Genomic DNA, 101,865 nt, shown 5'->3' with positions numbered 1-101,865 from the left:
TTTTGCCCAATACAAAAAAGAAAAATTTTATGTAAAGACTGGACCTGGGGTTTTTCAGCCTTTATCTACCTTTGCATCTGGAACAACTGATACGTATTAGACCTTCCTGCTTTGCATGAAAGTACACTAGTAGATCTGGTACTAAAGTTTTTTGGCCTACATGAGTTGATGAAGCAAACAGTCTATTTTGTTAATCAATCGTTTATTAAATCTTTTATATTATATATTTCTTTGCTTATTTTAGGATGTCTGTGTAATAAAAACAACCATTTCCATGAAAATGACACTTACCTGACCTTGGTTTTTTCACTGACTAAAGATAGAAAATAAGTGACTAATGTTTGTTCTGAAGTGGCAGAGTCAAATGTAACTTCCCCAAAATAAAAATTTAATCAAAATCAGTCCACTTTTTTCAAATCATAGAAGGGGCATTTCTATAATTTAAAAAAAAGTGGACTGGTTTTGATTAAATTGTTATTTTGGGAGCTGTTATGGTCTTGTTCAATGGTCTTTGTTGCATTTGGCCAAATTGTAGAACTGGGCAGGGTCATAGCTGGTCCAAACCCCCAAGTATCTGTGTCTGAAATGGCTTAAAATGCACCATTATATCTTGTAGAATTTCAAAACTTCTCGGGGAGGACTACCCGAACTCTCACCTCTACTTGCACTGAGTAGTGTGTACATTTCAACCTGATTTGCTGTGTCTGGTAGAATTTCAAAGTATCTCGCGGAGAACCTCCAGACACCCACCTCTACTTGTTATCCATTTATTTAGGTGAGTAGTATACAATTTCAACCTGATTTGCTCTGATTGTTTTTTTTTTTTTTTTTTTTTGTTTTTTTTTTTTTTTTTTTTTTGTCTAAATGGTTAAAAATGTATCATTTTGCCTTGTATATATTCAAAGTAGATCTTGAGGAGGACCACTAAACCACCAGCCTAAACTGTATTCCAATCATTCAGGCTAGTTGGATGTACCTGTCAACCTGATTTGCTAAAATATTGTTACCAAAAATGGCTTATATCATTCGTGTCGTAGAATTTCAAATTTTATCGGAAAGACCCCTGAATCTCCGATATAATCGTTGCCTGACAAAATGTTCAAAATTAATACCGACTCTGTACCTTACCCCATTCTTCCCCGAAAAAAATCTGCCTCGGTGTTTTTTCACGTCTGGTTACGGCACTGGATACATTTTTATACAATACTGGTTAACAAAAATTACGTCATTTTTTTGCGACATCGTATCTTTTACTTAAAATGATACTTAAACTTTTAGAAAATTACAAACATGGGCTAGTTTTCTCTGAATATGGCGTGGATGGGCGAGCACAAGTCTTATTTATTCATAACGATGCAAGTTGTACCACCTTTCTATAATAGATATACTATAGTAAATGCACGAAATTATCATGCTGATAACCGGTAATATAACTAAGACAATGGAACGTCTGAATTATTAAAATATGACTGCAGCGCGTGAAAAAAAATAACCCAAGACAATCATTACGAAAAAAAATAACGAACACAACTTTGGTAGTTCTACATGTATAATTTAGTTAATTAGACCCTGATTGTATAAAAACTACGACGGAGTGTCTGGTGAGGGTTTGAGATATCTATATAGGCAGTTAAACCCAAAGCTGGCGTAGGATACGCGCACAAATTATCAAGTATTGCACTTTTAAAACTTCTTTGTCAGTAGGGGAAACTTTCCGTTCGGAATTAAGGATAACATGGTGTAATAGGCCTCATTTCACCAAAAGCGTACATACAACTTGATAATGTAAGCTTTAAAAAATGTCAAACGATAGAAATAAGGTGCATATTGACAAGTTATATAGAGACGAAAGTTCCCAAAAATTTCCTTTAGATTACTTCCCCTGATAATTTTGATATTTTTTCATGAGTTAGCTCCCCTGAAAAAATGATTTTCTCCTTTTCCCTACGGGGAATTTTAGATTTCTTTTTGATATTCGTATCAGAATCATATAATGCAGCTTTCTACCTCAAAATTTTCTCGAAACTCAAGTTCAGATTCTCATAATCAAAGAAATTATATATTTCCCATAGGCATCAATGTTAACTTCAATACCGACTATCTCCCCAAAAAATGATAAAATTTGAAAAATCTCTCGGTGAAAATTCTACATATATAGCATTATATTCTAGGAACATTACTACTAAAAAAATAAGCTATGTTTGCTAATCATGACACATTAATTTATTACTGCATCTAAAACCTGACCAAAAGAATTGATAAATAAACAAGAGCTGTCCGTAAGACAAGCAAGCCAGCACGCTCGCCTTTTCTCAGTTAGAGCTTTGCCAGTAAAAGGGGCATAACGCTGTCCACATTCTAATCAGAGTTATGGGGAATGTTTCTGATGGTGTAGCCTTTGATAGTAAATAACTATTTTAAGTTTCAAGTCAACAACTTTGATAGTAACAGAGATATTGGACGTTATATAAAACTTTAACCAAAAAATTCTAAGTTAAAAGGGGCAAATTCAAATCTAAGTTATGGGGATTGTTTCTCCTGTTGTAGACTTTGATAGTCAATATATGGTGCATCAGTACATGGTATCGTTAGCCTAAATAAAATACACCATTGTGATTCCCAAAGATTTTTCTAAATTCAGCTGTTGATTTTTTCATAGCTTAATACATTTTTATATTCAACTTTTCGAAGCCTCCTATTTAGAAAGTCTAACTTCCCAATCGGAAAAATGAGATATACATTTACACTGAATTTCGTGTAAAATTGTTGTTTACTAAAGTATTAACTATATTAAACAAAACTGAGCAAAAAAAAAAAACCCTCGAAAGATGCAAGGAAGTTATTTTCATTTTTCACTTGTATTTCGTCTAGATTCAAGAAATGGGTCGTATTTACTGTTGACAATTAGATAGCTCCTTCAGAAGTCGTGAAACCAGACGTGCAACACAAAAGAACGATCAATTTGTACGTGGACAATAATGCTAGGCGATAGATTGTATCAATCTTACCTTTGGCGCGAAAAATTACTAAGGTGAAGTAGTTTTCATCAAAGCACATTAGATTTATAAATAAAATTTTGACTTCAATTGAATATAATTTTAAAGAAGTAAATTTTTTGGCGACTTTGACAGTTTGACCTCTGTTTATGACATATTTTGAGATGTTGGGAAGGACAAACTGTCTTTTAGGAGTTAATTGAACCGGATAAACATTGTTTGCACACCTTGGAGAAAAGGACACGAGACCATCAGGACGACACTAAGTATGTTGAGTCCGTGTCAGGATTTAAAACAAAATTAAGATGATTATAAATGTGTCAATTAAGAATAGAAAGAAGACAGGTTGAATAAAACTGTAATCTTATCAACAACTCTCAACAGAACAGATACGTGGAAAACAGTTTGTAATTTAATTAGAACTATTTTAGCATTAAATGATATACTAGTGCAAAGTCTGTGGTGAATAAAAAAATGGTGAAAAAAGGATACCGTGTGGTGGCAGCACCAACAGAAGTAAGTATTTTTACAAATATTCTCTTTAAAACATTTTGACACTGTAAATTGCATTTAATGTTTTCTGTCACGACTTAAGTCTTAAATTTTTTGGTAAATTACTATGTCGTTCTTTCGCGCTGCAGACTGATAAAGACGACAGTATGTTGTGAAGACACGAAGATACGATACGATGGCGCGAAAACACGATTTAAAAGACGGGACACTTTCGCAACATGTTTTCGTGTTTCCGCATTGTAATGCAACAAATTATACACATGTACAGCCATTATATTTCAACTTTAACACAATTTACAGAGCATTTATATACAATTGAACGATGAAAAAAATATAACATATCACTTGTTACTTAATATATAGGACAACTCAATTGATCGAAATACCATACTTTTTGATCATTTTTAGAATAGTATTAACATCGTTAAATATAACCTGTCACATCAAGTAGTTGAAAAGTCCATTTTAATAAACCTTACCGAAACGAAATGAAACAACACTTTATATTTTCACATTTCGCACAGTAATATCGCCATTTCGTCCTCAGGTCGTATTGCAATAAGATGATGACACTGACACTGTATCCCTTGCCTATGTACAAGGCGAAGGTGGCGAGCCTTGCCCCGTGCCCTGCTTTGGTAATGTCAGTTCTTAATGTTCGTCAGTTTTTTTTTATTATTATACTTTGCCTTTAAATCAAGTCTTATTTGTTTTAAGTTGTTCTTTCACTTCTTCTTTTCATTACAATAAAATAATTCTTTCTTCACCTTTATTACAGATATATAATATATTACAAACTGATATTTAATATCTGTCTATTTTTTCAGGGACTTGCTAATATGCCTATGCATGCTGTCGGCACCCTTGCAACCACGGATTCTGAAATTCTAGGCATTGGTTACCTTGGTGTAGAGGTAACATATACACTAACTGAGAAACAGACAGACACACAGACAGAGACAAAGTCATTAAAAGGAAATGTCCAGTATGTCCCAACACAAGCGTATCAACAAATATGTACAGAATATTCACAACTCAGCGATTCCTCCTCACTCTGTTCTTCTACAGGTTGGGAGACATCACCGAAGTTGTCCCCAATGTGCAATGGTCCAGATAGAGATAATTCAAAGGGAACTGCTCAAGGAAGAAACATGCCATTTCTTTCACCAATAATGGCAAAAAATCCAATGACAAGATGCAAACTAGGGAGCGCTAGTTCAGATTCTATGAGTTTTGATTGTGAGAGCTTTGATACAGCTTGGTCTGAAATATCGGAACAGGACAGCTGTCTCAGTGTATTTAACAGCGAATATAGTGCAGAAGTGGAAGATGTAGGAAATGCAATTGATACTGACACTACCGAGGAATTCGACGAATCTTTAGAAACACCTTTTACTGATATGGACACTGAAAATCTTGGTTTCACACCAGGAGAAGTACAGGTTGCAGATTTCAGTACTGGATCAGATGTGGTGAATAAAGAAAACAAAAATAGAATAATAAAGGTGCGAACAATGAATGATTTAAACAACGAAAAGTATTATGTGAGGGGACAGAATGCCGAATCGTTGAGTAGTGTTCTTGGAAACGTCTTCGAAAATGACCTAGAAGGAAAAGAAAACTATTATGAGTATAAGGAAAGCAATACCGATAGGCTGTGTCAAAACGACTATGAAAATGAAATTGAAAAGGAAAATATTGTTAATTCAAACAAAAGAGGATATAGAAATGGGACAAGTTCCATCAATCGAATATTAGATATACAGAAATACGTTATACAGAAAGAAAATATTTATAATGAAAATTACAATAATATGAAATGGCATGTTAAATGTTTCGAATGCAAAACAACAAATAGAAATTCTCAGCTTGATTTGTCCGCAGCATCTCCAGAAAATGTACCTCGTTACCCATTGGATGATTTTTACAAAAAGAGACAAAATGTTACATCAAAGAAAAACAGAAAAATAGCGAGTCTTATATTATGTGGTTGTGCCCAAGGAAATGCAAAAAGCCCAAAGAAACACAATAGAAGAACTAAGTGCGCAAAGAAAACTGATGGTCGCTTTTTGACTCTAGGGTTCAGCTGGAAAAAATAAATGCCACTGTTTAATTGTTTCATATCATATATACAAAATGTATGTAGAGTAACGCAATAAATTAATGTAATTTCAATATGTTTGTTATATATACGGTCACGCACTGGCATACATATAAAAAAAAACGTTTAAAAAATGTCGAGGGAATGAAATATTCTTTAGGAATATTGTAAAATTACATTCAATCTTTTGAAATGCCAACCACACATAAAGGAATTTCAAGTGCTACAGAAAATAGTTTAATTGCGTGTGTAACGTACGTAGTGTAGTGGCCTGGCCGGTGTACCTGAAGCTTTCTTTAAAACGCAACACTATTATAACAGTTCTAACACTTTTATTTCCTCCAAAGAGCAATGCACAGTTTCTTACAAATGTTCTGTGGAATTTCAAAGATATAATCAATGTTCTGTTAGCCTTTTAAAACAGTTCTATTTACAACTCTATTTACAACATTTCTTAGTTACAAATGTATTTCAACCTATAGCTTTTAACAATGCTTATTGAGTTTCAGCTCATGAGAGCGGGACCTTGTGCCTAGCCCGTCACTTGGGCTGCTCCTTACCTTGATCACAGTGTATATTGAGTTTATATAGGATTATACAGGAAACACACAGCAGACCCTGTTCATCCAAGCTACTGAAGATTTGACAATCTCGTAATGTACAGTTTTTCTTCTATAATTTTTAAAATCTTAAACTTCTGAAAGAAATACCCGAAATAAAATACAAAACCTAGCCATTACATTACACGTGAACATTGTGGATGAATTACCAATAATAGTGTAGTCTATTCATTGTCATAAGACAAAAAAATCTATAAAAATCCACCCTACTAGTCCTTTCACGGCTTTGATTAAACTTATGATCATTATGTACTCGACCATTCCAGACTATCCATCCCGAAACAATTATTGACATTTGACCTACTGACCACGATATTTAAAAAATACACACAAGGCAAGATGCTGTTTCTGTAGATCTAAGAACAGTCCTAATTAAACGAAATGGCACAATACATATAAACATTATCTTCTGCTAATCTGAGGCGTGTGACACCTATTGGTTAACTGGGCATAGAACCCAGAACTCAGATTCTGAGCACGGATGAAATAGGCTTTGATCGATCTATTAACCTAGAAGCTATTTATGAAAGTCTTGATTGCGGACTATGCTTCCAAATATGAATTCCTTAAGTCTTGGTTGTGTTCGATGCTTCCAGATTATAATTAAAGATTTTCTTATCATGTTGTGGCCGTAAAAGTTGGTCCGTACGTTGACTGGTTGTTACTTTTTCTTGTACTCTGGGGTCATCAAGTCCAGTCAATATTTTTGCTTAAAAGTTAATTCCGCAACAGTCGGTCTTAGGGTGCAAGGCGTAGCGTGTGGTTACTTTTCATTACCTTTCACTAACAAACTCAGTCAAACCGAGTCTGCTGTTATTTTGCTTGGTTGTGTTCTGTATTTTCAACAGATTTTCTTAAAGATTTACTTATAAAGATGACTATATGCTAATCGGTATAAATCATTTGACGCATTCAAAATGGTGTCTATTATTCTAGACACTGGCATACGAAAATCAACCTAAAACTCTACACTTTGAAATTGTGCGTCTTTCAACTAAAATATCAACTGAAAACATGAGAACATGAACATAAGAACATGAAAAAAAATGAGAACATAAAAAGCAAGAGAAAATATTGACATGACAACAAGAGATAATCGGACAAACGCTTGACAAATATAGGCCGCGATATCTTATAAAGTCATCAACAAACATTTCTTTCTGCCATGTGATCTGTTCTTATCTACAGGTCTAATATATATATGGAAATATATAATACCACGTTCAGATGACCAAACGTTTCCAAAATAAATATACAAGACGACGTCAACCTTATTAGTAATTACTGTCCAAAGGCTGGAACTCGTTTACTAGTATCGATGAAACATGTGCGTCAAATTGTTTAGAGTTCTAGTTTTTGTTTTACTTCAGAGTTTAAATCTTTCGCAATGTGTTGACGTGATGAATGAAGAACAGATTACGGAACTTGTCGAAAGGATACTCGCAGAGAAATCGTTTGAACTGTCCAACAAAGTTCGTAATCTAGAAGAAATCGTTAAAAACCAACAATCGCGGATTAATTATCTAGAAAAGCAGGAAAGACGAAGTGAAAGAATTATAATAGGCATGAAGCAAATATTGACAGACATAAGAACGGAACTCGAATCAAACAGGCTGGACACTGCTGAAGAAAATGTAAACGACGCTGTCAAATATGACTCGGACACATATGCTGACAATTATGGAAAGGCGGAATATGACAATGGCAGAAACACTTCAATAACTTCAGATAAAATAACTTCTAAATCTAGATTAAGTAAACGCGAAAACGACAGAGTTATTGTTAAATCAAGACAAAGGCGTGCTCCCGAAATTGTCGCATTCACTGCGTACTTAAGTCATAGAATTGATCATATATGAATCGGTCATCATGTTGTTTTTGACAAAATACTCACGAACGATGGAGCAGGGTACAACATCAACACAGGAATATTTACTGTCCCTGTGACTGGACTGTACCTGTTTACCTACAGTGTAAATGACCACTATGACCGAAGTATGTTACAACTTGTGGTAGATGGAAGTAATACGGTTGATATCATAGTCGACCCAGATTCCAGCACAGAGGTGTGTAAACAATTAATCGCGACAAGAGTCATGCTTTGTTTTGTTGCAGGCTGCGTGACTGATATGCCATTTTGTGATAAAGGCTTTTTAACAAGATTGTCTGTATATCCATTTTGTGAAAACTGGCCCTCTCATCCACTGGTGCAAGCAGTTGAATTTCTGACAAGCTATACACTGTGTATTTTAGTAAAATTCTTCATGTGAGGAAGCCATCCAAATGGCTTACAAAAGGTCGATGGTTCTACCCCGATGCCCGCCCGTGATGAAATAATGCCCGGAGGGGCATCTGGGGTCTCCACCACCATGTAAAGCTGGGAAGTCGCCATATGGCATACGACTGTCGGTGTGACACTAATACCAATAACAAAAAACAAGGGTTCACGTATTTGTTATTTATGTAAAATTGTATAAAATTCTTGCCATTGGGGTTTTATGAAAATATCTTTTAGTCTTCTGAACAACCATGTGAATCATGCACTACGCTTTCTCACATTTTTGCATTTGTTATATGTAGGAGGCAATGAGTGGAAATACGGTGATCATTAATGTCAGTCAAGGACAGTCGGTGTGGATCCAGGAGTTTTATATACATGATGGGTCAATGTATTCAGGAGAAAACTACCGATATTGTACATTTTCTGGAGTTTTATTGTACTAAATTAGTCTAATTTCAAATCCGGTACAGTGTCGCAAAATAAATGAAACAACCGCTTTGCATTGTTTTCGTTGTTACTTTGTATAAATTGATCAGTGAAAAAAGCACACAATGTCCTAAAAGGGTCTTCTCGTTTCCACTGCGCGTGTTTAATATTGTCTTGTTCAACAACACCATTTCTTATACCCACGGTGTCGAAGATCCAGGAGGCGCATATGTGTTTGAACAGTACGGTCTTACATCTGTCTTGTCATTCCGTCTGTCACTTTTTCTTGTGTACTCGATTCCTCCTACATTCCAGCACAGAGATGTGTTTATAAAACAAGGGAGGTTTGATTCTGCAGTTTTTTGTTCCAGGCTACATGGTTTTAAATTGCATTTTTTTTTTTGTGAACACTGAGAAGCTTTCTTGTGCTGCATTTTAGAAGACGGTCGCGAAACATCTGGCAGTCCTATTTTCTGATGATCAAGAAAATTCTTTATACTTTGGTAGTGGGTCAATAAGTAGGCATTTATGTGAAATTGTATCAAAATCTTGTCACACAGCCATATATCGCACACTCATTGCACTTAAATTCAATACAATATATATTGTTTCTCACATTTGTACATGTATTATGTTTGTAGGAGGCAATGAGTGGAAATACAGCTATCATTCATGTGAATCAGGGATAGTCAGTGTGGATCCAGGAGTATTATATACATGATGGGTCCATTTTCTCTGGAGAGCCCGGAAGATATTGCTCATTTTCTGGAGTTTTACTGTACTGATTCATTTCCAGAACAGCGTCGAAAACGAAATAAAACAGCTGATTTGCACTATTGTTGTTGTTAGTTTTACGAATGATCGGATACATTTTATTTGAAAAAGTACGAAAATTCCAACACTGCATCCGCTGGTATCTACTAGTATGTTTGTTTTTACATTTCGTTTATTAAATAAATAAACAGAACAAAAATAAAAACATAAATAGACAAGACCTATCACTAATGGTGACGAATACCCTCAGACAGCAGCTTATTAGTCTCCTACTCGTTGAAAACCAGTTTCGATGATTATAGAAATGCGCTTTTCCTTCCGTCATTCCGTCTTTACGTCCGTCTGTCCGTCCGCAATTTCGTGTCCGGTCCATAACTTTGCCATTCAGAAAGGGATTTTAATATCACTTGGCACAAACTATTCCCCATGATGAGACGACGTGTCATGCGCAAAACCCGGACCTCTGACTCAAAGGTCAAGGTCACAATCGGAGGTCAAAGATCAATAGGGCTTTTTTCCTGTCCGGTCCATAACTCTGCCATCGATAAAGGGCTTTTAATATCACTTGACACAAATGTACATCATAATACGACGATGTGTCATGCACAATTTTCAGGCACCTAGCTCAAAGGTCAAGGTCACATTTGGTAATCAAATGTTAACATGGCATGAACGTTATTGAAAGCTTTATACGGAGATAAATAGTTCAAGTCCTGTTCAAGTCCACTTTTCCAACGATTTTTGTAAAAGGTTCCCAGTTCCCCGTAAGATACTGAAATCGGCTTAAACAAAAAAAATTCGGCAAAGAAGGATCGTGCACTTGTGCTATGCAGACATAAGTAATAATTAATAATTCTAAAGTCTTGACTATCATAAGTTTGGTCGAACTTTTACCGGTTTTTTTTTTTATAAAAATCGTTGGAAAAGTGGACTTGAGCAGGACTTGAACTATTTTTCTCCGTATAAAGCGTTCAACAACTTTTTTTTACGGCGCCAGGTACAGACTCAGGATAAATAACGTGGTCACAAAATGCACGCATGCAATGTTTCCAAAGTAAAAGAAAAACTCGCTTACTTGGCAAAATATTCGCCCTAGGGTGATGATTTGTCAACAAAATTTGCCATATTTACCCGATAGACACAATTTTCTCACTTAAACCATCGAAAGACACCATTTACGTCCATATATGGCCCAAAAAGTGCACCTCTGCGCAATTGTTTTGGGTTTAACACCGTTTTTTTCAACAGTATTTTAGTTATGTACGTAACGGCAGGCAGGTAATTAGCCTAACCTAACGGGTGTTCATGGATTCTGTACCAATGCAAACCTGTTCTCTGCAAGTAACTGCCAACTTCCCCACATAAATCAGAAGTGGAGGACGAATAATGTCAGACACAGCGTCTTTCATTCTTTCTTTCTTTCGGGGAACATATACGCCCCGCCCGGGGATCGAATTCCCGCCCCAGATCCTTAGATCTGCGCTCTCTCTATTGAACTAAGCGGACGGGCTCTGGTAAATTAAAAATCCCAATATAGTTTAGTGTTATAGAAGATATACACTGGTGATTTAAAGGAGAGAATTTCGAATAGTTACTCAGTCTTATATCAGAACAAAATGTAGAATTTCATCCCTTGGTGTAAGAAGAGAAACGTTTAACATGACAATCTGAATACTAATTCTTCATATTTGTAAGAAATGGAGTGTTTTCTGACGCTCTGTTTTGTACTGGAATAACCCGGCGCAAATACAATACAATACAATACAATACAAATTTTATTTACTGTCGGTATGGCATAACAAATCAACATTAGCTATGAATAGCTATTGACCGGCTTATTTAACAAATACATAACAATTGATACACAATTTTAGTATGAGTAAAAGCATTTGCACACATATTATTAAAACAACATAATGTAATAGCACATTTACATATAAAAAAGAAAAACCGAGGTACTGGTGCTAATCTTGACTGTAGCCTAAAAATGCATTAAGATAAACATGGGATAAAAAACTGAAGATGAAAAACAGCACAAGTGTGTCTAATTTAAGAAAGTACTTAAACACCTATCAACTTGAATTAGATTCAAGGTGACCTGAAAAGCACCAGCATCTCGATAGTTGCAGCAAACATAACGTTATATAGCATGCATACAGCCATAAAGCATAACACAAGTAATGCAGGTACAACAAGCAAAGAAGCAAGGAAAATCCTGTAATAAAATACAATTAGAAATACTATGCATAGATAAAAGCAAGCACAACAAAATAAAAATCAGCAAAAGCAAGATGAAAATAAGCATATAAAAGAGGTTAACTCAAAACAGCACATGAAGAGCATCTGCAACTCTGTCCGCTCTATGTATTGACCAGACTCCGGAACTGGTTCAGGTTTGTTTCCTCACGGAAGTGCTGAGGGAGTGAGTTCTGGGCGCTGCCGAGCGGAAAGAGTTCAGGCCATACCTTGTGGCTCTAACTTGCGGAACCTCTGCAGTGTTGGTGTACCTAAAAGAATATGAATTATTTTTTACTGTAATCAGGTCATGAAGATAAACTGGAGCATGTTTGTTAATAATTTCAAATGTTTCTAAGGCAATAGTTCTTAATCTTCTAATTTTTAAAGTTGGTAGGTGGGATTTGGTTAAGAGAGATGGATAGCTTGATGTTTAATCATTGTAAATAAACCGTAAAGCTCTTTCTTGAATTTTCTCCATTTTATTTGTATTTACTTCACCACAAAAATGCCAGGTTAAGGGGCAGAAGTTGAAATTTGACATTATGAAAGAGTAATAAATATTAAGTTTTCCTAACTTACAAAGACTTTTCCCCATACGATTTAGCACATTTAACTGTCTAGAAGACTTTTTCCAAATATCTTAAACATGAGTTTTAAAATTTAATCTAAAATCTATTGTAACTCCTAAAAGTTTGACTTCCTCTTCACAAGTAATTGAAGTATCTTTTAAATCTATGGAAAGGTTACTTTTGTTTGATTTTGGTCCTAAAGCTATTACATAAGCTTATGTGTGTTTTTGCTAATTTTTCATTAAATATTAAGTTATTAAATAAAACCTACTAGAGTATAAAACGGATCCTGTCCGGTATAATACCGTCTACAAATGGCGTTTAGACAAAATTCCGCAACGTTTCGGACAACTTCCACATACGGGTTCTTTTCATCAAACTTCCAACATGGGTCGCATGCACAATCCCGGGTAGAAATTTTCTTCAATTTCCATGAACAAATTAATGGAAAATTAGCAAAAACACGCATCAGTATTATACAACATCAAATTACATTCTTTCTGAGTTAAATCAAATGTTTTTATGAACAGATTATTGAGAAACGTTCACTAAACTGGCACGTGGGAGCGGGTGGGGTGTTGATTCTGTCTAGAAATTATTGTTTCCGAAAGTATAACTCGTTTTCACAAACTAAAATCTATCTCTTTTGACATCACTTTGTATAAACTTATACTGGTTATTTGGTTATTTTGCCTGTCATTTTGGATGTCGACAGTAAATTTGTTTTTGCAGTGAAACATTTGAAAGGCAGTGGCTTGGGCCTCTCTAGGCCAGGTCTAGGAAAGTTGAATATTTACAGATTATCTGTAAATTTACAGACAATCTATAAATTTACAAGTTTTTCAATCTGTAAATTTACAGATCAAGTGTTTGAAAAATACCAAAATAGTGGAAGCAATTTCCGATGAAATTTTCATCGCTGCCGGGGCTTAGCATGCTATATATTTAAATGCCAATTATGTCGTATTGGCCATGAATTAAAAAAAAACTTACAGGTATCAAAAGAGGATTCAATTCCTCATTGATTTATGTAAAAATGGTCGAATATATTTTCTGTGATATTTGTAACCAGAATTCACTTCTATGTTTTCAGAAAGGGTATATCCCAGTCAGCACTCCCATACAGACGTTCAGTTCCAACAGTAAGTATAACATGTAAAATTGAAGCTATAGTTTATGGATGTTTAGCAGGTCCAGTTTCCAAGCCTGAGTGAATGAATGATGCTTGTCAAAACTGTTTGAGGGGCTGATTTTGTTCTGTTATAACTTATATAGTGGTAAAGGAAATTGTAAGCATCATGTTTAAAAATGAATGGATGTTTAACCTACTTTCTACACACCCTATTAACGACTGTATTCCCCCTCTTCCTCATGTGAGTGATCAAAACAATAAACAAACAAGCAAAAGGTATGAATCGTCTTCACATTCATTATTTGGCTTTACACTGTATGTGATTCAGGTTAAACGATAAGTCTAACATAAATATGTGTATATGGTGATATAACAGATGAAACTGATAGGTAATGTTTAAAAAATGTTGACTGATCACACTGATTGCATGAAAATTCACTTGGCCAAGTCACGAAACTGATGAATATCACGCCAAATTGATTTGTAATCCAGTTATCCATGATGTTTTCTGTAATAAGTATGCATACTCCATAAATATATGTAAATAAAATGTTTCGTTTCTGTTGCGTTTTTGAATGAAATTATTTTTTACCTAGTCGGTGAAAAACATTTACTGTATGCCTTGCCAATTTTGATATTTGATCTGAATGCGTAATTGCGAGTGATACTGTATTCCATCTTGCGAGTACAATAGGCGATTTATGTCCTTAAAAGGCGTAAATGAAATAAAAAATATGCATACAAAATTGTTTCTTTTGATCATTCATCATGTTTATAATGTCATTTAATGTCAAACCCCCATGCGATGCTTGTACTTATTATTTGAGGGTGGGGTGGAGTGTCTGCGACTTGCTATCCTACTTAATTAAATAATTAATTGAATGCTTCAGCGTCGTTTACATGCAAGTATTCAGTGTTTGTTTTACACACATATACTATCATAAAATACGAATTAGAAACTGAATGTATACACAGGGTCCCTACTATGTCTTGCAAGAAATTAACCGTTGATTGCCTATGGAAATCACACGAAGAAATGTTACCTTACGATTTCAAAATATCGATGAGATAAGACAGGAGAGGACTATAGGTTGACCCCGTCTGTCTGTCCAGTGATTTTTTTCAGTTTTGGGGGAAGGGGGTCGGTGCCCTTTGGAGGGGGAAAAATACGACGTAAAACTAAGAAAAGGGGAATTTTTATTTGTGTGTAAATAAACTATAGTTTCAAGTTTATTGATAAATTCAGGGCCCATAAGAACATTGTGACATGACATATCATGCATATAACACAATGTAGCATATCAATACCAAATATCTGAATAAATTTTTCAAATGTAGAGGATAAGACATCCATTAGACTACCAAAATTTATAGCAGACATCTGGTCCTTTCCTAAACAAGTCGGTTAGTGGCCGTTTTTTTTTATTTCTGTCAAATTCTGACATTTGCAGTCACTGTTACATTTGACCTGTCACAATAAAAAACAAACTGTAAAAAAATGTATGCGTTGGACTAGTCCTTTCCCAAAGCATAAAATCAAATCCTGACTGACTAGAAGATGGAAAACTCAACACTACCCGGCCAAACAAATAGAATGCAAATCATTTACAGACTATCATTCAACAGCGTTGTTGTGCAGAATAATAAAGCGCTTCGATGATACTGATTTATCAAGGGAAGTTACTCCAAACGGTGTCGATGTAAACAAAACGCGAGATACCGCGGTGAACTGTTCTCTATATGAAAATAAATAAAATAAACTAGTGAATTATGATTTAATTAATTGGCATTTTATTTTTTATTTTCGGAGGGGAATTTTAGGCATCGGAAAGGGGAAAAAAATACTATTTCGAGGGGGGAATGTGGCCGAATTTCGCCGAATATTTTGGTGAAAAAAAACGCTGCTGTCCGTCTGCAACAAAATGATCCTCTGATTTTAAAAATAAGTATTTCAACCGCAAGTATCCTGCGAATGGACGTATAAATAGAAAAGGATAACGAAAACATCGGAAAAGTCGATTAAGTCCTTATTAGTAATTCAGAGTTTACTTCATGGTAAATCAGTCAACAAGATTCAAAAGTAGTACAAAATAGTTGAATGGCCTAATGGTTTAACTACCCGATTCCCCCTTCCTCAATAATAAAATAAACATGTTATCGTTAGACGTTACAAATACTGCCGCTGTGTTTACTACCTGTCAAGATTAACTGCTATTCCTCATGTTAGAAATAATTTACATTTGATAGTGATAACGCACACACGCCGGGAATCTGTCCTTGCGGATTTGGTTGTTTTCATTGCTAGGCCTTGCTCAATTCACTTCCGTTGTTTTAAAAATGGCATGAGTTGTACCTCATCTTTGTTTCAGTATGATCGGCAAATTCCGATATTTATATTGAAAGCTGTATGTTATTTGGTAAGCATAAATGTAATTAGAAATGATTATCAGATCACAGCGGGTAGTCGTGGGTAGGCATTAGAGATATTGCCATATTTATTGCCGATAGAAAGTTAACAGGCTTTTCCTTTGATTTTATCCGGTGACCTAGTTTTTTATCCCACTTGACTCGGATTTAAAGTCACCTATAGATTATCAAGATTAATATTAAGTTTCATTACGATATGGTCATAGATGTGGCCTGTAGAGTGTTAACTTGCTTTTCCTTTGATTTGACTTGATGACCATGTTTTTGACCTATCTGACCCAACAAAATGATCCTCTGATTTTAAACTCTACCTAAATTCTAGATTTTTGAACTCTACCTAAATACCACGAAAACACATTTTGAAAAAAAGTTTCATTAATAAATGGTCATAAATGTGGCCTCTAGTGTGTTAACTAGGTTTTCCTTTGATTTGACCTGGTGACCTAGTTTTTGAACCCAGATGACCCAATGTCGAACTGGTCCAAGATTTTATTTAGGGTAATATTCAGACCAAGTTACATTAAAATTGGACCAAATTGTGATCTCTAAACTGTTAACAACCTTTTCCTTTGATTTGACCTGGTGACCTAGTTTTTTGAGCCCAGATGACCAAATATCGAACTCGTCCAAGATGCTATTAAGGGTAACATTCTGACCAAATTTCATTAAGATTGGGCCAAAAGTGTGACCGCTCAGTGTTAACAGTCAAATTGTTGACGATGGGCACAGGGTGATCACAAAAGCTCATCTTGAGCACAGCCACTTCTTGCTCAGGTGAGGTAATAAACCCTCATTTTTACCTCTAATGGCATAAGTTCTAAGTTCATGTGTTTATTGCAAATACAAAGGCAAACTAAAATAGGGCTGTCTACTGTGCGACGCTGTCAAGAAAGCGATCCACAAAGGATTAGTGGATCCAATCTGGCGCCGTTTCACTTCAAATCACCCCATTTACTGTTCATATTTTCACACCTTATTAAATGCAGTTGCGATTATATACTGGTTTCAATGGTTTGAAATTCTAGAAAATATAGTCTTGTATGCGACACATCGTCGCATTACGGTCTCATGATGGGGAACATTTGTGCCAAGTTATTTCAAAATCCCTTAATGCATAAAGAAGTTATGGCACTGACACGAAAAACAGACCATGTTTTACCTTTAGGTGTCACTTTAAAAAGAAAAAGGAAAATAATCAGATGGACATTAACTACATATGGCAGATGTTTGTATGTAAACTTTGAGAGAGGTAGGTGCAATAGCATTGAAGTAATTGCATGACCAAACATAATGAGGACACATATGCAAACAGACTGAACAGACAGACCGCATGGTGACTGCTTTATACCACCCTCCTTCAAACATTGTTTGAGGGTTCTAAATATAAAGAAATACCACAGGAGCATAGGAAACGTCGAAATTTTATATAGAAGTCACTCACAAACAGGCATACAGTCTTTTTACCAAACTCGCAAGCACTTGTACAGTAATTAAGCAAGAGTGCATACAGTTAGGAAATAACACCGAATCTTCTTTCATTTACGGTTATAAACCAATTTGAGAATTTATCAATGATTTTATTTCATTATACCAAACTAGTATTGTTTCTTTATCCATGAAACAATGGAATTTACATGTAGGTCATTCTTCAAGCAAGAAAATAAGTACTTCTGACGTCGACAATGTACAATTTCTGGACAAAATCAGTGATCAATCGAGTTTTTTTGCTATAATTCTACATGCCATCAGATTAACACATTATATACAGAAACAAATCATGTTTAGCTTCCAATAAAATGTAAAAATATATACCTTCAAAGCAAATCAGTCACTTTAAAATGCTGTTTTTCAACTTTTAGCTGTCAGTTTATTGTTTTGATCACTCGCAAGAGGAAGAGGGGCAGTACAGTCGTTTATAGGGTGTGTTCTATATTTCGATAAAAAAGCAAAGGGTAGTAATAATTATTGTATTTACAGTTTATCAGGTCATTAAGTGATCTTGTTTAAGCTGTGCTGGCAGTCATTTGTATTTCAGTATTGGCTAAATAAATTATCTTCTTGAAGAATGTACTTGCCAGGTATAATTGACAGGTAAAATAAAACAAACAAGCAAGGGTTACCCCGGTAGCTTTTTGTAAAACGTAGTAGGCGTATATTATGCACATACAGTAAGCTGTGAATTAAATAAACTAAGTCAGATTAATAAACAAAAATTATACTTGTTTGTAACAGGCATATTTTTCGATTTAAACAATTAGAAATTTTATCTCAAACCTGTTTGCCACATGTGCTCTAGTGTCTTCCACCTTGGCTCCCTTGGAGTTCTATTTACTTGTGCAGATGAACTTTGTACTGAAGACTACAGAACTAGCGAACAAAGTCGGATATGTTCACCATCTGTTTTTAACAAAATTAGAAATATTTTCCAAAAACTTTGAACAAAGTTAAAAATGTTTACCAACAGCTTTTAAAAAACTGTATAATATGATTCTGTATCAACCAAACACATACATCGGATCTGCTTCAGTATACTTACTTCTATTTCAGTGGTTGAAACTGACGTCAGAAGATGTTCAGGAACAGATATTTAAACTGGCAAAGAAGGGCTTGACACCTTCACAGATTGGTAAGTTAGAAGTGAGAAACTTGCATGGCAGGTGCACACAAGAGATATGTTGGTAAAAGTAACCCTGTAAATATGATTTGATTTGAAAAATACTTTGATAAAGGTAGAATCTTGGTGAATTTAGACAGCTTTGGTAAAGTCACAAACGCAAAATAGCATTTGCAGTGGAATTATTTTACTGCACAATAAGCAGCATTTTAGTTAGAGGTTGTACCTCATAAATACGTCTGTACCATGTTATGTAGCTTTAATTATTATTTTACATATTAATTTTTACCATAAAATCTGTACTTTTCTAAATAACTGATTGTCATTTAATGTAAATTTTCAGGTGTGATTTTGAGAGATTCACATGGTGTGGCACAGGTGAGATTTGTCACTGGAAACAAAATTTTGAGGATCCTGAAGGGCAAGGGGTTGGCTTCAGACATCCCTGAGGATCTTTACTACCTGATCAAGAAAGCTGTCAACATCAGGAAACATCTTGAAAGGAACAGGAAGGTACTGCTATAGATAAGACTAATGTAATTGGGACCTCCGCGGCCTAGTGGTTAAGGTCATTGACTTCAAATCACTTGCCCCACACTGATGTGGGTTCGAGCTTCACTTTTGGTGTTGAATTCTTCATGTGAGGAAGCCATCCAGCTGAAGGTCGTTGCTTCTACCCATGTGTCTGCCTGTGATGAAAAAATGCACGGAGAGGCACCTGGAATCTTCTGCCACCATCAGTGCTGGAAAGTCACCATATGACCATTAATTTTCCGTGCGATGTTAAGCCCAGCAAAAAAGCAAAAAAAATGTTATTTATGTTGTAATGTATTTGTCAAGTTCAGCCCCTATTCCAATGGCAAATAGTATTTTTTTGCCATTTCAAGGTAAAATTCTCAAAGTTTACTTTTTTATTGTACTTTTTTTTCAGGTGACCTTAAACATTCGAAACACAAGGCAGTATGCTAATGTAATGCATTTATTCTTTTCTTAAATGTAAAATAATAAAATAACAAATCCCAGTTTGGATATTTATTACGCAATATTTCCCAGTGGTAAAGGAACTGGCCCTGTTCCGAAATTAGTGAGTAAAATTGTTAATAAACAGAATTCAGTGTGCACCCATATAAGTATCATTAACAAAGCTCCCTCCACTTCTCTAGAAAAGGAGTACTGACCTTTCAATGACCAGCAATTTAATAAAAAAAAATCATGTTAAGAAATTATTTATTACAGGACAAGGATGCCAAGTTCAGACTTATTCTTGTAGAGAGCAGAATTCACAGATTGGCCAGATACTACAAGACAAAGAGAGTCCTGCCACCAACCTGGAAATAGTAAGAACTCCGTTTAATAAAAAAATAAAGGAAATAGTCGGTCTACTCAATGAGAGATCGCGTTGAACAGCACAGCCAATCCAGATTTGTTACAAGTCACGATGATGCATTGTTAGTCCCCAACCGGTGGAACACGGACTATAGGAATGCTGTCTGTCCACAAATCTGGATCCTACAATTACTCAAAAAAAAATTCAAGCTAGGTTCATAAAACTTCATTTGTGAATAGAGGGCAATATGTAGATTATGCACATATGTGACTTATGTTTTTTAATTCAAAGGTCAAGGTCACTATTGAAGGTCAAGTAAAAAAAAATTCTGTACCGTAACTTGCATGCATTGATGAATTATCTTAGTGCTACACACAAATGTTCCCCATGATGAAACAATGTGTCGATACATGATCTGTGCTTGTCAGTTCAAGGTCAAGGCTACTGGTAGGGTACTTCTGTATTGCTACTGCAATACTTGGGTCACATGTTTTTTGTGTTGAGTAACAAAAAGCATTATTATGATGAAGTTTGCCCCTTCTACCTTATATTTATCTGGCGTGATTTTCTGTTATCATGGTTCGCACAGGCCATGAAAAGTCCTTGAATTTGATGCCTACTCCTTGAAAACTACTTGAATTTTGTAACAGTCAGAAACTACTTGAAAACTACTTGAATTTAGGAAAAAACCTACAAAGATGGCAAATAGTCCTTAAATTCGTCGGCTGCGAAGTGAAAACGGACAAACATTATAAACAGACCAAAATAAACTAAAAAACGACGGGGAAAAAATCAATTGTTACCGCCATTAGGGCCTGCCACGGAGTCGGCGATAGTAAGGTGCGGTACGGTACTGTACTTTACGGGTTTTATGCTCTTTCAAGTAATTTTCACACTGTATAATTTATCCGCGATGCGTTTACATAAATCTTGTGTTACATTGTTTAATTTTGTCCTAAATTGGATTTAAATTGGTTATTTCATGTCTCAGTAACAGTGACATTGTACCCATTTTAGTCCTTGAAAATGGAGGAAAACTACTTGAAAACTACTTGAATTTTTTTTGGGAAGGTCTGTATGAACTATGGTTATGGCATAGCTGTTTCAAAATGCAGGGAAGCTGGCTGAAAACACTTAAAATTGAAATAAACTTGAACAAGTTTTGATTACAATCAATTGGGTCCATCAAGTTTTTGTTGGAGCATTATATTTATGTCTCCTACCACACAGTGGTGTGGGAGACGTATTGATTTACTCCTGTCCGTGTGTGTGTGTCTGTCGCAAACCTTGTCCGCACTCTTAAGTCGAACATTTCTCATCCGATCTTCACTAATCTTGAACAAAATGTGTTTGACCACAAGACTTCGGCCAACTTCGATAACTAGCCAAATCTGCCCAGGCACTTTTGAAATATGGCCCTTGAATTACTAATTGGATCCAATCGTCTAGCCTGAAAAATGATTGGTAGGTAAAGTAATTATGTTAACAAAAATAAAATCTTGTAAGTATGAGAACTAATTTTGCTTTTCCAGACTACAACTATCGGTCTTGAATCTGGTTAAATTATGTAGATTGTTATTATATGAATTATGTTTGTCTATTTTCAGCCAATCAGCAACAGCTGCAGCTTTGGTACAGTAAAGACATACCATGAAGTTGTTGTGTATTGTACAGTCTCTCTAAATAAAGAAAAAAAATCTGAAAACTTCTGTCTTTCTGTTCAAGATGTAACTTTCAAAACAGTGTTTTGGTTTCAAGCAGATTTAGTTTTTAAGGGGTTCAGTACAATGTGTACATTCAGTATTTGATTGGCATAGCTATCTTTTTAGCTCACCTGTCACATAGTGACAAGGTGAGCCTTTGTGATCGCCCGTTGTCCGTTCACAATTTCTTGTGAACATGATAGAGACCACAGTTTGCAATCAGTTTTAATCAAACTTGCACACAACTTGTATTGGCATAATATCTTGGTTCCTTTCGAAAACTGGGCAGATCCCATCATAGGTTCCAGAGTTATGGCCACTTAAAGGGCCAAAATTTACTATTTTTGGCTTGTGAACAGGATAGAGACCACATTTTGCAATCAGTTGTAATCAAACTCGCAGACAACTTGTATAGGCATAATACCTTGGTTCCTTTCGAAAACTGGCCAGATCCCGTCATGGGTTCTAGAGTTATGGCTGCTTAAAGGGCCAAAATTTGCTATTTTGGCTTGTGAACACGATAGAGACCACATTTTGCAGTCAACTTTAATCAAACTTGCACTTAACTTGTATTGGCATAATATCTCGGTTCCTTTCAAAAACTGGCCAGATCCCATCATGGGTTCCAGAGTTGTGGCCCCTTAAAAGGCCAAAATTGTGAACATGATAGAGACCACATTTTGCAATCGACTTGAATCAAACTTGCACACTACTTATATTGGCATAATATTACGGTTCGTTTCGAAAACTGGCCAGATCCTGTCCAATCTTACAGAAAATTGGTCATGATATTTGTCTCTATGTAATCACTAGGTAAAACATGTTTACACTGTTATGGTATGTTACACAGGTGAGCGACCTAGGGCCATCTTGGCCCTCGTTTGAGAAATACGTTCTTAAAACGGAAATGTGAAAAGGCAGGTTGTATATTAGTTGAAATGTTCTATAAAATGAGGAGTAAAATCCCCCATGAACGAAATACAAAAAGTTTGTTCAATGTGATTTATTAGAATATGTGGATGGTTTGCTGTGTCAATATTTTTATTTGAACATCTGAAAACTACTGGTTAGAGTTATACCAGACTTGGTCTATAGCAGCCTTGCATTACCTCTAAGTTCGATAAAATGGTTCCATTTTTAGGGACTGTTTGAGCTAAAAATGGGAAAAAATTTACTCCCCAACTTGATGGATGTTCTTGGCCTGTAGTATATGGACCTTGCTGAGGTTTGTACAAATAGCCCAACTTGGCCTTTCTTAAGGGCTGCCAAAGCTGAAAATTAAAAATTCTATAAACGGGATTAATCATTGCAAAATTTGGCAATTGTGGACTATAAAGTTTATTGAAAATATTCTGCTTGGCACGTTTTAGGGGCTGACAGTTCAAAATTTAAAAAAAAACCCATTGAAACTGCTTCTTTAAATGAATCGCTGGATGGATCTTCACTAAACTTTGTACATCCTTAGTTGATCTCTGACATTTGTTCAAATTCCGCTTCGCCAAGTTAGAGGGCTGCAGAAGCTATACATAGAAAAACCTCTAAGCAACTCCGGAACCGCCTTGTGGATCTTTACAAAACTGTAGCATCCTTGTATTGGATCTATCAAGTTTGATCAACTGGTTCTGCTAGGAGATGAAAATGGAACAAGATGACCTTGATGTGGGAGGATTTGACGATTCTATTCTGGCGTTCATTTCGCAGGAACTCGGAAAAAAGCTTCTATTTACATGATATTTCCTTTCCATTTGTAAACAAAGTTTTATTATAAATTGCACACATTTTGTTGCATTTCACATTAAAATCGGCTTCTCACCAAACATCATCAGCAACGTTCTCCCTGACTCTACGCAGATCTCGTCAAAAAGCGGCCCGTTTCCTTTTGCTGTTCATACAGAATATAGGACGAATGTAAAAAATAATAGCCTCATGAACAATATTTCTGTTTACATGTTAACTTTGTATACTTGTTAATTTTGAGCTCAATCATGAAATTTAACGAAGACAAATTCGCATTCTGAGGCTGTTCTTCACTTTAATAACATTGGAGCCTGGGCTTTGAAAATTATAATAGACGATACTTTTAGCAACACTTTGTGACATTCTTATTATAACATGCAAGACTAGAACATAAATTTTGTTTAGTGAAGCATTTGGATAATATCTATTTTATTCTTTAATATTTTATCTATTGATTTTCTCTCTTTTTTTTCAATCCGGATACGAGTACAGATGAAATTACTGCGATATCTAAACAACAGTCACGAATATCTAAACAGTTGTCATGAACTGAAGTTATATTTAATACATGTATCGATCACGAAATATTTGTCATTATTCAGTTTTCGTTACAAGCCCTTCCTTCGAAAGTAAGTTCATGTGACGCATTTTGCTACTTCATCACGATCCTTCGGTTTTTTTTTGAAATTTCATATTTCATACACTTTTGGAATTTAATAGACTTTGTCCCTTTACTTTTTAATACCAAATTGTTCAAGGGCCCTACATGGCCGAATGGTTAAGGCTGCTGACTTCGAATCACTTGCCTCTTAACGATGTAATTCGAACCTCACTCAGGGCGTTGAATTCTTTATGCGATGAAACCATCCAGCCCGTGTTGAAGTAATGCACGGAGGGGCACCTGGGTTCTTCATCCACCATCAAAGCTAGGAAGTCGTCATATAACCTAAATTGTGTCGGTACGACGTTAAACCCAACAAAAACAAAACAAAATTGGTCATAATCATGAAATAGGAGCCTAATCTGACTTTCTGAAGTATTTGCGTTTAACAATAGATATTCTCCCTGTATAACATATACTTCACTGTCTTTCACATAGAGAACACATTCAAAAAGATTTGTAATAACTGATGTTATAATATTTGTCCAGACAGTACCAGTGATTAAACTGTTATTCCTGGGTATATTAACATTTTAAATAAATGTTTTGCTTTCTTTTTCAAACTGAAAGTAAACTGTCAAAATTTCAAAACGATGAAGTTTCCAGGTTACCGAATTTCATCGCCCGCAATACTTTTAATGTTGTCCAAATATAACATACGGCCTGAATATATATAATTCTAAAAAAGCAGTTCAATGTCGGCTTTGAAACAGACAGTCAAATTATTTGTTGATAAAATTAATATTTGTTTTTCCGAACACTATGTACAGTCTCACTAAAAGAATCTCCGCGGCTTCTCTTCTGAGCGCTCTAAATTGCCGGTCTGCATTGTTTTAACAAGAATTGTTGAGAATTTTGATCAACATAGGCAGGAATTATTGAAATTCGAGTACTTTTCAAGGATATTCAACGACTCTCAAATACTTTTCAAGATGAAACCCATTTTCAAGCACTTTTCAAGACACCCCTTCATTTTCAAGCCTGTTTGACCCTATTATATATTGTAAAGCAGTCAATTATACTTAATCTAAATAAAATCTTTTTTTTTTTTCAACTGAAAGAAACTATCATGGCTATAAACAAGAATGGGGCACAGGCACTTGATGAAACGCTTTATGAAATATTCTTATTTGGCACGACTTTTTGTCAGTTAAACAAAGAAGGAAGTCAAACGTTGTATATTCTGCCATAAACAACGGTTGACGAACAAACCAGTGGAAGTCAAAACGTCATATAGCCGCATGATGCCTGGTACATTAATACTTGGAATAATGAAGTTAAGCATATTTTTCATCAGCATGTTTGAATGAAAATAAACAATGCCTTCTTGTGATTTATCGTCTGACTAACCAGGACTCATTACTCAGATGTTTGGAAAATGGCATACCAACTTCCAACTTTTGGCAACAAAAAACACCTTTTAATTAAGAACATGAAAAGGGACATGTTTACGGTCTATACTCTACGGGGCATTTATAGGCTTCATTGTGTCTTAAAGGGCGGATGGACCGTAAAAGAAACTTTAACACTGACTGACTGACGGTGCAATAATGATGTATATTCTGTTGTAAATACATCAAGAAATATGACAACTAATAGCATAATGAATAATTTATGGCAATTTTGCTTACCCCACCAGAAAAAATAGGATTTTTTTGACAATTCAGTAAAATGCCAATACTTTCATCCATTTGCGTTCAAATCACTTGAATATTTCCATGTGTGACTTTTGTCCGATACCTGTCTAGAAAATAACAAACATTATATCATTTGACAACTTAAAGTAAAACAAACGAGAATATGAAAAACCCCAAGAATATGAGGAAAGGGGACAACGGCAAACGTTGTAAATCGGAAAATTACTATATGTTTGCCTCAGTGAGACGGATTCTTGTGGACATGACCTTTGCCCTACCCCCACTCAGCCAAGTATAACATTGACCTTTCAGATAGGGGACTTATGTTTGCTCGCGACAATCAGTCTGAGATAAGCATACAGTATTTTCCAAATGTACGGCAAAGTTGTAATCTGGACAAAAATAAGATGGACGGACGGACCACCTTTTATCTCCAAATCAACAGAAATCAGGCAAATATTTAATGGATAACGTGTTCGAATCGAAATAATATATCTCAAACAGTGATTTGCTCGTGAATAAAATCATTGTTTGTCGTTTAGATGCGTATTATTATAAATTATCACTCGGGCTGCGCCCTCATGATATAATTCCTTCGCATCTAAACTCCAAACAATGTTTTTATTCAAAGACAAATCACTGTTTGGGATATATTGTTCCTTAATTTAATTAATACAATCACGTCATTCCAGAAGGCGGAAAGACGACGTTTGGCGTGGCGACGTTCGGCGTGGTGACATTAGGTGGAGCGTTAGAACGACGTTCGGCCAAATAGTCCAGTGGAACGGTATCAAAATACACTTGACTGATAAAAAGGGGACATATCTATGCAGTTCTGTTAGGGTTTAAAACGCCGATATAGCTTTAAGACAATTCGACTTGACCCTGATTGGGAATTAGCTTTAAGTTATTTTATTTAGTACGACCCTGTGTCAGACATATTCTGTTAATCTTAATCGAATAAGTACGAGTCTGAATTACGATAAATCAATTTAGCTTTAACAGACAACTCAAATTAGTACGACCACGACCCTAGGATTATACTATTTGAAATAGTCTGATTTCTCGATTCATGAAACGTAATTTTAGTTGAAGTACATAACGTTACGCTGCAAGCGATAAAACAAAACAGGAACTAATCATTGTTATTTGTCTTTGATACATCATGACGTCTTTTCTGTTTACGGACGTAGATTTTCTGCGCTTTGTTTAAATCCGCTGCTGCAGGAAAAGGTACTTCCTGCGTGGCCTGTCGAAGTCCGACCACACCTCACTCACCTGCCGAAAATCATTGTTGTAAACCTTCCTGTCCAACATATAGATTATCTCGCCTACCTCGGGGAAGTTATCAGTTTGATCCCGGGCTCGGCCTTGTGAGATTATTTCTAAAGAAGCTATCCAGCAAGTCTGCGATAGTTTCTGGTTCTTTCCAGTGTGTTTCTCTTCTACAAACAGACGATCTCCGACGTTTAACTTAAATTTAACTAACCGTTATAAAGTGACCCCATGACTGATCAAAATTTAACGACTGATCAGTTTTCAACGACATTTTAATCAAAATTTAATGTTGAAATGTTGGCAGGGTCAATTCTCAACGTTGAAAAAGGACCAATGGGGTCAATTTTCAACGGGACAATATTTAATGTTACACCGGTAAAAAACCCAGAAAAAGCCATTAAAAACTTTAAATGAACTGGTGAATGGATCTTCACCAAACTGTCAAAAAAAGGTAAAACGGCCAAGCTCCAAGAAGTAGTGACCTAGGCCTGTTTTGGGCATCTTGTTATAGATTTTATTATATTTGTGGAATCCTGTAAAACATTTCAACAGACTAATCCGACTGAAAGAATATTGCTCATTCATGTAAAACAGCTTTTTGTCGAATGAAAGAATGATGAGAGATTTACACCTTATTAAATATACCATATTCCTTGCACGTGTATTTTGCAAAACTGGAGCATATATTATCCTCATCAGTTGCGAAACACTTGACAAATCTTGGCATTATTTACCATCTCAAACATGGTTTCCAAGAGAACAGAACTTGTGTGACCCGATTAAGCTTGTAAATGGCCTTGTCAAATCAATGTACAACAAACAACAGGTTGACCTGATCCCATCAGTATTGACAGAGTGAGCCATGAGAAGGTCCTGTTTGAATTGCACAACTACTGTATACTTGGCAAAACAGAGCTTCATTGACAACGCTTCAATTCGTTATTCTAAACGGTACAAGCCCAGAGCCCTTAACAGTTACTGTTTCTTCTCGAGTTCCACAGGGGTCCATGATCGGGCTTTCCTCTTCATAGCATACATAAATGACCTCCCACAGAATATCCAGTCTGAAGTTCGTCTATTTGTAGATGACACTGCAATATACATTTCACCCTCCTTTGTCAGACAATCAAATACCCTTTACCTTCCAAAATGACCTTAAAACACTAGAAAAGTGGGAGTTTGACTGAGACATGGAACTGAATCCCTCCAAGTATCAAGTTATCCACGTCACAAGAAGGATTTAAGATATTTTAAACAATATTGAGATGGAACGTTCACATTAATAGGTCAACTAAAAAGACAAATCAAATACGATCCTTCGCAAGAATATGAAGGTCAACTCAAAATCCCGTAAGTCCAGGCAAACCAGACCCTCATCTGACCACAGCTGGAATATAGCTCAGAAGTCTGGTCTCCATACACAAAACAGAAACGGTTCAAAGACTGGTTACGCATTGGGTTACGTCCGACTTGACCGCACTTCCGATGCCACTGAAATATTATACAGTATAATGGCAAATCCGATGCCACCCACTATAAACGACTGTACTCCCCCTCTTCCTGTTGCGACCGATCAAAACAATAAGCGGACCGCTAAAAGTTGGAATAAAACTATTTTAAACTGATTAATGTGCTTTGTTGGTGTGTATATTTATATTTTATTGGAAGCTGAACATGATTTTTTCTTAATATAATGTGTTAGTTAGTTTTACAGGTAAAATTATATATTATAAAATTATAGCAAAAACTCGATTGATCACTGATTTTGTCCAGAAATTGCACATTGTCCTTATCAAAAGTACATATTTTCTTGCTTGAAGAATGATCTACATATAAATCCCACTGTTTCGTGGATAAAAAAACAATACTGGTTTGGTAAAAATAAATAAAATCATTGCTAAAACCTCCAATTTGTTTGTAACCGTCAATGAAAGAGGATTCGGTGTGATGTCAAGACTGTATGCATGTTTGCTTGCAGTACTGTACAAATGTTTGCGACTTTCGTAAAAAAGACTGTATGCCTGTTAGCAACTGACTTACTTATTATATATCGGCTTTTCCCAAACTCCTGTAATATTTCTTCATAATTATAACCCGCAAACGAAGTTTGATGGAGGGCGGAATATATACTAGGAGTCACCATGCGGTCTGTCTGTCCGGTCTGTTTGTATGTGTTTCCTCACAAATTTGGTCCCGCAAAAAATTGCTCTCTCAAACTTCACACACGCATAGGCAATATGTAGTTAATGCCCGTCCTCTTCTTTTTCTTTAATTTTCTCTTTCAAGTCAATTCCACACTTAAGAGGTCAAAGGTAAAAATGGTCATTTTTTCCTGTCCGTGCCATAACTTCTTCTTTATACATGAAGTGATTCTGAAATAACTTGTCACAAATGTTCACCATCATGAGACAATGTGTCGCGCACAGACACAGTTCCCTAGCTCCAAAGACAAAGGTCGCACTTAGAGGTTCATTTTTCGTGTCCGGGCCATAACGTCTTTATGCATGAAGAGTTTCTGAAAAAACGTGTTACAAATATTCACCGTCATAAGTGGATGTGTAGCGCATAAGACACAGGGGCCGTCTTATCAGCCATAGTACGACTAAAATCGATCGTAGGTCAAAACTGTGATATCTGTTTTCTTCGAATATGGACACATATTTTACAGAAAACATGCTACCTGCCCATAGGCCTACACATAAAATCTTGAACACATGAAATTGGTAACGTGTTTTGTTACTGGTATCAGCAAGAGTGTTCAGACAAAATTTTGGTCGTACGATATGGTAAGATGTTTGATAATACTGGCCCCAGCTGGTCCCTTGCTCCAGTGTCAAGATAACAAAATAAAAATAAAAGGTCGATTTTTCGTGTCCGTACTTTAACTTATGTTACTTGTTCACGCATCTTAATATACAATTATATATAATATATCAATCATTATATACATGAAAACTGATCGATAGAGACACGCCGGTATGTATCTTTACTTCATTTACGCCCTAAAAGGACATAAATCACATACTTAAGTCGCAAAACGGAATACAGTCAGTCGCAAAAAAAGAGTTCAGATCAAATATCAAAATTAGCAAGTCGGCATACAGTGAATGTTTATTTTACCGTCTACTAAAAAGTAATTTCTTTCAAAAACGCAACAGCTATGCGACATTATATTTACATATATTTATGGAGTATGCATGCTTATTTCAGAAAACAACATGGATTATTGGATTGCAAATCAATTTGACATGTTATTCACCAATTTCGTGACTTGGACGAGTGAATTTTCATGCAATGAATGTGATCAGTCAACATTTTGTGAGAATTTTGTAAACATTTCTTGTCGTCCGTTTCATCTGTTATATCACCACATACACATATTTATTGTCAACTTACTTAAATACACACACCGTGTAAAGCAAAATAATTAATTTGAAGACGATTTCTTACCTTCGGCTCTGCCAGTTGTTTGTTTTGATCGGTCGCAACAGGAAGATTGGGAATACAGTCGTTTATAGGGGGTGGATTCTCTCCTATGTATACAACTGCTAATCATCTGGTTGAAATCCCCCATCCCGCCTAACAAGGATATCACACCATTATCATCCACTGTCTAACAGGTTAATCTCTGAAACGACTGGCTATTACAAATACCCTCTTTTTCCTCCGGACTGTAGTCCTATGGAATGACCACCTGTCACCCCCTTTCTTCCAATCATTGAACAGTACAAAGTTGCTGCACCTAACATGCTTCACCATGACATTGTCTTTCACCCCATTTTTTTATACGCCCGTTTGAAAAACGGGACGTATTATGGGAACGCCCCTGGCGGGCGGGCGGGTGGGCGGCGTCCACAGACCTTGTCCGGAGCATATCTTCTACATGCATGAAGGGATTTTGATGAAACTTGGCACAGTTGTTCACCATCATGAGACGGAGTGTCATGCGCAAGAACCAGGTCCCTAGGTCTAAGGTCAAGGTCACACTTAGAGGTCAAAGGTCAAATTCAAGAATGACTTTGTCCGGAGCATATCTTCTTCATGTATAGAGGGATTTTGATGAAAGTTGGCACAATTGTTCATCATCATGAGAAGGAGTGTCATGCGCAAGAACCAGGTCCCTAGGTCTAAGGTCAAGGTCACACTTAGAGGTCAAAAGATACAAGAATGAAAACTTTGTCCGGAGCATTTCTTCTTCATGCATAGAGGGATTTTGATATAACTTGGCACAAATGTTCATCACCATGAGGCGGAGTGTCATGCGCAAGAACCAGGTCTCTAGGTCAAAGGTCAAGGTCACACTTAGAGGTCAAAGAATACAAGAATGAAAACCTTGTCCGGAGCATGTCTTCTTCATGCATAGAGGGATTTTGATGTAACTTGACACAATTATACACCATCATGAGACGAGGTGTCATGCGCAGTTCCCTTCTTTCGAATTACTTCCCTTTGTTGTTACTATAAATAGCTTATATTGTAACTTTTTCATTACTAGTCATAGGGAAAAATCGAGACCACTTTTCTGTAGTACAATATGCATGCTACATCCAATTTTGAGGTGTATTTTGACCAGTCTCCACCTGGTAAAGATTTTTGTGAGGACTTACAATTTTTTTTTTTTTTTTGATTAACTTCCCTTAGTTGTTACTATAAATAACTTATATTGTAACTTTTTTATAATTGAACGTAGGGAAAAACCAAGACCACTTTTCTGTGGTACAACATAGATGTTACTTTCCAATTTTAGGTGTATTTTAAGGTATCTCTACCTGGTAAGGAGTTTTTTTGTGGACTTAGAAAAACAAAACACTTAGTTATTACTAAACAACCACAAAGTTAAAATTCCATTTGCAAATACAAGTGCTAGAGTAAAGAAATTTGCTGTGACGGGCGTATATTGTGACATTCTTGCACTCTTGTTATCTCTTACATCACTAACACATTTTCCTCTCCCTATTTTTTGGCCCGATTTCCTTTTATTTCTACTAAACGTCTTTGTGGGGTCACGCATACGAATGTGTCTACAGCTCTGCAAAGGGCTAGACAGTAACAGAAGATCGACAAACAGCAGGTCTTCCAGCATGGCTTTGCAAAAAAGTAAAAGAAAACGCAAAAAAGAAGGAAAAAAACAGGAGGTTTGCTAACAAAAAAGTAGGAAAAGTAGGAGGTTATTAAAAAAAAAAAAAAAAAAAAAAAAAAAAAAAAAAAAACACGCTAATAAAATGTGCTATTTAGGCACTCAGATGCAGCCAAGTACACTCAGCAGAGCATCACAGGGTAAAACAACTATGCTTATGGAGTTTCCAAAGGTTAAAATATGGTTTGCATACTGAAGAATTGGGCAAAAATCGATTCTATTATCTTTCCTTGTTTATCGAGATCAACGCTATAAATTGTTGTCTCCTTTAGACCGTCTAGCTATTAGACATTTACGGATTAAGTCTACGTGGACTGTGAACTCCTAAGACGATCGATTTTTCAAGGGGACCGTCTCAACATGATAATTTTAATTTATGTTTGGTAGGAAAACATTCCTATAATGATGGTAAGGTCTGGGTTAATATGTCACTGCACAGGTTAATATTTGGATTTGTCTGTCCGTCCGTCTGTTTGCCAAAGAAATGTTTTGTTATACTTATCGCAAAATGTATTTGATCTAGCGTCATAACACTTTCCTGAAATGTTCTTCAATATTATAAGTTGCGCATCTGCGACAAAGTTGAAAAGATGAGCTAGTCTGATCGCAATGTATCCGTATTCCATCGTCGTCGCCGTCCAACATGAAAAAAAAATCTTTACTGTGCAAGTTGGGATCAAAATGTAGATCAGCAGGTAAAACATTGTGAAAACTGTAGGAAACGTAATATCTTGCGTCTCCATTCCTTTGTTGTTATTATACGCCCGAAGGGACGTATTTTGGGATACCACATGTGTTCATCTGGCTGTCTGTCTGTCTGTCTGTTTGTCTGTCTGTCTGTCTGTCCGTCTGTCCTTGAAAAATTTTGTGTCGACTCCACTCCTTGGAGAATTTTAAACAAACTTGAAACATATGTTATCCACAAGAGGACGTGCAGAGCGCCTGTATCGGGTGGCTTGCTTTAAGGTCAAGGTCACACTTAGGGGTCAAGGTCATATGACTTTGTTACGTGTCCGCTCTGTAACTCTTGATCTATATGAGGGATTTTAAAGAAACATTACACAAATGACCACCACATCGAGCCGACGTGTAGAGCGCATGTTTTGGATGGCTAGATACAAGGTCAAGGTCACACTAAGGGGTCAAAGGTCATATAAGTTTCAAGTCAATAGCTTTGATAGTAACAAAGATATTTGACTTGATCAAAAAAAAAAAACAAAAAAAAAACCCAGAAAATTCTTGATTAAAAAGGGGCATAATTCTGTAAAAATTCAAATCAGAGTTATGGGGATTGATTTTCCTTGTGTAGACTTCGATAGTAAATAAGTTTCAAGTCAATAGCTTTGATAGTAACAGAGATATTTGACTTTATCAAAAAATTTAACCAAAAATTCTAAGTTTAAAAGGGGCATAATTCTACAAAAATTCAAATCAGAGTAACGCAGAATGTTTTTCCTGGTGAAGACTCCGATAGTAAATAATTATTTTAAGTTTCAAGTCAGTAGCTTTGATAGTAACAGAGATATTTGACTTTATAATAAAAATTAACAGAAAATCCTTTATTAAAAGGGGCATAATTTTGTAAAAATTCAAATTAGAGTTATGAGGATTGTTCTTCCTTATGTAGACTTCGATAGTAAATAACTATTTTAAGTTTCAAGTCAATAGCTTTGACAGTAACAGAGATATTTGACTTTATCACAAACTTTAACCAAAAATTATAAGTTAAAAGGGGCATAATTCTATCAAAATTCAATCAGAGTTATGGGGTTATTTCTCCTGGTGAAGTCTTCGATAGTAAATAACTATTATAAGTTTCAAGTCAATAGCTTTGATAGTAACAGAGATACTTGACTTTATCAAAAACTATAACCAAAAATGCTAAATTAAAAAGGGGCATAATTCTGTAAAAATTCAATCAGAGTTATGGGGATTGTTCTTCCTTGTGTAGACTTTGATAGTAAATAAGTATTTTAAGTTTCAAGTCAATAGCTTTAACAGTAAAAGAGATATTTGACTTTATCAAATTATTTAAACCAACGGAGATGCCGACGCCGGAGCGAGTGTAATAGCTCTACTTTTTCTTCGAAAAGTCGAGCTAAAAACAGGCACACCCAAATTTATATCACCTACCGCATAGTGATGATATAATAACCCTATTGCCGTTATAAACTCTTTTTCATATCGCGCATAATATAATTAAACTATGTTGAGACGGTCCCCTTGAAAAATCTATCGCCTTAGGTGTCCACAGTTCACGTAGACTTAATCCGTAAATGTCTACTTATCGGTCACTATCGGATATTTTTAGCGAGTGTTGCAGATCGTTATGGTTCGGCTATCTCCGCTTATCGTATCACGGGAGGTGCCGATCATAAAAAAACAAACAAGGATTATAGATAAGAGATCTACTGTAAAAACGTGGGAAGGGTGATTTATTTTACACCAATTTTAGTACCGGTAAAACAACAACAACAAATATAGTCATCTTTATATTTATCAGGTTACATACAGAGTAACAACTTGGTATAATTCTGTTTTTCAATAATGTAAAATACAGAACGAAAAAAGAAGACACTACGTTATTTATTAAAATTTTGCATAGTATATAAAAATATGATCAACACTGTATTACCTTCTTTATATTTTACTTTAAAGAAACTGAGACATAAACACAAATATAAATACACAAAATCATGTATGTTAGGCAAGCACAACATACATGTACATGAAACTACTAGTATCTTAAAAAATAGAAAGCAGGAAAAAAATATAATTTTTAAAAGTGCTTACAAACTTGACATTTTCATTTTCAGTTATTATAAATAAATGTGAAATACGTTTTGTTTTATTACATTCAATGGAAATTTAACTTGTCAAAAATAATCGGGTAGGATTATAGGTACCTTGATATGAGGCAATGTATTGCAGGAGGCACCAAATGGCTCCAGAAACTGCCAGCAACACAAAGACCTAATTAACAGTCGTAATGAAAAGTTCATTTTACTCTCTCACTTGAGGTGCTCTTTGGCATAAATGAATAAATGGATATTGTACTTTCTGAATATATGGAATACCAAGCAAATTACAATCCTATTATTACTTTAACCACACATGTAAATCCATCTTAGTTTTCTTCTTTCTATAATCTTACGTTTCTTACACAGGACTTGCGTATACATACTTTGCAAGAATATTTCTGACAACCAGGAGATAGGAAGTTTTATCACTGAAATCATGCTCAAGCTTAAAGCTTAAAATACAGGAAAAAGTTGTTTAGACTTCACCATTTTTTTCCTAGTAAATCTCCCAGAACTCATTATATTTATATAAACATAAAGTTATAATTTTTCATAGAAGCAAATTTAAAAACACAACGTATACACATAAAGATACCAATTGCATGTATTAGAAAAGATAAAACAATGAACATGGCACTAGTAGAAACCAAGTTTTACATTTGTACTGGCTGCCAAATTAAATTTCAAATCTGAATGGCTTTAATTAAAGCAGATACAGGAATTGCACGCCGGCTTCCAACAGACTTGTTCCAGTAATTTTCTCGCTAACCATTCAAGAAATTCAAAGCCGAGAGTCAAGTAATTTTTAACCAAGTACACTGTCGGGATTATGCGGTGTTGGTTTCGCTGCGTTAAATTGAAGAGTTCTAACGTGTTTGCAGTAGGCACCTTCGTCTCTAAATTCACCATTGATTTTTAAGATAAGACAAATGGTGTAGATTTTATTAACTGTTAACTGATAAAAGATGTATGAACTTTGGTCTATTCCCAGATAAATGATTCTAGTATTTCCGTTAGATTTTATTTCAAGTTTTAATTCTGTGACAAAAGTCTTGTCGGTTATATTCCATGTTACCTCAATAGAAGTTTGGTCCACATTAACAATAACGAACTCAAACAATGGCAATGGGGATTTTGTTGTTGTTGTGGTGGCGGTAGTGGTAGTAGTAGTTGTTGTTGAGCTTATATCTGTTACGTATATGGCTGGACATGTCTTGGTAGACTGGGGCCCAGGGCATAAAGCGTTTCTTGTAAACTCATGGAAAAACTTGTTTAAAAGCGATGGTGGAAACGCACACATTCCTATATCTCCCGCAAGACGAGCCTGATTGCTTTGTGTATTAAACCAATCGTACAACCAGACTAGTTCACAATCACAGACAAGTGGATTCCCAAAAAGTATCATTGTTGGCTTAATTGGGAAGTCGTTTAATACACATATGTCAATATATCGTATACCATTCCCTCGAAGGTCTATTGTTCGAAGCGTGTGCCTTGGTCCATAGAAGGTCTCCTGTTTAAGTGATGTAATGTTATTATCCGAAAGTAACAGTGTATTCAATAATGTGTTGCCCCTGAAAGCATTATCAGGTATAATTCTTATAGCAGTATGTGTAATGTCCAACTCTTTCAAGTTTCCGAGTCTAGTTAAATCTTCCCAAAACTGAGTCAGGTCCAGTCTGTTGCCCATTAGATTCAAAATTTCTACTGATGATTCAACTCCAAGAAATGAATTATTCTGAAACTTCATGAGTTGATTATGTGTTTGCTGGTCATTCATACGAAGTTCTACGAGAGAAGGTGAATTCTGAAACGCCCCAGTTGAAATATGTGTTATTTGGTTATATGCCAGATCGAGTGTATGGAGACTTGAAAGTCCTATGAACATTGTTTTATCAATTTGGGTAAGGCCAATATTCTGGCAGTCAAGATATCTTAACGCAGGTATATTACCAAAGATGCCAGTAGGAAGACCCCGAAGGTTATAGTTATATCCGATATTTAGACGTCTAAGGGCCGTCCAGTGTCCGTTTAGGAGGAATTCAATGTTGTCCAAATTATTATTACTTACATCAAGATAAAGGGCCGTATCTGTAACTCCATTAAATGCTCTTTTATCTATCGATGTTAAATGTACATTGTCGCTTATTTTAATTTCATAGAGCACCGACAATGGAAAATACGTGTCTCCAAAAATAGATCTAATTCCAGTGTCCATAACTTCTAATGTTGTCAGTTTTAGAAATTTATGAATAGCTGGAACAGGTAAACTCACAAGAGATGGCATGTTAAACAACCGAAATTTCTTCAAGTTCTGCATTATATTAAATACACTAGGCGTGATAGAATCCAAATTTCTCCAGTTCTTAAGAGTGAAAGATTCTAAATTTGGAAAAGGAAACACAACTGGGCTCTGTAAGACAACTGAGCCGTAATTTTGTAAATGCAGTCCTTTTAGGTGTATATCCAATGCAGCAAGTGCCTGGTATGGTATCGCGTTTGCGCCATCTCCTTCTAGTAGAAGTGATTCCAATATTGGCACTAAAGCCGAGAACGCTGCCACATCTACGTGTGCAACTGGGTTATTTCTCAAATCTATGGTTCTCACCTTCAAATTAGCAAATGCATTTGCGTCTATACGCGTGATGTTGTTGCACCCAGCTGTTGGCTGACAGGTCCCAGTCTCTTCAAATGAAGTAAATCGTATCTCATCGTACACTTGCCTTGTGTCAACGAATGTTGGTATTTCTGTAAGGTTTTTATACCTGCAATTAATAATTATTCTAAAATTCTCCTTGAAACAGTCACAGCTGGTGGTTGGAGAAATGCAGGTATTCACTCGAGATTCAAAAGCACAGCACAGTCCTAAGAGAAATATGTTGATGGTATTCAAATTTACAGACAGCATTTTTACTGTGATAAAACAGTCAAGACAACTTTTATATCCCACAACAAAACTAATATATTTTCTAACATTTGTTAAATTTCACCAGGTAGTTAAAGACACTCTTATCAGTTGTGTAATCATGATGATATTTATGACATTGTGATATTACGCTGTGAGGGGTGTTCAGTAAGGAGCAATATATTTTACACGTTTATATTTCAGAAATATGTTTTGAACCTTCGCAATGGACTTAGAACTGTATCACGTAGCAGCAAGTTTATATGAGCAACATGTTAACTCTTAGCATTAATTAAGAACGTTGATATTCTTAAAGCGCATATTGATATTCTGGTAATTTATTGGACGAAAATAATTAAAGTATGATTGCAAATTTAAGGAAAGCTATATCATCAAAACAGGTCTGATGTTGGAGTTGAAGCAAAGAATAAACTGGGACTGCCACACTTGGACTTTGTATAGGACCCTTGTTGTGTTATCTATGACCTTGAATTCAGGATATCCTTTAGCTGTTGACAAAACATTTCAAAATGTCCTGTTTTTTCTCCGGTAATAAAATAAGAAATGGGATGGGCTGCTTTTAAACATTTCAAAATAACGTTACTTCCCTATTAATAATTTATTTTTGCCAACCACAAAGTTTTTCATTTAGATTCACCCTCGATTGCTATTGTTTTCTAGAATTTTACACGTAGGCATGTCAGCTGCACAGATGTTTTAGTTCAAATAATTGTACATGAACCAGCAGGTTAAAACATCTTTTTTTTAAGATTTACAATATATATAACAATTGACGATACTTGCAACAAAAGTGCGTTTCTGGAGCACATTTCAGTAAATGTTTGCCAAGTCTTGCAAAAATTCTTAATAGTGGTCAACTTTGAAATTTGTGTAAAACTTACCCCTATATGCTTATATACAAACTTATATTTAATACACATCTATTGCTATTTCTATGCGAGACAGATACTTCCTTCCAAACTTTTGTGTACAGTAATATTAGAAAATATTCACTCAATCATTTAGTTTGAAATGAGATAAATCGAACAATACCAGTTCAAAATTTTATATTACACTGGTTTGCATTTTTTTTTACAGTTGAACATTCTGCAGCCAAATCAACTACATGGAGTTTTGTAAGAACAACAAATGATCGCAACTGTGCGAAGACCAATGTTGGGACTTTACAACCAGCAATGATCCAGATCAGTGTACGTCCATACTGTTTGTTTATTCAAACATCCGTACTATTTGTCTGTCAGTTTCAGCACTAGATCTAGTATGCAACTGATAAGCGAACCATAAGGAGCCAGATAAGACAGCAAGGATGTGCAGACCTGTCTGGATCCATACTAGTCATAAATCCTTTAGACCAACACTCAAATGCAACGGGTATAAAATACTCTCATCGTTTCTTTAGTGAGATTTTTTTTAATGTACACGATTCTTGAAAACTGCACTGATTTGAGTTGAACTGAGACTTGTCATGCTGGTATAATAGACCATCTTGCAGACCCTAGTTTAACTGATAAATGATGTTAAAAGTTACAAAAACTCAAAGATTTTCTGACGTACTTGCTTTATTTTCTATCAAATAAACAACAAAATTAGTACACTTTAGGATATCAACATAAATAAATCTAGAAAAAAAATAATTAGAAAAAAACTCCTTTTCGTGGTGATGACTCGGAAATATAAAATATCCTACAACTAATTAACCATAGCATAGATACAGCAGACATGTATACACAGCAGATAGAACATGTCAAGCACTACAAAATATATTGCAAGATGAAATGTAATTCAAGTTTTCTCACAATTCTTCTTGTGTTAATCTGAAAATATTACTGCAAATTTCACTCACATGTGTTACATAGATTAAATAGATTTTAAAATTTGTTTTTGTTTGCTTTAGGGCCATTCTGAACTGTATTTCAGTTTACATCTGGCACACTTCTTTCACTATTAATTTATTACCTGTAAGTCATTAAAACTGCTGAATGTGAACTCAGAACCTATTTGTATTTTTTAGGCAACCATACTACAGATCAAGGATATTTGTTTGTTTCAGTGTAACTCTCAAAGAGTCTTTCCAGTGAGCATCAGATGCAATATTTTCACTAGTGGCATAGCTATCCGTGAAAATGTTACATCTGGTGTTCCAGATTTGAAGATGTTTTTTGATCTTACAGGTTAAACAAACATTTTCATTTTCATTCATGTTTATGTCTTTTTTATGGTTTTAACCAAATACTGCCCATTTTACTCATGCAACGCACAACAACTTGACATAACAATGTTTCTATAAAACTACAGATTTCTTTTACATTTCAATATGGTGGCATTTTACTTTTTTTGTTATTGGTGGCATTAATTATGTACATCTTTGTCTCTGTTGAAGAACAGTTCTGATAAGAATTTACAATTATTTATAATTATAATACTTTCCCCACCAGAGCGCAGTTCCATAACAGTGAATTATCCTTTTGATAATCTCATAGCTTGAAACTGTGATATCTACTGCTATACAGGTTTTTATATTAACCACTAAAAAAAAACATTTAATAAGGCATTTGCCTCGCCTGGGATTCAATCATCTCAGTTGGAAGTTTTGCCATCAACCTGTTGAGCTAACTGTGCAGGCAAAAATTTCCAAAACAAAAGCTGTGCTTGTCTTAAAGGTTTTGCCATGTCATTTTCTGGTAAAACATATCATATTGTGTCTAGTAAGTAATCATATCTCTTATAAATATATTCTGTTGTTTTTTTTCATGCATAAATATTTGGATAATGTAAACTGTGTTGTAATAAAGGAACAAATGAATATCTAAGTAAAAAAAAAGAAGAAAAAAAAGGAAAAATTATAAAATATAAAATATCACAGATACAATAAACACTGTCCTTAATCTAGAGTGTACTATTATCATTATATAAATATAAACTTATTTAATAGACATATAGGGAGAAATGTTTATATTATACTGAGATATAACAACCTATTATCACTGTGACAGTTTAGCTTAATCATGTGTATGTGGATTAAATAAGTACAATTCTGTCATAAACATAGGCAAAATGTAAGTTTCTGGCAAAGAAATGTTAAAAGAGAATCAAACCTGTAGTGTTTTTAACTTCAATCTTAATTTGTATGTACAATACATAACAAAATACCTACGCAACAACAGAGTGTAACTTTGAGCAAATCTGATGTCATAATGTTACATAACTCTATGGATAACTATGCTACTCTGGTTACCAGAACTGTTTTAACGCATGTGAGCCTAACATTAAACCTGTCTGGAGATATAATTAAACAAGAGCTCTGCAAAGCAGGGCAATATATACCTGAAGTTTTACAACGAAGGAGGAGGAAGTAAAATTTAAAGAATTGTGTGTGTGTGCATGATGGAGGGCTGGGGAGTGTGTGCAGCAGAGAGGACAGGCTTCTTTGTCATGGCAGTGACAGGATTCTAAGGCACAAGAAATTTAAGTGATTTTGTGTGTGGATGGTAGGGGTGGGGGGGGGGGGGGGGGGGGTTATGAAATGACAGATTTGACATTTTGAGCTCAATGTGCAACCTTGACCTTAGACTTACCAACCCTATTCCTGCATTGAACACATTGTCTCACCATCACCTACTTACATATACCACGTTTGAAGTCAATATCTTGAATGGTTATCAAATTATGCTTCGGACATGAAACAGGACAGAAAGATTTGACCTTTGAGTGCAATTTGTGACCTTGACCCTTTTGATATGATTCATGCTCTCTAAACATACTCATTGTCATCTACCTATATGTCAATATTTTGAATGGTTTATCAAGTTATGCTCTGGACACAAAATATGATGGACGCATGTCCTGATTTTCCAAAAGGGGCGTAGAAAAGAACAAATTGTTTTAAACATAACTTCAGTAAACTGATTATATGGCTTGCAAACTACTGAGGGTAACAATATCATACTTCAGTTCGTTTAGCCATGAATAATAATTACCACTAGAATAAGTTGAAACTGAATGTACGAAAATTTGACGAGATAAATATAGTTTACTGAGAAGGATGTTCAACGGTGAATATTACACACACTTTTTAAAAAAAAACCTGCCCAAAACTGGGCTGGACAAAATGTCCCACAGAATGGTGTCATTCTTAATAATGCCAAATATTTATTAGGAATAAACCTCTTTTGTTCAGTGCTCAAAATTACAACATGCAAATGTAAATTAATGTGTAACTTAAAAATTTGATTTATATTCTTTTCACTACAGAAATAAATACATGACACACTTGAGCTTGAAATTCTATATAATAAGAACACTTGTATATTGACTGAACTGACTTGAAAATACATAAAATCTAATAAACGGACACATAACCTAACTGACATTGTAAAACATGTTTAACCATAATCTTATGCATCCAATTCCATGAAAAAAAACTTAAGTGTGTCTGCTAATTAATTATTTCTAAGATTTTTACAAATGGAAGTTCCTAATGTCTAGCAGATTCACCACATTTTTCTTTTGCTAAAAATCAACTGATTAAGAAACTCTTTATAACAATACAAGGCCAATGTTAACATATGGATATTAACAAAAGTTCCTTTTTTAGATTTTTGTTCAAATGAATCACTTTTTTAAGCTAAAATTGAAGACATCACTGGCACCTGAAGAAGTCAAGACGAATGTTGCATAAAGTTACTAAGAACGTCAAATCTACACATTTTCTAATATATAGAGGTTGATTTTTTCCCTGACGTTATGTTGGTTCACTCAGTACAATACTGCTGTTGCTGTTATGTTGACTTGGCAAAACCTGGAAATTTTTGCAGCATTTTTGATGCCCATCCTAGAACCATGTTCCACAAGAGGCGTGCTACTGTCACTCTTTTCACTAGTAATCTCCAGACAATGACAAACACGAGTATGTTGAATGCTAGGTGCAGTCTTTGTAACCTGTAAATTATAAATTTGAACACTAAATATCATCTGTATTGGTGGAGCTACGTCTGACAGATTGAAATGCATTTAATAATAACAGCACCGCCTACAGGCGCCATTGCTCATCTGCAAGTGCTGGACAATATGTAAGAAAAGAGTTATAGTTCAGATTTTCTAAGTACAAAGAGGGCCATAATTTTGACAAAATGCAGGTTAGAGTTATGGTTTTTGACCTACATTGTCCCCTAATAATGACAAGTGTGCAAAGTTTCAAAACTGTAGCTCTTACAGTGTTTGAGGAAAGATGGACCTAAACAAAAAATTTTACCAACGCCGATGCCGACGATCAAGTGACGACAATACCTTGTAGATTTTTTTCAAAAATCAGACGAGCTAATAATATCTTTACACCAGGCATACAGAAAAGAACAATGGAAAGTGGACTCTGAAGATGAGTTTCTTTCTAAAGTTTTTTTCTGTGCCAAGCTTCCACACTGACAGCTAGGAAGATTCCCTACTTGTGAATAATTGAAACAATGACTGAAAACAACTTGAATACAGTCAGAAATTTTAATGCCTCTTCAAATGTAGAAATTTTTGAAGTCTGGAGATATTGTTGTCAAATCTTGAAATTCTCCTGCAAATAATGCATTTTACCTAGATGCATGAGAAAACAGGATTTCAATAGGTCTTTACCAATGCCTCAAAATCACTGGAGAAGCACCTGGTGTTTTACTCCGCCATATTTATTTCACTTATACAAATAACATTCACCAAGCCATATTGCTCTTGCAAATGAAAAAGAACAAGAGCTGTCCATAAGACAGCCAAGCTCAACTATTCGAAATATTGTCACAGAAGCAGGAAATTATTACCCAAAATGTTAAATATCAAAAGAGTTTTAAGTTCGAAAGAGGACATAATTTGACCAAAATGCATATCAGAGTTATGGGACTTGATGCTATCAACTAGTTTTATAACCCCGAAGAAACATGTTAAGTTTCAATTCAATATCTGCATTAGTTTTGGAAATAGTAACTTGCATGTAAACTTTAACCAGAATTTTCTAAGTCCAAAAGGGGGCATAATCTGCTCAAAATACATGTTAAGAGTTATGGAACTTGACCCAGTGAGGTTTGTAATTGACCTTGGAAAAGAATAAATAAGTTTCCAATCTATATGCCTTTTGGTAATAGCTGTATGTACTTGCACGCAAAACTTTAACCAGAATTTTCTAAGTCCAAAAGGGGGCTTAATTTGCCCAAAATACAAGTCAGAGTTATGGGACTTGATTCTATCAGCTAGTTTTATAACCCCAAGGACACATGTGAAGTTTCAATTTAATATCTGCATTAGTTTTGGACATAGTAACTTGCATGTAAAACTTTAACCAGGGTTTTCTAAGTCCAAAAGGGGGCATAATTTTGCCAAAATACATGTAAGAGTTATCGGACTTGACCCAGTGAGGTAGGTAATTGATCTAGAAAAAGAAAAAATAAGTTTCCAATCTATATGCCTTTTAGTAATAGCTGTATGTACTTGCACGCAAAACTTTAACCAGAATTTTCTAAGTCCAAAAGGGGGCATAATTTGGCCAAAATGAAGGTCAGAGTTATGGGACTTTGTGTTATCGGCTAGTTTTATAACCCCAAAGACACATGTGAAGTTTCAATTCAATATCTGCATTAGTTTTGGAGATAGTAACTTGCATGTAAAACTTTAACCAGGATTTTCTAAGTCCAAAAGGGGGCATAATTTGGCCAAAATACATGTCAGAGTTATGGGACTTGACCCAGTGAGGTAGGTAATTGATCTAGAAAAAGAAAAAATAAGTTTCCAATCTATATGCCTTTTAGTAATAGCTGTATGTACTTGCACGCAAAACTTTAACCAGAATTTTCTAAGTCCAAAAGGGGGCATAATTTGGTCAAAATGAATGTCAGAGTTATGGGGCTTGGTGCTATCAACTAGTTTTATAACCCCGAAGACACATTTGAAGTTTCAATTCAATACCTGCATTAGTTTTGGAGATAGTAACTTGCATGTAAAACTTTAACCAGAATTTTCTAAGTCCAAAAGGGGGCATAATTTGCTCAAAATACATGTTAGAGTTATGGAACTTGACCCAGTGAGGTTGGTAATTGACCTAGAAAAAGAATAAGTAAGTTTCAAAGCTATATGCCTTTAAATGATAGCTGTATGTACTTGCATGCAAAAACTTAACCAAAGTGTGACGCCGACGCCGGCGCTGACGCCAGGGTGAGTAGAATAGCTAGACTATTCTTCGAATAGTCGAGCTAACAAAATGTTAGATTGCTTAATCCACTTTGTGACACTTTTGTTTACAACTATGAAAATGATTATCTAGTACTGTGTTAGTATACAGCAGAAAGGCACAGAATATCAACATAATTTTTAGGCCATATGGCCACTTTCTAGCCTTAATGGTCAGAAAGATCCTTGGTGCCCAACCGGCCATTATATAAGCACTGGATGACACTTGGTTAGATAAATTGGCCCTCCACACAATAGCTGGATGACATCATCACACGAGGAGCCGAGTCGGGCTTTAACCCACAGAGGTGAGGAGCAAGGGATTCAAAATCAGCTACCTTAACCACTCAGCCACTTGAACATATGGCACATTAAGCATTAACTCACCTGAGAAGAGCTTTCCTTGCATGTGGTAGCTGTGACAATTCTTCTTTCAATACAAAACGCTTTGTTCCTAGGCAAAAGGCCTCCATGTATGTCGGCCAATGAATTGTTTTCGGATTGAATGTGAAAGTCTGAAAATAATAAAATACCCTGAAAACAGCTGCAATTTTATTGACAACAAATTCCAAAGCTTTAATTTAAACTCAAGCTAATACTAAAAGGGGAAAATCACTGAGTGTAGTTATGTATAAAATCTTTCAACATGCTATGTAGAAAGAATAAATTTATATCAATTTTGAGTTTTCGTACAAGAAGCTACATTTTTCAGATGAAACTAGAGCTATCACTAAAGTTGATGAATGTACCCCCGGCATGCACTGACACAGTACATTGCAATTTGACGCACACAAGATTGCATAATTATGTGGACTGTATGTATATAGACTGTATGTATACAGTATAGTAACAAAAAACAAAGTCCCATAACTATGCAGAATATTTATCTAAAAGAATGTAACATGCACCATGCACAACTAGGGCTGGTACTGATCACTTGTGTGAAGTTTCATTAAACTGTGTGTAAGGGTTTGGTAGATTAGGCACGCACAAGATATGCAGACTGTATGTACCATTACTCTGCAATTTTTGTCGCTGAAAGAACCTAACATGCCCCATGCACAACTACTGTTGTTACTGATCACTTGTGTGAAGTTTCATTAAATTGTGTCAAGGGGATGAGGAGAGATAGTGCGCACAAGATTGTGTCTATGTATATAGTATAGTAACAAAAAAACAAAGTCCCATAACTCTGCAAATTTTTTTTCTGAAAGAACTTAACATGCCCCATGCACAACTACTGTTGGTACTGATCACTTGTGTGAGGTTTCATTAAATTGTGTCAAGGGGATGAGGAGAGATGGTGCGCACAAGATTGTGTCTATGTATATAGTATAGTAACAAAAAAAAACAAAGTCCCATAACTCTGCAACTTTTTTTTCTAAAAGAACCTAACATGCCCCATGCACAACTACTGTTGGTACTGATCACTTGTGTGAAGTTTCATTAAATTCTGTCAAGGGGATAAGGAGAGATGGTGCGCACAAGATTGCGTCTACGGACAGACGGCCAGACAGACAACCTGAAACCAGTATACCCCCTCTTACAACTTTGTTGTCGGGTGGTACAACAATAGAAAAGAAGATAACGACTTCAAATATATCAAAGAGCTATCATTAAACATCATATCTATTCACCTTTCAATGAATTTCTATTTTTTAGAAACTGTTTTAACCTTGCACTTTTAGAACACTTGTGTTTCCGTAATAATAATTTTACATTAGACTGATCTGCAATATGTGGCCTTTCATCCTTTGCATATAGTTGCTGAACAACTGAATATTTGAAATTAATTTCTGTTTTATGGTTTATAGAAAATGGTGTCATTTTAGATTATTAGTTTGGAAAGAACTAAAATTCAACAAGATCCATGCAAAATGGGGCAATATATGCTGGAAGGTTTAGATCAATGGAAGTCTACCACCATGGTAGGGACATAGCCATATATCCAAAAGAAGAACTAGAATGTGTCTGTAGGACACAGGGTGTGCCCCCACTGGTACATTTGTCACAAATATGGTGAAATAATTCAAATGTTTGCAGTCTTAATGGGGTACAGCCTCAACAAACATTTTATGAAAAGGAATCATTATTCTAGGCCATATACTTTTTGAGCTATGAGCATCACAAACAAAATCCACTATTTTGGCTATTTCAAGGGCCATAACTCTGTAATAAGCGCTAAAATTCTCAAGAAGAATGCCAAGTGTGCAAGGTCACATTATGATAAAGACTCAAGCAAGGTTTCATGAATTTACATCAAATACTTTTTGAGCTAGGCACATAATTAGGTGTAAATGTGCATTTTTTGACTATTTCAGGGGCCATAACTTTAAAAACAGGGGAAGGAGCCAGCCAAAAATTAAGAGGTGTGCAAGTTTATATCATGATAAAGACTCAAGCAAGTTATCATCCATTTATATCATATACTTTTTGAGCTCGGTGCGTCACAAGGTGACAATGTGCATTTATGACTATTTCAGGGGCATTAACTCTGAAAATAAGGGGCAGAGGCAGACAAAAAATAGGAGGTGCACAAGTTCATATCATAATAAAGACTCATGCGAGGTTTAATCGAATTATATGTAGGTAATACTTTTTGAGTTAGGCGCGTCACAAGGTGAAAAAGTGCATTTTTGACTATTTCAGGGGCCATAACTCTGGATACAGGGGGCGGAGCCAGATGAAAAATAGGAGGTGCACAAGTTCATATCATGATAAAGGCTCATGCAAGGTTTAATCAATTTATATGTAATACTTTTTAAGCTATGCACGTCACAAGATGAAAATGTGCGTTTTTGACTATTTCAGGGGCCATAACTCTGGATATAGGGGGCGGACCAGGATGAAAAATAGGAGGTGTGCAAGTTCATATCATGATTAAGACTCATGCAAGGTTTCATGAATCTATATCAAATACTTTTTGAGCTAGGCGTGTCACAAGGTGAAAATGTGCATTTTTGACTATTTCAGGGGCCATAACTCTGGAAATAGGGGGGCGGAGCCAGACGAAAAATAGGTGGTGTGCAAGTTCATATCAAGATAAAGACTCATGCAAGGTTTCATCAATTTATATCAAATACTTTTTGAGCTAGGCACGTCATGAACTTCGGACGGACGCATGAGCATACTGACAAGACCAATTCTATATGCCCCCACCACTCATGTGGGGTGGGGGGGGGGGGGGGGGGGAGATTGGGGCACAAAAATCCTTACATGTAACTAAGAACTTATCTGACCAAACAGTTAAACACATAATGGCAACGTGTGTGGCATTTTGTGCAGCAGAGGTGATGTGATACTTGATATTAAGTAGGTACAAAAGACTGGAAGGGGGTGGGATGAGTTATTTGTGGTTGTTGTACTCTGCATATCGTCTCACCACCTAACCTATATTCCAAGTTTGAAGTCAATATACCTTGAATATAATTATGTATAATTTAAACTAGATGGTGTTTTTGTCATAAGAACTATGTCTCCCCACTTTGTATACCGTTAGCTCTGACGGCCATTTTATGCAGCGAAATGAAACGTGTTGGCGATATGCACTACTAGGCTTGGAACTGATCACTCCTGTGAAGTTTTTTCGAAATCTGTCCAGCAGTTTGACATGTGAAAGCCGGACAAGATTTTTCTATTTTTAGCTCTGGTGGCCATTTTGTGTAGCGAAGTGGAACGTGTCAGCGATATGCACAACTAGGCCTGGTACTGATTACTCCTGTAAAATTTCGTCGAAATCCAGCCAGCAGTTTGACCTGTGAAAGCTGGACAAGATTTTTCTACTTTTAGCTCTTGCAGCCAGTTTTCGCAGCCGAGCGGACATGCTGGCGATATGCACAACTAGGTTTGGTACTGATCACTCCTGTGAAGTTTCGCCGAAATCCGGCCAGCAGTTTGACCTATGAAAGCCGGACAAGCTTCATGCGGACGGACAGATGGCGAAGGCAAAATTAATATGTCTCTCCCACCTATGGGGAAGACATAATTAATACTTAGCATGGCTTTTAAGTTATACTTAGGACACAAAATATGACTGATGGACAGACAGACACAGGTGACAAGGTTAAAAACAGGGGTAAACTAGAGCTATCACTGAAGGTGATGAATGTATCCCCCGCATGCACTGACACAGTACACTGCAATGTGATGCACACAAAATTGCATAGTTATGTGGACTATTGTATAGAGTATAGTAACAAAAAACGAAGTCCCATAACTCTGCAGATTTTTTTCCTGAAAGAACCTAAAATGCATCATGCACATCTAGGGTTGGTACTGATCACTTCTGTTAAGTTTCATTAAATTGTGTGTAAGGGTTTGGGAGATTAGGCGCGCATAAGATTGCATATGCAGACTGTATGTATATAGTATATTAACAAAAAAACAAAGTCCCATAGCTGTGCAGAATTTTTTTCTAAAAGAACCCAACATGCACCATGCACAACTAGGGTTACTACTGATCATTTGTGTTAAGTTTCATTAAATTGTGTGCATGAGTTAAGGAGATTAGGCACACACAAGATTGCATATGCAGACTCTATGTATATAGTATAGTAACAAAAAACAAAGTCCCATAACTCTGCAAATTTTTTTTTCTGAAAGAACCTAACATGCACCGTGCACAACTACTGTTGTTACTGATCACTTGTGTGAAGTTTCATTAAATTGTGTCAAGGGGATGAGGAGAGTCGTTGTTGGGGGGAGAGGGGGGACGGGTATAAAGAGCTGGTGCGCACAAAATAGTGTCTATGGACAGACAGACAACCTGAAACCAGTATACCCGCCTTACAACTTCGTTGTTGGGGGGGGGGGGGGGTATAAAAAGTGTTTGCAAATATGTGTAAGAGAACATATTGGAATTAACTGACAGATGAGGAAAGCAATTCCAATAGTGCCTACCTCAATCACAAACTATTTCAATGAGCGTAGGACAACTTGCCTTTGCTCAATTTGACCATGGCATACAAAATCCTTCTACTTTGAGAGGTATCAATATAAATTTAAACAAGAGGGCCAAGATGGCCCTAGGTCGCTCACCTGAGAAAAACACCATAACAGTGTAAGCTTGTTTGACCTAGTGATTTCATGGAAACAAATATTCTGGCCAATTTTCATAAAGATTGGACCAAAAATGTGGTCTCTTGAGTTTAAATAAGTATTTTCTTAAATATATCCTGGTGACCTAGTTTTTGCAAGATGACCCAAATTCAAATTTAACCTAGATTTTATCAAAGCAATCATTCTGACCAAATTTCATAATGATCAATTGAAAAATACAGTCTCTATCTCATACACAAGGTTTTTCTTTGATTTGACCTAGTGACCTAGTTTTTGATCTCAGATGACCCATATTCAAACTCGACCTAGGTTTCATCAAGGCAATCATTCTGACCAAATTTCATGAAGGTCAATTAAAAAATACAGCCTCTATCGCATACACAAGGTTTTTCTTTGATTTGACCTAGTGACCTAGTTTTTGACCCCAGATACCCATTTTCGAAACTGCCTAGATTTCATCAAGTTATCATTCTGACAAAATTTCATGAAGATCATTGAAAAATACATCTCTATCGCATACACAAGCTTTTTCTTTGATTTGACCTAGTGACCTAGTTTTTGACCCCAGATGACCCATTTTCAAATTTGGCCTAGATTTCATCAAGATTATCATTCTGACCAAAATTCATGAAGATCAACTGAAAAATACAGCCTCTACCGCATACACAAGCTAAATGTTGATAGACAGACAGACGCCGGACATTGAGCGATCACAAAAACTCAGGTGAGCTAAAAAATCGTTATAGGGTGAGAACTATCTATTTTTAAGCATTATGAAATAGGATACTTTAAAAATAATTGGTGGGACTTGGTAAAACTGACTTGGAGGAGATGCGGAATTTTGCCTGTATTTGAAAAAGAAAAAGCAAGAAAAAAAGCCCAAACAAGTTACCTTTCTATCTTCTGCTGACAAAGCTTTTTCCAACATGAACATGTTATCATTAGAAAATGTCCAACCTTTAGAGGTGAAGAACTCTAGACTACTGACGGCCTTTTGTAACTTGCCCTGAATTCTCACAAACCTGTCATGCAAACAGCTATTATAAGAAACTAAAAACAATCACTGCAATTTTGTTATCAATTTCTTAAAGATATCCTATGGCCATCGTTCACTAAAATATTTTATCTTTAGGTATTTACTTCAAATGTAGAAAATCCTCATCAAATGTAGAAAATCCTCATCAAATGTATTTAACTTTATTAAATATTTAAATTAATTGTGTATGTACAGCTAAGTTCATAATTAAAGGACATGCAATAACAGTTGACTGTTAAAAAAACAAGAGCTGTCTCCATAGGATGACACATGCCCCCGATGGCACTTTGAATGAATAGTTATGGCCGATGTTAGAGTTTAGGACCTTTGACCTACGGAGCTGGGTCTTGCACGCGACACGTCGTCTTACTGTGTCACACATTCATGCATAGTTATTTTAAAATCCATGCATGAATGACAAAGATATGGACCGGACATGCCCATCAATGCAATATCATGAAAAATGACCTTTAACGTCTAAGTGTGACCTTGACCTTTGAGCTACGGACCTGGGTCTTGCGCATGACACGTCGTCTTACTGTGGTACACATTTATGTCAAGTTATTTGAAAATCCATCCATCGATGACAAAGATTTGAACCGGACACGCCCATCAATGCACTATCCTTTAATGTCTAAGTGTGACCTTTACCTTTGAGCTATGAACCTGGGTCTTGTGCATGACATGTCGTCTTACTGTGGTTCACATTCATGCCAAGTTATTTGAAAATCCATCCATCGATGACAAAGATATGGGCCGGACATGCCCATCAATGCACTATCCTTTAACGTCTAAGTGTGACCTTGACCTTTGAGCTACGGACCTTGGTCTTGCGCGTGACACGTCGTCTTACTGTGGTACACATTCATGCCAAGTTATTTGAAAATATATCCATCGATGACAAAGATATGGACGGGACACGCCCATCAATGCACTATCCTTTAACGTCTAAGTGTGACCTTGACCTTTGAGCTACGGACCTGGGTCTTGCGCGCGACATGTCGTCTTACTGTGGTACACATTCATGCCAAGTTATTTGAAAATCCATCCATCGATGACAAAGATATGGACCGGACACGAAAATTGCGGACAGACTGACAGACTGACGGACTGACAGACGGTTCAAAAACTATATGCCTCCCTTCGGGGGCATAAAAAACTTCTAGTTTTTTGCAGCTGTACACATTTATATTGTTTAGCTATACATGTATACAGTGAGTACCATTTGAAACCTGAAGCATAGTACTGTTAATACATAAACTTGTTAATTCTATATTTACATAAACTATATGTAGTAAGTGTTAGTGTTTCCAGATACGAAATTTGGGTCTAATATACCTTTAATGCTTAAATGTTACAAAAATAAGAAATAAATGATTAATTTAAATAATATCAAAAAGTTTGCAGTGGTATGTGAAACCACTGTGTAGGAGACTGAGTAACTACAAAACATCAAAGTTTCTCTAAAACGTTATGCCAATATGTACAATAATGGACTTAAAGCCTCAGTACACATGTACTTACATTCTTCTTCTACCAGATATCCACATGTAGAAGTCCATCATGTATGCCGGCAATATCTGGTCAAATATCACGTTCATATCATGCCATAGTCTGTACGTATAAATGTAAAATTCAGATATCACGTTCATATCATGCCATAGTCTGTATGTATAAATGTAAAATTCAGACATCACGTTCATATCATGCCATAGTCTGTATGTATAAATGTAAAATTCAGATATCACGTTCATATCATGCCATAGTCTGTATGTATAAATGTCAAAGTCAGATATCAAATCCATATTCTGCCAAAGGCTGTATGTATAAATATAAAATTCAGACTTCATTTGTATGTTTAACAGAGCAAAAGTAGTGAGAAACAAAATGCTGACCAAACCACATAACAGGTAGCAGAAAAAGTCAAACTTTTGTTTGAAATGTTGTCCGATATGAAAGTTGAAGCATCAAAAACAAAAGATTATCCATACAGCAACAATGCACCCACTTACTGTCCCTGTATGCTTGGCAATACCTCATTCTTTAGAAAATGAAGCTTTAAATGTGGGGGAAAAAAATATTTTGTCATGAGCTACAACTGTGAAGCAAAGTCAAACCCCGGGTGGATAACTTTAAGGTGCTGATTGTTTATTTCACATACTTTTTGAGCAGAGAGCACAATACTAGTTTAAAATCCTAATTCAAGGGACTTGACCCAGGTGTACAACTTCTCATGTGGATTAACATTTCTGCCAAGTTTCATGTCTACAGTTCATATACTTTTTGAGCAGTGTGACACAAATTTAACAAGAGGGTCATGATGACCTTGGATCGCTCACCTGAGTAATATGAGCTAAATGTTTCAAACGTCAAACTGATGCTAAAATATTAAGAAAGTAGGTCAGTAGGTCAAATTCATGGTCACTGAAAGTCAGTTTTAAGATTGGTGTGCAAAACTGTACATGTCATCCAAATTTCAAGGATCTTAAAAAAACAAGAAAGTAGGTCAAGGTCACAGTCAGATGACACCTAATCACTTGGGGTCATCAGGTAATTATAATTAAACAGTCTAGGAAATATGATCAGATAATTTTTGAAGTATTTTTTCCTATATAACTCATATAACAAGTGACCACCAGGCCCCAGGTGCATAATTTGATCAATTTTGTTAGAGAACCACTACATACCAAATATCAAAGGCCTAGGCCTTGAACTTTCAGACAAGAAGATTTTTAATTTTCTTTCCTATATAAGTCTATGTTAATTAAATTTTGGACCCCAGGGGCATAATTTGAACAATTTTGGTAGAGGATTACTAGGCAATGCAACATACCAACTATCAAAAGCCTATGCCTTGCAGTTTCAGGCAAAAAGATTTTTAATGTTTTTTCCTATATAAGTCTATGTAAAACTTGGGACCCCATGGGTGGGGCCTCTTTTCAACTCAGGGGCATAATTTGAACAATCTTGGTAGAGGACCACTAGGCAATGCAACATACCAAATATCAAAAGCCTAGGTCTTGCAATTTTAAACAAGAAGATTTTTAAAGTTTTTTCTTATATAAGTCTATGTAAAACTTGAGACCCCTCGTGGCAGGGTCTCTTTTCACCCCAGGATAATAATCTGAACAATCTTGGTAGAGGACCACAAGGCAATGCTTCATACCAAATATCGAAGGCCTAGGTCTTGTGGTTTCAGACAAGAAGATTTTTAAAGTTTTTTCCAATACAAGTCTATGTAAAACTTGGGACCCCCATGGGCTGGGCCTCATTTCACCCCAGGGGCTCAATTTGAACAATTTTCATAGAGGACTATTAGATGATGTCACATGCCAAATATCAAGGCTCTACGCCTTGTGGTTTTGGACAAGAAGATTTTTAAAGTTTTTCCTTTCGGTTGCCATGGCAATCAGAGTTCTGCATAGAATTCAATTCTTTGAACAATTTTGAAAGGGGGCCACCAAAGGATCATTCCTGTGAAGTTTGGTGTAATTCTGCCCAGAGATTTCAAGAAGAAGATTTTTTTAGAAAATGTTGACGGACGGACGACACACGACGTCGACGGACATTGAGCGGTCACAAAACCTCACCATGAGCCTATGGCTCAGGTGAGCTAAAAATACAAATTAATTGGCTACTATTCTGCTGTTACTGTGTCAAAGCAAAAATAAAACTCAAGGTGCACAACTTAACAAGCTTATCAACATTTCTGTATGTTTTTTTCTCCATGACATACTTTTTGAGCAGTTTGTGAAACAACAATAAGCCACAAAGTTAAACCGAAAAATGGGTGAACGACAGATGGAAATATGCTAATTAATCTATATGCCCCCCTCCCCACAAAAAGGGTGCACAAAAACAGTATAATACACATTATTTAAACATACTTACACACTCTTGGTAAATCTTGGATTTGGAATTCTTGCCACATTTTCTAGAGGATTTTTCATGAAATATTCAAATGACATTCTCTCTGCAAAAAAGAATTTTTTTTTATTATCATGTGACGTCATATCAATACATATAGTGATGAACAAGGTATATTTAAATGGTTTCAAAAACTTACTGCCTTATACCAGCTAAATTGATGCCATTTCATCATTTTTTACTCTTAATTCTTTAAAATTAATTCCAACATGAACCCTACTCCCTATCTTTTTGTTATAAAACAAAGAAGACAGAAAATGGTGTGTTGTTAAGCAACAATTCACTGTCTGTACATCAAGGATATTACTTCATAGCATCAACTGCTATAGCTGCACACTGAAAAAGAAACCCACACAATTTACAAAACAGGCAAATATTGGGTGGATGTCGTCAAGGATGTATAAGTAATCCTTGACAATATGTTAGAATCAAAATAATATATCTCAAACAGTGATTTGCTCTGGAATAAAATCATTTGTCATTTAGATACAATAGGGTTATTATAATAGTAGCTTGATCTGGGATACAGTATTCGGCTCGAGTGGATTTTGCCAGAACGGATCTCACAAGGCGCGCAAGCGCCGAGTGTGATCCGACCATGCAAAATCCACGAGAGCCGAATACAAAGTCCCAGATCTAGCTACTGTTATAATGACCCTTTTATTATATACCTTCACCATTTTGATTCTTGTTTTGTTCTTGAACGAAATCTTCAATGTTTATCGATATTAAATGGAACTTACTGAAGTTTTTATGTGCGCTATTTATAGAATGTGCCGGGTCATGCATATTAATGAAAATATTCCGGCAGCATACAATACGGAAGGTACAATACGGAATTTAAAAGGTACAATACGGAATTTTTGTCTGTCTGTTCATATTTAATTGTGAAATACAAGCCGATTTTCTACAGAATTTATATAGGTATATAATAAATACTATTATCCCTCCGGCTGAGTCCTTGTGATGTAATTCCTTCACAACTGAACTCCAAATATTGATTTTTACTCAACGACAAATCACTGTTTGTGATATACTAGTTCTTACGTACTGACAAAAATGTTTAGAAAGTGGTAATAAAATTTGAATATATCTATTCTGAATTGTAAAACACACATTCCAACAGAGTTGCTTTCTGTCTCAGATGTGATATTTTAATGTCAAAAATATGGGGCATATAGCGATATACAGAAAACCATACAATGAAATTTGATATTTTAAGGGCAAAGCTATTTTCAGCCAGTCTCAAAGGCATCGTGACCCTGACATTTGACCTATTGATTCTCAAAACAAAATAGGGAATCCATTGGCCTCAGTCATCATATTAAATCTGACTTCCTTATGCCCAGTTGTTTTCAAGTTATATATCAGAAACTAGTTTCAGTATGTAGGTCACTGTGACCTTGACCTTCATCTTATTGACCCCAAAAATAGAAGGGTTCAGGTCCTGACCATAGGCAATCATCCTATTATGTTTGCCTGTCCCAGGCCCATGAGTTTTTCAATTATTCATAAACAGTCTACAAACAAACTGACTTACTGACAGGAGCTAAAATTACATTAATGAACTGTTATATAATCAGCAAAATCCTTATATATCTAGTCAACAACCCACTGAAATAAGTAGTTAACAAGGTCCCAAATAAAACCGCACACAAAATTGATTGCAAATAGTTTTGCTTTTAAGCTTACACAAAAGTAACTTTGAAAATCTATAGGTGAAGTATGAAGAAATATTTTCTTACCCATCTGTCCCCATGTAAATCTGTTTATTTGTCCTGATGTACAGTTAAACACCTTCAATGCATCTGGTCTGAAAAAACAAATGCACAAGTCTCAAGTTTAAACCAATTTACTTTACAATGAGAGCAGACAAAAATCTCTACAGTTACCATAACTCTAAGAACATTTTGATGACTGCATCTTAGACTTAATAGCAGAACTTGTGCCTTGAATGATTTGAACACACAACCCCTGGTAAGAGACTAACAAATTTTGAACATAATGATTTATCTCTTTGTAACTTTATAATTTCTCTTTTTCGTTACAAGTAACAGTTCATCTTCTTACAGATTTTATTTTCATACGTTTTTCAGTTCTAATGAACTCTACAAATTGTTCACTTTAACTGCATTAAAAAGGAGGAAGGTAAGGCTTTATGTGCGGGTGTACATGTGAGTGTGCGTTTGAGTTTAACATATTTCTAAAACATTTTTTCAGTCATATAATGAAAGTGACTACTTGTAGCAGTCAGAACAACACCGATATTGCTGCCCCACTGCAATATCATGTCAAAGACACAGGACACAGACACAGGACATGATACCCAGTCAGGTTATACTGGCATCCTGCTGAACAGTCCTAGAATTATTCTTATCTACCAACTAGAGGTGTACTGGTCAGGAACCCAGGCAATCCTTGCGTGTATCAGTGCTATACACTAGGCATGAACCAGGCTGTCTATTTGCAACGAGCTTGGCTAAGTTAGCCAGACAAGCATGTATCTGATTTCTGATCTCTCTGTCGTGGGGGCTTTGTCTCACTCTGTCCCTCTGGTCAGATCGCTCTGTGTTTGTACTAGTAGAAGATGAATTATGCGCCCTGTGTGGCTGCATTTGAACTATGTAAAGCGCCTTTGAACGTGAAATTGATCATGAAAAGGGCGCTATATAAATCTGGTATAATAATAATAATAATAATAATATCTTATCATTATTATGATTATGCTGAGCATCCATCAAGTGAGGAAGCTATTGCTGGTAATACCAGTTGTATTGAAATTTTGGTATGATCCCAACAAGGATTAAACTCCGACATCCTGTGCACAAGTTGGACAACCTGTTACTGAGTCACTGATGTGGTAAAAGCTTTCATGAAGTTGGAGGTCAAATCCTAATAGAGTGATTATCCTCCAACTGAACTTGTAGGGCTGTCATTGATTGGGTCTTAGGCGTATCGACGATACTGTATATCAGAAGACAAATATCAACGATACATCGATATATTGATTATTAAGTTAGATTAACGACCTATTTGTTCATATGCATACTATATACCTTCCTGTAAATGCTATTTCAAGTTTTATTGCCTACTTTCCATATTTCTGTTTGATTGTGTTGTATTTGTATTTATGAAATAAAAGAAATACATAAAAATTAATAACATCTTTCATTTTTATTTTGCCTTCACTCCTTTTTTGCATTTATCCAAATTTAAAACTTTGTGAACTTTAGTTGTTTTTTAGGGTCTGAGTGTTTATTTGGGTAGTTTTTTCTCTCTGTAAAATATCGATTTTTGAAAATGGGAATCGATAATCGATCGACAAAAAAATATCGTTGATACATCGATATCGTTTCTATCGATGACAGCCCTATGAACTTGTAAATTGAATTACATGCAATTATGTCAAGTAAAGGGTAGAAGTTAGTATGTAGAGTATACCCTCTCTTTAAAGCACCTCCAAGCAACTCTGTACAAAGGTAGATATTTTCTATCTAATTAGACAAATTTCTTTGAAAAAATATTTCTCCAGACATCTGTACAAATAACACATTTTTGCCTTCCCAAAGAGGTTCACTCTTACAAGATTTGAGGGGGATGGACATACACCTCTACACTTCTGTGACTGTCCTTTTGTTCTCACTACTGTTCTATTACCTATTGTTGTTTAGCCATATAAGGGTAATTTCAACCATGTAAGAGAAAGAGTTCATTTTGTCAGACAGATCTTTAATTTTACCAACAGTAGATAAGAAACATATAGTGACCAAGCTAAAGGAATTTAACTCACTTGTGTATAGCTGTGTACCATCCTACAGCAATGAGCATATTTGTTGCTAGATCTACAGGAATGATGTCAGCGGTCGCACTGAAATCTCCTTTCATGATACGCAGCACTCCTTTGCCAATCTGTATAGATATAATAATGAGAGACATTTTATTGCGTGTGTCAAATTAATTTACCCTTGCCACCAGTTAAACAACATGGACAGACATATACAGACAAGAAATTGTAATGATTACAAATGTCTTCCACCTAGGGACATTTTTCACAAAGCATGTTGCCAGCCAATACAACCCATTCTTCAAAGAAACTGGGGGCAACATGCTAAAAATGTTTATCAATCAAAATTGTATATCATATATCATGAAGAGGTATGCATTTTGAAAATGTCTGTAAATCTATATTCTATAACTGGTAAATGCTTTCAAATATTAATCCGGAATTTCATCACCCCTATCACAATTTTAGGTTATATGGTGACATTCAACCTTTTCATAGTGGAGGAAGACCCAAGGTGCCTCTACAAGCATTATTTCTGGGACAGGCAGACAACTGGGTTGAACCACTGACCTTCCATAAGCCAGATGGAGAACTTAGTTTATACTAATTTATTTTAGGTTGATTGTGAGGCAAGTTCTACAACTTATATTAATTAATCACTCTTGACACCTCATTCCTGATGGATTCCATCACCACGAGGGTATGAGAGAAGAGGCCAGTTTCCCTTTTAATGCTGAGTGCCAGGCAAGGGAGCTACTGGTACCATTTTTCACGTCTTTGGTATGACGCGGCCGGGGATCGAACAAGCGACCTCCCGCACTTGAAGCGGACGCTCTACCACTAGGCTATCGAGGAGAACTCTACACCCCAAGGAAAGTTTTGAATCCACAACAGTGATTCAAAGTCGGTGACCCTGACCATATGGCCACAAAGGCCAAGCAATCAAGAAGTTTCCTTTTTTGTCCCTTACTGCACTACACATTCTAGTGAAAATAAGTGATCTAGGTTTAGTGAAATTTTGTGTTCAGTAACTGTAACTTACCGCAGCAAAAAGTCCTGTTGGTCCATTCAGGTTGTCTACCCAACCCTACAATACATATCAAATGTCATTCATGTTATACTGTACACTGTTATTTCAGATATAGCCAGAAATCAAATCCTCATCTATGCTGTGTCATCTTGTATGATTTTGGTTTAGACCCAAAACATGATAATTCTTTGAAATCATTAACATCTGTGGGGGAAGTAATTTTTGAGGATTTCATGGCTGAGTAAATCCATGAAGTTAAATCTAAACGAAAAAGAAAAATTCCCTTCAATTTTATGTTCAACTGCTGAATTCCACTGATTAATATCTACATTAAATAGCTGTTTCGGTCCAAACCATGAAATTGCACGGCAACAGAATGATTTTACAGAACTATTATTATTGACATGACACTGATTCCATACTGTCACCTGCCTGTAAATTTTTCCATTTTGATTAATTCAAAGGCCATAAGTTATAACTCTGGGCACATTGGTCCGAAATGGCTACTTTTGGAGCCTGATCCCAAAGTCATAGTGAAAAATGATGTATCCAAGTATGGATGAGATCAGAGAAATTAATCTCTACTTACTGAGCACACAGTAACAATTTTCAACAAAGCAATCTGAAAGACAGCTAAATCCCCCACTGCTATATAGTGAAAGGGTAAACCTTTGACCTTAAGCAGTGACCTTCACCTTGAACTGACATGGCTGACTCATGAATTATGCACAACATCTTGATGAGGTGATCATTTGACCCAAGTTTCACGAAAATCCTTCAAGGGGTTTAGGAGATACAGAGCTCAAACCTTTGACCTTGAGTTGTGACCTTGACCTTGAGTTGACATGGCTGACTCATGAGTTCTTGGGGAGGTGATCATTTGATCCAAGTTTGATGAAAATCCTTCAAGTGTTTTAGGAGATACAGAGTGGACACAAAATGGAAGGCTCAAAACTTTGACCCTAAGTTGTGTCCTTGACCTTGAGCCGGCATGGCTGACTCATAAGTTCTGCACATCGTTTTGATGAGGTGATCATTTGACCCAAGTTTTATAAAATTCCTTCAACGGGTTTAGGAGATATAGAGCAGACACAAAATGGAAGGCTAAAACCTTTTACCTTGAGTTGTGACCTTGACCTTGAGCCGACAAGGCTGACTCAAAAATTCTGCACATCGTCTTGATGAGGTGATTGTTTGACCCAAGTTTCATGAAAATCCTTCAAGGGGTTTAGGAGATATGGAGCAGACACGAAAGTGTTACAGAAGGACGGACGGAAGGACAAAAGGAAGGACGGATGGAGACCATTCCTATAACCCCCACCACTTGTGGCGGGGGATTAAAAACAGACTTTTAATCATAAACCACCAGAAAAAATACCTCTCTGCTTATGAACTATTTGGAATAATTGACAAAATGTGATGTCAAAAGAAAGTGTACACAATATAATTATCTTTTCATATTTAAACAAAGAAACAAACAAACAGCACAAAATATCATGTACGGCACTAACCGCTATTGGTTCCTGGTATGTTGCACCTACTATTGATGGTCTAAAAATAGCAACAGGTAGGGAACCGGCACTTTCCTTCAGCAGAGCCTCAGCTATAGACTTTGTGTATGTATAGGTATTGGGCCGGCTACCAACCATCTTTGGTGTCAATATATCAAGTGTTTCTGCATCCATCCACCTGCAAATATCACAAAACCCTCTTTTTCTATATGTTTAAGCTCGTGATATAATTATTATATCTCACCTATTGAATTTGGCTATGCTAAACATTATAATCATCATATTGACTATGTCAGTTCACGATCAATTAGAAACTGTTCACTTTAAATTGCAGGAATATAGGAAACTTTCACTGGTTGTAGGTGCCGATTGCAATATCCAGCTCGGGGGTAACTGTTTAAGCAGTTACAAACTCTGTTACCACCAAAACAATTATCCGAGAGCTGGATATTCTATGGCCTACAGGAATGATGTCAGCGGTTTTTGGATGAATCGGTAAAACTTGAATAGTCTTGGTAGAGGATCACACAAGGACCATTTGTGTAAAATTATTTTAAAATCGGGCCAGCAGTTTCACACAAGAGGATTTTTTTAATTTTCACTATAATACATATAGGGAAAAGTGACCACGCCCCCTGGCGGCCATGTTTTTTGATGAATCGGAATAATTTGAACAATCTTGGTAGAGGGTCACACAAGGACAATTTGTATTAAATTATTTTAAAATCAGGCTAGCAGTTTCACACAAGAAGATTTTTAAAGTTTCCACTATATACTTTAGGGAAAAGTGACCACGCCCCCTGGCGGCCATGTTTTTTGAAGAATCGGTATAATTTGAAAAATATTTGTAGAGGGAAACAAAAGGACCATTTTTGTGAAATTATTTCAAAATTGGACCTGTGGTTTAGCAGGAGATGCCGTTTGAAGATTTTTCTATTTTTAGCTCTGGTGGCCCCTATGTGCAACCCAGCGGAACCATTTGAACAACTTTGGTAGAGGACCATCCAAGGAACATCCAGGCCAAGTTTCATCAAAATCCATTCTGTGTTTTTGGAGGAGATGTCGTTTAAACACAATTGTTGACGACGGACAGACGACTTAACGAATGGACGGACATATGACGGACACAGCGTGATCATAATAGCTCACCATGAGGACTTTGTGCTCAGGTGAGCTTAAAAAAAAGCACACATACCTATACATTTTATTTCACCATATCACAGACCATATATGGTAACTATCCTTAAAATCTAGCTAGTAGAAAATGTCTGTTAATAAAAATTGTCATCAAATTTGTTATTTCCCTATAGACTCCAATTATCAAAACTTGTCTGAGGTCCTAAATATTCAAATCAATCTTGCCAAATATTAAGCACATGCCTCTCTCTCTTTTCTATTTACCAACTTTTCTAAGTTTATTCCGAAAAAAAAAGAAAAAAAAGGGGTTTAATAAAATTCTTTTTTTTTGTTCTAATCGTTCAGTACTATTTGTAAAATACCATTATCATACTTACCCTACTGCACTAAGGAGCTGTTTGGGTTGTAGTGGTGGTGGATATATTTCTTCCTTAATCTCCATTATATTACAGTTTGCATAGGCAGTCGAGATATGTACAAATGATATAAGTTTGGGTAGTTTTCTGCTTAGCTCCAGCATTCGCTGTACCCCAACTATATTCATCTCGACTGACAACCTGAATGACAAAAAAGACTTGAGTCAGTCTTGAGACACCAAAAATATCTCTTTAACAGAGTGCTGCTTCCTGATGCCAATGCTTGCCTGTAAGTGCTTGACATTAGGCAATATGTAAGAAAAGTTGTAGTTCTTGGCCTTCTTTAATACTTGCATACACTACAGTTTTTGACCCCATATGACCCAGTTTCAAACTCGATCTAGAAATCACCAAGACAAACATTCTGACCAAGTTTCATAAAGATTGGGTCACAACTGTGGCCTCTTGGTGGATTTAACATCGCACCGACACATGGTAGGCCATATGGCAACTTTCCAGCTTTAATGGTGGAGGAAGACCCCAGATGCCCCTCCGTGCATTATTTCATCACCAGCGGGCACCTGGGTAGAACCACCGACCTTCCGTAAGCCAGCTGGATGGCTTCCTCACATAAAGAATTCAACGCCCCAAGTGAGGCTCGAACCCACATCGATGAAGTGGCAAGTGATTTGAAGTCAGCGACCTTAACCACTCGGCCACAGAGGCCCCTTAACTGTGGCCTCTAGAGTGTTAACAAGGTTTTCCTTTGATTTAACCGGGTGACCTAGTTTTTGACCCCATATGACCCAGATTCGAAATTAACCTAGAGGTCATCAAGACAAACATTCTGATCAATTCTCATGAGTTTCAATCTTAAACCGTGGATTCTAGAGTGTTAACAAGATTTTCCTTTGATCTGGCCTATTGCCAACTGTGGCCTCTAGAGTGTTAACAAGCTTTTCCTTTGATTTGACCAGGTAACCTAGTTTTTGACCACACATGACCCAGATTGAAACTTGACCTAGAGGTCATTAAGACAAACATTCTGACCAATTCTCATGAGTTTCAAACTTAAACTGTGGACTCAGAGTGTTATCAAGATTTTCTTTTGATCTGGCCTATTGACCTAGTTTTTGACCCAACGTGGCTCAGTTTCGAACCTGACCTAAAGATCAACAAGACAAACATTCTGACCAAGTTTCATAAAGACTGGGTCACAAATACATATGTGGCCTCTAGAGTGTTAACAAGGCAAATGTTGACAGACGATGCACACCTGACGCCTGACAATGGCTGGTCACAATAGCTCACCGTGAGCACTTCAAGCTCTGGTGAGCTAAATACAAGGGACAGTTATGCTTCTTGGTCGATTTACTAACTTAATGACAATAAACAAGACTTAGTGTTCACAATTTCAATGTTGTAGGTTATAGTAGTGTTCAAGATACAATTGAATGCCATTGATAACAAATCAGAAACTGATTTATTATGGTCAATTTTTCTATTTAAGTTTTCATTTTAAGACAAAAGAATGTGTTTCTTTAATTGAAGGGTTGCATATAATTTTTATTTATTTTTTTAATCAAATTGAAAATATAATACAGAAGAGCTAAATCAGTACTGAAAAACTAGTTTTTCAACCCGGTGTCAGCTATACTGTAGAAGCATTTTATTTCACCAGGCTGAGCATAAAACTCTGTAGTTTATATATAGTAAATAATTTTAAATGGCTTTTTTTTAAAAACATTGTGTATTTAAATTTTAAAGATGAAACTAGAAGATGCTTTTGCAGAAAAGTGCATGTCTCCCCCAATGCATAGTCATATAGGCAAGAAGTCAATAGGGGACAAGAGCGAAAGTCAAAGAGACACTGATAGTTGGCTGCAATAGGGATCATTTACTTGGCATGTCCAGTCATCCCACTAAGTTTCAACATTCTGGGCCTAGTGGTTCTCAAGTTATGAATTGGAAACAGTTTTCCATGTTCAGGCTCCTGTGACCTTGACCTGTGATGAAGTGACCCCAAAATCAATAGGGGTCATCTATTCTGCATGTCCAATCATCCTATTAAGTTTCAACATTCTAGGTCAAGTGGTTCTCAAGTTATTGATTGGAAAGAGTTTTCTATGTTCAGCCCCCTGTGACCTTGACCTTTGGAGTGACCCCAAAAACAATAGGGGCCATCTACTCTGTAAGTCCTATCATCCTATGAAGTTTGAAGGTTCTAGGTCAAATGGTTCTCAAGTTATTGACCAGAAATGGATTTCCATTTTCTGTCTGCTGTAACCTTGACCTTTAATAGAGTGACCCCAAAATCAACAGGGGTCATCTACTCTGTATGTCCAATCATACTATGAAGCTTCAACATTCTGGGTCAAGTGATTCTCATGATTTTACAGACGAATATTACTGATTTCACAATATACAAGTTTATTCTATTCAAGCTGCACCATACTTACTTCATTTCTTCATCAAATTTGATTGTTGCCGCTGAGTGAAACACCACAGAAACTTCTCGTGCTAGCATCTCCATATTTGACTGGCTAATTCCCAGGCCATCTTTCACTATATCTCCCTCTACAGCAATACATTTTGCTTTGAACTCAGGGTACTGTTTATGGACTTTATCAAACAGCTGAAATATTTAAACAAGAGGCTCATGACGGCTGTGTATCACTCACTTGACCTAGTTCTTACCCTAGATGACCTACAGTCTAACTTTGCCTATGTTTCACTCAGACAAACATTTTTATCCTATGTTTTAAACAGCTTACATTCTGTCAAAGTCTCATGGAAACCAGGAAGAAAATGTCACCTTTTGAGTGTTAACAAGGTCTTTCAATGATTTGACATAGAGACCAAGTTTAAGACCTAATGTACCCAGTTTTGAGCATTGGTACAGATTTCATAGAATCAAACAAACATTCTGACAGAGATTTAATAGAAATTGCGGGCTCTAGAGTGTTAACATAGCTTTTCTATTATTTAACTTAGTGATCTAGTTTTTGATCTGTATTCCAGTCTTGAGCTTGATCTAGATTTCAACAAAGCGATGTTCAAACATTATGACAGTATGCAAGTAAAACACTGTGCCTTCTGTGAATAGTTAACAATGGTTTACTTTAGACTTTCACACAGTAAGATTCTAGTTTCAGATTTCATTAACCCAGTTTTGAACTTGACCTACATTTCAAATTTATGAAAATTAATTAGAAAATGTGGCCTCTAAAGTGTTAGTAAGTTTTTTCGATGTTTTAATCTTGTGAGCTAGTTTTTAACCACAGTTTGCCAAATGGTGAAAACGATAAAGATTTCATTGCGACATACATTCTGATAAAAATATTTGAAGATCAAAAGGGAAATGTAGCCTTTAGAGTTTATCAAGGTTTTCCTATGATCTGATTAGAGACCTAGTTTTTGATCTTATGTATTCAAGTTTAACCTTAAGAAGATTTAAAAGAACAAGAGGACCATGATGGTCCTGAATCGCTCACCTTTTCCCACATGACCCAGTTTTGAGTATGACGTCCTTTTTTCTATTATTTGACATAGTGACCTAGTTTTTGATCTGATGTAACCCAGTTTTGAACTTTACCTAGATATTATCAAGATAAAAATTCTGACCAATTTTCATGAAGATCCATCGAAAAATATGGTCTCTAGAGAGGTCACAAGGTTTTTCTATTATTTGACTTATTGACCTAGTTTTCGAAAGTACGTGACCCTGTTTTGAACTTTACCTACATATCATCAAGGTGAACATTCTCACTAATTTTCATGAAGATCTCATGTAAAATATGGCCTCTAGAGAGGTCACAAGGTTTTTCTATTTTTATGCCTACTGGCCTAGTTTTTGACCGCATGTGACCCAGTTTCGAAACTGACCTAGATATCATCAAGGTGAACATTCAGATCAATTTTCATGAAGATCCATTGAAAAGTATGGCCTCTAGAGAGGTCAAAAGATTTTTCTAATTTTAAACCTACTGACCTAGTTTTTGACCGCAGTTGACCCAGTTTCAAATTTGACCTAGATATCATCAAGATGAACATTCAGACCAACTTTCATACAGATCCCATGAAAAGTATGGCCTTCTAGAGGTCACAAGGTTTTTTTTATTATTTGACCTACTGACCTAGTTTTTAGGGCACGTGACCCAGTTTCAAACTTGACCTAGATATCATCAAGGTGAACATTCTGACCAATTTTCATGAAGATCCATTCAAGGGTATGGCCTCTAGAGAGGTCACAAGGTTTTTCTATTTTAAGACCTACTGACCTAGTTTTTGATCGCAGTTGACCCAGTTTCAAACTTGACCTATATATCATCAAGATAAACATTCAGACCAAATTTCATACAGATCCCATGAAAAATATGGCCTCTAGAAAGGTCACAACGTTTTTTCATTATTTGACCTACTGACCTACTTTTTGAGGGCACGTGACCCAGTTTCGAACTTGACCTAGATATCATCAAGATGAACATTCTGATCAATTTTTATGGAGATCCATTCGTAAGTATGGCCTCTAGAGAGGTCACAAGGTTTTTCTATTTTTAGACCTACTGACCTAGTTTTTGACTGCACATGACCCTGTTTCGAACTTGACCTAGATATCATCAAGATGAACATTCAAACCAACTTTCATACAGATCCCATGAAAAATATGGCCTCTAGAGAGGTCAGAAGGTTTTTCTATTATTTGACCTACTGACCTAGTTTTTGATGGCTAGTGACCCACTTTTGAACTTGACCTAGATATCATCAAGGTGTTCATTCTGACCAATTTTCATGAAGATCTCATGAAAAAATGGCATATAGAGAGGTCACAAGGTTTTTCTATTTTTAGATCTACTGACCTAGTTTTTGACCACACGTGACTCCGTTTCGAAATTGACCTAGATATCATCAAGATGAACATTCAGACCAACTTTCATACAGATCCCATGAACAATATGGCCTTTAGAGTTGTCACAAGGTTTTTCTATTATTTGACCTACTGACCTAGTTTTTGATGGCACGTGACCCAGTTTCGACCCTGACCTAGATATCATCAAGGTGAACGTTCTGACCAATTTTCATGTAGACCTTGTGAAATATATGGCCTCTAGAGAGGTCACAAGGTTTTTCTATTTTTAGACCTACTGACCTAGTTTTTGAAGGCACGTGACCCAGTTTTAAACTTGACCTAGATATCATCAAGGTGAACATTCTGACCAATTTTCATGAAGATCTTGTGAAATATATGGCCTCTAGAGAGGTCACAAGGTTTTTCTATTTTTAGACCTACTGACCTAGTTTTTGACCGCACGTTACCCAGTTTCGAACTTGACCTAGATATCATCAAGGTGAACATTCTGACCAACTTTCATAAAGATCCCGTGAAAAATGTGACCTCTAGAGTGGTCACAAGCAAAAGTTTACGCACGCACGCACAGACGGCGGACGCTGCGTGATCACAAAAGCTCACCTTGTCACTATGTGACAGGTGAGCTAAAAACCATTATGACAAAGTTTTATGAAAATCAAGGGTTTTCTATCAACTGACCTAGCAACCTTGTATTTCACCAAGAAGATGGAGTAACAAAGTAATTTGAGATTATATTAAGAGTAACATTCTGACCAAGTTTCATTAGGATTGGGCAAACTCAAATTGCTGACAATGTCTGATACACAAAGACGGACAAAGAGCAATCATAATAGCTTATCTTGAGCGCTTTGTGCTCAAGTGAGCTAAAACATATGCTTTAGTTTAATTACAAACATTAATACTGATGTGAAAATAAAATTGTCACAAATCAAAAAAAATATTCTGGAATTAATTAAAGATGCCAGAAATCTGAAATCAGGGATTCTGTTTGTAAACACATATTATATGATACTTCTTTGCTTTGTTTCAGAAGAAAAGAACTAGTTCTACATATGAATTTTTTATTCCATATATAATATACCGTTGATTCAAAGATTTCTTCAAGGCGTTCTTGACACTCTTTGCCCTTTTTAGGACGAATCATCAGATAAAGAGCCTTGATATCTGGGCAGGATCTAAGCAACTTCTCAATCAACGCTTTACCGAGAAACCCTGTACCCCCTGTGATAAATATTCCACGACCCGCATAGAACTCCGGAACTGATGGAAAGGATGACATCTGAAAATATAGCAGAATGAGAACATTACATCTTTGATATGATTGTCAAATATACAAACTATAATCATGAGTAAAACATATCAGACTTTAAAGATTCACACTTTCCAGGTTTTTCTTTGTATTTGTAAGGTCATTTCATCTTATTTCTGTCCCTTTTTGCACTGCCTACAGTGCCTGAGCTACAGGGCAACTCAAGCAAAATATTCACTTTGGAGTTCCTGATTTCACTCTAATGTAACATCAAAGCAAAATTCAAGCCAGCTGATTTTCTTATCCACACTCGCTAATTACCCATTATCGCCCTGTTGACACTTGACTCAAATACAAGATGGAATAATTTAAGGTCCATCTACTTCAGATACACGTGAAATTTTCTCGAGAAGTGATTATATTCAGTGGTTACATCTTTGACACTTTTTTAAAACTGATTGTTGATAAACTAAGCAGTTGAACTTTATATTACATTAACTTTAAATATACATTCTCATTTGACCTTTTCAAAAGTATCTTACCTTGCACAATTTCATTAAATCCACATAATTTTTTTAAAACTATAAAACATTACCAAAACCAGACCTTAAAACAAGGAGCTGCGTTCAATAAACGCTTGATGCCCCCCCCCCCCCCCCCGGTGGCATCCTTGTTGATACAAAGCAACCTAAGTCCAAAACGAGGTCAAGTTCAAGGTCAAACTGAGGTCAGGTGATATTTGAACATGAGGAATGGTCACAGGTTACATCTACATTAGTATCAAGTCATTTTAGTTAGGGGTATTGATGCTAGACGAAACGGTCGCATTTGGTTAACCTCGTACGGACGGACGGACAGGACAATCACTATATGCCTCCCGCATCAGTAGATGCCGGGGGCATAATTATATTACTGATACTTTCTGAGACAAAAATAACTCAGCAGAAATTCATGCACATTTTTGACGCCTACATCAGAAAATGGGCTAGACCTGTTGGACAACTTTTTCTTTTAATGCATGCAGACTCTAGCAGGATCAAGCCAACATGTTTATTCTATATGATGTCATTGCTGTTGACGTATTTAATTCTGGGCCAGAGTAATACACACATATTTGTACATAATCCCTGTACCATGACAAATTCTTGTTTTTCTTGGGATCTCCGGGTCAATATGGTGTCTAAAGTAAGTCCCCAACCCCACCATTTTGATTTAATTTAAATTTTAATCACAGGATGTTACAATTTCTGAACCAACATCTAATGATTTTTATGTGTCTAGTGAGTAGTGTTGAAGACCCAAGAGACATGTTAATTTTAAATGTCCGAAAGTGTAAATCTATCAAAGAAAACACGCGCAATGTGTATACACACATAGAGGTTAGAGACCACCAATTGTTTTCCCATAGACTTACATTGTAACATTATGGATTGTACGGCCTTCCATACATCGAAACATGTATATCTAATTTCAAGTTTTTCAAGAACTATCTTAGTTCTACCAAAATATCGGACGAAAAACATGAATAGTGATACTTTATTTAAGTAATTTTCGTGTGAATGAGATGACCCCCTGTTTACATCATTGACATGGCGGGAGAAATTCGTTTGATAAAACTTTTTTTCAATACACATAAAATGTAGCAAATTTTGTAAGAATGTATAATAAAATACTGTAAATGCAGTGAAAAAATATCAATTTTGAAAAAATAATCACTTCCTGGGTTTGTTTACATGACTGACCAATCAGAACGCACAGATGTTACCTTATTCCCAGGTATACATTTACCTCATTCCCAGTAAGTTCCCTGTACTTTTTTGAATTGGTGGTCTCTGACCTAGAACCATATTTGTATACTCTGATTATTTATGAAATATACTATTCATCTATCCAGGGATCGACACTAACGGTGGTCCGATGATTAAGGTGAGCTATTGTGACCGGTCATTGTCCGACGTCTGTTGTGCGTCAACATTTGCCTTTTGAACACTCTCACCTGGTCAAATCAAAGGAAAAGCTTGTGAACACTGTAGAGGACACTAAAAATAGATCACAAGAATGTGGGTTTTCCCTGGGCCTAATCATTTTCATCAGTCCGCCATATGCAGCTTTACTAACATATGAAGTCAAAACGAATAGTCACTTGCTATGTAAACAAACAGATGCTTAGCCGGGTGCTAGAGATAAAGCAGTATGCTACAGGCGAATAAACAAACTGGCCCGTCAGTTGCCTGGATATACTGCTTTGTTAGCCAAACGGTGTATCGAAATTATTATACAAGACCATCAGTCGGTATTTTAAATTAAACATTGGCATTTTCAATTGTAAATGCCATCATGTCATGTTTGTTTTTTCTTTCTTATCTACAATTAATCTGATATTCCCGGTTGTTAACAACCATTATATGCATCTTGTTTACAATAGTTCTGCTGCAGGTTCCATTTAGAGCCATAAAATTATCTGTTTTATAAACGTCAAGGTCTTTACTAGCAAAACAGTTTTCGCAACAATGTGGAGGTTTATACCTGTGGTAAATGAACTGGTAAAGAAAAACCGATGAAGAGATTTTTCAATAAAACATGAGGGCCATGAAGGCACTGTATCGCTCACCTGACCTATTGACTTAAAGATCATCAAGATAGTTTCATTAAGATATAGTCATAAATGTGGCCTCTAAAGTGTTAACTTTTTCTTTGATTTGACCCGGTGACCTAGATTTTTACCCCACATGACCCAGATTCGAGCTTGACCTAAAGATCACTGAGATTAACATTCCGGCTAAGTTTCCTGAAGATACAGTCATAAATGTGGCCTCTAGAGTGTTAATAAGCTTTTCCTTTGATTTGACCTGGTGACCTAGTTTTTGACTCCACCTGACCCAGATTTGAATCTGACCTAAAGATCATCAATATTAACATTCTGACTAAGTTTCATTAAGATATGGTCATAAATGTGGCCTCTAGAGTGTTAACTAGCTTTCCCTTTGATTTGACCTTGTGACCTAGTTTTTGACCCTACATGACCCAGATTCAAACTGGACTTTGAGATGATCATGATTAACATTCTGACCAAGTTTCATGAAGATATAGACATAAATGTGGCCTCTACAGTGTTAACAAGCTTTTCCTTTGATTTGACCTGGTGACCTAGTTTTTGACCCCAGATGACCCAATATAAAACTCATCCAAGATTTTATTAAGTGTAACATTCTGACCAAGTTTCATTAAGATTGGGCCAAAATTGTGACCTCTGGAGTGTTAACAAGCTTTTCCTTTGATTTGACCCGGTGACCTAGTTTTTGACCCCAGATGACCCAATATCGAACTCGTCCAAGATTTTATTGTGGGAAACATTCTGGCCAAGTTTCATTAAGATTGGGCCAAAATTGTGACCTCTAGAGTGTTAACAAGCTTTTCCTTTGATTTGACCTGGTGACCTAGTTTTTGACCCCAGATGACCCAATATCGAACTCGTCCAAGATTTTATAGAGGGTAACATTCTGACCAAGTTTCATTAAGATTGGGTCAAAATTGTGACCTCTAGAGTGTTAACAGTCAAATTGTTGACGACGGACGGACGACGGACACAGGGCGATCACAAAAGCTCACCTTGAGCACTTTATGCTCAGGTGTGCTAAAAAATACAATCAATAAGTTCGTGATTGGAAAAATTTGCTTTTATGTCTTTAAAATTTTGTCCACTGTAGGGACCACCTGAATTTTGTGGGGACCACTAGGTTAGAAAAGTTGGTCCTCCGGGTCACTTCAGAAAAAGTTTAAGTGTCTACCCATGCTATCAAATAGCCTTACTCATTTGGCTTATCAGGATGACTTATTTTATGATCTGGTATTTTATATTTGTCATCCCTCTAAGCCTTATCCGTACCTGCATTTTACTGTTAGGAAAACAAAGACATTAAAAATTCCAAAAAAGTCATAAAGTACTGGTCAGACTTACTTGCTCCAATAGAGTAAAATTAATATTCATGTAGAAACTTCAAATGGGTTGAATATAACTCATATTTTTAAATAATAGACTTAAAGGGAAAGGCAATGTTGTTCTTATGTTAATTTCATCTACTAGAATTTCTTGAATCATTTAAAGAAGTGAAAGAATTTTCAAAATCGGCTTAAAAATGATAAAGTTATGAGCATTTAAATATTTGATCAAAATGGCGGCCATTTTGTTATCATGGCAACAAAAAACAAAATGGCAGGTTTATTAAATTTTCAGATACATATCTGAACTGTATTTACTTATTTCTGTAAAACAATTTCAATACCTTTTCAAGCTATAATGAAAGAAATTATCATGTTTTACATCTTACATTTAAGAATCATATGAAATTAATCTATTTAAAAGATTATTAGCTAAATAAAGAATTCAGTAGTGTGTAAATGACGTCATAAACATACTAAAATGGCTGCCTCCATGATCAGCGATTTTCTTAAATTTCAAATTTTCAATAGTTATCCAATTTTAAAAGTTCTTTCAGCGTTATGAAAGGCTTGAGGATGGCTTTCATATAAAAACTTGAATGTGTCTGTAGGACACAGGATGTGCCCCCCTCCCCCACTGGTACATTTGTCACAAATAAGAGGAAATAATTCAAATGTTTGCAGTCTTAATAGGGCATAGCCTAAACAAATATTTCATGAAAAGGATTCATTATTCTAGGCCATATACTTTTTGAGCTATGAGCATCACAAACAAAAAATCCACTATTTTGGCTATTTCAAGGGCCATAACTCTGTAATAAGCGCTAAGATTCTCAAGAAGAATGCCAAGTGTGCAAGGTAACATTATGATAAAGACTCTAGCAAGGTTTCATGAATTTACATCAAATACTTTTTCAGCTAGGCACATAATTAGGTGAAAATGTGCATTTTTTGGCTATTTCAGAGGCCATAACTTTAAAAATAGGGAAAGGAGCCTGCCAAAAAATAAGAAAATAAGAGGTGTGCAAGTTTATATCATGATAAAGACTCATGCAAGTTTTCATCCAATTATGTCATACATTTTGAGCTAGGTGCATCACAAGGTGAAAATGTGCATTTTTGACTATTTCAGGGGCCATAACTCTGAAAATAGGGGGCGGAGGCAGACAAAAAATAGGAGGTGAGCAAGTTCATATCATGATAAAGACTCATGCAAGATTTAATCAATTTATATTAAATACTTTTTGAGTTAGGCGTGTCACAAGGTGAAAATGTGCATTTTTTATTATTTCAGGGACCGTAACTCTGGATATAGGGGGCTGACCCAGATGAAAAATAGGAGGTGCACAAGTTCATATCATGATAAAGACTAAAGCAAGGTTTAATCAATTTATATTAAATACTTTTTGAGTTAGGCGCGTCATAAGGTGAAAATGTGCATTTTTGACTATTTCAGGGGCCATAACTCTGGATATAGGGGGCTGACCCAGATGAAAAATAGGAGGTGCGCAAGTTCATATCATGATAAAGATTCATGCAAGGTTTAACCAGTTTATATTAAATACCTTTTGAGCTAGGAGTGTCACAAGGTGAAAATGTGCATTTTGTTATAGATATGAGTTTATGAAGTGAATTCTTCCTGAAAAAGAAACCGATAGGGAGGGAAGCTTAGCTCCGTTTCCTTCCCTATCGGTTTCTTTTTCTCGAAGAATTCTCTTTATGGTGTGAGATCTACGTTTGACCAATCAGAATTGCAGAGTCAGTCGTGTCGGATTCTCCGCCAACCATTGACTAACAAAAATGTTTCGGCTTCCTTTGAAATATGATAAAGGGACGGTCATTGGTACGCATGCGCATTCAGCTGAAGCTCTTTGCAGTGTGTAGAGCTGTGCTTCGAACATTATTGCTACAGTCACATTGGTCTTAAGGAATAAGAAGCCACATTTCTTTAAAAATAACTCGCTCTGATTAGTCAAAAAAGTAGGTTGCACACTATGTGAAAAAGAAACTGATAGGGAGGGTAACGGTCATAGCGGAGTGATCGACCGAGGTTTCTTTTTTTCGAAGAATTCTCTTCATGGACTCTATCTGACATAGTGTGAAGTCTACGTTTGGCCAATCAGAACTGCAGAGTCAGTCCTGTCGGATTCTCCGCCTACCTTTGACTAACAAATATGTCGGCTTATTTTGAAATATGATGAAGGGGAGGTCATTGGTATGCATTCGCACTCAGCCGATGCTCTTCAGCGTATAGAGCTGTTCTCCTAAAATTACTGATACAGTCACATAGGTCTTAAGGAATAAGAAGCCATATTTTTTAAAAAATAACTTGCTCTGATAGGTCAAACAAGAGGACCATGATGGTCCTGAATCGCTCACCTGTCCCCACATGACCCAGTTTTAAACCGAGTATGATGTCGTTTTTTTCTATTATTTGATATTGTGACCTAGTTTTTGAGCTCATGTGACCCAGTGTTGAATCTGATCTAGATATCATCAAGATAAAAATTCTAACCAATTTTCATGAAGATCCACTGAAAAATATGGCCTCTAGAGAGGTCACAAGATTTTTTATTATTTGACCTACTGACTTAGTTATTGAAGGCACGTGACCCAGTTTCGAACAAGACCTAGATATCATCAAGGTGAACATTCTGACCAATTTTCATGAAGATCCATTCAAAAGTATGGCCTCTAGAGAGGTCACAAGGTTTTTCTATTTTTAGACCTACTGACCTAGTTTTTGACCGCAGTTGACCCAGTTTCAAACCTGACCTAGATATCATCAAGATGAACATTCAGACCAATTTTCATATAGTTCCCATGAAAAATATGGCCTCTAGAGAGGTCACAAGGCTTTTTAGTTATTTGACCTACTGACCTAGTTATTAAAAACACGTGACCAAGTTTCGAACAAGACCTAGATATCATCAAGGTGAACATTCTGACTTATTTTCATGAAGATCCGTTGAAAAGTATGGCCTCTAGAGAGGTCACAAGGTTTTTCTATTTTTAGACCTACTGACCTAGTTTTTGACCGCAGTTGAACAAGTTTCGAACTTGACCTAGATATCATCAAGATAAAAATTCTGACCAATTTTCATACAGATCCCATGAAAAATATGGCCTCTAGAAAGGTCACAAGGTTTTTTTGTTATTTGACCTACTGACCTAGTTATTGAAGGCACGTGACCCAGTTTCGAAACTGACCTAGATATCATCAAGGTGAACATTCTGACCAATTTTCATGAAGATCCATTCACAAGTATGGCCTCTAGAGAGGTCACAAGGTTTTTCTATTTTTAGACCTACTGACCTAGTTTTTGACCGCAGTTGACCCAGTTTCGAACTTGACCTAGATATCATCAAGATGAACATTCTGACCAACTTTCATACAGATCCCATGAAAAATATGGCCTCTAGAGAGGTCACAATGTTTTTTTATTATTTGACCTACTGACCTAGTTTTTGATGGCACGTGACCCAGTTTAGAACTTGACCTAGATATCATCAAGATGAACATTCTGAATAACTTTCGTGAAGATCCCATGAAAAATATGGCCTCTAGAGAGGTCACAAGGTTTTTTTATTATTTGACCTACTGACCTACTTTTTGTCCGCAGTTGACCCAGTTTCGAACTTGACCTAGATATCATCAAGATGAACATTCTGACCAACTTTCATACAGATCCCATGAAAAATATGGCCTCTAGAGAGGTCACAAGGTTTTTTTATTATTTGACCTACTGACCTAGTTTTTGATCGCAGTTGACCCAGTTTCGAACTTGACCTAGATATCATCAAGATAAACATTCTGACCAACTTTCATACAGATCCCATGAAAAATATGGCCTCTAGAGAGGTCACAAGGTTTTTTTATTATTTGACCTACTGACCTAGTTTTTGATCGCAGTTGACCCAGTTTCGAACTTGACCTAGATATCATCAAGATAAACATTCTGACCAACTTTCATAAAGATCCCATGAAAAATGTGACCTCTAGAGTGGTCACAAGCAAAAGTTTACGCACGCACACGGACGCACGCACGACGGACGCTGCGTGATCACAAAAGCTCACATTGTCACTTTGTGACATGTGAGCTAAAAAGTAGGTTGCACACTTTTGACTATTTCAGGGGTCATAACTCTGAAAATAGGGGGCAGACCCAGATGAAAAATAGGAAGTATGCAAGTTCATAACATGATTAAGACTCATGCAAGGTTTCATGAATCTACATCAAATACTTTTTGAGCTACAATGTAGGTGTGTCACAAGGTGAAAATGTGCATTTTTGACTATTTTATGGGCCATAACTCTGGAAATACAGGGAGGAGCCCAGGGTTTATTCTAGCTTATTTGGGAACATAGCCTATACCCCCAAACTGGGAATTTCGACATGCAAATGTTCCAAATTGGGAAATATTGAGTCCCATAGGATATAGTAAGGACTTTCTCATACTTATTTCATATTGTAGAACCTCTTTAACATACTTCCAATATAAAACTGTCCATAATTTGGTCAATTTTTGTGCAGTTTTGAAGATTTTTTTTTTCAGAATGTAGATTGGGAATTTTGCACTCATTCTGGGAAAAATACATACTTTTTGGCATTGGGAATATAGCCGAATAACGGCTATAAAAACGGCCGAAAAAAGCCCTGGAGCCAGACGAAAAATAGGAGGTGTGCAAGTTCATATCATGATAAAGACTCGTGCAAGGTTTCATCAATTCATATCAAATACTTTTTGAGCTAAGTGCATCACGAACTTTGGACGGACACACGCAAAAGACCAAATCTGTATGCCCCCACCACTCATGGGGTGGGGGGTGGGGGGCATAATTAACTTATTGTCATTATTGTCAGGCTTTTCTTGTCCTTTAAATATTCGGAAACATGATATGAACAGATATATTACTAAAAATCAATTTCATTAACACCTAAATTGATTTAATCAACACCTTTACACTATCTATGTACAGAGTTGTGCATTAATTGAGCTGTATATTAAGGCTATGTACCAATAATAGATCGATTGGGCTCTTCCTGGTATATATCAATGACTTACCAGATTCCGTCAAATGTAATGCAAGAATGTTTGCAGATGACACCATAATATACCTTACCATCAACTCCATTTCAGATAGTATATCTCTGCAACAAGACCTCATTAGCTTAGAAACCTGGGAGAAGACATGGTCCATGGAGTTCAACCCGGACAAGTGTGAAGTCCTTAGAATTTTTAGAAAGAAAAATCCTGTAGTCTACCCCTACAAACTTCACAACATAGAGTTAAAAACTTGTGAGGCAGCTAAATACTTAGGCATAACCATTTCCAAAGATCTAAACTGGTCCAAACACATTGACAATATCACCTCCAAAGCAACTTCCACTCTTCGCTTCATACAACGAAATGTCAAAACTGACAATAAAAAGGTCAAAATTGCTGCCTATAACACCTATGTCCGCCCTCAACTTGAGTACTGTTCAAGCGTCTGGCATCCTTGGCAAAAAACCCTCACTAGCAAAGTCGAAAATGTCCAAAGGTCAGCTGCTAGGTACGTCATGTATGACTACAGTTACACCAGTAGTGTTACACAAATGCTGAAAACCTTAGAATGGAATACACTCCAATATAGAAGGTTACACAATTCATTAGTAATGTTTTATAAAATAAGGACCCAGACAGTTGCAGTCGACAAATCTCATCTTATTCCAACTAGAAACCTAAATTACTTAATCCCCATGTCTCACACTCAGTACTTTTCTAACTCCTACTTCCCTAGGACCATCCGACTCTGGAACTTCCTACCAACTTATGTTAAATCTAGCCCCAGTCTCAGTATCTTTAGAGAGAGGCTGGCGGTGGTCAGTATGTAATTCTGTTGCCTCTGTCCCATTTTAACTGTAGCATACTGTCTTTTTTAGCTTTTATTCTTTTAACATTGCAACATATCAGTTCTTTAACAACTGTTTCTCTGACAGCGCCGCCCAGTGATAGTCGGAAATCGACGGTTGGGTGAAAGATGTAGATGTAGATGTAAGCCCGATCGGGCAATGTGACCAGCCTGTTTATTTGGGCTGTCGAAACTAGACTAGGCCTATCCGAAATGTCACCCAGTTACTAGGATACAAAATCAATTCTTCAACAATTCACGATAGGGTTACCGAGCTATCGATTACTTTGAATTTCAACTTTACAATATCAAATAAAACGCGTAAAATATTCAACAAATGTCTAGGAATACACAAATATCTTACTTTCAACAGAGCTCTATTTCACCAGTCTCGCACCTGTCATATGAAGTTTGGGAAGGGCTAATTCTTAAATTTTATTGTTGTCATCTTATAGAGCTACACACGTACTGTACTCAGTACTGGCGCTTGGTAGACGATTAAAAGATAATCAAAGTTAAAAAGTACGTCAATTTACTAAGACGAAAATTAAAAGTTTTAAAAATTAAATCTGTAAAAGATTATTTTCAAGAAAGAGGTATTGGAGGCAACAGAGGTTTTTGGGATACAAATAAGCCTTATCAAACAAATCATGTAGTGCAGAGTGAAAATTTATTCTTATTTAAAACTACCGAGGCCAGACTGAAAAATCAGATGTTGCAGGAATTTTTAATGATTTTATTGTTAATGTAGCCGACAGCACACCAGGTAAAGATTTAAAAAAACTGACCGACCTAGATTACAGAAAATACACAAAAGAAATCGTACGTAGTAACGATTAATTTGATTGGAAGCCAACTGGCTAAACTGAAGAAAAACGACAATATATGAGTCTAATTACAGACCTGTCTGTATCTATCCGATTCCTTCTAATCATATTTGAAAAGGTATTTTCTATTCAGCTCTCTGAGAATATTTAGAACATTTTGGAAATTTTCTATATGGTAGGGTGACAAACCACATTACTCAGACTTTTAGAAGACTCAGAATATGCTCTTAATAAATATGTTGCGGAAATGATAAAAGAATTTGTCTAAAGTTTGAAATCTGCTTCCCTGCATATGTCATTCTCCTTAGTAAATTATCAGCATATGGCCTATCAGAGAGTCCTGGCAATCTTTTAGGATTTTATTAAAGTAATCGTAAGCAACAAGACAAAACTGGAAACACAGGTAGTACTTGTGCGCAAGGCTCTATCTTTGGACGTTTGCATCATTTTAAAGAAATTATAGCATATTTTCCTTCATTAATAAAGGTAAGTTTGATATCTATGCACATGACTATACACTACATTTAACCGCTTAAGATTATGATAAGTGTACTCAGGAAGGTCTAATACGTATCAGTTGTTCCAGGTGTACTTTGCAAAGTTTTAATTAATCAGTTTGACTACACAGGGGCGTCGGAAGGTGTTTGATATTGGGGCCGCGAGGGGGTAGGTACGGGAGGCAGATACCCCCTCCCGTAAGGGGGGTATGGGGGTTACGCCAGAAATTTAAAAAAAAAACAGGATCATAAATGGCGAGATCTGGTGCTTTTTAGAGGTACTGAATCGCATCTCAAGTCTCCTGTATTTTCTTACTCTTTACATGACTATAAGCAAAATAAAGTTTAATAAACTCTTATCGGACTTAATAATGTGTAACGCAATGCAAAGAATGCATGTATGTTTTTTTTTGTATTTAATGGGTACTGAACAATAATTTTTCGAGTAAAAACAATTTATGTAATTAATTCCTTACATCTTAGCGTGTGATAAACTTAACATTACCTCTTTCATTAAATAAAAACATGATAATTATTTCTGAATTTTATAAGTTAATACCTTAGATCTTTGCGGCGGGTATAGCTTAAACGTACCATTAACTAATTTAGTAAAGACATGCCAATCAAAAACATGCTGATTTGTTCATGCGTAATTAAGTCCAATCACGGACACGTGTGTATGAATCCAATTAACACCCCCCGATCGTGTCACTGTCACCACGGTAACACATTGCTCTGGACAGCGTGTATTGTTTACAAAAAATCGTTTTTTGGGCAAATTATTGGGGCCGCGACCGCGGCCCCTGCGGCCCCACTTCCGACGCCCCTGACTACATGCATTCAAATCCAGATAAGTTTCAGGCGATTGCCTTTCTGTAATAAAACTAGAAAGGCATCCTTTAGAAATACAAATAATTCCTGTGAGGATACGGTTAAATGACTTGGAACATCGAGCGATTCATATTCATTTTGGTAACTTACGCAGAAAACTGCAAAACAACTGAACCATTTGAAGCGTACTGGAAAAAAAAAAGGTTAATCAAATAGGCTTAATATTTTTGACTCGTGTTTCATCCAGTTCCAATTTCTGCCCTGTATCGTGAATTTCTGCCCTCTATAGTAGAATAATACCATGGACACTGAGAAGATACAGGTCATACAGAAAAGAGCATTTAGATTTGTTTATGTAGACTTTACATCATCCTAACCTAAACAAACCAGCCTCTTTAAATACAAAACATAAGAGAACTATAGCACTAGAAACATAGTTTTTCACTGATTATCCTTCCCATCTTTCCCTCTAGTTTTGAATGATCTTATTCAGAAATAAAATTCTAGTTATAATTTCCGTTATGTTCATTATCCAATATAATTATTACAGAAAATGATATTATAGATATAATATCTAATCTTAAGGTTAATAAAGCAGTAGGTTTAGATTTAATTAGTCATAAAGTTTTGAAAAATACTAAATATTCGATAGCCAAACCTTTACGTTTACTGTTTAATAGGTCTTTAAACGAAGGTATTTTTCCCAACATTTGGAAAAAAGTCATGGTAATGCCACTCTTTAAGAAAGGCGATATTCATTCGGTTAGCAATTATAGACCTATCTCTCTCTTAAGTTGTGTAGGTAAATTGATGGAAAGAACTGTGTATAAATACGTATACAATTATCTCCACGAAAATAAGCTACTTTATTCGTATCAGTCAGGTTTTTTGAAAGGTCATTCAACAGTTTATCAATTAATCGACATATATCACCAAATTACTCAATCACTAGACTCGAAAACGAATACTTGCATAGTATTTTGTGATATTTCTAAGGCATTCGACCGCGTCTGGCACAAAGGTTTATTCAAATTACAAGAAAATGGAATAATCGGAAACGTTCTTAACTGGATTGAAATTTATTTATCAAATCGCTGTCAGAATGTCTTTGTAGGGACGTCTCAATCAGATTTCAAGACTGTGACGGCTGGAGTTCCACAGGAGTCAGTGTTAGGTCCCTTGTTATTTCTCATTTATGTAAATGATATTGTCGACAATTTATTGAGTATTTCCCGTCTATTTGCCGATGATACATCTTTGGCATGTACAGCAGCAAATATTGCAGACTTAGAAGGCATTTTAAACCATGACCTGTTAATTGTGTCTCAATGGGCACATCAGTGGCTAGTAGATTTTAATCCAAATAAAACAGAGGCAATTCTTTTTTCAAACGTAATGCCACACAATGTTAATCTTACTAATGTTCCAGTTAAATTTGTTAGTGATCACAAACATCTTGGTGTGACTTTAAGTAGCAATGGTAAATGGCATAAACACATTGAAAATATATTACTGTCCGCAGAAAATTTTTTAGGCATTATGCGCAAACTGAAATTTTCATTGCGCAGGAAATCTTTGAATCAAATTTATATATCGTTTCTCCGACCATTGCTAGAATATGCAGCAGTCGTATGGGATAATTGTACAAATTTTGAAAAAGATAACCTTGAAAAACTACAGAACGAAGCTGCAAGACTTGTAACTGGTACAACGCGATCAGTATCGTTAGAAAATCTCTATAGGGAAATAGGATGGATATCTCTGTCCGAAAGACGGGTATATCAAAAATTAATATTAATATATAAAATAAAACATAATATGGTCCCAGAATATTTAAGTAATTTATTTCCTAATGTAGTCGGTGACAATAACCCCTATAACTTAAGAAATAATGAAGATTATGAAATCTTAAGAAGACGTTCCGAAATATTTTCTAGTTCATTTATTCCATCTTCTATCTCATTGTGGAATGAACTACCCATTGAAACAAGACAAATAGAAAGCCTATCAGCTTTCAAAAAGTTATCATGACCACACGGTTTAAAGCGCCAGAAGTACCGGAGATATATTCCTTTGGAGATCGAAAATATTCAATTTATCACTCTCGACTAAGAAACAAATGCAGCAACTTGTGTTTTGATCTTTTTAATAATCATTTAGCTACCGAATTTAGTTGTAGTTGTGGATATTATATTGAAGATTGTGAGCACTATCTTTTTCAGTGTTCTAACTTTATAAATCAAAGAATAGTTATGTTCCAGTCAACCAAGGACTATCATCCCTTAAGTACAGATACATTACTTTTTGGAAACCCTTCTTTATCAGTAAACGATAATATTACTATTTTCAGAAGTGTTCAAAAATTTATTAAAGATACAAAACGATTTGAGAATTGAAATACTACAGTGACTTTTGTGTCCAAATTTATCTAGATTTAGTTTTGCAACAAGACCAACAATAAAAATCTAGAAAGCAAAAACTAAAATATTAGTTTTAAGCGAAATATAAACATTATGTTGTACTTGATCTAACTTGACTTTCTCTTACTATTCTTTCTTCCCTCTTTCCCTCTTCTTTTAACTTCAATTATATAAAAATTTTGCATAGCTTTTTCAATACACATTTTGTAGCCAAATCTCATGTAAGTGAATTTTGTTAAGAGGAGGGTATGTAATAATGTTGTGAGAACTTGTTACCCAACCCTTTTGCATATAATCTTGTTAAGTTTTGTATTTGAGATGTAGATATTATGTATATTGATATGCAATAAAATATGTTTAAACCATGTAGGCTATTGCAAATTACCCACTCTGGTGAAATCAACATAAACCGGTAAGAACTCATTTGGGTATGCATTTGTATATTTCTGAGTCGTTCCGTCAACCAGTTTAAAGATTGTAAATGCTAGGCCAGTCAAAAATGATAAAAACTAGATCTTTGTCTATAGGGCACTGGCGCACTGTCTGCTGCATTCTGACAAGGAAAGATTAAGTAAACCTTTATAATTATTACTTTTGGCTGGAGTGTGAGTCATCAGGGAGTGGGGGTATGGATACTACAAACACAAGATAAAAGAAACTGAAAGAGTAAAAAGTACAGTATTATATTTTGTGAATGGAGGGTGCTGGGGGTTGGAGGGGGTTAGGGCGTAGTAGGAGAGGAGGTAAATCCAAAACAAAACCAAAGTTCCTGTAAAGTTTTTTATGACTCCAGGTCAAATACTTTTTGAGAGACTTGCGAAACAAACTTTAATGATGAATAACGACCCTGTTACTTTGGATGACTAAGTCAATTACTTTTTAAGATATGCACGTCATAAATTCGGACGAACAGATGATGGACGGACGGACGGACATCCTGACGGACAGAGGTAGGGACAAGGACAAAAATGTAAGTGCCAAACTAAAAACGCGGGGTGGGGTGCACATTGCATGCATAAATTCGCCTTTCTTTCTTTTTATTCTATTTTTTATATGGTTTTTGTTTGTTGTTTTTTGTTCATTTTTTTGCAAATGTCTGCTACATTTGTACTAGTGCTAAGAGCAAGGACAGGGATTCAATAGGAATAGTCACGTTCCTAGAGCCTCACAGCAGTGAATGCTTGTATATATAAACAAATGACATAAATGCATAAAACATAGACAAAGTAATACAAATAAACAACAAGGACAAAACAAATACACTAAGGAACACAGTGGGGGCACCGCTTTTGAACGTACAGTGGCAAAGTACCACTGAAAATTTTAAACTAGTTAACTGCGAGCAAACTGCCACTCTATCTTCACCATGTTCGAAAGTTGTAAGCCAGTGAAAGAGTTATCCCCACCTAGTGAAAACCTTTTCTGCGTGATTTTTATTTTTGCTGTCAGTGCTTTTCTTTTTTGTTTTATGTACCAAACGTGTCTGTCAGTCACTGGTGTCGTTTGTGAAAAAGTTGTTCTCAACTTGACGAGTAGATTGATTTTCCGGCCTAGTGACCTGACTAATTTGTTCTGATGTATAATCATGCATTATTTGTCATTATCATGTCTCGCCATGTTCTGTTCATGGTTGTTACTCACCTTTCTAAAACGTCTTTCTAAAACGTGCTATATGATTATCTGTATACTTGTTGAACTGCGTATATATATATATATATATATATATATATATATATATACATATATATATATATATATATATATATATATATATATATATATATATATATACATATATATATATATATATATAGTCTGATCAACAACAGTTCTAAATTAGTGTGCTTGATACCCTTGCTGAAAGTTTGAGTGGCATGCTTTTATTAGTTTTAATATGTGAAAATGCTGAACATTTCTAAAGAAGTGTTAACTTTAAGTTAATTTTCTTTTGATATGAATGTATTAAATGTCTATTGTCTTTAAAGTTCCTATATAATTATATTTTTCTTAACAATCCATAATTGACATCTATATATATTTAATATAAATGAATGCATATCACGCATATATTATCTTTTAACTCATTATACTTATGTGTTAATATTGTTTTACTATTGTTAATCTTAGCCAATTGAAAACGGCTCGTTCGATCTTGTGTTTACTTGCTGTGGACATGCCGAGTTGAACTAAATCTTATCTTAAGGCCATAGATGCGAGCCGCTCGGTGAATGCATAGAGTCGATCGGGGGCTGGACTGTATGTATGAGAGAAATTAAAAGAGTTTATGATTCTCAGAGAGATGATTGAATCGCACCGAATATGAGATTGCAGCATAAGATCAAGTAGTTCAGGTTTCATGTTAAAAGATTATTTCTATTTCTATAAAATGTTGAAGCGTTGGTTTGGGTATGGCGACGTCAAGGCATTGCAAGGTCATTTTGTTAGTTTATGTTTTGCAATAGGTGACAATGCATGTTTGACCATAACGCTGCTTGATTGACCATAAGTATTGTAGACGTATCGAGCTGTTGATCGTGAGCTTTATATGTGAGAGTTTTTCTCATGAATACCAGCGGGTGGAGCAGTATTCAAGCCGTGGGCGAACATGTGTTATATATGTACATGCTGTTTCTTTGACTTTCTAATAACTATTTGTTTTGACAGTGCTTTTCATGAATGTTATTTGTCATTATTTATGCGCGTTTCATTTAATGTGTCACCCAGGTATTTTGCAGCTTCTGTTGTTTTGAGATTTATGTATAGATAATAGAATGTACAGTTTTGACTGGCTTTACTTTCTCGTTTGATTTATCCGCAATAACTCGGCCGTTATTTGGGTTGAATACCATTTTTTCAGTCGTTTCTGTTTGCTTCTGGCGAAAAGAAATCAGTTCGTGTGTCAAGGGCGGATCGACTGTAAGTTACAGAATTGCGTTATTTTCAAAACATAGCTTTACATTTAATGGAGTCAGTTCAGTAAAAAATAAAATCTAGGAAGAGACAGAGGTCTATGACTGAGCATAAAGGAACAAAAAAGAAAACTGTGTCTGAGGTCCTGCTGTGAACGATATTTTGGAATTGATCCTCCAGAAATGAGTTGGTACTAAAGGTGCTAATGGATGGACTCTCAGGGTATTGAGTTTTATTTGGGTTTTACGGCGCACCAACACAGTATAGGTTATATGGCGCCAAATATGTTAATTTATAGTAGTCATCCTTGTCAATTAACAGCTTAATTAAAGTTCATTACAATGATGTCAGTATTTTTTGGCCATTCACAATTTTGTCAAAAACCTCTTGTGTGTAATTAATACGTTGTGTTTCGCAGGTACTGCCTAAGGAGATCGTGATATTAGAGACCAGAATAAGTGCCATCATTTTAGAGACAATACATGCTAAGTATTAATGCATATAGTTGCTGGATATGGATTTGGATTAGCATTTCTTGTAGACAGAATTAACGACCGATTTCTTCCATTTTGTGTGTGACATGACCAGTTTTTAAGAGATAGTTAGACTATCTTTGTTATAATTGGGAATTTCTGTTGTTAAGCTTTCCAAATAATACTGGGGAAATTTGATCAAGGCCAGAAGCTTTATTTTCACTGAAGTAGCGACATAGAATAAAATTTGCAACGTAAGATTGCGTAGACCGTTGAAAAAGCCGCTACTGAAGTCAGGGAGTTCCACTGCTCCAATTAGGCATGTGGAAGTAAAATCCAGATTAATATTGCTTTTTCTTTCGATTTAGGAATATAAAATTAAAAGGGTTTCGTAGCTTGCAGTAAATCCCATTTTCTTGATTATTGATAAATTTATTAAAAGATGATAAGCAGAGTAAAACACTGCATTCAACTTGTTGGTAGTTTGAAAAGCATGGTTTGGTGTGCTTAAATGATTTACAATGTCGCCTATCAAGTCGAGCGTAAGCGTGGCCTACTTCTAACGTGTTTACACACTCTTGAGTTCTTCATGCTAAATGCTAAGAAGGTTTCCCTATTTTCAGCTTGCTCTTTGCTCGTACCATTTTATATATCTTAATTTATTTTTGGTGGTGTTTCCAACTTTCGTCCTCGTATATGAATAATAACAATATATCTTATTGCTGCTTATTTGAAGCACACCTTCTGTTGTCTTTATCATTCTTCTTTTCTTTACAGTGTCAAATTGACGGTGGTCTACTTTGCTGTGTTGGCCCTGTTGCTTTTGCTGTGCTCATCTACTCTTATATTAGTGACCATGTCTGAATGTATTGGAAAAAAAACAACAACGGGATCAGCGGGGATGAATTAAAAGCAAACAAGGATAGGTCTATACCTACATCTACATCTACATTAGTACGTCATACTGTCAGACTTGACAATTCTATGACGATGCGCAAGGATAAGAGAAAGTATATAGAAGAGCTGATAGATAAAATAAGAAGCAGATCGGTCTAAGGATGTATGGTTCTAAGAAAAAGATAGAAACAAGTGTAGACAAGAAATATTTTTAAAAAAGATGGCCGGTGTAGGGTGAAATGGGTGGACATGGAAAAAAGTGGACACAAGGTCATGTGCGCATGCGCTAATCTACATATAGTTAATGGGCGGAGCACGCTAAATATAATCTCAGGATACAACTCAAAACCTAATATGACTGGTTTGCCGATTGATAAAAACGGCCAGTAACAAATAAATATCCTCTGGATTCAAGACATTTAAGTTTCCGTGTATAAATTGGGTTATTATACTATAGCTGACTTATCTTAATACGACGGACATTGGTATCATCATAAGGTCTAAAAATAGTTCCTGTGTTTTTCCCGGTTATATTTCACCTACATATAATGCGCAGCATGAAATCTCCAGGGAATAGTGAGTTGTGGGTTCGAGTCCAGTCATATATTTTTTTTTCATTTTGTCTTTTACTTTGTAATTGTTTCATGGTCTTATAATAACCGAATTATGTAAAGAGTAGATTTACAGCATATATTCGGTTTAAAGCAATAGTAATTTTGCCCATTTTGTTGTTTACTTTCTAACTGTTTCATGGTCTTATAATAACCCAATTATGTAAAGAGTACATTTACAGCATATTCGGTTGAAAGCAATAGTAATTTTGCCATGCGGATATCTATATTTAAATGCAATTTCTCTTTATTGTTTGAAAAGTTTTAATGATATTGCATTTAGATGAACAGAGTAATGTGAGAAGGGCATGCACCCTAAAACAAAAATGTACAAATAATATAGTGAACAGAAAAAAAGCACGCTTAGGAATTAGTAGACACACATCGAGGGGATTTTAGTAAATTAGGTGGCGGTGAGACGAGAGAAAAATTGGTAATATATTTAAAAATTTCCCTAAAAAAATTTTTGGGCCAAAAATTAGACACCTCAAAAAAGGAGACCAGGAAGAAATCTCGGGAAAAAAGGGACACGACATTGAAACACCACTGAGTAACTTTACCATAATAAGAATCCTGTGGAAAGTGGACACACTATTAACACACTGAGAATTAGAAACAACAAACCCACGGAAATAAGGGGACGTGTGGGCGAGAAGAGTAATTGGTAGAAAAACAAATTTTTCCCCGAGAAAAAAATTGACCAACAACATAAGCCGCTACGTAATGGAACATGAAGAACTTCTGGAAAATAGGTGGACACGACAAATGTAACACATAATAACAGTAGACTTATAAGAATCCCCTATAGATAAGGGACACGAAATATAGAGAACATCTGGGTTGGTAACATTTAAAATATACTGGGAAAAAAGGGGCATAAAATTAAACGGGCACACATGAGGAATTGAAACACATGATAAACCCCCAAAGGAAAAAAGGGGACACGATAGAAATTGGGGGGAAAAAGGGGGACATTTTAGAGATGCTGAGGAATGTGAAACAAAATAAGAACCCCCGGGGAAAATAAAGACATATGGACAAGTTGAGGAAAAAGCAAAAAAAATTAGACACTTTGGGGGGGAAAAAAAACGACATATAGACAGAGCGGGGAATTTAGTATAAAAAAGAAAAGGATTATGGTGAAATAAGTGAACATACAGAACTAGAAACGGTAATAATGAAGAACCTCTGGGATAAGGGGACAATGAGCAAAAATGAGGAACGGGTAGACAATAAAAAAACCCCCTGGGAAATAAGGGGACATTTAAGACGAATGGGGGAACGGGAGACAAAAAAGAATCCCCGGGATATAAGTGGACAAGAGACGAATGGGGAACTGGTAGACAATTTAAAAAGGAAACCCTGGGAAATAAGTGGGACATTGAGATAGAGAATTGGAACTGGTAGACAATAAAAGAATCCACTGGGAAAAAAAGGGGAATATGAGACGAACTGGAACGGTAGACAAATAAGAAATCCCCTGGGAAAAACGGGGGCAAGAGACGAATGGGGAAAACTGGTAGAAATATAAGAATCTCTGGAGTTTAAGCGGACATATGAACAGAATTTTCGGAACGGAGACAATTAAACACCCCTAGGATTAAGTAAACATAGGACAGAGCGGGGAAATTTGGGAAGAACCCCGGGGAAAAATGGACATAGAGACAAGCGAGGAATAGGATAAAAAATTAGAAACTTTTTGGAAAAAGGGGACATATAGCACAGAGCTGGGGAAATGGTAACAAAATAAGAAACGTTGGGAAATAAATGGCATAGAGATGAGCGGGAATAGGAAAGCAAGTTAAACCTTTGGGAAAAAAGCGGATATAGAGCAGAGAAATTAGTAGCATAATAAAAAAACCTTTGGGGGAAATAAGTGAATAAGAGGCAGAACTGGGGAAAATTGTCAACACTGTAAGACCCCTGGAAAAAAATTGGACTTCGACAGAATGGGGCTTGGTAAACAAATAAATCCCCTTGGATTTAAGGGGCGTAGACGCAGAACTGGGGAAATTTGGGTAACAATATAAAATCCCCGGAAAAATAATAGGACACATAGACGAGCTGGGGAATTGGTAAACAATATAAGAACCCCCTTGGATTTAAGTGGACGTAGACGCAGAACTGGGGGTTTGGGGAGACAAGAAGGTCCCGGGGAAAATAAGGGGACAATGAGACAGAGCTGGGGAAATTTGTAACAATAAAAAATTACTCGGGAAATAAGGGGACAATGGACAGAGCTGGGGAATTGGGTGGGAAAAAAATAAAGTCCAATGGACGAAACTTGTTATTTTAAAGGTAAAAAGAAATATCTAGTTTTTTTTCTCCTTTATTGAAGACAAAAATAAGAAATTTTGGGGGAAAAAAGTGGAACTAAACAGAGACGGGGATTTAGTAGACAAAAAAAGTTTTCCTGAGAAAAAAATAGACATAGATACGGGTGGGGAATAGGTAGACAAAATTTGAAATTTTGGGAAAAAAGGGGCCATAAAAGACGAGGGGGGAAAAAGAGACAAAAATAAAATACTTGTGGGAAATTGTCGGCAAATGAGCAGAGGTGGGGAAATTAAAAACCGGGGGAAATAAGTGACATATACAGGAGGAGGAATTGTTAACAAATAAAAACCCCCGGGAAATAAAAAACATATGGACGGACTGAGGAAAAGGAGACAAGTTTAAAACTTCTGGAAAAAAGCGGACTACGAGACAGAACTGAAAAATTGGTGAAAATTTTAAAAGAATCCCCGGGGATAAGTGGCATATAAAGAAATGTTTGTAGACAAAAAAAAATCCCGGGATAAAAAGGGACATATGAACAAAACTGAGAAAAATTTGACTAAAAATAAAGAATCCCCTGGCATATAACGGACAATAGAACAGAACTGTAAATTGGTAACAATATAAAATCCCCGGGAAAATAAGGGGCAATGAGACAGAATGAGGAATTTGGGTAGACAAAAAAAAGAACCCCCGGGATAAATGGACAATGGACAGAACGAAAATTTGGGTTAACATTATACGATTCTCCAGGATAAAAGTGGACATATGAGACAGAACTGAGAAATTGGTAGAAAATAAAAGAATCCCCTAGGATAAAAAGGGGGACATAGAGACAACCGAGGAACTGGTAAAACAATAAAAATTTCCCCTGGGATATAGGTGGACAAAAGGGAAACGACTGGGGAAATTTTTGTAAAATTCAAAATACCCCTTTGAAATAAGGGGGACTTGAAACAAGCTAAGGAAGAAAAGGAAAAGAAAAGAATTTTCTGGGGAAAATAAAGTGGACATATGACAGATGAGAATTTTGTAGCAAAAAAAAAACCCCTGGGAAATAATGGAACGATAAAAATTATAAAACACAGTATTGATTTTTTGACAAAATGAACCCTCTGGGAAAGGGGGACACACATATAGACTTAATGACACACAGCACGGGAATTTGTAGCTTTTGGACATAAGATGACATAGGACAAGTGAAAAATTGGCGGCCCCAAAAAAGGAACTTAGGGAAATAACTGGACGCGATATATATGTGAGATTCACCGAGGAATTGGGCCCAAAAAAACCACGGGGAAATAGGAACACGATATCCCAAAAGGGGGACATGGTAACAAAAAAGCTAAAAAAAAGGGTTGACATAAAATCCACTGGGAATACTGGCACATATTAAAGAGACCAACTGACGAAAGGGTAGACAAAATAAAATTTCTGGAAATAAGTGACATTATATAAAAACACAGCTGATGATTAGTCATATAACACAAACCCACGGGGGAATAAGGGGACACAATTTTATGAGACGCACCGGGGATTAATAGACACAATATAAAATTTTCGGGGAAATAAGGGGCCGACTTATAACACACAGCACGGAATTGGTAGATAAAAAAAAAAATATAATCCCCGGAAATAAGGGACATATAACACCCGGTGAGGAAACAAGAAATTCTGGGGAAATGTGGTATGTTTAAAAAGCGATAAAATATTGCATTTTTTAATCCCGGGGAAATAAGTTGACAAGAAATATAAACACGAAAGGGGGTTTATGATATTTGGAAAGCCCCTTTAAAAAGTAGGGACATATAACCAACTCTGAACTGGTACAATAGTAAGAAACATTGAAAAAAAAGGAAACGATATAAGAGACAAAAGCAGGCTTTGGTAGACATGATAAAAAAACTTCTAGAAAAATGGACCGAATACATGGGACAAAATAAGAATCTCCTTGAAAAAAATGAACACGATTATAAAAAGACACCCATGTTATACTCGTTGCTAAAATTTGGGTTTGGTTTGGGTGTTAAATTCCTTGTGGTGCTCCTTCTTCTACAGTTTTTGCTGTATTTTATTCAGACGTTAAAGAATTATTGACATGTTAAGACGCATGCAACATAACATTTTTTGATGGGAAAACAAGAACCAACTCAGCCGATTGATTTTAAATTTCCTTGTGCGCGAACTGCTTCACATTTTCCCCTGCATTCCTTCAAACATCACAAAAGGGCCCGACAAATAAATCGCAGCGTGAACATAAAAACGTTCTTAAAACTTTTCTCTTGGAATAGACAGAATGTGTTTTCTGGAAAATTCTTTATTATGCAAGAGGGCCCCTCTGGTCAATGTCCCCACTTCGGGGTATTTGTCATCTTCCTTTGATGCCTAATGTCTGCTAATTCCACATCTTGCCTTATTTTTTTGGGTTCCATTTATTTCCCGAAGATTTTTTTATGTTTTCCCAATCGCTCAGCTTAGTGTCAAATATTGTGTCCATAATATCCTTATTCAATTATCACCCGGAGTTCGTACGTATCGACGATTTCCTTATTTCCAAGTAATTCTTATATCTACCAATTTCCACCCGTGTCACATTACGTAACCACTTATTTCTTAATAAATTCCTTTTAATATAGCTTTTCTCGCTGTATCAAAAAATTTGTCTTATTATGTCTTCCCTTTACCCACTCTATCTCATATATTTCGTGTTCCTTATTTCCGAGGAGAACAACTAGTTCTCAAATACAATAATTTTTAAATTTATTACCGTAGACTCCTTGGGCAAAGCTTGATCATGGCTTACCTGCATTTTCTTATAATGTTAATTTCTATTTAATATTCTTCAACGAGAAGGGCGTGGCTATAAGCCGTACCTAACTAATAGAAACATTATGTCCCGCCTACAATAGAATACTGTAGGAAATGTTAACTTCGAAACCGTTCTCTATTTTAGCTGGAGAACGCTTGTCACTGATAGTTCCAATGTTAAAAAGGAATGAAACTTGTCAACAAAATTATACCAAGCGTTGTTCAATTGGCGGACCATGGACAAAACGAAGCTTTGGGAGCTACCAAAAAAGAGCTTATTCTCGTAACCCCTACTCTTTCTATTAAAAACAGTTATATATAGTCACCGTTAACCTGGGGTCCAAAATTGATTTCCCCGGTAATAATCTATTCATTTGACAAATAAAACGAAATTTAAAGTGCAGTTGTTTGAAATTTTATTTATTTTGGTACTTTTTTTGGAAACTCCCATAATTGCGACTAAAAAACGGCGACGCGATTTTTAAACTCCCAAATTTCAAGAAAAAATAGAAAAGGGGGAAATTTTAAATTTTTCAAGGATTATTCAGCATTTTGTGTAAGGGGGATACGTGAAATTTCTAAAATATATTTATACTCTCCTTCAAAGGTATAAAAGTATCTTTGTTGTTTGATTTCCGTCGAACATTTTACCACTTCTGACTTTTGTGCTCGGGGCGATTTTATAGGTATTGGGGAAAGAAAATGCGTGGCAAACAAAAAAATTTTTTGGGAAAAATTTTTTGCCTCTTTTTGTTAATGGAAAACACAAAGCAATGAAAAAACCAAATCGCCAGACCCTACTTTTTGTTTAAATTTTAACTTACAAATGATTACTATCAAGTCTTGTAAAAAAATTAAAACACACAAAAACAAGGATGCATTGCTTAAAAGTTAACAACAAAAAAGCATTCTGGATACCTGTTTGTGTATTTGGGGGTTTTAATGGGCGGGAAAATTGGCAATGTTTTAATTTGCATCTAGGGTTTCAAATCGAGAGAATTTGGGAAATATGTTTTTTCCAGTGTTGCGAGTACGTCAAAATTTCATGTACGCCCCTTCCGTTTTGAATTGGGACAAAAGTTTCTTCTGCAATTTCCTCCCGGTGCATTAAATTTTAAATTGAGATTTGTGAACTACAAGGGGGCAATTGGAAGTGCCTTTACGCTATATCATTGCAATTGACGGTACAGAAAAATTTCGACCATTCAAAAACAGTTCAAAAGTAAAAGAGGCTAAAATACAGTGAAATTCTATACCTTTCTTTGTTGCTGTTTGGCTGCCAGTATTCTACCGTCTGTCCCTTTGGGGAAAGTATTGACAGAGGAGGCATCGAGCTGCAAGGGGTTTGACGACACTACAAAAGAAGCCTCTACAAAAAATATCTGTGGATTTTCAAAGGATTTTTTTTCCTTTTTTTTCATAATTTCGACTTTCATTCTTTTTGTGTTTTCGGTCTTGTGGGAAGAGAAAAATAAACACAAAAATCCAAAATTTGTACATCGACCAAAATCGTCAATCTCCCATACCCTCGAAACATTAACCCATAACAACAGTCCAAATTAAAGAAACAAAAGAAAAACAAATGTGAAAAGAAGGGTTTTTAGGAAGCTCATTTACCAGAAGGGAAAATTACACTAAAAAAGTTCCTAACAAACCAAAAGAAAATGCTGCATCAAAACCTGAAATTTTCAAAAATAATGTTTTTAATAACGACGTATTTATTGTTAGCTTTTCCACACCCGGCTTTTTCCTGTGGTTTCCTCCAAGCACAATTGACTGGGAAACTTTTCGGGTTTTTTTGCCCTTCAAATTGGCTCGATCATATTTTCTGAATTTTAGCGATAATCCTTTTAAACCCACGGATTTTTAACTCGAAATTTTTGATCATTTTTTTCAGGGCGTTCGTCCATGTTGCAAAAGTTTAACTATAGGGCACGTTTCCTCGAGCCTGGGACTCTAGACCTCCCATTCAAACTCTTTTATCGAGAAAGTTTTAAACCAAAAAAATTTAATTACATAAATTAATAAGCCCAATATCATTTTAAATTGAATGTAGTTTAAGACAAATTGTAAAATGTATGTGGTAAAAAATAATAATGAATGAGTTAAAAAATTGTAAGACCTTGTTTTTTTGACCTTGGGTTTGGGGCCAAATCTTTATCGATAGAGATTCCCAATAGGGGAGCATTACTTCACATATTTTTTAACATATTTATCAACCATTTTTGCTAGAATATCTGAAACGGTTAAAAAGAAAATGTCTGACCACTTTAAAACTGTACATATATGGTATAGAATAGAATTACAAGAAAGTTAAAAGTTTTTCTTGTCTGGACCGAAACCCCTGGAGTACAAACATGCCTCTGCGGGCAGCCCCTGAAAATGCATTTTACAAGCTATACATACTAACCCATTTTCCCCCCGGAACGCCCCGTTTTGGGGATAGGGTACCTCATTTTTAAAGAAAGGTAATTCATTTTTCATGTCTAGCAGTTCATTTTCTCAATGTTCCTTATTGTAAGGGTAATCCCGGTATTTCATGTTTTCCTCAACGTTTTTAGATAAAATTAGGCTTCCAAATGCCCCCCCTGTACCAACGGCTAAAAATCTTTTTTTTAGGGGAAAAATACGCGTATGAAATGGGCTATTATTCTTCCCTTTTGTGCCAAGGGGCCTTCGGGCCCATCTGTACAGAACATTACCCATTCATTTTTATTTGAGGGGAACTCTTTTCTCAAGCAGAAAAAAAAAATTTTCCTATGGACTGAAAACAAAAACAACGGTGACGTCATTTTTGATTTCCCAAGATGTCAAAAGTTACAAAATTCCACAAATAAAAAAAAAGATTTCATCGCCAATCGAAGAAATCTTCATACAGTAGACTTCGAATTTTAACGAAAAAAATCAAATTTTAGAAAAAGAAACAAAAGATATAGCGATGGTTACCTGTTTATATTTAACGAGCAGGGAAACTTTAAAACTAAAATAAATTAAGTTTAATATATTTCTAAGAATGGGGAAAAGTCGGATCATATGTTCCAGTATGAAACAAAAAACCCCACAAAAAAGATACTTGTTTAAAAATTTCCTTTTTACGTTTTATCAAGAATGTCCAAACTGTCGTAACTGCCTTTGAATCTTTTTTTTTTAATTTGTTATTATTATACAAACACGAAAAACCCACATTGTTTGTTTGTTTTTAAAAATAACATTTGGTGTATTAATTACAAATTGAAAAAGAAATTTTATCGTGAAAATAAGTAATACCCGCAAGGGAATTTGTTTTTAGGTTACCATGTGTTTACCAGTGTCTGCATCACGGAAAAACTAGCACTGTAACATTTTACTCACATTTTAACAAGAATCGTGTAGTCGCATTTCATTTTTTCCAAATTTACACTCAGTAAGAATTATTACTGTCTAAATTATTTCCAAAACTAGAAATATTTTTTTTTAAAAACGTTTTTTGAGCAAAACGTTAAAAATTTTCTGCCTAAAAACCCCGGTTGCTGGAATAGAATCCCTTTGGAATTTAAAAAAAATTTCATTATGAATCAAAAAAAATTGGCGATGAGTTTCATTTTCCTTAAGGGTTTAAAATTAAATATTGCAAGAATTTTTTTTAAACCACAAAAAAAAGGAAACCTAATTATACATTTTAAAAATTTGACAACCATTTTTAAAAATCATTTTGAATTAGAAAGCTAAGATGTTTTTTAAAAGACATCATTTAAAAAATTTGATCAAGTGATTTATGAAAATGGGGAATAAAATACTTTTTGCAGTCATTTTTGTCATACTGAATAAATTTTTTTTGTTTTTAAACTATTTAAAGGAACATCCCTTTGTATAACCATGTTTTAAAAAAATAAATTTAGCCTCACTGATATTAATGTCCCAAACTGTTTTTTGCCTCAAATCATGTGTACATGAAATGAAGAAAAAAAGAATTGAATTGAATTGAATTGGAAAAATTTCAACAAAAGTGTTGGATAGGGAAACAGTTTTTGATTGAAGTGGGCCATTCATTGAATGCATCAAGTTAGTTGATTATTGTTATTGAATATTCATAACTTAAATTTTATTTTTCACTTTCCCAATGTTTTAACCGAACGAGTTTTCCCACATTGGGTATTTCGTTTAATATTTTAATAAACAAAAATTCATCAACAAACCGTAATAAATTTTTAAAAACGGATGTATTGAAAAAGGGGTAGTAAAAAATAAAATTTTTTTAAACAAATTTGAATAGGGAAAAAATAAATGTTCAAAACCCTTTCTGACGTAGACAGCACGAAAAAATCGATAGGTGACAGATTCTTTCGTTTTGCACATCAAAAACCCTGCCCCCAGATTTAGACAAAAAAGTATTACACTTTGAACGCAGGATTTTTCTCCCCGCCGGGTTTTTTAAGCAGATTGTTTTACTACACGAGCGAATTTTAAAAATCTAGAAATTTATTTTAAGAAATAAATCAATATTAATTTGAGGGGAAAAATTTTGTCGTTTAAATCGAAATTAATCGGTTTTAGATTTGCAAAACAAAATAAATTACAAGAAGGAAAAAAAATTTACGAAATTTTAATAAATCACACCACGCAGGTTCGAAAGGAAATTTAAAAAAAAAACAGTATGTAAAAGTTTCTACAAAATCAAATGAATGAACAACAAAATATAAATCCTTTAATAAAAAACCCTGACGCAGTATTGTTTTACTTTTTTTTCTTGGAGATCTTATTATGCCACTGTTTCTTCGCCCGTGTCTGGTATATATCGTTCCCATAATTCCCCCGCAGACTCTTATTTAAATATAGTTTCCTTAAGAGGTTCTTTTATCCTGTCCATTATTTCCCACTGGAGAGTTTAATTTGTCCCCCATTTATAGCTTGGCTCACATTACTTGTCCATTATTTCCCAGGAAAATTTTCATGTATACAATTTTAAAAGCGTGTCCATACTTAATTTTTCCAAATATTTCCCAGGAAATTTTTATTATTCCCCACTTGTAACGTCCCCATAATATTGGTTTTCCCCTCATTTCCTATGTATTCTTATTAATTACTGTTCCCAGTGTTTTTCATATTTATTGTGTCCACTTAAATTTTCCCCGGGGAAAACATTTTTTTGCACATCACTTTGTCATTGCTCAAAATATTTTTTTATTATTTCCATGCGATTCTTACTAATCACCCGTTTTTCCAGGGTTTCCAATCGGTCCACTTATTTTCCCAAAAATTCTTACTATGATTGAATTTCTCACTGTGTCTAATGTATCGTTTCCCCTTTTTTTCCCAAAGGGAAAAAATGGACCAATACTCAAACAGCTGACGAAAAAGGGGGACAATTAGAAATATGTTCCCAAATTTTACCTTTTTATGCCCCATTGTTTTCCCCATTGTACTGGGATAAATCGCTCCACTTATTTTTCCCCAATAGCCTCACTAAAAGTATTTCACAAAGGGGTTTTATTATCGTGTCCACTTATTTCCGGCTGGAGGGCTTTTAAGCCCCCATTTTCTCACTGGTCTCAATATACGTGTTCAGGGGGGAGGGGTGGGGGTGCCATTCTGAGTGGTTAAGGGCACTACTTAAAAACACTTGCTTCTTATCGATGGGGGTTCGAGCCTCACTCGGGGGGTTTAATTATTCGTGGGAAGCAAACCCGCTGCTTTCAAAAGATTGGGTTCTGCCCTCGTGATGAAATAGGGATGTGGGGGTACTTGGGGGGGTTTTTCCCCATTACAAGCTGATGTCGTATATGATTTATAATTGTGTCGGTGGACGTTAAACCCAACAAAAAAAAAAAATATATCATTTCCCTTATTTTTACTGGAATCTTATTATGTTTTCCATTTTCTCATTTTTTCATCATTTTCTCTAATATCTGACCGCTTATTTTTTTGTAAAATTTCCTTCCAAACCCCCAGCTGTGTCTCCTATTAGTGACTACTTATTTTTTCCAATGCTTCTTTTTAATGTTTCCAATCCCTCTATATACTGTTTAAATATTTACCAGATGATTCTAACTACAATGTATGTCTTCCATTTCCTCACTTTGTCCAAAAATCTTGTCCACTTCTTTCTATTTCTGTTTACCTTTCCCAGAAATTCTTTCAGTCGACAAGTCCTAAGCTGTGGTCATATGTCAAATTTTTTCTAAGGGTTCTTATCATGTCTTCAGTTCCCCGCTGCGGTCTATATATTTTTCCATTTTTTTCCCAAATTTCTTATAATGCCTCCCTTTCCCCAGGGAGTCTGCTATTCATGTTACGCGACCACTTATTTTTCAAATAATTTTTTAGAAATATAGGTTTCTCTGCAGTGTTCCACCTTTTTCCCCGGGATTTTATTATGTCTATCAAATTAACCATAACTTGTCTCATTTTAATATATTATATGGGACCGTACAATGTTACACCTTGATGTCAATCCAGAGACCCGAGTTTTTAATCCGGCCAGACAAGGACTTTCTGAATGCTCTCGAGTGTCCCCCACAATTAAACGCCCCTTTCTGGGTCTTCGCAGGGAAGACGGCTTCGCGTGAATTGACTGCTTTTCCAAAAAAGTAAACAGGCATGTTCTAGAAATGACTTTCTTATCGGTTTTTTGTGGGCTTTATCTCACTTGTCCCCCTGTCAGATCCTTTCTTCTGTGCCCGTAGAGCATGAATTTTGCACCCGTAGGGTGCGTTGTTTTTTGGTAAAAAGCCTTTAATGTGTTTATCATGAAAAGGGCGTTATTAAAAGAGATTTTAAAAAAACTCGTTTCAAACTTTCTAATGATTCAAAATTTTGTCTAGAAATACCCCCATTTTTTCTCATGTAGTGTCCCTTATTTCCAGGGGGAATCTTGGATGTTATTAAATTTCCTGCTTGTTTTTATATTGTATATTTTATTTCATATCCTTGTATATTCCGTGCATGCCATTTTTAGACAATAAAAAAAAGGCATATAGCCTTTAAGAACAACCCATACCCACAGGGCAAAATCACTTGTTTGAAAAAAAAAAATTTCATGCAAAAGCCCGCGCCCTTTACCCCTCAGTCACAAAGGTATGGAAAAACAATGTCGATAAGAAAATATTCCCGAAAAAAAAATCAAAAGAAACCTTTTAGTCAGTCTCCCCTAATTAGCTTAAATTTTTTTTACGGAAACAAGAAGATATCATAAACCGCGGAGGCATATTTCATCGGCGAAATAGTCAATTTTAGGGTTTTTGGGTGTACCCTGAGGTTTTAATTAAGCGCGCTCCGCCCATTAGCTAATTTTAGGTTTGCGCATCGAAAAGACCGCCTTTCCACCTTTTTTATGGGGGCCACTTTTTTCCCCCACACCCGGGGAATTTTAATAAGGAAAGAAGTTTAGAAATTTTCATCCAAAAAAACCACTTTTATCTAAATTTTCAAATTTCAAAAAAAAACACCGCACTTTTTAAAAAATTTAAATGGGTTTTCTTTTTAAATTTTTTACAAAGGTTTTTTTTAATTTATTTTGTTTCGTTTATCCTTAGACAAAAAAAATTAAAAAGAGTATTTGAGGACCCTTTTAATGCTGCTCCAGACCAAGTATGAAAAGATCCCAAGCTTTCAGAGACCCGTTTTAGCTTGCACCCCCAAAAGGGGTCAAATGTCCCAACGAACAAGTTGGCTGCGGCTTTTAAAAGGGTGCTACAAATCAAGTTTGATGAAATACATGAGAAAAAATCAATTAAAGGATTTTTTATTTTTAGCTTTAGCGGCCCCTAAAATAGGCCAACTGATCCCGCTTTAACAAATGCATATTCACTATTCATGAATCTTTGGACAATGACGTCACACCTATGAAAAAGTGAAGGTCAAGGGACACATATAATTGTAATTATTTCAATATTTCTGTTACATAAGCAAAGTTTGACCGTAGTCATGTCACGCTGTTGAACTGTATGCAGCGTACCTTCTTTTCTATGACGTACCGTTTTATGACGTACCGTTTGGGTAAAAAGTCTGAAATCGCTCGAGCGATACCATAATACACGGTTAGCGTGTAAATTTACACGCTTACCGTGTAAATTTACACGCTAACCGTGTATTTCAATCGGTAGATCTATAAAAGTACACGCTCACCGTGTATTTTTACGCGTTTACCGGGTAAAATATACGCTTAGCGTACAAATTTATACGCTTCGCGCGTATCGCTCGCTTGAGTTACACTTTTAAATAAATTAGCCAATCAGAATACATGTTACAAAGGAAGATATTTATAATGTTTATTATTGAATTATTACTGTTAAGGAAACATACATAATATTTTATTATATAACGATTTGTTTTGCCACTGTAAAGATGATTTAAGTCAAGTAATTTATTCTACAGTGTATATGCTTTGATTAAAGACATGATCTTACCTGAAAAGCCTGCTTTATTCTTACTTTCGTTAGAAAAGAACA

General features: G+C 35.8%; 3 protein-coding genes across 3 annotated transcripts; 1 reads left to right on the top strand and 2 right to left on the bottom strand.

The window, feature by feature from the left end:
* Nucleotides 1-12,826: 12,826 nt before the first annotated feature.
* Nucleotides 12,827-21,723, top strand: LOC123537097 (40S ribosomal protein S13). Its single transcript, XM_045320658.2, has 6 exons — nucleotides 12,827-12,928; nucleotides 13,612-13,660; nucleotides 18,625-18,703; nucleotides 19,035-19,204; nucleotides 19,928-20,028; nucleotides 21,626-21,723. Exons 1-6 carry the CDS (start codon nucleotides 12,906-12,908, stop codon nucleotides 21,657-21,659), a joined length of 456 nt encoding a protein of 151 aa, XP_045176593.1. The 5' UTR covers nucleotides 12,827-12,905; the 3' UTR covers nucleotides 21,660-21,723.
* Nucleotides 21,724-34,655: 12,932 nt separating this feature from the next.
* LOC123536794 (carboxypeptidase N subunit 2-like) lies at nucleotides 34,656-38,022 on the bottom strand. The gene has a single exon (XM_053528273.1). The coding sequence runs from the start codon at nucleotides 37,878-37,880 to the stop codon at nucleotides 35,778-35,780; it is 2,103 nt and encodes a 700-aa protein (XP_053384248.1). The 5' UTR covers nucleotides 37,881-38,022; the 3' UTR covers nucleotides 34,656-35,777.
* A 1,417-nt stretch (nucleotides 38,023-39,439) lies between these two features.
* On the bottom strand, nucleotides 39,440-79,371 carry LOC123536795 (fatty acyl-CoA reductase 1-like). The gene is made up of 13 exons (XM_045320231.2): nucleotides 79,253-79,371; nucleotides 68,886-69,083; nucleotides 65,394-65,569; nucleotides 62,956-63,135; nucleotides 61,442-61,619; nucleotides 59,943-59,987; nucleotides 58,907-59,025; nucleotides 56,862-56,929; nucleotides 55,081-55,162; nucleotides 52,714-52,803; nucleotides 51,046-51,175; nucleotides 45,483-45,610; nucleotides 39,440-42,836 (listed from the first exon to the last, which is right to left on the bottom strand). The coding sequence occupies exons 2-13, from the start codon at nucleotides 69,081-69,083 to the stop codon at nucleotides 42,677-42,679; spliced, it is 1,554 nt and encodes a 517-aa protein (XP_045176166.1). The 5' UTR covers nucleotides 79,253-79,371; the 3' UTR covers nucleotides 39,440-42,676.
* Nucleotides 79,372-101,865: the final 22,494 nt, after the last annotated feature.

This window comes from Mercenaria mercenaria, chromosome 17, assembly GCF_021730395.1.
Source record: "Mercenaria mercenaria strain notata chromosome 17, MADL_Memer_1, whole genome shotgun sequence".
NCBI classification, from domain to species: domain Eukaryota; kingdom Metazoa; phylum Mollusca; class Bivalvia; order Venerida; family Veneridae; genus Mercenaria; species Mercenaria mercenaria.
This window is presented reverse-complemented; position numbering and strand designations above follow the sequence as displayed.

Coding starts and splice junctions, on each gene's coding strand:
- LOC123536794 (XM_053528273.1), bottom strand. CDS start 37,880: ATGCTGTCTGTAAATTTGAATACCATCAACATATTTCTCTTAGGACTG.
- LOC123537097 (XM_045320658.2), top strand. CDS start 12,906: ATGGGTCGCATGCACAATCCCGG. Junction 13,661..18,624: donor ACAGACGTTCAGTTCCAACA/GTAAGTATAACA, acceptor CTTCTATTTCAG/TGGTTGAAACTGACGTCAGA. Junction 18,704..19,034: donor CTTGACACCTTCACAGATTG/GTAAGTTAGAAG, acceptor GTAAATTTTCAG/GTGTGATTTTGAGAGATTCA.
- LOC123536795 (XM_045320231.2), bottom strand. CDS start 69,083: ATGTCATCCTTTCCATCAGTTCCGGAGTTCTATGCGGGTCGTGGAATA. Junction 55,163..56,861: donor ATTTACATGGGGACAGATGG/GTAAGAAAATAT, acceptor TCTTTTTTGCAG/AGAGAATGTCATTTGAATAT. Junction 45,611..51,045: donor TGTCAGCAGAAGATAGAAAG/GTAACTTGTTTG, acceptor TATTATTTTCAG/ACTTTCACATTCAATCCGAA.